The sequence below is a fragment of the Salmo salar genome, chromosome ssa15 (assembly GCF_905237065.1).
Source record: "Salmo salar chromosome ssa15, Ssal_v3.1, whole genome shotgun sequence".
NCBI lineage: Eukaryota > Metazoa > Chordata > Actinopteri > Salmoniformes > Salmonidae > Salmo > Salmo salar.
In genome coordinates this window covers 86,709,784-86,827,861 of record NC_059456.1, presented here as the reverse complement: position 1 = coordinate 86,827,861, position 118,078 = coordinate 86,709,784, and the positions used below count along the sequence as shown (strand labels likewise).

General features: G+C 44.2%; 2 protein-coding genes across 6 annotated transcripts; both read left to right on the top strand.

Moving 5' to 3' along the window:
• Positions 1–10,236: 10,236 nt before the first annotated feature.
• LOC106572434 (IQ motif and SEC7 domain-containing protein 1) lies at positions 10,237–93,842 on the top strand. The gene is given in 16 exon segments (XM_045696222.1): positions 10,237–12,230; positions 81,001–81,307; positions 81,472–81,792; positions 81,975–82,747; positions 82,749–82,908; positions 82,910–83,022; positions 83,182–83,343; positions 85,474–85,596; positions 85,745–85,911; positions 86,259–86,398; positions 86,597–86,722; positions 86,898–86,997; positions 87,223–87,384; positions 87,622–87,813; positions 88,181–88,230; positions 88,805–93,842. Coding segments are annotated over 16 exon segments (4,563 nt in total). The 5' UTR covers positions 10,237–11,748; the 3' UTR covers positions 89,990–93,842.
• A 2,853-nt stretch (positions 93,843–96,695) lies between these two features.
• Positions 96,696–117,629, top strand: LOC106572432 (lysine-specific demethylase 5C). 5 transcript variants are annotated; one of them, XM_014146611.2, is made up of 28 exons: positions 96,696–97,555; positions 99,203–99,350; positions 99,593–99,670; positions 99,831–99,953; positions 100,146–100,316; positions 100,520–100,651; positions 104,078–104,137; positions 105,182–105,305; positions 105,442–105,710; positions 106,150–106,308; positions 107,800–107,919; positions 108,024–108,182; positions 108,398–108,579; positions 108,790–108,952; positions 109,053–109,172; positions 109,268–109,462; positions 109,824–110,005; positions 110,101–110,225; positions 110,359–110,506; positions 110,615–110,699; positions 110,834–111,207; positions 111,360–111,498; positions 111,747–111,926; positions 112,118–112,237; positions 113,538–114,393; positions 114,547–114,746; positions 115,986–116,174; positions 116,336–117,629. In XM_014146611.2, exons 1-28 carry the CDS (start codon positions 97,551–97,553, stop codon positions 116,342–116,344), a joined length of 4,815 nt encoding a protein of 1,604 aa, XP_014002086.1. In that variant the 5' UTR covers positions 96,696–97,550; the 3' UTR covers positions 116,345–117,629. The 5 variants fall into 5 exon arrangements, with proteins under 5 accessions (XP_014002086.1, XP_014002085.1, XP_014002089.1 ...); XM_014146610.2 differs by having other exon boundaries at positions 100,517–100,651; positions 105,445–105,710; XM_014146609.2 differs by having other exon boundaries at positions 96,697–97,555; positions 100,517–100,651.
• Positions 117,630–118,078: the final 449 nt, after the last annotated feature.

Sequence of the window (118,078 nt, the reverse complement as noted above, 5' to 3'; positions counted from 1 at the left end):
CGCCCTGACCTACAACACCATAGAGAACCCAGAGGGCTTTCTATGGTCAGGGCGTGACACTAGCCCCTATATCAATGGGAATGATATTGAAGCCATGCAATTACTTAGAACAATGTGGACTGCAAATGGGTTCAAGTTAACGTATTTAGCAAAGATAGTCTACATTTTGTTATTTAGTTTCTATGAGCCATTTAACAAACTAACTATAACGGACTGACATTGGCATTGGAGTTGATTCCAAGGAAATACATAAAAGACCGTAAATTTACAACTTGAAGCAACCACATATTTCACCATGGAGCACGTTCTGATTGGCCAGTGAGGGGCCAAGCCTCTACACACCCACAACTTGTTTATTCATTAAAACGCAGCCGTTTCGCGCCAATGCAGTAAATGCGACTATAATTGTGTTAGTGAAAATAGCAAAAATATTTCTGACACACCCCTGAACCTATAGCGCTACCACCTGCGCTTAGATTTACCATTGTGTTAGGTTTGTTAAAATAGAGCCCTATAGCTTAAAACTCAGTTTTAAAAATGACTTAGCCAGGTTATTCAATGACAACCAATATCCCTTGGTTGAATGAATTCTAGTGTGCAACCTGCCACTAGTGTTGCTGAATGTAAAGGAGAGCTAGTGATCTATATGCTTCAACAGTACAGTTGACATTCTGCATGAGAGCACACAATGTTGATAAGTATTGTAATATAATGAAGGGTTACCTGAGGGTCAGGGAAGTAGCAGCTGTTGTTACACAACACAACCTACACACATACAGCTACAGCTTCTGACAGAGACATGCTCTGTGAACTCTGGAGTTCCTCCACAGTGATTATGTAACATCACCTGCTTCTCTAACTCTCCTCATTCTCTTCTCCACCTATTCATTTTGCTCTCTCTGTTCCCTGCTTCCTATGTCCTGTCCCTGTGTGTTCATCAGTCCGTGAGCGCAGAGTCACCTCCCCCTCCCTCCCACAGCAGCACCCCGAGGAGCAGAGTGTGGCTCCAGTAGACCTGGCCCGCCTGGAGGGCCGCATCCACAGATCCAAGGTGAAGATGCGGGGGAGGTCTTCGAAAGGGGAGATAAAAGAAGAAGAAAGGAAGGAGATCAGGGAGAGGAAGGAGCAGGGGCAGTAAGACACAGCCTTGATTCAGACCCTGATTCTGAGAGACAGGAGGGCAGTGAGACAGGAGGAGGGCAGTGAGACAGGAGGCGGTGGACTGAGAGAGAGGACTCAGGTGAGAGGGAAGGGTAGCAGGAGGAAGAGCAGGAGGCTCTCACAGTTTACCCAGAGATGCCCTGAGGAACTATGGCAACGATGATATACACACAGAGGCGGAGTGAGGGAGGGAGGGAGATAAAGAGAGTAAAAGCAGGAGTGAGGAGAGGGTCAGGAAGAGGGAGAACAATGAGAAAACTGAGGAAGATGAAGAAACAGAGGAGGTGAAGGAAAGGGGGTAGGAGCATGTGGAGGAATAAGAGGTGAAAGAGGAGGAGGAAGATGAAGAGGAGGAGGATGCTTACCTCCCCATTCCTAACCAAAGTCTGCCCAGGCCCAAGCAAGACTGTGAGGAAGAGGATGTGGAAGAGAAGACGAGGAACAGGAGAAAATGGGAACTGGAAAGAGAGAGGGAGTTGGAGGATGAGAGGTTAAGGGAGATCAAGTGGAGAGTATAAATGATGAGCAGAGTGGTGAGGATCATGAACAGATTGAATGGGTGGAGAGAGAGGTCTCAGTCCCTGAACAACCTGCTCTCCTTGGAGTCTCACGTGACCTCTCCACTACAGAGAGAACCCTTTTTCTTCCTCACTACATCCTCAGAGCTGGAGAACGCAGTGTGGAGCCAGCCACTCGGATGGCAGTATTCCTGCTGCCTGTGTCTCTGGCCTCTCCCTGGCCCTCACAGAGGGGGCCGTTCTGGGGGCACTAGGCCTGCTACTCCCAGGCTCCTGGCTCACACCCAGCCAACAGAGGACTGGGTTCATACAGGAGAACAGGCTTATAGGAGAACAGCCAGAAAGAGGGAGAGGAAGGGGAAGAGGAGTCATAGAATAATTGGTAATCTAGCGGTAACTGCCAAAATAAAGGAATCGACAACATAAAGTGTCTTAATAGGGCGTTGGGCCTTGGCATAGATTTTACAGGTATCTGGAACGTTATTTGAGGGATGTGACACCATTCTTCCATAATTTGGTGTTTTATTGGTGATGGTGGAAAACTGTCTCAGGCGCCGCTCTAGAATCTCTCATTAGTGTTCAATTGGGTTGAGACCTGGTGACTGAGACAGACAGACCACTATGCTCCTTTGAGACCTCTCGTTAAAAGTCACTGAGATCTCTTCTTCTAGTTATGGTAGACAACATAATGGGCAACTAGGAATTTTTTATACATGGCCCTAAGCAAGATGGAATGTTAATTGCTTAATTAACTGTGGAACCACATCTGTTTGGAAGCACCTGCTTTCAATATACTTTGTATCTCTCATTTACTCAAGTGTTTCCTTTATTTTGGCAGTTACATGTCATAGCAAAGCAAACATATACACACTGTTTGAGGAAACCATAATCATATAATTGTGAGGGCCCAGGATCAGTGACAGTATCAAACCATATCCCCTTTGGACTATACCGTAAACTTGCTTTTTCAAACTACACACAACGCTACTCACACTCAGTTTGTTTTACTGTGACTTTTGATAATGTTGTATTATACAGTAATATTCTTTGTGCCTTTTAACAGCTGGTTTCTGGCTGATGTTAATCAGCTGTTGATCATGTTAATTTGTACATATTTTAAGATGTTCCAGTGGAACACAATCTCTGTCTTTTCTCTGCTTGTTTTCTTTATGCAGCGCTCTTCTCTGCTCTCCCTCAGGAGTTGCCATAGAATTGTCCTTGTGTTTGGGGACACTGGAAGACTGTCTCAGGGGACAATGGAGACAGTATACAGTACATTAAATGATACCTCATGATACTGAGCAATAATATGTGACAGTCCCAGGCTATACTATGTCCAGTCCACCATACACTCTTAGAAAAATAGGTGCTATCTAGAAGCTAAAAGGGTTCTTCGCCTGTCCCCATAGAGAAACCTTTGAAAAACCCTTTTTGGTTTCATGTAGAACCATTTCCACCGATTGTTCTACATTGAACCCAAAAGGGTTCTACCTGGAACCAAAAAGGGTTATCTTATGTGGACAGCCAAAGAATCCATTTGGAACACTTTTTTCTAAGAGTGTACAGTGAGGGAAAAAAGTATTTGATCCCCTGCTGATTTTGTACGTTTGCCCACTGACAAAGAAATTATCAGTCTATCATTTTAAATGGTAGGTTTATTTGAAATCAATTTATAACATTTTTGACATGCGTTTTTCTGGATTTTTGTTGTTGTTATTCTGTCTCTCACTGTTCAAATAAACCTACCATTAAAATTATAGACTGATCCTTTCTTTGTCGGTGGGCAAACGTACAAAATCAGCAGGGGATCAAATACTTTTTTCCCTCACTGTAGATATGGTTAGAAGGGAAGGGGTGGTATTGTATAGTAACATTCTTCTGACCATTCAATTGGAGAATGAAATAGATCCATGAGGTTGTTCTATGTATGGATTTGATTGTGATGACTTTCAGAGCAACGTGACTTTGACAGCCAGTTTGTGCTGTGTGCAATCTATATAATGTAAAGATATTTGTATGAAATAAATAACTAAATGCTATTGTATATGCAATATTGAATGGAGCCCTGATTAGTATTGTTGATACTGTGGAATATAATAATATATGTAACAGATATACTCAAAACATTTTAATCAATATGATATATTTGTGTTGTGATATTGGATACGTTTTCAGGGTATTATGCGCAAAATTCTATAAAAAAAATCTTACCAAAGTAATACATTATGCACATACAGTAGAGTCAAAAGTTTGGACACACCTACTCATTCAAGGGTTTTCTTTATTTTAACTATTTTGTACATTGCAGAATAGTAGTGAAGACATCAACACTATGAAATAACACGTATGGAATCATGTAGTAACCAAAAAAGTGTTAAACAAATCCAAATATATTTTCGATTTTCGATTCTTCAAAGTAGCCACCCTTTGGCTTGATGACAGCTTTGCACACTCTTGGTATTCTCTCAACCAGCTTAATGAGGAATGCTTTTCCAACAGTCTTGAAGAACTTCCCACATATGTTGAGCACTTGTTGGCTGCTTTTCCTTCACTCTGCAGTCCAACTCATCCCAAAACATCTCAATTGGGTTGAGGTCGGGTTATTGTGGAGACCAGGTCATCTGATGCAGCACTCCATCACTCTCCTTCTTGGTCAAATAACCCTTACACAGCCTGCAGGTGTGTTGGGTCATTGTCCTGTTGAAAAACAAATGATAGTCCCACTAAGCGCAAACCAGACGGGATGGTGTATCGCTGCAGAATGCTGTGGAGCCAAGCTGGTTATGTGTGCACCAATCGGAGTTAAACAAAGCTAGCTAGATAGCCAATGAGCTGGGCTTTACGGGAGTATCCGGAAACCTTGTATCTGTTGTAAAATGTAGCTACTAACCTTGTTCGACAGCATGCCTTTTCCTTTTGGACAAAAATTATAAGAATATTCAGAGTTATGAAGTTATGAAAACTGGTTGTTTTGCAAATGTTGAATTTATAATATGGCTACTAATACTGGAAAAGCTAAATCAAAGTCCAAGTATACAGATTTGACGATATTCTTGCAGAATATGAATGCAAATGTCTCCACGATTTGCCCTAATGTACCTGGGTGACTTCACACTAAATGTTATGTAGTTCGCTCATACTTCAAGTATCTGTCTGAAACTTTGCACGTACACTGCTGCCATCTTGTGGACACCATCGGAATTACAACCAGAGTGATGACTGGAACAGGGACCTTTTTGTTCCATTTTAAAGATGGTGGTAGAAAAAAAACGGTTGTTTTTTTCTTTGTATTTTCTTCTACCAGATCTATTGTGTTATATTCTCCTACATTCAATTCACATTTCCACAAACATCAAAGTGTTTCCTTTCAAATGGTACCAAGAATATGCATATCCTTGCTTCAGGCCCTGAGCTACAGGCAGTTAGATTTGGGTATGTCATTTAGGTGAAAATTGAAAAAAAGGGGGCTATCCCCAATTTTTGGGTTACTACATGATTCCATATGTGTTATTTCATAGTTTTGATGTCTTCACTATTATTCTACAATGTAGAAAATAGTGAAAATAAATATATCGGTGTCCAAATTTTTATATATATTTACATTGTCAAAAGTTTATTTCATGGAAGTAAGAACAAATACACTATCAATTGTAGTAAGTGTTGTGCCCTCCTACCCTGTGAGACCCAAGCATTGATCCAAATGAGGGGGAAAAAGTATTACCTTTCAGAAATACTTGCATCATGAATTTCAAGTTTATAAATTTTTTTCTTGAAAAGTAGCAATGGTATGAACATTTTGTGATAAGAAAACTGTTAAATTCTATAAAAATCACATAAAAAGTGTATTAAGAGTATTGACGTAATGGAAAATATTGGGTAATGGTATATTTTTCTCAAATAGTCATATTTTGTCTGAAATACCAAATTGAACAACTTGACCAATCCAAATGTTAGTACTTTGCTATCAAAAATGTATATTTTTGAAAACATCAACTATTTTGTGGGTTTTCTATGTAACATCTAACTTTAAGTAATATTTGGTTGATCTTTCTGGCTTAACTTGGAGAGATAACCTCCTATCTTGATTCTTTGCCATAAAGTTATTGGTCGTCAATGTCAGTAATCTGACATAAAAAAAATATATATATTCATTTTTGTTCTTTTGAAGTGTAGAGGGAACAACATTACTCTTAAATTATTTGGTTGTCCATATTTGCAGAATTTGGAAGGGAAACAATCTCTCTAACATGTCAGTCCTTGCATTCATAGCCACGTCTCCAGCCCCATCCCTAAGCTGTTTACCTAAAAAAGGTGGCGGGGTGTCCGTTTTGTTGTTATTTGAACTGCAGATTGCCCCTTTAAGCCCTATGTTGCCTTTTTGCAACACTTGCAAAACTACCTCTAGCTCCGGCTCAGAATGTTTGTTTCTCAATTTCTTATTTAATATTTAAAGTCATGTACTTGCATGGATGGCTTACAACATATGCTTGTGTAGGGGACCAGTATGGTCTCAGACGAGTTGACAGTTTTCTTATGTTTCAGAGGCTACTGAAGCCCCAATAATCATACTGACACACAACAATACTACTAAGAGATACATCTGGGTCTAAGGAGATGCACTATGTAGTGTTTGACTAGATTGTTTGGTTTAGGACATGTACAGGATGCAATTTAGGAGACATTGCATATTTGCAACTGTGGGTCTCACAGGGTTAAGTGCCACTTACAGTTGCCTTGGTAACCAAACCATACTGAACCATTAAGCTGGCTCTTACTGTAAATATAGCATTGAATGAATGAGTAGTGGGTGTGTCATTATAGTCCTCCTGTCATGTCTAAAATGGTCAAATATCGACATATTTTTCCTGTCTATTGAGCTTCAGTAAAAACAATCAACGACTCTCCTGACGTTGAGTTATCTGAATTAATAAAGGGCACAATGTTAAATCAATATGTTATCGCTTTGCCAAACAATTGGCTGACAGTTGTGAGCCAGTTATGATGGCAGAGGCTCAAATATGATATTTTTGTAAAGATGTTTTTTTTAAATGTTCAGGTACTGAGATGTACTCGATAAACCAAGATATATTAAGTCCCTGATTGCTCCTTTGGGTCGCTGTCAATGAGAGTGTCTGCTAAATGATTGGAATGTAGTGTACATTTTGAGCGGCTTTACTGCAGGTGGTTGTATATAAAAGAAATTCTGTAAAACAGTTTTATATATATATATATATATATATATATATATATATATATATATATATATCTCCATGTACATATATATATATACACTGAGTATAAAACACATTAAGAACATCTGCTCTTTCCATGACATAGATTGACCAGGTGTATCCAGGTGAAAGCTATGATCCCTTATTGATGTCACTTGTTAAATCCACTTCAATCAGTGTAGATGAAGGGGAGGAGACAGGTTAAAGAATGATTTTTAAGCCTTGAGACACTTTCGACACCTTGTACAGTCCAGGCCCCGATGAATTGAGCCTGTTCTGAGGACCAAAAGTATATACTGTATACACTGAGTGAACAAAACTTTAGGAACCTAATATTCCAAATATTGAGTTGCACACACTTTTTCCCTCAGAACATCCTCAATTTGAGAACTACAAGGTGTCAAAAGTGTTCCACAGGGATTCTGGGCTGGCCCATGTTGCCTCCAATGCTTCCCTCAGTTGTGTCAAGTTGGCTGGATGTCTTTTGGGTGGTGGACCATTCTTGATACACGTGGGAAACTGTGGAGCGGGAAAACCCCATCAGTGTTGCATTTCTTGACATACCGGTACGCCTGGCACCTACTACCATACCCCGTTCAAAGGCACTTCAATCTTTTCTTGCACTTCAATCTTTTCTTGCACATTCACCCTCTGAATAGCACACATACACAATCCATGTCTTATTGTCTCAAGGCATAAAATCTTTCTTTAACCTGTCTCCTCCCCTTCATCTACACTGATTAAAGTGGATTTAACAGGTGGCATCAATAAGGGATCATAGCTTTCAGCTGGATTCACCTGGTCAGTCTATGTTATGGAAAGAGCAGATGTTCTTAATGTTTTGTACACTCAGTGTATATTAAGATGGAGGACTGAAAACTAAATACAGGAAGACACACATTGCTTCAATGTACATCCCAGTCAAGTCGTTTGGAAATGGTGCTGTATGCATGGAAGTATGTTGTATACACAGAAGCACCTGGTGACCTACAGAAAAGGTGTGAGGGAAGCAACTACAGTATGTATTACCTAGATGTTGTCTAATTTTATATACCGTTTTTATATTCTTATTCTTATTCTCATTCTCATCCCAATCGTACAAAGCAGAGATGTCACATTAGAGATGGCACAGCACGTCTCTAGTATTAACCAGTGTATGACTACATTATTACACATCAGCATATGACTACCAGACCAAACCAGTCCAGTCTGGCTCAGTTTATTTTTCAGACTGTCATTGTTACTGTTGTAAGTTATGTTTTTGAATGCTTCTTTTTTTCATTTTCCTAAAGAAGATAATCGCCAATAAACTGTAAAAAAACATATAATAAACTGCTAATAAACTATTTATATTTATTGACATAGTTTTCTCAGCTATTTGGACAATACGTGTGTGTCTTTTAGAGAACAAGGTTCGTTGACAAAATGTTTTCTACTTAAAGCAGTAGATGGCAGCAACATTTTGTACTGCGGGTGAGGGTGAAAATGCATCTGTGAAAAACAACTTTGGCAGGGTGTGTGTGTGTGTGTGTGTGTGTGTGTGTTTGTGTGTTTGTGTGTTTGTGTGTGTGTTTGTTTATATCCATCTTATCTTAAGTATCACTGGAGGGCACTGCTTCAGAGCACTTAAGGACACTCGTCTCCTCTACCCTGTACTGGTGTTGACAGCCATCAAACCAACATCTCCAAAAACACCACTGAGTCAGAGAGTTGGGTGAGAGCCAGGACTGATAGAGGCTGACAAACAAATAAGGAGAGAATAAAGAAACTATCAGAAGAGAGCTGGAAATTAAGGATGGCATCGAGAGATGTATAGAGTGTGAGAAGAGAGATTGAAATGGAAGGTGAGAGATGTGGTTGTATAGAGTGTGTGAGAAGAGAGATTGAAATGGAAGGTGAGAGATGTGGTTGTACAGAGTGTGTGAGAAAAGAGATTGAAATGGAAGGTGAGAGATGTGGTTGTATAGAGGGAGTGAAAAAAGAAAGAGATGCCTGAATAGCTTCAGTGTAAGCGTGGCAGAGGGAGCACTCTGTATGGGAAATGTTTAGATGCGCCTGGATAGAGAATGTATAGACAAAGGGACTTTGTGTGTGTGTGACAGATGAGGATCATCTGATCTTTACGTAGCACATTAATGATTTACCAGGCTCTGTGGAAGAGCAGGGATTTCACTTCTCTCCATGTACTCTACTCACTGATCTAATATCAGGTTTTTTACTGTTAGTGTACAGGGTGTAAAATTGCCTCACCTGTAACACATGCACACAGGCATGCACATGCACAGGCATGCACATGCACACACTCACTCTCTCAATCTCTCTCTCTTTTTTTTCTCTCTGTGTCCCTTCTTTCTCTGCCTCTTCCACACACACACACACACACACACACACACACACACACACACACACACACACACACACACACACACACACACACACACACACACACACACACACACACACACACACACACACACACACACACACACACACACACACACACACACACACACACACACAGTTATTAGGACATGCCAATTTACACAAAGACCTTTATCAACCTGGCACTGGGATCTTAAAACAAAATGACAGTTAGGTAATCCTGTATTACTAAAAATATCATGGAACAGAGGTCCTTCAGATGGCTATTTTCTGCCATAGTCTGAGCTTCATTGAATTATTCAAGTATCATTATTCTGAAGTAAATGCACAGAGGGAGCCATAAGAGTAGGCAATATTACCAATAGTGACATATTACTGTAGGCCTAGTCTGGTAAAGACTAGAACCGTCTCATCAGCATAGCGTTCTGCAATTAAACTTGCTAATAACGTAGAACGCGCAGCGCGCGCTAGTTTTTCTCCAGTTGAGTCCAGCCTGGCCCTAGAGCCATATATACAGTATACGAATCATACTGTACGTATTTGTGTGCACTTCCAAGACTTAGGCCCGTAATATACAATGGTCTACTCTAGTCTAATGGTCTAGTTACGTTAGACCATGCAGCCTGGCCTCAGAGCCAAAGAATCAAGTGTGAAATGAATCGGCTTGAGGAAATTACTAACTTCCCTTCACCTCGGAGATTTTGGGAAATGCTTGCGAAGTGGAGTTACAGCAAACCAGTAGCCTAAGCTACAGGCTATAATATTAAAACCAATAAGAAAAACAATTTAACGGTTGGTAAAGCCATTGATGTTCGTTAAATGTATCATTACAGACAATCAATCAAAACGTTTTGGAAAAAATATACATTTTAAGTTGCCGATGCAATATAGAGTCTAGGCTACATGTCTATAACGATTGTGCAGTATACCTTGCGCGTCGCCACGGGAGCGCTCCTGAGCACCACGCGCGCTCAGGACAGTTCACAGATTTGCAAGGAGTCAATATCTTCGTTTATCTGTGCCACCACTAGTGCGAAGTTACCGCAACTGTAGTTGAAAATCGTTTGCTAAATGCACTTTATTTTTATCATAGGGGATTTTAGAAATTAGCAGAGGACTATTTTATTGGTTTCCCTGAAACGTCGCGACACAGGCAAGTGGAAACTCCTTATACCGATAAAGTATGTATATTGAAGACGTGTGAACTATTTTACATTTATATTATTATTCAGCTAACAATTTTATAAAAGAAACTGGACTGTCGAAAGATTTGTAGAGGACTCGATCGAGTAGGCAATTATCCGTTATGGATGCGTGACGTTGATCGCAGTGCGGTGATATACAAGGAACACTCGGGCAAAGCTGTAGCCTAAAAGCCAATCTCAGGCTCTTGGATGTGGTCTGTACAGGGCAGGGGTGAGGACTTGGACCTCAACTATGAAATGAATCAGTCGTCCAACGTCTTCATTTCCCCCCCCCCAAAGACACATCTAGTCATGGGGTGAAGAGGATGAGGTAGAGACTGCGGGATAGTCTGTATGGGAGGGAACATGGAATATTCTCTATTATATAATCTTTGACAAAAACTGCTTATTAGTGGGAGACCATTACAAGCCATTTTGCCTGACCCCTTTCCCCTTTCCCTTTTTAGCAGGAGAAACAGGCAACGTTTAGTGATCATTAATACTTTAGGAAATAATCAATGTATTTGCACCACAACACTTGGCTGTTGAGATCATAACACATCTCGACTGAAGTTAACAAGGAGAACACGGGTTTATGAAAAGTGCCACTGGTGTGTATTCTCTTTATTTGACTGATCTTTTATTACACAGTAACCCCCTATGTTTGCCTCTCCATAAGAGAGAATAATATTGAATTGTCAAGATGGCTAAGGTGCATTTATTGTTTCAGATTTCAACTATACCTCTCTGTCTCTTTTCTCTGCGATGATCCATCTCTCTTTTATTGTTTGATTTTGGTTGATCATCTGGAATAATGACACCTGCCACCCAAAGCCCTGGATTTCAATCCTCCAACATCCTTCAACATGCTGAATTTAAAGACACTAAGTATTCAGCTAACCCCACTCAGTTGTACCCCTTACTTGTTTTTCAACTTTGCACCGTTGTCTTGGTTTAGCAATCTCTTATGGACCTAGAACAATTGCAGCCAACCCCATCTTGCATTGTGATATTTGATATGTAATAATTAGAGAAACTATCGACACACTCTGTTGTGTCCCTTGACCTCTCTGAATCTCTGAAAGGCTTTTTGCGTAAAGTAGAAAGGGACAAAAACAATCTTCAAGTTCATCTTCTTCCAGCCCCCCTGTCCGTCCTCCCCTCTCCCCCCCCACTCATCAGGGCTGGTGGGGGGGTGGGATCTGGAGCTCCAGGGTCGTAGCGGCGGAGGTGGTGGTACCCTGGAGCCTCCCTGGAGCAAGGCCTCCCACCATGGAGACCAGCCCCGAGAGCCCCAACCGTGCCGTGGAGTACCTCTTAGAGCTCAACAACATCATCGAGAGCCAGGCCAAGCTCCTGGAGACACAGCGGCGGCGCATCGAGGAGCTGGAAGGCCAGCTGGACCGAGTCAGCCAGGAGAACCAGGACCTGAGGCTGGAAAGACCCACTCCTCCACGAGCCCCGGAGCTCCCCGAACAGAACCATACCAACACCAACCACAGAGCAGAGAAGCCCCTCTCCCTGCCCATCCACCCTGGCAGCAGTAGTGGAGGTAATGGCAGCACCACCAGCCCTGTCGCCATCCCGTCCCCCGCGGTGGTGGTGCCCCCTGCAGGGCCGAGCCGGGAGAGACGTACCCACACCAGGCTGACCCGGGGCATGTCCTGTGGCTCGAACCCAGCCGAGAGGGAGCAGCGGGAGAGACTGGAACACACAGACAGCTCCGATACCAACAGCTCCACCATCCGCAGAAAGTGAGTTATGTTACAATGTGTCTTTGGTTCTCTCTCGTATAATTCCCATGTTTTCCCCCCAGTGCTTTCTTTCCATGGCCCATGGAAGCATGGGTTGCTTCACTTGCTTGATGGCTATGGTGTTATGATCCTATTCCCTGACTGAAGTAAAACATTGTCACTAGTTGTCACTGTTTCTTGATGGTAGTCACTCAGTATTAGCTGGATGTTCCCAACATGCCCAAATGATTTATGCCCAAAATGTCCCCTGTTGCTGATCTTACTTAATTTGGTTTGAATTCAACGAGTTGACATGCTGTTCATTTAATTGTGATCGCACCGTTATATAACTCCTCTGTGTATCTCCGTGAGTGACAGCACCATTGTGTAAAACCAGAGGGATATTTTGTGTGATGCGCTCACTGTGTAGAGACCACATCACAGATAGGTAGCTACTGTACTGAATGGGTGAGTGTGTGACACACTGGGATTATTAGATATTGATGCATCTGCTTGGGGCTTTGTTTTAAGGATCCTGAGTGTATTTATGTGGATAGGGTTTCATTTACACAGACTGACCGTTACTGTAATACAGTCTGAGTTTTAGTTCAGTGAGTGAAATGTATAGCCACTGCACTGTGTGGGCTGTTCATGTGTTCCTCTTTCTGTGGGTGTTCCATTGTATGAGTGTGCTGATTTTGTTAGTGGGGTCGTGAGATCTGTGTGAAGGAGGGATTTTGATGCATTGTGTGTAGGAGTGAGATATGTACAGTTGTGTGCAGAGGAAGGCAGTGTGTGTGTGGGGGGGGGGCGTGTGTGTTCGCGTGTGTGCTCGCATGTGTGTGTATGTGGAGATATCTATGAAATGATTATGTTCTGCTTTTTGCCAATCAGAAAAATATAGCTGGACGCCCACGTCTGCTCAGAAATACACTTTTGTTATGTCTTGTGGGTTTCATAACCACATCTTTATAACAATTAAATAATGATGAGAAGGGAGACAGGAATTAGTTCAACCATTTATCTGAACAAACACATCTCAATATACAACTCCCATGATGCTCTGCGTGGTTTTCATACACCACATCCTGTCCCCACCGACTTAACAACAATTATGAACAAGTCCAAGCGTCTTGGTGCCCACCTATCACTCGTAGGGTAATGGCGGTCAACCTGACTTTCAATAACAGTAGCAAGATTTCCATCCAATTGGTGACAGATTTTCACGCAAATATTCTAAAATATACAAAAACTAAATTTCCCACCAGTGATGTTTCATCAAATTGACTCAAAAAAGCGGTACGTGATGATGCAGTGCACATAAAAATTGTTTTTGTGGTTAAATTCCCATGTACCGAATAAAAAATACACTCTCTGGTTTTCTTACAAAAACTGTTCTGTTATGTAGCGAGTGTTCCCACTCTGGTATTGGCAGGTGCGCTCTACCCAACAAGTGGCAGATACAGTGTGGGTAGGCCAGCCTACATGATAAGATTATAATGGACAAAAGAGCAAGATTATTTTTATTTGTCAAATGGCAGCCAATCATCGATGATCATGTCACCAGAATAAGAACCTCGATATTTATTGGAAAGGAGCATCAATTGAGCTCATCACCTTGCGCTTTCACCACCCTCTGAAGTTCAACATCATTTATTTCATCTGTAGCCAACTAGTCATAGTGGGAGGATCACACATGTTATCGCGTGAGGTGTGACTCCAAGTTTATTTCAATATGATGGTTATTATATCAATATTTGCACATAAAAGCGTTCCCACTAACATTTCTCGCAAAATACATTTTACCAACACAAAAAGATCCCACCTTGTCTAGCGTATTTTGTTTTGTCGACATTTGGAATGACCTCATGGAAAGTTTCCATCAGGCCTGTCATTACATTTTTTATTCAACATGTACTTTACTCGCATAAAAAGGTTGGATTGAAACCTGGTTACTGTCTTTAGACTGTGGCGTTGACACAGGTGTAGGCATGTGAATAGCCTGTGTCACAGTCTCATCACACACTTGTATGGGTGTGCCTGAGTCAGTGTCCTGAGAATGTGACTGTGAGCCCTTAGGTGATGACTGCTGGGTCAGAGTGTCACCCAGTAACAGTTCTGGGCCACTCACGACTGGTGATTCTATCGGTGTTGCTTTACGCACCAGTAACTGATCTGGGCCACTCACAACTGGTGATTCTATCGGTGTTGCTTTACGCACCAGTAACTGATCTATGTGCCTTTTCCAGATGACATCCTCTGCAGTCTAGACAATGTAGGACACAGGACCTGTCTGAGCAATGACTGCAGCAGGAACCTACTTTGGTCCTTTGAGGTAGTTCCTAGCTAAGACAGTTTCTCCAGGATTGAAAGCTCTGTCCTTTGCTCTCAGTTCACAACATTTGATTTAACCTTCCTGTTGACGTCGCACTGTCTCCTTTGCATTCAGAGGTTTGAGTAGGTCAAAGCTTGTGCGTAGCTCTCTCTTCATGAGTAGTGATGCAAGCAATGCTTTGGTGGTTGCATGAGGCTTGTTCCTATAGGATAAAAGGAAGCTGTTCAAGCTGTCGTGTCTTTGGCATCATTAAACTGAAGACATGTTTATCAAATAACTCTCTGTAATTATTATTACGCGATTAAACTCATTAATCGTGTAACTGTAATTAACTAGGAGATCGGGGCACCAAGGAAAATATTAAGATTACAAAGTTATAATTTTCCTAATATAACTTTCAGATATCATAATATCTGATCTCTGAGTCTTCTGATTTAATGACGTATTCTTTACCTTGGTCAGTCTCATTCCAAACGTCATAAATTGTTGGTTATCTGCATGAACCCAGTCTTCACTATGAGTCATCCATGCATCAATTGTCTTAAAATCATTTATTTACTAAACTAAATAATTCACAGAAAGGCATACAAAACAGTAGGTATCGTTACAAAGAAATGGTACAGGAATGTGCCCTAGTGGGCTAAACCGGCATGGCGGCTTGTTAAAGAAAAGGGGGGTGGGGTCAGCTGAGAAGGCACTACAGATAAATATTAACAATTGAAATGCTAATCCTTTGCACATGAACGCTCACTCATTCGGGAACAATTGCAATCAATATATATATTTATGCTCAGTGTGTCGTCGGGATCTTTGTTGAAAAGTTCTGTTCTGTTGGAGAGTTTTGTCCTCGCGTTCTCTCTCTCTCTCGGTTAGAATGGATATTTCAAAGTGACATTCATTAATGTCGTTATAGGACAGATGTTTCCGGCGGTTGTCGCGTTCAATGTTACCAAATTCCTAGCTGCAGACTAGTAATTAATATCAAAGACTTGTTCTTATTCTGTATCGATAGTCTAATAGTTTAACCACGTGGTATGGTTAAAGTTCAGTAGAGGGATGCATGGTCAAACCTATTAGCCAACTCGTAATGGAGTGGAAGCCTGGTCTGGGGAAAGAAACCCTGGGTGGGGTTTATATTCGGAATACAGAAAAAGGCTGTCTCATGACGCCAGGTCCTGTCTGTGTCCCTGGGGGCGTGCCGATGACTTGGTAAAACTTCAAACAGAAAATACAATTCTCTCACATTAACATCTTACAAGCATCCCAACATATTCCAAATAGCTTTATCCTTATTCATTAATTTTATACAACCATTTAGATGTAAGTCTCATAGCTGAGGCTAGTATATAAACATTATTATGGTAATATGGCCGTATTGTCTCTCATGAGTTTCACAAAATTGTACCAAACGGACCAGTTCGTAGCTGGATTCTTCACCGATCTTTTATACCTTCTCCAGAACATAAATGTCGTTCGATTCTCCCGTCCTGTGAGGTGGAAGAATTCCTTTGTCTCTGTCTCTTTATATTGTGGCCATGAGGCAGGACATTTTCTTAGGAATTTACGACCACAGCAGCCTGGGTGTAGGAGACAGAGGGAGATAGGTGCAGAAGTAGGGGGATGGTGCAGAGGGAGGGGGTCAACTGTGCTCGCTGTACCCAAAGAGGGCAACGTCATGACAAAGCATTGGTGCAAGCATTGGTCAGTTCTTGCTTACAAGATGGAGTAGCAAGCTGAACTGACTAAACACTTCTCCAAGCTTCTCGATTGTCTTCTCAGCAGTAGTAGACCTCATGATAGCAACCACTGGCTACTTGCTATGAGCATCCACGACCACGAGAAAGATTCTGTCTTCAAATGGACCTGCGAAGTCGACGTGTATGTGTTACCATGCCTGCTCCAGGCCAATCCCACAGACGAAGAGGTGCAAGTTGCGGTACGTTGAGAACCTTCTGATTTGAGGAACATGTTTTCGCTGTCTCCTCAGTGCTTCCATCCAACCCAGGCCACCAGAAGTAGCTTCGTGTGATTTCCTTAATGCAAACCATTCCACAATGCTCTGAGTGTAGCTGTTGCAACACTGGTGTCCTCAGCTAAGGCAGAATGATTACTCTCCTCCCCCATAGCAGACAACCGGACTGTACTGACAGCTCAGTTCTCCTCGGAAGGTAAGGTTTTAGTTCCGGAGTATCCCCTGCGGCTCTACCTTTGATGATGATGTCCATCTCTTCAGATAACATCGGGTTGTTTCTGGTGTTTTTTCTGCACTTGTGTTGAAGGGACTGGTGCATTTTCCACTTGTCTGAAGTAGAAGATGTCCACTTGGCATGACTCTGGCTTGACCCACAGTTAGTGGTAACCTGGAAAGTCCATCTGCTTTGCAGTGCAGTTCTGACTTGTGGTACTTGATGTCGTAGTTGTGTGCTGACAACAATAAAGCCCACCTTTGCATTCTGCTTGCTGCAAGTGACGGAATCCCAATATACGTTCCAAATGTGCTCGTCAGTGAATGATGAGCTGTAAGAAGGGTGAACTTCCTCCCATACAGATACTAGTGAAAAATACTCACTCAAAATATGATGCCTAGGGCTTCTCGTGATATCTGTGAGTAGTTACTTTCTGCTTTGTTCAATGTCCTTGATGCGAAAGCCATCGGCTACTCTTTACCTGAAGGCATGATATAGGACACTACTGCTCCCACACCATAGCAACTAGCATCACAAACTAGTTGGGTGGGCAATGACAGGTCCAAGTGCGTCAGTGCCTCAGATTTCAGGAGTGTTTCCTTGGTTTTCAGAAACGCTTCCTTGCATTGTTCTGTCCATTTCCATGTTTTGTCCTGACAAAGCAACTGATTCAGCGGCTTCAGCTTCTTGCTAACCTCAGGATAAAGCATCCATAGTAATTCAGTAACCCCAGGAAAGAACGCAGTTGGCTGATGTTCTGAGGCACTGGGGCGTCCAAGATAGCCTTAACCTTAAAGGCCTGTAGCATCGAGGACGTGTCCAAGGTATTCAACTGATGAAGAAGGCCCATTTGTCCTTACGAACTCGCAGTCCATAGTCCATCAATCTCTGTAAGGTTGCGTCCAAATTCTGGGGATTGTCCTCTTTTGTTCTTTCCAGTAACGAGGATGTCATCCAGGTAGCATTGTACTCCAGGCAATCCACTCAAGATCTGGTCCATCGCCCTCTGGAACAAAGCTGGCGCACTTCTGATTCCAAACGGTAGACGACAGTACCTGAAGAGCCCCTTCTGTGTCAAGATGTTCAGCATCTCCTTTGACTTTTCATCCACATGCATCTGCAGGTAGGGTTGGCAGAGGTCGATTGTGCTGAATTTTGACCTTCAGCAAAACCCGCAAAAAGGTCATTGTGTGTGGTAACGGTTAACTGTGACTTTAAAGTTTCCACATATCCTGATTCCACCATCCTTCTTAAGGACTGGTACGATGGGTGTTGCCCATTCACTCACGCTGACAGGCTCCAGTACTTTGTTCTTGACTAAAGCATCCAAGTCAGCCTCAACTTTTGGTCTGATAGCACAAGGTGCTTTCAGAAACTTTGGTTTGCTGTCTGGTTTCATGCTAAGCTTCACTGTAATATATTTCATGCTACCCAGCTGTCCATTAAAGACTTCTCCATGTTTCTTTAAGATGGCGGGTAGGCCTGTGTCTCCATGTGGGATTTTCTTCTGCCATGAACATCCCAGCGGATAGTCTCCTTACACGACGTAGAGTGGCAGCTTGTCAGTTTGTCCGTTTAACTGAACTGTGACCTCAGTGAGGTCTCTTACTGTGTAAGTCTTTAACATGATGTGTGCTAGCTGAAGTGGAAGGTGTTTCAGTGTCTTTTTGTAGACTGTGTCTGACACAAGAGATACAGCTGCTCATGTGTCAATCTCCATATGCACCGGCTACCCATTTAGCAAGAGAGAGACATAGTAGCTGTGCGGCCCCCCAGCAACAGTCAGAATATTCAGTGTGACTTCCTCGTCTGATGAGTCACTCACCTCTCTGTTCTCTTTCTCAAAAGCGTGAACATGTCTCTTTGACGTTTTCTCTGAGCTCTTTTTGTTTCTGCAGGCTTGTTCGATGTGGCCCTTTTTACCACAGGCTCAGAAATCCATGTCCTTACACCAGCATGTAGACAGACGCCTGATGTCCCGCTTTGCCACAGCGGAAGCATGTGCCTTGATTTCCCTTTCTCTGATTTTCAATTGCAATCTGTGCACTTTTCCTGATGAACTTAACTGCTGAGCCTCATTGGCAGCTAGATCCATGGACACACTGACTTCAATGGCCCTTGCCAAGTAGGCTACCAGGCTATTTGGAAAAAGCCATGGGATGGTTTTTTAATACCGTCAAAACAATTTCTTTGAAGTTTTTCAATAAATGTGAATATTTGTAGCTACTTTTTAAGTTAATACATGCAGTCAACTTGTGCAATACGTTAGGAGATAAATTAGATTGTGTTCTTCATTTCACCTGTCACATTATTTTACATTATGAAGCTTACCGTAGTTCCCCAGAACAGTTGAGCCAGTCATGTGTTTGTTTTAAATAGCACAATGGGGGAGTCTCTGTTGCGCGGCACACATGATGTGATGAAGTTATGTTTGCCATCAGATATCTTATAATGGCTTTCTGCCAGAAGTCAAAGAGCTCTTGATGAGTTATCTGTACTGTACAGTTGCCATTTTTTCCCTGTGCTTCCTACAATTTTTTTTCTCAACTTTGTTCATTTGCACAATTTCTCTTGTTCACATTCACTTGTAAATATCCACACTCACCAAAAATGGCATTCAGTAATTGCTAGCTATGCTTGTATAACAGAGCTGGATTTGCCAGCTTCGTTAGCATTTAGTTAACAGCGTCTATGTGATTTCGCTATTAGTTTGTGCTAATTTTGTTCGAATTCTTGCGTTTTTAGCGCCCCCTTATGTGCTATGCCGGTAATACCATAAATCCCGGAATGAGAGAAGGACAGTATGACGATATGACAATCTGGATACCACCTAAGCCTATTGCCAGATCAGATTACTTTCAGTCAATAGTATATTTTGTGTAGCTTCACTCCGTAGCATTCAGTACATCATTAAACTTAAAGTACTCTGATCGTTTATTTAATGCAGCAGCTAACATTGTCACTGATTCTCCCTCTTCCTGATTTCTCCTGTGGAATCTAAACCTTTCAGCAATAACTAGTGGTTTTAGTGAAAAGAGTCCTTTCAGTATTTTCACAATATCCCCATATGTCTTATTACCTGGCCTGTCTGACAGTAGCAGGCTGCATAGTAAATTAAATAAAATGTCTTTGGCCCCATAACACAATTTTGTCCTCATCAATGTAATTTGCAAGAACAGAATATTCAAACCGTTCTGTATATTAGCTCCACTGCTCAACACTTTCATGAAACTGTCCAATATTTTCGACAATCCCAGGCATTTTTCGTTTTTCAGTATTTTCCTCAACCATGGCAATATTTTCCTCAGTCACGTGATCTTCATTCACTTCACTCACTGACGTTTCATCCTCAAATTCTTTAATTTATCACTCCAGTGTTAATCTGCTAAATTGTAATTACCTCGCTACTATGGCCTATTTATTGCCTACCTCCACACTCCATTTGCACACACTGTATATAGACTTAATTTTTTTCTATTGTGTTATTGTCACGTCCTGGCCAGTATAAGGTTAATTGTTTTTGTAGTTTGGTCAGGACGTGGCAGAGGGTATTTGTTTTATGTGGTTCGGGGTGGTGTGTTTGTGTAAAGGGTGTTTGATTTAGTATTTCTGGGTTTTTGGTTGATGGTCTATGTGGTTGTATTCTATGGTTAGTCTGGTGTGTGTGTTTCTATGTTTGGTTAATTGGGGTTGGGACTCTCAGTTGAAGGCAGGTGTTGTCTATCTGCCTTTGATTGAGAGTCCCATATATTAGGGTGTGTTTGTGTGTGTGATTTGTGGGTGATTGTTCTGTGTTGAGCTTTGCTTTGCCAGACTGTTTGTTAGTTGTTCGTTTTTCGGTTTTTGTTATTTTGTATGTTCATTTTTGAAGATAATTAAAAATCAAGATGAGCATTCACGTACCTGCTGCGTTTTGGTCCTCATTCACCGACAACAACCTTGACAGAATCACCCACCACTCAAGGACCAAGCAGCAGAAGAAGGAGCAGAGGGAATTCGAGTTGGACTGGCGGGAGAAATGGACCTGGGAGGAAGTTCTGGACGGGGCCGGACCTTGGCACCAGGCTGGGGATTATCGACGCCCGCAGTGGGAAATTGAGGCAGCCAAGGCGGAGAGGCGGTGGTACGAGGCCAAGTACGCGCTGAAGGAGAAGCACGAGAGGCACCCCCAAGAAATTTTTTTGGGGGGGCACACGGGTAGTTTGGCTAGGCGTAAGAAGAGCCGGAAGCCAGCTACCCGTGGTTATATGGAGGAGCGTATGGGGTGGAGAGCGCTATGTTTCGCTGAGGAGCGCACTATCTCACCCATACGCACGCACAGTCCGGTGCGCGTTATTCCAGCCCCTCGCAGGTGCCGTGGTAAAGCGGGCATCCAGCCTGGTAGGAGGATGCCTGCGCAGCGCATCTGGTCGCCGGTACGCCTCCGAGGACCAGGCTACCCAACTCCCGCTCTACGCACGGCTACCATCAGGCCCCTGCACAGCCCAGTCTGCCCTGTACGGGCACCCCGCTCGTACAGGGCTACTAGTTCCATCCAGCCAAGACGGGTTGTGCAGGAGGTAAGATCGAGACCGACTGTGCGCCTCCATAGCCCTGGGTTTCCAGCTCCTGTCTCTCGTGCGGACCCGGAAGTGCGTCAACCCAGTCCGACTCGTCCTGTTCCCGCTCCCCGCACTAGCCTGGAGGTGCGTGTACATAATCTGGTAAGCCCAGTACCAGCACCACGCACCAGGCTACAAGTGCGTCAACCCAGCCTCGCCAGTCAACAGTCTTCATCAGAGCTGCCCGCCAGTCAACAGTCATCGTCAGAGCTGCCCGCCAGTCAACAGTCATCGTCAGAGCTGCCCGCCAGTCAACAGTCATCGTCAGAGCTGCCCGCCAGTCAACAGTCATCGTCAGAGCTGCCCGCCAGTCAACAGTCATCGTCAGAGCTGCCCGCCAGTCAACAGTCATCGTCAGAGCTGCCCGCCAGTCAACAGTCATCGTCAGAGCTGCCCGCCAGTCAACAGTCATCGTCAGAGCTGCCCGCCAGTCAACAGTCATCGTCAGAGCTGCCCGCCAGTCAACAGTCGTCAGAGCTGCCCGCCAGTCAACAGTCGTCAGAGCTGCCCGCCAGTCAACAGTCGCCAGAGAGGTCAGACTGCGCTGAACTGCCGGAGAGGTCAGACTGCGCTGAACTGCCGGAGTGGCCAGACTGCGCTGAACTGCCGGAGTGGCCAGACTGCGCTGAACTGCCGGAGTGGCCAGACTGCGCTGAGCTGCCGGAGTGGCCAGACCGCCCTGAGCTGCCGGAGTGGCCAGACTGCCCTGAGCTGCCGGAGTGGCCAGACTGCCCTGAGCTGCCGGAGTGGCCAGACTGCCCCGAGCTGCCGGAGTGGCCAGACTGCCCCGAGCTGCCGGAGTGGCCAGACTGCCCCGAGCTGCCGGAGTGGCCAGACTGCCCCGAGCTGCCGGAGTGGCCAGACTGCCCCGAGCTGCCGGAGTGGCCAGACTGCCCCGAGCTGCCGGAGTGGCCAGACTGCCCCGAACTGCCGGAGTGGCCAGACTGCCCCGAACTGCCGGAGTGGCCAGACTGCCCCGAACTGCCGGAGTGGCCAGACTGCCCCGAATTGCCAGACTGCCCAGACTGCCCCGAATTGCCAGACTGCCCAGACTGTCCCGAATTGCCAGACTGCCCAGACTGTCCCGAATTGCCAGACTGCCCAGACTGTCCCGAATTGCCAGACTGCCCAGACTGTCCCGAATTGCCAGACTGCCCAGACTGTCCCGAATTGCCAGACTGCCCAGACTGTCCCGAATTGCCAGACTGCCCAGACTGTCCCGAATTGCCAGACTGCCCAGACTGTCCCGAATTGCCAGACTGCCCAGACTGCCCCCCGGCGATGCCCGAGTGGCCCGACAGCCTGGAACGGCCGGAACCAGAGCCACCTCCAGAAATAGGTGGGTTGGGGAGGGGGGGTGTAGCACAGTGCCGTCGTTGACGGCAGCCACCCTCCCTTCCCTCCCTTTAGAAAAGGGGGAAAAAAAATTTGGGGTGTTGCTTGGGGTTATTTTTTAAGGTGCTTCTGGGGTAGCACCTTTAAGGGGGGGGTACTGTCACGTCCTGGCCAGTATAAGGTTAATTGTTTTTGTAGTTTGGTCAGGACGTGGCAGAGGGTATTTGTTTTATGTGGTTCGGGGTGGTGTGTTTGTGTAAAGGGTGTTTGATTTAGTATTTCTGGGTTTTTGGTTGATGGTCTATGTGGTTGTATTCTATGGTTAGTCTGGTGTGTGTGTTTCTATGTTTGGTTAATTGGGGTTGGGACTCTCAGTTGAAGGCAGGTGTTGTCTATCTGCCTTTGATTGAGAGTCCCATATATTAGGGTGTGTTTGTGTGTGTGATTTGTGGGTGATTGTTCTGTGTTGAGCTTTGCTTTGCCAGACTGTTTGTTAGTTGTTCGTTTTTCGGTTTTTGTTATTTTGTATGTTCATTTTTGAAGATAATTAAAAATCAAGATGAGCATTCACGTACCTGCTGCGTTTTGGTCCTCATTCACCGACAACAACCGTGACAGTTATTGACTGTACGCTTGTTTATTCCACGTGTAACTCTGTGTTGTTGTTTGTGCCGCACTGCTTTGCTTTATCTTGGCCAGGTCGCAGTTGTAAATGAGAACTTGTTCTCAACTAGCCTACCTGGTTAAATTAAGGGGAACTAAATAAAAAATTCCAAAGTTCGTCTTCACTGTTGAATAAATGTCCTTTCCTTTACTCACTGTATATTCCTCCGTTTTTAATCACGTTGTTTTCCCGTGCCAACATCCGTCTCGAATCCTTTTCTGCCTTCCATGACAATGCTAACTCTCTCTCTTAGCTAGCTCGACTGTGCACTTGCCTCTGCTAGCAATTAGCCTCTATCACAGAAAATAACAGTTTTAAACATTAAAAAAACAACTTCTTCCGGACAGAATATTTACTGTAGGTTCAGACTTACTTGTCGCCAATCTTTTATGTCTCGTGGTTTCATAAGCCTATATAACAATTCAATAATGATGAGATGGGAATTAGCCTGAACGTGCGTATCTCAATGTACAACTCCCATGATGTTCTGATGCTCTGCGGCACAACCGCAATATACCATAACTTTTCTGTATTTTTCTCTGAGTGAAGGTTAGGTTAGTTTCTGAGTGAAGGAGATCAGCTCTTTACTGGCCAGGTCAAGCTAAAGGGAAAGTCTGGAACCCATCTCAGTTTTACTTCCAGATTATAATGTTTGGTCTAATATGTTCTGGTACTAGGTCTATTATCTAAGCTGTTTGACTAGAGGCAGATCCCTGTGAAAATACTGTTGTATTCTAACATATAACCAAAAAGCTAGTTGCATCATACAGCATGTGTTATGAAGCTATAATAACATCAGAAAAATCATCATATCATTTCTCGTTTTGGTGGACTACGACTTAATTCCTTCATTGTGTCATGACTTGATCTTCATTTGTTCTCAGTCCCTCATCAAATTGATTCAGACTCTTGACTAGACTAAATTCCCTATTGATCAGGAACATCTCCTTCAGTCTCAGTCTATTCTTCCGTTCCTTCCTCTGTGTCCTCCTGCCTCCATCCCGTGGGATGACTTAGTCATTAGATAGAAACACATATTAGTTATTTATGTGGGTGTTATGTGAATCTAGGACAGTTTGCTGATTTTCCTGTTAATGGTAGTGTTGGTTGTGACACATTAGCCACTTGGTTTAGGTGTTTATCTAATAGCTACTGTTCTTCAATTCAAGTGCCACATTTACAGTAATAAGGAGTTGTGATTTATTTTAGGTTTGCCTATGTGTTGGTCTCTGCCCTGACCTTGTCCTCAAAACCTTACCCAACTCTCACCTGTCAGCTCGTTCTTAGGCTACTGGTGAGGCCTGTCATCTGTCAACAACACACTAATAATCACAATATTTACTTCTTCCATATTCAGGTCGCTCTCTGCCATCTAGATATGTTTCAGATCAAAGAAGGAAAGCGAGACAGAGGGAGGAGGGATATAGAGTGGAAGGGAGGGAGATAGAGAAGAGAGGGCGGGGAAGAGAGAGAGCGACCCCAACTCAGCATGCTTCGTTCTAAAAGAGAAACTGTGGAACACACACACTGGTTCACCATCTGTTATCAGGGAGGTAGAGGGAGATAAATGGAGGGAGGGAGATAGAAAGAGAGAGAGAACAAGCGAGAGAGAGAAATGGAGGAGGCAGGGAGAGGGCAGGGCAGAGGAACTAGGTTTAGAGATAAGGTATTTATGGCCTCTTAGTGAAGGTTCTTCCAAAAAAACTCAACATTGCCCATGTGACTGTCCTGTCCTCCTGCTCTGAGTTATAGGGCTGTGATGTACAGTAGAATGGCCTGACTTAGAGTATGATAAACTGTGTCACTTCTGCTTCTGAACCACAGCAACAACAGCACAAACTAGCCCATCTTCTCTTCCAGTGGCTCAGCGAAGTAGCCTAAACAGCTCTCCATATTTTGTCCCATATTCCACTCCCTCTGGCCCCGCTAATGGGAAGATGAACAATGTGAGTCACAGGTCCTCAGGTTACTGAATCTGACAGAGATACAGGAGTCAGCAGAGACAGGAGTCAGTCTGGAGCCATGTCAGTGGCTGTGTGCCTAATGGTCCTATTGGTTGTGGTCAAAGTAGTGCACTAGTGAATAGAGTGTATTCTGTCATGTGTGCATTTCTGCATGCTTGTGCAAATGTTTGGAAGTGTCTGGCTACGTGTGAAACAGAGAGGGAGACTCACACAGAGGGAGTGATAGAGATTAATTAGTGTGACCTGAGTACAATTACTCCTGGCCAAGGGGCGATGATTACTGCTGTGTGTGTGTGTGTGTGTGTGTGTGTGTGTGTGTGTGTGTGTGTGTGTGTGTGTGTGTGTGTGTGTGTGTGTGTGTGTGTGTGTGTGTGTGTGTGTGTGTGTGAGAGAGAGAGAGAGAGAGAGAGTGTATGTGTGTGTAGGATCTCCTGGGATGTCCAATATTAGACAGTAGACACCCCAGGCATCTTATGGGCATCATGGAATCTTTTTAATGGGATGATATGACAGTTCTCCCCATGGTGAAAGATTGCACCAGGTAACAAGTACTGTAACGTTGATCTTAGTCAAAATGGCTTGCTCATAACATTTCCCTGTAGAGAAGGAACGTAGGAAACTTAAGCTGTTTAGGACGGCCGGTTAGAGTTGCTGAGTATTGCTGATGTGCTGAAGAAAAGAAAGAAGTGGAGCTCTCCGTTGCTCTCTCTCTCTCTCTCTCTCTCTCTACCCCTCTCTTCCTCTCCTCCCTCTCCTCTCTGCCTCTCTTGAGGGCACTACATGTGGATATTTCCTCTGCTTTGTAGGCTGACTAATTCTGTTTTGAAATGCAGGGGATGGTAATGGCTTTTGTTACAGAGGAAGATAATTCTGTTGAATCACTCACATACTTGCTCTCTCTCTCTCTTTCTTTCTTTCTTTCTCTCTCTCTCTCTCTCTCTCTCTCTCTCTCTCTTTCTCCCCCTCACTGTTTCTGTTTCCCTCTGCTGCAGATATGACTCAGAGGAGCTGCAGAAATTACCTTTGTATCCTCTTCCTCCATCACTCACTTCCTCTTTTCTCCTCCATCACCATCTGGTTTACCCTTTCTCCTTTTTTAGACTGAAGAAATTATATATGTCGATGAAAGTCGTCTGTGATTACATACAGTACTTGTCAAAAGTTTGGATACACCTACTCATTCAAGGGTTTTTCTTTATTTTTACTATTTTCTACATTGTAGAATAATAGTGAAGACATCAGAACTATGAAATAGCACATGGAATCATGTAGTAACCAAAAAGTGTTAAACAAATCAAAACATATTTTATATTTGAGATTCTTCAAAGTAGCCACCCTTTGGCTTGATGACAGCTTTGCACACTCTTGGCATTCTCTCAACCAGCTTCATGAGGTAGTCACCTGGAATGCATTTCAATTAACAGGTGTGCCTTGTTAAAAGTTAATGTGTGTGTCATTCCACATTTTATTTACACTGTGAAACTATGCGATACATAAACATAAACTAAAGAACAAACAACAAACCATGACGCAGAGTTGAAACATACACTACTCAAAAAACAATCTCCCACAAACCCCGGTGGAAAAAAACCCTACTTAAGTATGATCTCCAATTAGAGACAACGAGGATCAGCTGCCTCTAATTGGAGATCATCCCAAACAAAACCCAACATAGAAATACCAAACTAGAACCTGACAACTTAGAAATAGAAAACATAGAATAGAACAGACTACAAATCTCGAATGCCCACCCAAATCACACCCTGACCTAACCAAAATAGAGAAACAAAACGTCTCTCTCAGGTCAGGGCGTGACACTTCATTTAGATTTTGTTTGTGGTTATCTGTTGTTTCATGTAGTGAATCTGTTATTTAATGTGTTTGGCTAATAGCAGTAAGGCCAAAATCAACGTTTCATCAAATCATTTTATATATATTATTTTGATACCTTATTAAGGGGTCTTGAAATTCAAAATCAAATAGCTAAATTATCTTTGGTATGACCGTCTTAAAACAATTCCATATGTCATCTTGGAATGTTTGGGAAAGATTTGGTGAAGTAATAAAAGAGGATGATAGCAGTTGTGTGTGATGATTGTGAAGCGCTATACAAATACAACAGTCACAAGATGGGGACTTCAAATAGGCCTATGGCACATCAAGGGAACTGTAGCCTATACTGTTCAAATGGGTTAAATGGAAACTGAAATCTGGACACTGACTGTAGGTCTATAACCTCTTATATAGCCTTAATATTAACTCCTCCAGAATTAAGCATTTCTTGCAATAAAATGACACACCAAATGTAGGAAACATTTTTACTCGGGAACATGAGTATAGAAATATTATTTATTTATTTCAGCATCTTGAGAGAATGTGAACGCGCAGTTAGATACCGTCTGTAAAGGTGCTATATTTATCAGCATCATAAAAGCTGATAGTAACCTAAATATGCATCCAAGCCGAACTGAAATCTTATCGGAAACACGTTGGGTTGTTTTCACAGCTCTCTATTTCCTTACAGCCGGTCAAACTGATGTCATTTAGAAATGTTGCACAGAAAATCATTCCCGTTTCTTTTTTTGTTATTTCATTGTCTCCCTGGTCCCTAAACGTCAACTAGATTGAAGCATTCAATCGAACGATTTATGAAATTATTCTGTTGAGCAAGGGTTTATTTAGTCTTCTAGGGCAACATATAATGACAGAGAAGCTACATGCATCTAATTATAGACAAGTTGACTAACAAGTAGCCTACCAAAATGTTGGCAATTATAAGCAGAAACATTTCTAAATCAGGCAAAAAAAAATCTGCACTCCCTGTCAAAAAATCGTTCTGCCGTCTCTGACTGTAACCTACAGTGCATTTCCCATATTAGCGGGATAGGGTCGGGTACGGGCCTTAGATTTTCACTTTATCGCATGAAGTCTAGTCAGACGGTTGTGGATTGGTTATTAGCAATTGTGGGCGGATGCAGATGAATAAACAGCTGACTCGCACACCACTAATGCACATGCTGTTCCCCTTCCCCGCTGTTGCAGTGCATTCTGACATTTGTATCTTTAAGTAGGGACTCTTATACAAAGACACAAGTTACTGCTGAAATAACTTTGCCTCGGGCAGATTTGTGAATATGCTTTAGCTCAACCTGCTTGACCCGTGCCAATAAAGAGCAGTATACTGTATAAGATAATAAGATCTCTCTGGACCCTCTCTAGTAAAGATGCCCTGAAGGCAGCAGCATCCTCTTCAACAAGTAGTGAAGCTCCTCCCACTACATCCTCTACATGGAAGCACTTAGTGGTGGCGTAGTCTACATTTTACCCTACAGTCACAAAACCACTTTCCTTTTATCTTTTTTGGGATAAAATTATATTTGTAGTTATTCTTCTCTGTGTATTATTCTGTTGTAGCTCTAGTAGTCACATATAAGGTTGTGCTGTAAGCCTCACATAATAAGAGCTTATTGGGAACTTGGAAAAGGTGTGATAACACATTGTTGAATATTGATATCAATTGATGTTAAAGTTGGAGTACACTGTCCTTGGCTTAGGTTTATAATATGTTGTAGAAAACATGGTTGCTGTGGAAACTGTAAAGCGTTCCCTAAGGCAGTTCCAATGTTGTGCTTCCGTTCTCCTCCACCTACTCTCCCCCAGCCTGCCTCCCCCAGCCTGCCTCACCTCCCACGTTCATTGGGTGGGTTGATGCTGGCGTCAACCCACCCATCTGATTATTCAATTGCTTCTTTAAATTAGCGGTTGTGTACAGAAAAACAGTTGTGTCGGAGCGGTGACATAGTCAATTAGAGATGCACAGTGGTAATAAGCACATGCAGGACATTAAAATGATGACTTATGACACATTCTTTTGTTGACGCATGAGTAGGTTAACTACTGTAAAAGATGCTCTCTTGACCCCTAGAATGTGGTGGTCATTTCCATGTAAAATGACCCATGAGCACCAACATGAGAAGTTCATAGGAGCATGTCAAATTGGGGGTCAAATGAAAGCTAAGAGTCTATATATTTGAGAAATTAAGGCATATATACATTTTTCAACCATTTTCCATCCTAAAAATTTGGAATAAGTAAAGGCATTGATTTCTGGTGAAACAGATAGAAAAGGGGTCTGAGAAAACATCTACCAGAAAAAGTTTTAAAAGGCATTAGAAATACATCAAAACACAATAATGTTGAAGTAGAGACCCCTGCCAACTAATATCAACACTTAGATTCAGTTTGGAGAAAATGTTCTGCCTTATGTAAGTTTAAGAAACATTGCCTTGTGCCTTGAAATTCCATTACCAAAAACCCACATATCTTTAAGATACACTACATGAGTGCCAAAAGTATATGGACACCTCGTTGAACATCTCATTCCAATATGGAGTTTGCTGCTATAACAGCCTCCACTCTTTTGGGAAGGATTTCCTGGAACATTGGTGCGGGGACTTGCTTCCAATCAGGCACAAAAGCATTAGTGAGGCCGGGCACTGATGTTGGGTGATTAGGCCTGGCTCGCAGTCGGCATTCCAATTCATCCCAAAGGTGTTCGATGGAGTTGAGGTCAGGGCTTTGTGCAGCCAGTCAAGTTCTTCCACACCAATCTCGACAAAACATTTCTGTATGGACGTCACTTTGTGCACAGGGGCATTGTCATGCTGAAACAGGAAAGGGCCTTCCCCAAACTGTTGCCACAAAGTTCGAAGCACAGAATTGTCTAGAATGTAATTGTATGCTGTAGCGTTAAGATTTCCCTTCACTGGAAGGGGCCTAGCCCGAACCATGAAAAACAGCCCCAGACCATTATTCCTCCTCCACTAAACTTCACAGTTGGCACTATGCATTCGGGCAGGCAGCGTTCTCCTGGCATCTGCCAAACCCAGATTTGTCTGTCGGACTGCCAGATGGTGAAGGCTGATTCTTCACTCCAGAGAACGCATTTCCACTGCTCCAGAGTCCAATGGCAGTGAGCTTTACACTACTCCAGCCGACGCTTGGCATTGCGCATGGTGATTTTAGGCTTGTGTGCGGCTGCTCGGCCATGGAAACCCATTTCATGAAGCTGATGTTGCTTCCAGAGGCAGTTTGGAACTCAGTATTGAGTTTTGCAACCGAGGACAGATGATTTTTACGCTCGGCGGTCCCTTTCTGTGAGCTTCTGTGGCTTATCACTTCGTAGCTGAGCCGTTGTTGCTCCTAGACCTTTCCACTAACAGCACTTACAGTTGACCAGAGCAGCTCTAGCAGGGCAGAAATTTGATGCACTGACTTGTTGGAAAGTTGGCATCCTATGACTGTGCCACGTTGAAAATCACTGAGATCTTCAGTATTTTTTTAATTAATTTTTTATTTAACTAGGCATGTCAGTTAAGAACAAAATCTGATTTACAATGACAGCCTAGGAACAGCAGGTTAACTGCCTTGTTCAGGGGCAGAACGACAGATTTTTACCTTATCAGTTCAGGGATTCGATCACTTCTGTGTTCCAATGGCATGTTGTGTTAGCTAATCCAAGTTTATCATTTTAAAAGGCTGATTGATAATTAGAAAACCCTTTTGCAATTATGTTAGCACAGCTGAAAACGGTTGTCCTGATTAAAGAAACAATAAAACTGGCCTTCTTTAGACTAGTTGACTATCTGGAGCACGAGATCCAGTTTTATTTTATTTTTATTTGACATTTATTTAACAAGGCAAGTCAGTTAAGAACAAATTCTTATTTACAATGACAGCCTACCAAAAGGCAAAAGGCCTCCTGTGAAGATGGGGGCCTGGGATTAAAAATAAAAAATAAATACAATATAACTATAGGACAAAACACACGTCACAACAAGAGAGACAACACAACACTACATAAAGAGAGACCTAAGACGACAACATAGTAAGGCAGCAACACATGAAAACACAGCATGGTAGCAACACAACATAACAACAACATGGTAGCAACACAACATGGTAGCAGCACAAAACATGGTACAAACATTATTGGGCACAGACAACAACAGCACAAAGGGCAAGAAGGTAGAGACAACAATACATCACACAAAGCAGCCACAACTGTCAGTAAGGGTTTCCATGATTGAGTCTTTGAATGAAGAGGTTGAGATAAAACTGTCCAGTTTGAGTGTTTGTTGCAGATCGTTCCAGTCGCTAGCTGCAGCGAACTGAAAAGACGAGCGAACCAGGGATGTGTGTGCTTTGGGGACCTTTAACAGAATGTGACTGGCAGAACAGGTGTTGTATGCGGAGGATGAAGGCTCCAGTAGATATCTCAGATAGGGGGGAGTGAGGCCTAAGAGGGTTTTATAAATAAGCATCAACCAGTGGGTTTTGCGACGGGTATACAGAGATGACCAGTTTACAGAGGCGTGTAGATTGCAGTGATGTGTCCTATAAGGAGCATTGGTGGCAAATCTGATGGCTGAATGGTAAAGAACATCTAGCCGCTCAAGAGCACCCTTACCTGCCAATCTATAAATTACGTCTCCATAATCTAGCATGGGTAGGATGGTCATCTGAATCAGGGTTAGTTTGGCAGCTGGGGTGAAAGAGGAGTGATTACAATAGAGGAAACCAAGTCTAGATTTAACTTTAGCCTGCAGCTTTGATATGTGCTGAGAGAAGGACAGTGCACCGTCTATCCATACTCCCAAGTACTTGTATGAGGTGACTACCTCAAACTCTAAATCCTCAGAGGTAGTAATAACACCTGTGGGAAGAGGGGAATTCTTCTTACCAAACCACCTGACCTTTGTTTTGGAGGTGTTCAGAACAAGGTTAAGGGTAGAGAAGCTTGTTGGACACTAAGAAAGCTTTGTTGTAGAGCATTTAACACAAAATCTGGGGAGGGGCAAACTGAGTATAAGACTGTATCATCTGCATATACATGGATGAGTATCTGGAGCTGATGCTGATGCTCCAGATACTCAACTAGTCTAAAGAAGGTCAGTTTTATTGCTTCTTTAATCAGGACAACAGTTTTCAGCTGTGCTAACATAATTGCAAAAGGGTTTTCTAATTATCAATTAGCCTTTTAAAATGATAAACTTGGATTAGCTAACACAACGTGCCATTGGAACACAGGAGTGATGGTTGCTGATAATGGGCCTCTGAACGCCTATGTAGATATTCCATTACAAATCTGCCGTTTCCAGCTACAATAGTCATTTACAACATTAACAATGTCTACACTGCATTTCTGATAAATTTTATGTTATTTTAATGGACAAAAAATGTGCTTTTCTTTCAAAACAAGGACATTTCTAAGTGACCCCAAACTTCTGAACGGTAGTGTACTTTTGAACATGTAGCGTATTTTTTATTTCTCTCCCTCATGAGGAGGGAGATAATGAAAGTTCACAGAAGTAACAAGTAAAGGTATAACTATAAATTAGTTATAGGGTTTTTACTGATATCAATTTTGTTGATTAATTATTAAGTGATTAAAACTCGAAATTCGGTTACCAAATCAGTAACTGAATTTCTTAAAAATTGGTAGTGGGATTTATGCCGTTTAATTAGCTACAATGGGAAAACATAGTAGTCAAAAACCACAGTTGGGTTCACAAGTTTGGAAAGCACAGTACTGCACAGTAGAGTAGAGTAAAGAAAAGTAGAGTATAGTTCAGTACAGTACACAGTAGAGCACACTAGAGTTGAGTACTCTATAATGTACTGTATTCTACTGTACTGTACTGTACTGAACTGTACTGTACTGAACTCTACTGTACTGTACTGATCTCTACTCTACTGTGCTCTAACGCACTCTACTGTACAGAACTATACTCTACTTTACTGTGCTGTATGCTACTGTACTCTACTGTACTGTACTGAACTATACTGTACTGAACTGAACTCTACTTTACTGAGCTCTACTGTACTGTACTGAACTATACTGTACTATACTGAACTCTACTGAGCTCTACTGTACTGTACTGAACTCTACTTTACTGAGCTCTACTGTGCTGTACTGTACTCTAATGTACTGTACTGAACTATACTGTACTGTACTGAACTATACTGTACTGTACTGAACTCTACTGTACTGAGCTCTACTGTGCTGTACTGAACTCTACTTTACTGAGCTCTACTGTGCTGTACTGTACTGTACTCTACTTTACTGAGCTCAACTGTACTGTACTGAACTCTACTTTACTGAGCTCTACTGTGCTGTACTGAACTCTACTTTACTGAGCTCTACTGTACTGTACTGAACTCTACTTTACTGAGCTCTACTGTACTGTACTGAACTCTACTTTACTGAGCTCTACTGTACTGTACTGAACTCTACTTTACTGAGCTCTACTGTACTGAACTATACTGTACTGTACTGAACTCTACTTTACTGAGCTCTACTGTGCTGTACTGAACTCTACTTTACTGAGCTCTACTGTGCTGTACTTTGATGTCCAAACTTGTGAAACATAGACGTCTTTGGATGGTGAATTATCATATTCAAGTCATATTGACAAAGGTGTTGTGAAGATGGGGAGAGGTATGTCAGTTATAAAAAGATTTTCAGCATTTTTGACACAAAAAGGCTCTGGTCTTGTTCCATTTTGATTACTGTCTGGTAATATGGTCAAGTGCAGCAAAGAAAGACCTAGCAAAGAAGCCGCTGGCTCAAAACAGAGCAGCACACCTTTCCCTTAACTGCACACACAGAACATCATGCATGCCAGTCTTTCCTGGTTGAGGGTTGATGAGACAGTAACTGCTTCTCTTTTAGTTTTTATGATAAATATTACTGTGACAAAAATTCCAGATTGTTTGCATAATCAAATAACATTCAGCTCAGACACCCATACTGTGCATACCCCACAAGACATGCCACCAGGGGTCTCTTCACAGTCCCCAAGTCCAAGACGAATTCACGGGAACGCAGTTTTATACAGAGCCATGATGGCATGCAACTCCCTTCCATCTCCAATTGCTCAAGAAAACAGCAAAAAACAGATAAACAACAACAATTCATGGAACGGCAGGGACTGTGAGGGGACACACTAACTCTAACACACACATCATTTTTTTGATGTATTGTTTGTATTATGTTTTTGTTTTATTGTTTGTATATCGTTGTATCTTACATTTGTGTTACTGTTCTTGTCTATCAGTGTATCAGTATTTTGTTACTTGTCATGTTTTGCAGAAGAGCATCTGCTGCTTCTGCAAAATCTAATGGGGATCTAAATAAACAAATATACCAAATTTGGTCTTGTTTTGGGGCAGACCTCATTTGGAAATGTTAGTGCTGAAACAAGGTTTAGCATTATTGACTGACTGAGGACATTATATCTGCATTATTACTATACTGATCTGTCCATACATTATATCTATCTATAGTGGTGATTTGACGAAACCAGTTGGCTTTAGTTGACATGTTTTGATCCTGGCTTAATCAGCTGTCCTTTAGCCACTGGCCATTGTGGCTTGCTTAACTATTAATTGATTCAGTGCCTTTGACATTCAGATGTAGATAAGTGGTAGTTTGATGACAGGACGCGGATGAAACACATACATTTGCACTCAGTGCTGTGGAGCAGAAGACTGGTTACCGTGGGAACGCTGTGAGCTCCTCTGCAAAGAACTCTGTGGGCGAGAGAGAATAGAGAGAGGGAGAGAAGAGGAGAGGGTAGGAGTGAGACCAGGAGAGGAGTGAAAGACAGACGATATATAGAGAGAAAAGAGAGAGATGGAAGAAAGCCGCTGAAAAGTGAGTGTGAGAGTCATTTTTAATTAGAGGGTAAGCTACAGGTCCCCTCAGTTGGTAAAGTTGGACCACTGTTTCTGTGTCAAATTACATAAGGGGTCATTATACTTTTCACACTAACTAACTGATCCTGTGACAACTCAACATAATGTCAGCCTCTTGAGTGAATCTGTCACTGGCTTCCCACCTCTTCTCCTCTTAATGAAACCTAATTGTGTCTGTCCATACAAGCACCAGAAAACACATCTGATAGGTAAACCACCCAGCCAGCATAGTATTAAAACCCTCATCTTAGGGTAGTACACACAGTGGTGTTGTTGTTTACTCTGCTAGAGAGGTCCAATAGAAAGAGCAGGTGCTGCTGCTACATAGATAGAGTCAGTCGACTGGCTAGTAACTGTAACCATGCCCATCTTCTTCTCTGGCGAGCGAGCGCTGCTATCGCCTAGCACTCAGCACTAAACGCCCACACAGGCAGTCCACGCTGTTGCCAAGCAGCGGGAGATTCGGAGCCCAGAATCGGGGGAGGGGGTATGCAAAACACTTAACTTTAGGCTAGAGGCAGCTCACACAGCGATAGTGGCCATCTAATCATCTCTCCTTCTCAGCAGGGGGGTCAAGGGTCACACGCTGGAGGTGGTATGACGCAGTAGGCTCCCACATGCAGGTACTCTCATCTGTGGACAGTGAATAGAAATGTTGAAATGTGAAATGAAATGGTTTATCAAGAGGTTTGTGCCTGGCTACTGGCTGAGAATAGTGAATGTGAAGCCTTATTGGCCATAAACTGTAATCTGCATCAAAGTTTAAATGTTCAAGCTATACGATGTGAAACAGGTGGTTGTTTAAAGATAATGACACAATGGTAGAGACGAATGTATGTAATGGGTAAACCGTATACATTCCGTATGTTGTTATGAGTGTCTTCCTCTTCCGTTTCCTCTATAGATAGACAGATTCACCTACACACCAACACCTCCTGACACTCTATTTACCCTGCTGTGTGTTGGAGGAAGTCCTTTATTTGTAACGTGAACACCCCTCCACACACCATATTTCTGTTTCCTCCTCCACTTCTAACTCTCCCCTCCTCCGCTCCTCTTCTCTTGATTATTTTCACCCCTTGGCCTCCTCCGTATACAACCTCTGTGGCTCTCCTGTACTTCTCTCTCTCCTCCCACTCTTCTCTTCCTCCCTCCATTCTTGCTGCCGTAAATACACATCACCTCTGTGTCTCTCTCCTCCCTGTGTGCTGCTATCCTTGCCTTTCTTCACTCTCTCTGCCCTCCCTCTGTCAAGGGTGTGTACGGGAGGCAAAGTCAGGTGCAGGAGAGCAGAGTGTAGTGAACAGGCGCACTTTAATTCCGTTCCAAAAATGACAGCACATAAAAACAATAACGTGCCAAAAACACGGAACGTAGCAAAAGTAAAGCGCGTGACAATAATCCACATCACAAACAAACAATTACACACAAAGTTAATGGAGGGGAACAGAGGACTAAATACATGCAGTAATTATGGAATGAAAACCAGGTGTGTAATGGAACAAGACAAAACCAATGGAATATGAGAAATGGAGCGGCGATGGCTAGAAAGCCGGTGGCGTCGATCGCCGAACGCCGCCCGAACAAGGAGAGGAGCCGACTTCGGTGGAAGTCGTGACACCCTCCATCAAAATTCCGCTACTGTTAGTGTGCGTGTGTGTGAGTGAGTGTGCGCACATACACTGCTCAAAAAAATAAAGGGAACACTTAAACAACACATCCTAGATCTGAATGAAAGAAATAATCTTATTAAATAGTTTTTTCTTTACATAGTTGAATGTGCTGACAACAAAATCACACAAAAATAATCAATGGAAATCCAATTTATCAACCCATGGAGGTCTGGATTTGGGGTCACACTCAAAATTAAAGTGGAAAACCACACTACAGGCTGATCCAACTTTGATGTAATGTCCTTAAAACAAGTCAAAATGAGGCTCAGTAGTGTGTGTGGCCTTCACGTGCCTGTATGACCTCCCTACAACGCCTGGGCATGCTCCTGATGAGGTGGCGGATGGTCTCCTGAGGGATCTCCTCCCAGACCTGGACTAAAGCATCCGCCAACTCCTGGACAGTCTGTGGTGAAACGTGGCGTTGGTGGATGGAGCGAGACATGATGACCCAGATGTGCTCAATTGGATTCAGGTCTGGGGAACGGGCGGGCCAGTCCATAGCATCAATGCCTTCCTCTTGCAGGAACTGCTGACACACTCCAGCCACATGAGGTCTTGCATTGTCTTGCATTAGGAGGAACCCAGGGCCAACCGCACCAGCATATGGTCTCACAAGGGGTCTGAGGATCTCATCTCGGTACCTAATGGCAGTCAGGGTACCTCTGGCGAGCACATGGAGGGCTGTGCGGCCCCCCAAAGAAATGCCACCCTACACCATGACTGACCCACCGCCAAACCAGTCATGCTGGAGGATGTTGCAGGCAGCAGAACGTTCTCCACGGCGTCTCCAGACTGTCACGTCTGTCACATGTGCTCAGTGTGAACCTGCTTTCATCTGTGAAGAGCACAGGGCGCCAGTGGCGAATTTGCCAATCTTGGTGTTCTCTGGCAAATGCCAAACGTCCTGCACGGTGTTGGGCTGTAAGCACAACCCCCACCTGTGGACGTCGGGCCCTCATACCACCTCATGGAGTCTGTTTCTGACCGTTTGAGCAGACACATGCACATTTGTGGCCTGCTGGAGGTCATTTTGCAGGGCTCTGGTAGTGCTCCTCCTGCTCCTCCTTGCACAAAGGCGGAGGTAGCTGTCCTGCTACTGGGTTGTTGCCCTCCTACGGCCTCCTCCACGTCTCCTGATGTACTGGCCTGTCTCCTGGTAGCGCCTCCATGCTCTGGACACTACGCTGACAGACACAGCAAACCTTCTTGCCACAGCTCGCATTGATGTGCCATCCTGGATGAGCTGCACTACCTGAGCCACTTGTGTGGGTTGTAGACTCCGTCTCATGCTACCACTAGAGTGAAAGCACCGCCAGCATTCAAAAGTGACCAAAACATCAGCCAGGAAGCATAGGAACTGAGAAGTGGTCTGTGGTTACTACCTGCAGAACCACTCCTTTATTGGGTGTGTCTTGCTTGTTGCCTATAATTTCCACCTGTTGTCTATTCCATTTGCACAACAGCATGTGAAATTTATTGTCAATCAGTGTTGCTTCCTAAGTGGACAGTTTGATTTCACAGAAGTGTGATTGACTTGGAGTTACATTGTGTTGTTTAAGTGTTCCCTTTATTTTTTTGAGCAGTATATATGTGTGTGTGCGTGTGTACATGTAACAATATAACATACCCCCTCTGTTCATGTTACTGTTCATGTTACTTTTCGAGTTACTGTTCATGTTACTTTTCGAGTTACTGTTCATGATGCTGTTCCTCTTATTGTTAATGTTACTGTTCATTTTACTGTTCATGTTAGTTAAGGAGATGCTGCTAATGAACAGGAGTCAGGAGGCCTCTCATTCAGGACATACTGTATGCTAGCTAGGTCTTGCATAACAACATCTGCTCTGAGATCTCACTTCTTCACTTAGAGTCAGACCCCAGGCTGAAAATCAGGACTATTCTCGAATTATACTTTTTTACTGTAGAATAATCAGTGTAGCAAGACTAATGTCATGACATAGTAAAGTAGGGTTCACACAGATTTGGGAGAAGCCTTTCTTTCCCATGGTGTTCTACTCTGCAGGCTTCCTCTAAAACATTGGATAATTGCCTTAATATTTATGCAGAAAGCATTCTCATCAGTACTGATATAATATTTAGGCAGAAAGCTTTCTCATCAGTACAGAAATAACTAAGTACTGTAACCTGTATTTAATCAGAATAAATAGGGATGTGCTGTGATCTCAGCTACCACATTCAGCACTATCAAACCCATGCTGACAGGTTGTTTTGATTTAATTGGAACTCTTATCATCATCCATGCCACGCAAACCAGCGCTGCCGCCTCTGCATAATTATAATGTTTAGTCCTGTTTTACCTCTTCCATTCTCTCTCTATAACAGAAGGCCAGCATCCCGGAGTCGCCTCTTCACTGTTGACGTTGAGACTGGTGTTTTGCGGGAACTATTTAATGAAGCTGCCAGTTGAGGACCTGTGAGGTGTCTGTTTCTCAAACTAGACACTCTAATGTACTTGTCCTCTTGCTTAGTTGTGCACCGGGGCCTCCCACTCCTCTTTCTATTCTGGTTAGAGCCAGTTTGCGCTGTTCTGTGAAGGGAGTAGTACACAGCATTGTACGAGATCTTCAGTTTCTTGGCAATTTCTCGCATGGAATAGCCTTCATTTCTCAGAACAAAAATAGACTGACGAGTTTCAGAAGAAAGGTCTTTGTTTCTGGCCATTTGAGCCTGTAATCGAACCCACAAATGCTGATGCTCCAGATAGTCAACTAGTCTAAAAGAGGCCCGTTTTATTGCTTTTTTAATCAGAAAGACAGTTTTCAGCTCTGCTGAAACATAATTGCAAAAGGGTTTTCTAATGATCAATTAGTCTTTTAAAATGATACACTTGGATTAGCTAACACAATGTGCCATTGGAACACAGGAGGGATGGTTGATGATAATGGGCCTCTGTACGCCTATGTAGATAATCAATAATAAATCTGTCGTTTCCAGCTACAATAGTCATTTATTAACAATGTCTACACTGTATTTCTGATCAATTTGCTTTTCTTTCAAAAACAAGGACATTTCTAAGTGACCCTAAACTTTTGAACAGTAGCGTATGTATATACAGTTGAAGTCAGAAGTTTACATATACTTAGGTTGGAGTCATTAAAACTCGTTTTTCAACCACTCCACAAATGTCTTGTTAACAAACTATAGTTTTGGAAAGTCGGTTAGGACATCTACTTTGTGCATGACACAAGTCATTTTCCAACAATTGTTTGCAGACAGATTATTTCACTTATCTGTATCACACTGTATCACAATTCCAGCGGGTCAGAAGTTTACATACACTAAGTTGACTGTGCCTTTAAACAGCTTGGAAAAGTCCAGAAAATGATGTCATGGATGTAGAAGCTTCTGATAGGCTAATTGACATAATTTGAGTCAATTGGAGGTGTACTTGTGGATGTATTTCAAGGCCTACCTTCAAACTCAGTGCCTCTTTGCTTGACATCATGGGAAAATCAAAAGAAATCAGCCAAGACCTCAGAAAAAAAGACCTCCACAAGTCTGGTTCATCCTTGGGAGCAATTTCCAAACAGCTGAAGGTACCACGTTCATCTATACAAACAATAGTACGCAATTATAAACACCATGGGACCACGCAGCCGTCATACCGCTCAGGAAGGAGACGCAGTCTGTCTCCTAGAGATGAACGTACTTTGGTGTGAAAAGTGCAAATCAACCCCAGAACAACAGCAAAGGACCTTGTGCTGGAGGAAACCGGTACAAAAGTATCTATATACACAGTAAAACGAGTCCTATATCGACATAACCTGAAAGGCCACTCAGCAAGGAAGAAGCCACTGCTCCAAAACTGCCATGAAAAAAAGCCAGACTACGGTTTGCAACTGCACATGGGGACAAAGATCGTACCTTTTGGAGAAATGTCCTCTGGTCTGATGAAACAAAAATAGAACTGTTTGGCCATAATGACCATCGTTTTCTTTGGAGGAAAAAGGGGGAAGCTTGCAAGCCGAAGAACACAATCCCAACCGTGAAGCATGGGGGTGGCAGCATCATGTTGTGGGGGTGCTTTGCTGCAGGAGGGACTGGTGCACTTCACAAAATAGATGGCATTATGAGGAAGGAAAATAATGTGGATATATTGAAGCAACATCTGAAGACATTTGTCAGGAAGTTAAAGCTTGGTTGCAAATGGGTCTTCTAAATGGATAATGACGTCAAGCATACTTCCAAAATTGTGTCAAAAAAGGACAACAAAGTCAAGGTATTGGAGTGGCCATCACAAAGCCCTGACCTCAATCCTATAGAACATTTGTGGGCAGAACTGAAAAAGTGTGTGCAAGCAAGGAGGCCTACAAACCTGACTCAGTTACACCAGCTCAGTCAGGAGGAATGGGCTCAAATTCTAATTGGAGGTTAAGCTAAGTCAGGGAATTTTTATTAGGATTAAATGTCAGGAATTGTGAAAAACTGAGATTAAATGTATTTGGCTAAGGTGTATGCAAACTTCTGACTTCAACTGTATATCGTCTTTGTATCTCAAAATCATTGTAATGTGGTTAACCTTAAAAATGAAAAGATAAAAGATAAAATTCAACCAGAGTGCGCTTAGATTGTAGGAAAAGGCTGCACTTGACCGTTGTGCTTGAATCGGAATGATTCATGTGCAACCGTCAAATACGGCCTTTTGAGCTGTCATGCGGCCGAATGCTGCAGACAACACATTCACGGGTCACAAGGAGGAGTTTTGGTTCCTGACTCAAAGGGAATACCCTACCGTCTCCCTCAGAACATTACAATTCAATGTACCCTTTGTCAGCTTATATCTGTGTGGAGCTGGATTCAGCAGTGCTCTCGTCTGCATTAAAACCAAATATGTGACCCATTTCAAGAAGCTAGGCATATGTCACACATCCCTACTTCACAGGCAAGGCATTTGTTTTTTTATCAAAATGCGTTTTTTTGCCAGAAATGCCTTCTGGAAAATACAGGAACCTTCCCGCTAGCCATGATTGGCAGAGATAAAGCATGGGCTGGACATGCCAAGAGATGAGTTCAGATTGGTCTGCCATGTAGCATGCTTCTGTCGATAACATGAGCTCCTCAGTATGTGTAGATAGTTTACAGGCGCTATTGACAAAGATCAGTGGGAAAACGTTGTGATGGACTACTTTCTGGAGGACGATCATACCATGCTGACTCTCTTTGACTCTGAAAATGAATCAGACGATGAGGAAATCCCTGATTTAGGTATAACATTTTTCTTTGAACCAGACATTGTATAATCTTCCGATGACAGTGATGTGGAAGAAACGGCGATCAACAGTCTTGTTGTCATGGAAGAAGTTGACCGAGTTTTGAAATCAGTGGAATGCCCAGTGGAAGCAGAGAGATGATTGCCAAATGTGGAGAGTCGAAAAGAGAACACCTGTCTCCGGGTTTACATCTTCAAACTAAGGGTAACCATGGCATCCATGACAGAGAGGGAGAAGCGTTCATCCATGTATACAAGTAAGAGTCTAGCTACATTTTCAGATATTATAAGTTTCTAATTTTGTCTGAAAGTTGTTTTCATTGCAAGTTAAAGTGTACTGCTGGCTAATGTTAGCTTGCTGGCTCGCTAGCTAACCTTACTGTCACGGGTACTTAGGGAAGGAGGAAGGAGTAGAGTCAAATGCAGGAGATATCGTCCAGTAGCTCGAAGTTTATTCACACCCACACACTAGGTGATCAAAAGGCACTGGGAGTGCACAATACCCAAAAGGGAAACAGGTAATCCACAAAGGGAAAATCACACGCAGGGCGCAGCCCGGCGAGAAAAGAAATCCTCCAATATAAAAACGATAGAGAAGAAACGGCCACAGCGTAAACCCGCTGATAAACAAACAATCCCGCACAACACACAACCCCAAAGGAACAAACTAAATACCCCCCACTAATGACAGAAATGACAACAGGTGCGGACCTAGACAGACAAAACACAATGAACACAGAAACACAGATCGGCGGCAGCTAGTAGACCGGCGACGACGACCGGCGAGCGCCGCCCGGCCGAGGAGGGGCACCATTTTCTGTGGATACTGTGACACTTACGTGTATGATCTATGTAGTAATATTATTTGTATCTCAGAAATTAATTTGTATTGCTAGTTATAGCCTAATGTTAGCTAGCTGGCTAGCAGTGGATGACCGTTCAAACTGATTTTTCCCAGTCTGAGAACATTGTTTTTCAAGTTACCAGTTGTCTTGAATACACTGAAGTTGGAAGTTGGATATTTCCGAGTTCCCAGTTGTTTTGAACGCGACATTAGATACATTATGTCAGACAAATTTGCAATTGACTGTCATAGCCTCACATTAAAAGTATGTGATCGTGAGTTGAGAAGACAATCAGAAATACAGTTAGAATGTTTTGCAATTGACTGCCATAGTCACAAATAAAAAAGTAAACATTGGCTGTTATTTAAACATTTTTTTAACATGGTTTGGATCCCGAGAATTTTCAGATATCAAAATGGGATCATGGACGAAGAAAGTTGGGGAACCCCTGCTGTAACTGCTTATAGTATGCTGATACAATGATTTATTTGGGACCCTGTCACACGCAAAGTTATGTTCAATTCCAGTTCAAGTCAGCTGAATTGAAATCCAAGTCATGAAAAGAAAATGTATCGCCTCCCGAGTGGCACAGGGGACTAGGGCACTGCATCACAGTGCTAGCTCCATCGCTACAGATCCTGGTTCAATCCCAGGCTGTGTCGCAGCAGGCAGCAACTGGGAGACCCTTGAGGTGCAGCACAATTGGCTCAGCATCGTCCAGGTTACGGGAGGGTTTGGCCGGCCAGGTTGTCATTGTCCCATCGCACTCTAGCGACTCCTGTGGCAGGCCGTGCGCAATGCATGCTTACACGGTCGCCAGGTGTACGGTGTTTCCTCCGACACATTGGTGCGGCTGGCTTCCGGGTTAAGCAAGCATTGTGTCTAGAAGCAGTGCGGCTTGGTGGGGTCGTGTTTTGGAGGACACACCGCTCTCAACCTTCGCCTCTCCCGAGTCCATTCGGGAGTTGCAGTGATGGGACAAGACTGTAACTACCAATTGGATATCATGAAATTGGGGAGAAAAAGGGGTAAAAAAAAGGAAATGTATCAATATTGAGTATGCATGACATAGTTCAAATAGAGCCAAACTTTCTTGTCACTCACCCTGCACTCTCTCAGATCTGCAGTATCTCTCATCTCTTGGCTAACTCTTTTCCATTAATATCTCATAGTTATCCGCAACTTCTTTCCCCAAGATATTTTTAACTCCACTTACTCCCTCTTACCCATTTAGCTACATCTGTATGAGGGACCACTTTAAAACTCTTTTCCTGGTCAGGTGTACTCCAGGTGACCTGCTGAAGTGTGTGAGCAGCGAAAGTGAGTGAGGTCTCTCTCCCTGGCCTCCGCACCACACGCAGCAGGCCCCCATGCTAAATGACTGGGACTGTGTGTCCTTGTCTGACAGCAGCTGCTCGCCTCAGTGAGAGGGCTGCTAATTACATGCTAATCCAACTCAACCAAGAGCTCTCCACTTTCTCGTCTCTCTCCTTTCCATCCAGCCATGCTTAGATGCTGCAGATGGAATTACTCCTGATTTTTTGGAAAAGGGATAATTTAGGGATAATTTAGATTTTGGAGTGACTTCAAAAAGCTTATGGATTTTTAGTGCACTTTTACTGTATTGCAGGGAGTGGTTTGACTTTGTTATAGAATAATCCAGAAGAGCAGTGTGGTACATTGCAGTGTTGTGTTATATAATCCTTTAGAGTGGTCTGAGTTTTCAGATATAATCCCCCCTCTCTCTTTCTCTCTCTTCTTCTTTCTCGCTCCGTGTTATTTCATCATTTTCATGTCTTCATTATTATTCTACAATGTAGAAAATAGTAAAAAATAAAGTAAAACCCATGAATGAGTAGGTGTGTCCACATTTTTGACCGGTACTATATATATATATATATATATATATATATATATATATATATATATATATATCAGTGACGGTCAGAGCCATATAAGATGAGGGAGGATGATATGTTTTAATGAACATGGCCTTATTTTTTTTTACAGCATATTGGATGACTGTCATTCATATTCCATTCACCCAGCTCAATGCAACATCGATAGGTTTAGGCTACTACATGATACTCAAATTTTCCCTGTACCCATCATGAGGTTGCTAATACCTAGCCAATGAATGATAGTTTATAACGTCGTTGCATCAGTCGAGAGAATGTTGAGTAATCAAGGTGACAGACATTTACACATTCAATACAGCCCTGCACACTCTTGCCTGCATCTAGCTGATCTAGGGTGTAATCATTAGTCCAACAGTTGCAAACAAGAATTTGTTTATCCCTGTTTGTTCCGTTTGCTTCCGTTTAAGACACGTTTTTCAATAGAATCGGCGGAATGAATTCACCTCTGATCACACGCATACACAGTTCACTTTCATAGCAGACACATACAAACAGCTCATTGTATATATAATTCCTTCTCACATCTATCTACGCTTTCTCCTCCTCTCACCTTTTCCCTTCACTTGTGGACTTCAGGGCACAACACATCAGCTGCCTGTGACTAGGCGAAAAAAGCTTTCCAAGCCAAACCTTCATATCATGACCGCTAACCGCTACACACAGCCTACTTCGTTGTCACGTCATAGTCAACATAGCTACTAGAACTAATGTGTTAGTAAACCCACTACAATCATGCAGTACAGTGTAGTCAGCAGCAATCAGTTTAGCAGTTACACCAGCGGGCCACGGAGGCAATAAATTAATAAAACCAAAAGCTTGTGAAGTTGGATTCCACCCTTGCACTCTCTCTCAGACAGTCAATAGAATAGAAGATGATGTTGAGAGGTCAGGGCGGTTGGCTGCCTCACTGCCTCTGAGGAGTGGCATTGCTTGCAGCAGCTCTGTACCTTTGTTGTCCTTCACTCCCTGAGGTTGTTAGTAACTTCAGTATGGTGGTCATGTACATTGCAATTCACTGTACATCAGCTTCTTTTAATCTCGCTCTATCTACAGGATATGCATCTCATGTTTACTACCATTGCTGCTTCACTCAATGTCAATGTTGTTTCTTGTTTCTTGCTTCAATTCAATTTTCTCTTTCTGTCTTCATTTTTGCTTCATCTCTCTGTCTCTTTTCCTCTCTCTGTGTGTGTCTCTGTCTCTTTTTTGGTCTTTCTTAAGTGTCAGGCAGTCACCATCTTACTCAAGCTATCCAATCTCTGCTCCCACAACCCCTACTGCAGCCAGCCCCTATGCCACCCTCCTCCCCACCAGTCTGACTGTTAACAGCTTCTTCAGCCTCCATCAGTACTGCTGCCCCTCGTCTGCCAAACACTCGCAGCAGGCAAGGTAAGGGCCACCTAAAGGCCTTCAAAAGATCCCCAAGAACCTGTGAATACCTCACAACAATCCTTACCTCCTGCAAGACCCTTAGAACCCTAAAAAGATTCCCAGTCCACCACTCCCCTGCCCTGGTCACCAACCCTACCTTCAAAGCTTGCCCTCCCTTACTCCTTCCTACAAATCCCCTTCAATCCACTGGTTCTAACCCACTGGTTAACCCTAACACCCTTACCTCATACCCAGCCCCTGACCTGTGTAAGAACCCTCCATTGCTATGTCACCTGATCCTCTCACCATTTTTCACCACCTGCTTTGCCTTTCATCACCTTGCCTCCCATACACCTGTGGGAATGTGTCACCAGTTCACCCCTGACCCTAGCCTGTGCCATACTGCCTCCTCATCTTTCTTTCTATCAGGAGTCCTCACTGTTGTTGTCTCCATCTTAACTGCTGTGTCTGAGAGGGGAAGAGAGAGGGCTACCTCTTAAACAGCTTAACAAAGAGAGCCAGAGAGCTCACTTAAAAAGGGCCTTTATACAAATGGAGAGATGTCCTCACTTAGAGAAGAGAAAGAACAATCATATTTAATGAGTGGAGGGTCTGAAGGTGGTTTTAGTCACCACTAAACCCACTGAATCACTCTCTTTCTTTCTTTCTTTCTTTCTTTCTTTCTTTCTTTCTTTCTTTCTTTCTTTCTTTCTTTCTTTCTTTCTTTCTTTCTTTCTTTCTTTCTTTCTTTCTTTCTTTCTCTCTCTCTCTCATTCTCTCTCTCATTCTCTCTCTCTGTCTTTTCTCTCTCGCTCGCTCGCTCTCTCTATCTCTCTCGCTCTCTCTAACTCTCTGCCTGAACTTGAACAGACACCAGCTTCAGTGCATCATGCTCCAGGACTGCCATCTATTGGGAGAGGATATACAGGCCTAGTGTGCAGTCAGTGGGCGTTAGTTAGCATTTTTGCCTGGACAGGGTATTATGGAAATATGACCTAGAATACAGCAGTTGATGGCTAAGCAACACAAATGATAATGTAGCCATGGTAACACATTAGGGTGGCTCATTTGCATGTAGAGTTTCCTAGTGTTAAATATTTAAAATGTTATCCAACGATCCTTAGGGATGGATCAAAATGTACAGAATGGTTACCTGGAGGAAAATGGTGGAGGGTCATGCCTTTTCAATTTTAGTCAAGGGGAGGGTTTAGTATTTTTTAAATCTAGTCCAGGAGAGGGTCATGTAGTCTGTAATTGATGACATTTAAACATTTCTCAGTGTTTTAGAATTCGTTGGTTATTAAAACCTCTTGCATCTAGACCTAGCGGAACGCCTCGCCAAATATTCAATGGAAGAACGTGGCGCGAAATACAAAAACCTCAAAAATGCAATAATAATAAATAATAATTTCAATTTTTCAAACATACGACTATTTTACACCATTTTAAAGACAAGACTCTCGTTAATCTAACCACATTGTCCGATTTCAAAAAGGCTTTACAGCGAAAGCAAAACATTAGATTATGTTAGGAGAGTACATAGCCCAAAAAAATCACACAGCCATTTTCCAAGCAAGCATATATGTCACATAAACCCAAAACACAGCTAAATGAAGCACTAACCTTTGATGATCTTCATCAGATGACACTCCTAGGACATTATGTTATACAATACATGCATGTTTTGTTCAATCAAGTTCATATTTATATCCAAAAACAGCTTTTTACATTGGCATGTGATGTTCAGAACATGCATTCCCACCCAAAACTTCCGTGAATTTACTAAATTACTCATCATAAACGTTGACAAAATACATAACAATTATTTTAAGAATTATAGATACAGAACTCCTTTATGCAATTGCTATGTCAGATTTTAAAATAGCTTTTCGGCGAAAGCACATTTTGCAATATTCTGAGTACATAGCTTAGCCATCACGGCTAGCTATTTTGACACCCGCCAACTTTGGGGCACACTAAACTCAGAATTACTATTAGAAAAATGGTATTACCTTTGCTGATCTTCATCAGAATGCACTCCCAGGACTGCTAATTCCACAAGAAATGTTGTTTTTGTTCCAAATAATCCATAGTTATGTCCAAATACCTCAGTTTTGTTCGTGCGTTCAGGTCACTATCCAAAGGGTAACGCGTGAGCGCATATCGAGACAAAAAAATTCAAAACGTTCCTTTACCGTACTTAGAAGCATGTCAATATTCCAACCGGATAATAGTGTATTCATTCAAAGACGAAAAGAAAAAACAGCATGGTCGCGGTTTGGCGCATCTCCAATCTCTTAGTCACTAGGCAGACCACTGACAAACTGAGCTACCATACTCTGCCCAGAGACAGGAGATGCCTCAATCCGCATTCTGAAGGCTTTAGAGAGCCAATGGAAGCCTTAGAAAGTTCCACGTAACAGCTCAGATACTGTAGTTTCGATAGAGAAGCAAAAGAAGGACTACAAATTCGCAGACAGGCCACTTCCTGCTTGGAATCTTCTCAGGTTTTTGCCTGCCATATGAGTTCTGTTATACTCACAGACACCATTCAAACAGTTTTAGAAACTTTAGAGTGTTTTCTATCCAAATCTACTAATAATATGCATATTGCCGTTTCTGGGCAAGAGTAGTAACCAGTTTAAATCAGGTATGTTTTTTTCATCCGGCCATGAAAATACTGCCCCCTATCCCAAACAGGTTAAGCTATATATCAATGTGTGCCCGATACCGCACCTTATCTCTGATTCTCGGCTGGGCGCGCAATATTAAGTGCGCCTATAGGCTATGCAGTGTGGTCTTAATCAAATTATACATAGGCTATAGGCTACAAAGTGCATGCTTGGAGAAGCACAGAGCAAATTTATATTTCTAAGATAGCTGCTGGGATGGTTGGAATACAACTGGGCTGCATTAAACACTGCAATGGATATACGAACCCAGAGTCCCAGCCTGCTCTGCTCTTTCTGATCCAAAACTTTTTTGTGTGCTGCCTAACCAATGGTTGTGCTGTGTAGGACTACTTTGGCATTTCAGGATAGAGGCTTCTTCTGAAAATATTTTGGGGATTAGGCCTAGTCCAGAAAATCTTGCGCGCAGACTAGCCTGTACAGTGCCAATGTTCTGTACAGTTTGAGAAGGAGAGCACAAAGATGAGAAGGAGGACCGGAGGTCAACTTTCATAGCTTGCTACTACTATAATTGATTTTAAGAAAAACAATGTTTCTTGCCCATGATGTATTTATCAGAGTTATTGACCTCACAATAAGTCAGATTCGAGTCATTTACATTGTGGTGCTGAAACTTGAAGCAGCAGCTGCTTTACAATTGATCGGAAATAGACATTTCATGGTGCCGTAAGTAGGCATAATCAATTCCTCAACTCACCATGCACTCCTTAAATAGCCTACCTCCATGTGAATGAAGGGCTGTTAAGTTAAACCCTAGACTTGAATTGAGCGGTATGAGAGGGTATGCCATATGCTTACATTTTATTAAAGAAAATGGCAAAAAGCACAGGCCTAAACCCCCTCGTTAGCTTACGATTTTGAAGAAAATAAAATGGATATATTAATAATATATAACAGTACTTTTTCCTCGATGCTTTATGCTAGTAACAAGCTGTAAAATACCCAGATTCATATGGGAATATCATTGTTTAGTTTCTTTGACATTCAGAGGCTGAGCTATAACCTTCTATAGCCGAAAAGACAAACAATGTACTTTGCTTGGGAAGTAATCTAATTCTGTCACTATCAACTGATTAAGCTATTCACTTTCTGTACAACAGAAGATGTTTAAACCCAGACAGCTTTTTGGGAAAGCTCATTGGGTTAAGCCACGGAAGAGTAGCAAGCAGTTAAAGCATATAGTTTTCTGCGTCGGTAAGGCTACTTTGTTTGGGGTGGATAGGTAGGTCTAACTTTTGAAAGTACATGCTCAGATTCATAATGACGTCTTATATTTAATTATTTGTGAACAGGGACAGTTTCGTTGTAAACAAGACACACTGATTTTGCATTGGATAAATATGATAAGATGAACACATACAGTACCAGTCAAAAGTTTGGACACCAACTCATTCCAGGGTTTTTTACTATTTTCTACATTGTAGAATAATAGTGAAGACATCAATACTATGAAATAACACATGGAATCATGTAGTAAGCAAAAAATGTTCAAATCAAAATATATTGTACATTTTAAGATTCTTCAAAGTAGCCACCCTTTGCCTTGATGACAACTTTGCACACATTCTCTCAACCAGCTTCATGAGGTAGTCACCTGCGATGCATTTCAATTAACAGGTGTGCCTTGTTAAAAGTTAATTTGGGGAATTTCTTTCCTTCTTAATGCATTTGAGCAAATCAGTTGTGTTGTGACAAGGTAGGGGTGGTACACAGAAGATAGCTCTATTTGGTAAAAGACCAAGTCCATATTATGGCAAGAACAGCTCAAATAAGCAATGAGAAACAACAGTCCATCATTACTTTAAGACATGAAGGTCAGTCAATGCAGAACATTTCAAGAACTTTGAAAGTTTCTTCAAGTGCAGTCACAAAAACCATCAAGCGCTATGATGAAACTGGCACTCACGAGGACTGCCACAGGAAAGGAGGACTCAGAGTTACCTCTGCTGTAGAGGATAAGTTCATTAGAGTTACCAGCCTCAGAAATTGAAGTAACAGACACATCACAACATCAACTGTTCAGAGGAGACTGCGTGAATCAGGCCTTCATGGTCGAATTGAAACCACTACTAAAGGACACCAATAATAAGAAGAGACTTGCTTGGGCCAAGAAACACAAGCAATGGACATTAGGTGGAAATGTGTCCTTTTGTCTGATGAGTCCAAATTTGTAATTTTTGGTGCCAACCGCCGTGTCTTTGTGAGACGAAGAGTAGGTGAACGGATGATCTCCGCATACATGGTTCCCACCTTGGAGCATGGAGGAGGAGGTGTGATGGTGCTTTGCTGGTGATATTGTCTGTGATTTACTTAGAGTTCAAGGCACACTTAACCAGCATGGCTACCACAGCATTCTGCAGCGATACGTCATCCCATCTGGTTTGCACTTAGTGGGACGATCATTTGTTTTTCAACAGGACAATGACCCAACACACCTCCAGGCTGTGTAAGGGCTATTTGACCAAGAAGGAGAGTGATGGCATGCTGCATCAGATGACCTGGCCTCCACAATCACCCGACCTCAACCCAATTGAGATGCTTTGGGATGAGTTGGACCGCAGAGTGAAGGAAAAGCAGCCAACAAGTGCTCCGCATATGTGGGAACTCCTTCAAGACTGTTGGAAAAACATTCCAGGTGAAGCTGGTTGAGAGAATGCCAAGAGTGTGCAAAGCTGTAGGCAAAGGGTGGATACTTTGAAGAATCTAAAATCTAAAATATATTTTGATTTTTTAAACACTTTTTTGGTTACTACATGATTCCATGGTTTTCATGTCTTCACTATTATTCTACAATGTAGAAAAAAGTAAAAATAAAGAAAAACCCTTGAATGAGTAGGCTGTAATTTCAGTAATACGTGTAGTATACAAAAACATTTTGCTAATATGTAAAATGACAGAATTGCAGGAGATTTTTTATTAAAGGCTATTTTTCTCCAACCTGCAAATACGATGATCGACGACTCATGCAATCTTTCCACTCCTACTCTTGTCTATGGTGGTCTGCGAACCCACAACCTTCTGACCCGCAGCCCTGTGCACTATCAAAATTCCTGGGTTGCCATGTAATGCTTACAGGACAAAAACAGTGTCTAAATCTAAGGCTCTGGTCTGTCCAAGATTTGAGGGTAAATGGTAGACATGTTCTCTGCTATCCACTTTATTTTAATTATTATTTTGGGTATAGGGTGGGTCACTTGTTTATTTTTCAAGCGTTTAGGGAGGGTTTAGGTCAAAGATATTTTGCTGAAGGGAGGGCCATCCATTTTCATTTCAGAGAGGTCCGATTTTCTCCATGTAACCATTATTATAAATAACGTTCACTCCCTTAGCTTTACTATGATGATCTTGACCTCTGGCTTCAGCTGACACATAGACACAGAAACTTTACTTAAAACTGTTTCCTTTTTACACATTTAGGATATGACAGGAACATGTCAACAGCCTCCTGCTCCTCTCTTCTCTCAGTATCATTTCCACCAATGTATGCTTTGATCAACTTTTTGTCATGTATTTCTATCTCATGCTTTTTCTCTTTTTCTTGCTATCTGTTTTCTCTGTTTCTCTGTGTATCTTCTGTCTTTCTCCATCCTCTCCCTCCCTACTTCCATGTCTTCTTCCCTCACTCTATCTCCTTCCCTACCTCCCTTTCCGTCTGTCTATCACCCTGTCTCCATTCCTTTCTCTCTGTCTGTCTCTCGCTTTACTCATTCCCGTTGGTTCCTCAGTGAGGAGTGTGAGGATGATGCATCCCATCAGTTCTGTTGTCCCTCCTCAGGGTGCAGTAGCCCCTCCTCTCGATAACCCTGCACTTTGATTGGTCTCTTGACATCAAGCTGGACAGCTGATTGGTCTCATGGAGTCAAGCTGGACAGCTCAGTCAATCACCTGAGTCGGACTCTCAGTCTCTATGAGGGACTCCAGTTGAATGACACTGGACAGAGCCCCAGTCTGGATGGATTTAAATGGAATGATCCTTCTTTAGTTGCATGCGAATTTTAGTCTCAGTGTGATAGTTGTTGTGATAGTGATTTACCAGAAAGTATGACTCAGTGGTAGTTGGTTCATGAACTGTAATGTTTTCTTCACATACTGTATATCTCTGTCTCTTATTTGCTCACTGTCTGAGATCATTAGATTTTCTCTGCTCATCTCACACCTGTCTCCTCAGTTTTAAAGTAGCCTAGTCATTCTTTGTGTTCAGCAGCTACTACACTGCCACCAAAGTCTGTGAGAAGTTAGATCTTATCATCACACAATGAGATTGAACCAAAAAAAAAACTATTTCAATGGGTTGAATGTCCTGGTATTTGTTTGTGTTTGTTTAGAAATGTTAGAGGACATTGATCTGTATCTGAAATAAACATATCATAATTGGTGCAGAGAAGAATTGAAAAAACGGTCCTGATGTACACCCATCATAATTTACCACTGTAAATGTAGTTGTAGTGTAGACCTCGGGACAGCAGAGGGCACAGTGATTATAATCTCAATGGTAGAGTAGTCCTACTGTACTTCTCAACTGTGTCTCTGAGACACATACAGTAATCGACCGGTAACTGTGGGCACGGGCATCTTCAATAAAATGTTGGTGACCAATAGAAAATGATATCTGTGTGTATTTATGATGTATGCGTGTTTTCTTTACTTGATTAGGCCTACACATGAACACACCCACACACTTATGAAGGTATAGTAGTGTACAGTATAGCAGAAATGCAGTATGACGTGACATAATACACCAGGTATCAAGCTATATAGACCTGACTCCATCTCTTCATTGGTGCCATTTGAATGAGAAGTTAATTATCCCACCTCTGACCCTTTCTCTCCTAGCTGTTCTGTTGTGACTGGTGTGTTTGTACTATTTGTCACTGTGTAATAGTGTGTGCCTGCCTGTCGGTCAGCTGGGTAATGTGAGAAGGAAAGAAACAGGGGGAGGGAGTGTGAGAGAGTTTGGGCAGGGTGAGTAAGTTCAGAGCTGTCAAAAGACTGTAAGGAATATATCCTTGCTGCTCTGAAGGGCGAGTGAGAGAATGTGAGTGTGTGTTTGTGAAGTGTGTGTGTGTTTGTTATCACGCTTCACCAGTCTGTGTGGGACCTCTCTTTAACTGCAGCAGCAGCACGGTAAGGACTCTTGATTTCACTCCCAAACTTTCTATACAGCGCAACAAAGATGACATGCTGTAACTAAGTGTTGAGTGATTGTCAGTTGGATTGTATGTAAAACGTGTGTATGCACTGTATGTGTTTTTTATAGAGCTCACTGAGTCAGTATGACTGAGTCACTATGCAGGACCTACTGTGTTACGAAGGCTGTTTAACTCAGCTCCAGTCTATGTCCTTGATGCATTTCTTTCTATTTGAACAGCTTCTATAGATACTATGACTGTGTATGGACAGTTAACTGTACACAATGAAATATACCTGCTGAGCTGAGATAAGGCGGAGCTTTACCTAGCAAAGACTTATAGATGACCTGGAGCCAGTGGGTTTGGCGACAAATATGTAGCGATGTGAGGATACATCAGGGTTATTGGAAGTGTTCATTACAGTAAGTTCATGTTTGCGACAGTGAGAGGTTACATTCAGTAGTGATGAAAGCAGACCTGTCGTGTTCCCTGTCTATAGATAGAGCCGAGGGTGGAAGTAGATTGAGTGAAATGTAGGAGGATTTCTTTAGATTTTCCCATGATGTCAAGCAAAGAGGCACTGAGTTTGAAGGTAGGCCTTGAAATACATCCACAGGTACACCTCCAATTGACTCAAATGATGTCAATTAGCCTATCAGAAGCTTCTAAATCCATGACATAATTTTCTGGACTTTTCCAAGCTGTTTAAAGGCACAGTCAACTTAGTGTATGTAAACTTCTGACCCACTGGAATTGTGACACAGTGAATTATAAGTGAAATAATCTGTCTGTAAACAATTCTTGGAATAATTACTTGTAGATATTACAAAGTAGATGTCCTAACCAACTTGCCAAAACTATAGTTTGTTAACAAGAAATTTGTGGAGTGGTTGAAAAACAAGTTATAATGACTCCAACCTAAGTGTATGTAAACTTCCAACTTCAACTGTATGTACAATATCAGTATGTGAGTAATGTCTGTGAGGGAACAGGTTTTATGTTGGAGATTATCAGAGAGTCAGTTAGATGGAGGAGTGGAATTAGTGGATGGAGTGTAGGACGCAGAAGAATGCTGGAATCTGACAAATGAATGATTTGTTTGTTCTCTCACAGTATTCACTTCTTCTGAGTTCTACAATGAAAGTTATTCAACTCATGGGTAAATGTGTTCATTTCCTGTTTCAGACATGATGTACAGTAAGAGCGATATTATCTATGTTTCCATCATTACTAGAATATAGCTGTTTGATGATGTAACATTATCACCAAATAGCGGTGATGGTTCATACACTACATTACCATAAGTATGTGGACAGGGGCATTGTCATGCTGAACCAGGAAAGGGCCTTCCCTAAACTGTTGCCACAAAGTTGGAAGCACAGAATTGTCTAGAATGTCATTGTATGCTGTAGTGTTAAGATTTCCCTTCACTGGAACTAAGGAGCCTGAGCGATGAAAAACAGCCCCAGACCTTTATTCCTCCTCCACCAAACTTTACAGTTGGCACTATGCACTGGGGCAGGTAGCCTTCTCCAGGCATCCGCCAAACCCAGATTAGTCAGTCGGACTTCCAGATAATGAAGCGTGATTCATCACTCCAGAGAACGCGTTTCCACGGCTCCAGAGTCCAATGGCAGCAAGCTTTACACCACTCCAGCCAACGCTTTGCATTGCGCATGGTGATCTTAGGCTTGTGTGCGGCTGGTTGGCCATGGAAATCCTTCTCATGAAGCTCCTGACGAACAGTTATTGTGCTGACGTTGCTTCCAAAGGCAGTTTGGTGAGTGTTACAACTGAGGACAGACGATTTTTACACCCTACGCGCTTCAGCACTCGGTTTTCCTTTTCTGTGAGCTTGTGTTGCCTACCACTTCGCGGCGGAGTTGTTGTTGCTCCTAGAGGTTTCCACTTCACAATAACAGCACTTACAGTTGACCGGGGCAGCTCTAGCAGGGCAGACATTTGATGAACTGACTTGTTGGAAAGGTGGCATCCTATGCCATGTTGAAAGTCACTGAGCTCTTCAGTAAGGCCATTCTACTGCCAATGTTTGTCTATGGAGATTGCATGGCGGTGTGCTCATTTCTATATACCTATCAGCAACGGGTGTGGCTTAAAATTGCCAAATCCAATAATTTGAAGGGGTGTCCACATACTTTGGCTATATACAGTGCATTCGGAAAGTATTCACACCTTTTCCACATTTTGTTACGTTACAGCCTTATTCTAAAATTGATTAAATTCTTTTTTTTCCTCATCAATCTACACACAAAACCCCATAATGACAAAGCAAAAACCAGTTTTTAGAATTTTTTATGGAAATATCACTTTTACATAAGTGTTCAGACCCTTTACTCAGTACTTTGTTGAAGCACCTTTGGCAGCCATTACAGCCTCGAGTCTTCTTGGGTATGACGCTACAAGCTTGGCACACCTGTATTTGGGGAGTTTCTCCTGTTCTTCTCTGCAGATCCTCTCAAGCTCTGTCAGGTTGCATGGCTGTGTGCTCAATTTTATACACCTGTCAGCTGAAATAGCCCGAATCCACTAATTTGAAGAGGTGTCCACATACTTTGGTATATACAGTGTAGCTTACATAAACTAAAGTCTGTTGTTGTTCTCTCTGGAAGGCTGGTCAGTGGTGTTTTCCTTTGATGGGTCTTGGAAAGGATTGTTTTATTCTATCACTATTGCTAAAACATAAGGCTTGGGTTACTCTCAACCCCGGTGTCTGTCTGTGAGCTCTATTGTGGAGACAGAACAAGGAAAAGGTGAGGGACAAGTGAGGGGTGAAGGACAGACAGAGACAGAGGAGACAAAGGAGGTGGCATGTGAGAGGAGGCTGTTAACCTCTTGGGGCTATGTGGGACGCTAGCGTGCCACCCGTGGTGCACCCTATCAACAGCAGGTGCATTTCAAGAGCGGCAAATTTGAAACAAAATAAATGTCAAAATTCAAATTTTTCAAACATACAACTATCTTACACCCTTTGAAAGATAAACATCTCCTTAATCTAACCACGTTGTCCGATTTCAAAAAGGTTTTACGGCGAAAGGATAAAGTTAGATTATGTTAGGAGAGTACATTGACAATAGCTGTGTGTAATGTTTTGTCAATTCAAAGACAGGCGTCACCAAAACCATAAAACCAGCTAAAATGATGCACTAACCTTTGACAATCTCCATCAGATGACACTCCTAGGACATTATGTTAGACAATGCATGCATTTTTAGTTCTATCAAGTTCATATTTATATCCAAAAACAGCGTTTTACTATGGCGTTGATGTTCAGGAAATCGTTTCCCTCCAATAACCGGCAGTCAAGTCAGCACCACAAATTAAATAATTAAAATTAGAAAACATTGGTAAAATATTATATTGTCATTTAAAGAATTATAGATTTACATCTCTTGAACGCAATCGACTTGCCAGATTTAAAAATAACCTTACTGGGAAATCACACTTTGCAATAATCTGAGCACTGCGCCCAGAAAAATACGCTTTGCGATACAGACTGACCGCCATGTTGGAGAGATCTAAAATCGAAAATACTATGTAAATAATCCATTACCTTTGATTCTCTTCATCAGATGTCACTTCCAGGATTTCCCAGGTCCATAACGAATGTAGTTTTGTTCAAAAAAGCTCATCATTTATGTCCAAAAAGCTCCGTGTTGTTAGCACATGATGTAAGCCCGCCGGACTTCACTTCATGAACGAGGGGAAAAAATATATTTACGTTCGTTCAAACATGTCAAACGATGTATAGCATAAATCATTAGTGCCTTTTTTAACCAGAACATGAATAATATTCAAGGTGGACGAATGCATTCTCTTTTAAAACGTATTGGAACGAGGGTACCCAACATGACCTCGTGCGCCAGAGTCTAATCGGCCATCACCGTTCCAAGGCTCTTGTTCGGTCAGATCTCACAGTAGAAGACTCAAAACACTTTGTAAAGGCTGGTGACATCTAGTGGAAGCAATAGGAAGTGCCAAAACATTAATCAGCCCCTGTGTGTTTCAATGGCATAGGCTTAAAGGTAATTCAACACATCAGGTATCCACTTCCTGTCAGAATCTGTCTCAGGGTTTTGCCTGCCAAATGAGTTCTGTTATACTCACAGACACCATTCAAACAGTTTTAGAAACTTTAGGGTGTTTTCTATCCATATATAATAAGTGTATGCATATTCTAGTTACTGGGTAGGATTAGTAACCAGATTAAATCGGGTACGTTTTTTTATCCAGCCGTGAAAATACTGCCCCCTAGCCCCAACAGGTTAAAGTGACGTGTGGTCAGTCACAGTGCAGATCAATAGACTATCATGGTCTCTCATCGATGGCAGGGAGCTCATGTGGTTTTAAAGTCCCATTCACTCTGACCTGTTGTGGACCGATGAGACATGCTGCTGCCCTGCCTCTGCAACACACTCAGGCAGGCTGCCCATCAATAATGAATAAGGTGGGACACGATGGAACAGGCTGCAGGGGGCAACTAGCAAGGAGGTGACACTGTTTCACACTGCCAACAATCTCTTCCCCACTCACGTCTCTCCTCCTCTCCTCTCATCACATATTGTCAAAAGCACCTGCGGTGTCACACATCTGTTCCCCCAGAAAGTCACCCATCGGTTTCTAATCCGAAATGAATCTGAGGTGAAGAGAGCTATGTTGGGACCTTATGAGTGTAAGCTACCTGTAGCACCACAGAGGGCCTCAGTCAGTAGCAACACTGTAACAGGACTACAGGAGGCTCATTCATCAGACATGAGGCTCTGATGTCATCTGTGCTATGGCCACCCTCATGATTTAGACAACAAACGTTTCACTCATACATCCGTTGTGTCTAAGTGTATTATGTAAACACAGTCATACACAGTTATACCATGTGAAAAACATTCAAATGCTGTAGCACCCATGGAGTTATCAAGACGCAACAAGGCCGACTTCAAATGCAATCATCCATAGGCAGCGTGTGAGTTTCAAGTTTGGGGAAGCAATTTCTTCACCATTTGCATAGTAATGTAAGATAGGCTGCTATTCTTAATGTGATAAGTGGATTGCAGTCATAATTTAGGCTAATAATATAACTCAGTCACTGTGAGCAAAACAGACAGTTCTGAACAATGCATGCCTGAGTGTGTAGTGACAGAGAGTAGGTCTAATGAGAGATATTTCTTCTCCTTTCTTTGCATGGGAAAAATGTGGCGTTTATAAACACATTTTATGCAATTCTATTACACTTAATGACTGGAGACATACTGCAACTTTGGTTTTAGGGGGGATGGGGGGGGTAAACACTCCAAAAAGCCTACCCGACCGCTTGGAGGCCTTTCTTATGGTCTTAAAGCACACCGTTTTCTCGATTTGTATCACATTCCAATTATATTGGGGCGGGGGGGTTGGGGACGGGACAAAAATGCAATTTCAGAATGTAGACATGTCCCCCCATGTCCCAAGTGAAAGTTGCGTCTTTGGGCCTAGGCCTATTTAACTGCTTTTCACTGACCGCTGCAACTCAACAATCAGCTATTTGGTAGGCTATTTGCCCTGCACACTACCCAAATTGCATGCTTAAAACAATGCACAGCTCATTGTTTTAATAACCTAATGACACTGTGGCCATTTCATGCTTTCTGGTGTAGTATTTTGAATTATTTTATTTATTTATGAATAGGCACAAGTCATTCTAAAGCTAATTTTGACAAATTTAATTAAATTAACTTTAGGGGAAGCTTATCTTACCCTAGCTTATTGGATGCACTGCCTTTGCCGACATCAATGTGAAAGTATCCTATGCATAAAACAGCTGGCATGTTTACAAGGCCGAGTTCAAAGGCTAACATCAAATTCAAAGCAATCGGTGCACTGCCTAAATGGCTGACCATTCAGGCAGCAAACTGTCTGGCACTGTCTCTGCTCTCTGCTTTCTTAAAGTGAGAGAAAGGCGTGCAGGCTGGCAGTTACTCTCCGAAAGCCAGCCAAGCAATAGGCTAAACAGCCTTTGCATTTTAATCAGGATTGGAATGATTTGTCTAGTTTTTTGTTGCCTACTTTTACATTTTTGGTCTTTAAATAGGGTATGGCAACTGCCCTGGGTTTGAGTATGAGCTGAGATGAGGAGAGGAGTACAAAGAAAGAGGATGTTCAGACAGTTATCATCAGTAGCCTAGAAAGCTTAGGTTGTTTTTTCATGTGTGATGTTATGCAACCTATGTTTAGATATGGCTGGGAGACAGACATGAAAAGGCCATCTGTGCCCTCCTGTGTGATGTGGCAGCCAGCGTGGTGTCCCTATCTTTCGGTGTATAACTGTGTGGCTTTGTCACCAACTTCTGTGTCCAAACTGTCCATGTTTTCCACTCCATAAAAGGGGCACTGGTTTTCGTGGTGCACTGTGGTAAGTCGCAGACTATTTATACAGTAAAAGGGAACACAGACCTGCAATAGAGACTGGGTGTGTGAGTTTAGTCTCTAACTACAGTAGTCTGCCCAGTGTTATACATTTATGTCCTGTATGTATAAACACTGAGAAGATTTGTTGAAGCACACACTTGTAGCATTATAGTCATGATGACTGTCCGTCACTCACAGCCCACAATGCATCTACACCCACCTAAACGATGTTAACGGTCAATCCATCGTCATGGCAACCATGCTCCTCATCCCATCAACTGCCTCCCCGCCCACATAGGTCTCACGGCAACCGTCACTATGCAACCCCCTCCTCCTTCTCTGTTTCTCCATTTGTGAGGATGCGGGGGCAGAGAAAGAAAGAGGGATTAGAAAAGTTGGAGTGAGAGATGATGCATCCAGAAAAATCTGATTTATAAGTAGAGTGGAGATGTTGAGGTAGAGGGTGGATTTCAGCAAAGCTTGAGATCTGTATAGAGCTGCTAAATAATATTACATTCGTAGAGAAGTCTGATTAAACATAAATAGAGTAAAAGGAAGTTGTCTTTATACACAAGGTACATTAATACAGAACATCTTGTAGTTGAAACATAAGTTTAGATACAGTACATCATATAGTTTAAACACAAGGTACATCAATACAGTACCTCTTATAGTTCAAACACAATGAGGACGTCATCCCCATCATTAGCATGAGGAAAAAACGGAGATATCATGGACGACGGTCCGGGCGCCTTGTAAGGAGCCGTTGCCGAGAGGGTAATCTACCTTTACCATCGGTCCTATTAGCCAACATACAATCAATCAATAATAAAATATACGAACTACGAGCACGTATATCCTACCAACGGGACATTAAAAACTGTAATATCTTATGTTTCACCGAGTCGTGGCTGAACGACGACATGATTAACATACAGCTAGCGGGTTTTAAGCTTTTTCGGCAGGATAGAACAGCAGCCTCTAGTAAGACAAGGGGTGACGGCCTATGGATATTTGTAAACAACAGCTGGTGCATGAAATCTAAGGAAGTCTCGAGGTTTTTCTTGCATGGTGTAGAGTATCTCATGATAAGCTGTAGACCACACTATTTACCAAGAGAGTTTATGTCTATATTTTTCATAGCTGTCTATATACCACCGCAGACCGATGCTGGCATTAAGACCACACTCAATGAGCTCTATCCGGCCATAAGCAAACAGGAAAACACTGATCCAGAGGTGGCGCTCCTAGTGGCCAGGGACTTTAATGCAGGGAAACTCAAATCAGTTTTGCCTAATTACTATCAGCATATTAAATGTGCAACCAGATGGGGGAAAAAAATCTAGACCACCTTTACTCCACACACAGATATACGTACAAAGCTCTCCCTCGCCCTCCATTTGGCAAATCTGACCATAATTCTATCCTCCTGATTCCTGCTTACAAGCAAAAACTAAAGCAGGAAGCACCAGTGACTCGGTCAATAAGAAAGTGGTCAGATGAAGCAGATGCTAAGCTACAGGACTGTTTTGCTAGCACAGACTGGAATATGTTCCGGGATTCTTCCAATGGCATTGAGGAGGACACCACATCAGTCACTGGCTTCATCAATAAGTGCATCGATGACGTCCCCCCCACAGTGACCTTACGTACATACTCCAACCAAAAGCCATGGATTACAGGCAACATCCGCACTGAGCTAAATGGTAGAGCTGCTGTGTTCAAGGAGTGGGACTCTAACCCAGAAGCTTATTAGAAAACCCACTATGCCCTCCGACAAACCATCAAACAGGCAAAGCATCAATACAGGACTAAGATTGAATCGTACTACACTGGCTCCGACGCTCATTGGATGTGGCAGGGATTGCAAACAATTACAGACTACAAAGGGAAGCACAGACACGAGCTGCCCAGTGATATGAACCTACCAGACGAGCTAAATTACTTCTATGCTCGCTTTGAGGCAAGTAACACTGAAACATGCATGAGAGCACCAGCTGTTCCAGAACAACTGTATGATCACGCTCTCCGTAGCCGATGTGAGTAAGACCTTTAAACAGGTCAACATTCACAAGGCCGCAGGGCCAGATGGATTACCAAGACGTGTACTCCAAGCATTCGCTGACCAACTTGCAAGTGTCTTCACTGACATTTTCAACCTGTCCCTGACTGAGTCTGTAATACCAACATGTTTCAAGCTGACCAAGAACAATAAGATAACCTGTCTACCGATGCGTAGCACTCACATCTATAGCCATGAAGTGCTTTGAAAGGCTGGTCATGGCTCACATGAACACCATTATCCCAGAAACCCTAGACCCACTCCAATTTGCATACCGCCCCAACAGATCCACAGATGATGCAATCTCTATTGCACTCAACACTGCCCTTTCCCACCTGGACAAAAGGAACACCTATGTGAGAATGCTATTCGTTGACTACAGCTCAGCGTTCAACAACATAGTGCCCTCAAAGCTCATCACTAAGCTAAGGACCCTGGAACTAAACACCTCCCTCTGCACCTGGATCCTGGACTTCCTGACAGGCCGCCCCCAGGTGGTAAGTGTAGTGAACAACACATCTGCCACGCTGATCCTCAACATGGGGGCCCCTCAGGGGTGTGTGCTCAGTCCCCTCCTGTACTCCCTGTTCACTCATGACTGCATGGCCAGGCATGACTCCAACACCATCATCAAGTTTGCCGATGACACACAGTGGTAGATCTGATCACCGACAATGATGAGACAGCCTATAGGGAGGAGGTCAGAGACCTGGCAGTGTGGTGCCAGGACAACAACCTCTCCCTCAACGTGATCAAGACAAAGGAGATGATTGTGGACTACAGGAAAAGAAGGACTGAGCACGCCCCCATTCCCATCGACGGGGCTGTAGTGGAACAGGTTGAGAGCTTCAAGTTTTTGGTGTCCACACCACCAACAAACTATCATGGTCCAAACACACAAGACAGTCATGAAGAGGGCACGACAAAGCCTATTCCCCCTCAGGAGACTGAAAAGATTTGGCATGGGTCCTCAGATCCTCAAAAGGTTCTATAGCTGCACCATCGAGAGCATCCTTACTGGTTGCATCACTGCCTGGTATGGCAACTGCTCGGCCTCCGACCGCAAGGAACTACAGAGGGTGGTGCGTAAAGCCCAGTACATCACTGTGGCCAAGCTTCCTGCCATCCAGGACCTCTATATCACGCAGTGTCAGAGGAAGGCCCTAAAAATTGTCAGAGACTCCAGCCACCCTAGTCATAGACTGTTCTGTCTGCTACCGCACGGCAAGCAGCACCGGAGCGCCAAGTCTAGGTCCAAAGGGCTTCTTAACAGCCATAAGACTCCTGAACAGCTAATCAAAGGGCTACACAGACCCCTCTTTTACATTGCTGCTACTCTCTGTTTATAATCTATGCATAGTCACTTTAACTCTACCTACATGTACACTACCGTTCAAAAGTTTGGGGTCACTTAGAAATGCCCTTGTTTTTCAAAGAAAATTGCATTTTTTGTCCATTGACATAACATAAAATTGATCAGAAATACAGTGTAGACATTGTTAATGTTGTTGTCAAGTTGTGTATGGTTCACACTGCAGCTCTTTGCCCAAACTTGAAAAAGGCCTTTAAGGACTGAAGGACGCAAGGGACAACTCAATTGTCTTCTGACTTCTTTTATTTCTTTAGTCAGTTAGTTAGTTAGTTAATTAGTTCTTTAGTTAGTTAGGTTGATAACCTTTAAAGGCAAAACACAAAAAGAAATATACATTATTTCAAGTAAGGTCATTTCAAATTAAATATATAATCTTAATGTAGTCATATTATCTAAATTATACTATATACTAAATTAGACAATTGGTCTCAATTCTCAACACAAATAAACACCTAACTGGCCACAATTTTACACAACAATGTCCATGTGCCTACCGGTTGAGTCTCCAGAATCCTAAATGAGCTGAATGTGTATGGATGAGAGTCTCCTCTTCCGTGAAGGACTTCCAGTGAAATGCTTTTCCACCAAACATTTCACCACCTGCTATCACAAAGGTGCACCAGTATATATGTTCCCCAGGGAAACACAAGCTAATGATGGGTTCCACAATGCATACACTCTTTCGCCCCCTGCTGGTGTTTTATCTTTGAAATCAGTTGAAAATCTGAACGCCTTGAATATGAATACCTGTCTTTTGACGCAACACCTCCCACTTGATCTCCTGGTTCTTGAACCCAAGGAGGTCACATCGGCTCCATCTTCGATCGCTTTACTTCTGCTCTTCTACAGGTAATAACACAACCAAACGCCTGACGTCCCTGTGAAGAATTGTAGCAGGGATTTTGGTTGAACGTTTCTTTGCTTTGTCTCCACAAACATGCTTCAAAGTTGAGATGGGATAACTTGGGAAGGTTCGTATATTTGCATCTCTCACAATGCCCTCCTTGTCAGCGTTGACATTGATGACCCTACCAAGCTTATACTGACTCCTCAAAGCGTTCTGGTCTGCAAGCCAGACGACGTCTCCAACGGCCACGTTTCGCTGCTTTGTGTGCCACTTACTCCTCACAAACAGGTTAGGTCCAGCCAACTGACTCCACTTCCTCCAGAACCAGTTAACTTCTGCTTGAATGACTCTTAACCTTTTGTAGGAGTAGTCTTCAAACTCAAAGCTTCCTAAGTCTCCCCTAGGTCCAGTCCTTCCAAGCAGAAGAGGATTAGGGCTGATGTATTCTATGCAGTCCTCCCGGCTCTGAGTCCTGGCATCTATGGGCCTTTCATTGGCAAGGTTAGCAGCCATGAACATAAATGTTTGAAACTCACTCCATGTGAAGAGTCCTTCGCCTCTCATATTGTGCAAGGCCCGCTTCACAGTGCGAACAGCTGCTTCTGCAGCACCATTCCTGTGAGGGGAGTCTGCTGGGTGGATCTTCCAGCTCCACTCTGTTCCATGCTTTGAAGCATCATTTTCAAGCTCAGATGTAATTTGTTGATCCAGGAAGTGGTAGAGCTCTTTGAGGGCAGGTCTGGCACCCACAAAGTTCTTTCCAGGATCTGACCACAGTTTCTTTGGATGCCCTCTCAGTGCCGTGAATCTTTGGTAGGCCAGTAAGAAGCCTTCAGTTGACTGGTCACTGACAACATCTGTGTGTATAGCTCTGGATGCCATACAGCAGAAGACAATTCCCCACACCTTGAGCTTGACTTTCTTTCGCACCTCGTCCTTGACTTCATATGGTCCAAATAAGTCCACTGTTGTGTACTCAAATGGTCTGGCTGGTGTTATACGCTTGGGTGGAAGGTCACTCATGATCTGTTGGCACTTTCTGGCCCTAGCCTTTCTGCACACCACACAGTTGTCAACTCTCTTTTTAGCCAGCTTCCGGCCTTTTATCACCCAGGCTTTCTTCCTCATCCGGAGGAGTGTACCTGCTATTTCTTCATGGTTTGCATCATGGGCCTCTTGGGCTAGGAGAGTGGATATCCATGCCTCATATGGTAGAATTGGTACAGCAGTCTCGTCCTCATCAAAGATCTTGAACCTCCCTCCACAAACCAAGAGCCCAGTCTCTTCATCTCTGTAAACAGCGAGTCTGTTGAGAGTGGTGCCTTGAAAGGTTATACCTTCTTGAGCTGCAAGGAACAGGTCTCTTAGTGCATCTTCACACTCCCCAACAGTGAGTACAGCTTGTTTGCCTCTGGACTTCCAGTTTGTTGAAAGAATTTCCTCCCACTTTGGTTTATCTGAGGCTGAATTCCTGGTCAACACTTCTTTCCATTTCGTTGCAGCTCTCCAAACCCAGGCAGTGACTCGGATCAGCCTGGTCAGGCTGCTGAATTTCCTGATGTCAATCAGTTTTGTTACCGCAGAGCCAGCTGGTGGTCTTCGGATCTTAGTCTTAGGTTCATCTGGGTTATTTTGCCTGCTTTTCTGTGCATCACTCTGACTTTCCTTCTGAACTCCCACTTCAGGAAGTACATCATTCTTGTTTCTCTTGGCCTGCGCTCTGGTCAGTGCTGCAGAGAAATATTTCCTTTGAAGTTTGTTTATGCCTTCCTTGGCATAAGCTGCAATTTCTTTGGCTGACTTCTGTGGCCACTCTTCCATGGGTTGCCACAGGAACGCTGGTCCATTTTGCCACATGGAATCTTCTTGGAGGTCTTCCGGGGCTGCCCGTCTTGTTATGATGTCAGCACTGTTCAGGCCTCCCGGGATCCACCACCAGTCTTTGACGGATGTGGATTTCTGGATCTCTCCAACTCTGTTCGCGAAGAAAGATTGATACCCATAACTGTCTCTCTGGATAGCTCCCACCACAGTTTGACTGTCCAGCAGATGGAGCCATCGTTCAATTTCTATATGACTGTGTTTTTCAATGTACTTTCGAAGTCGTGCTGCGCAGACAGCACCGCAGATTTCAGCTTTCACTGCCTCCCCCTTTTGGTCCAAAGGTGTGAGTTTTGCATTGGACTCAACCAACCTGACTTGGATGCCTTGCTCGGTTTCCCATCTGAAGTACACTACAGCTCCATAGCTCTTCTCACTTCCGTCAGAGAATGTTATTCCCCAAGGTTTACCAAGCCAGTTGACTGGTGTGAGGCTTCTGTGGAAGGTGATTTGGCTAAGACGTGTGTACTCCTCAAACAGTTTGATGGCTTCTTCTCTCAATTGTTCAGACAGAGGTTTGTCCCACGTGTTTCGGGTCAGAGTTTTGCCTCCAGCTTCTTGAAACGCCTTTCTGACAAGAATGGCGCCCTTTTGTTTGGCAGATGTGACGAGGCCTATTGGGTCATACAGGCTAGCTACTTGGCTTAGCAGTTCTCTTCTCGTCAGTGGGTTTGGAGTTTTCCCTCTCACCTCTTCTTCAAGGAGATTTTGTCCGACTCTCATCTTCTTTTTCCTCTTTGAGAAATTGATTGAAGTCATAAGGTACAGTTTGTCCTCTTCAACAAGGTATCCAACTCCAAGGGCTTTATTGTCTCCTTTCCTTATCTGGTTTGGGAGAATAAGTACTGTGCCTGACACCGCTCCTTGTTCTCCTGGTACGATCTCCTGCCTCCCACTTTGGCCTGACCGGACCCAGGGTTTGAGGAAAAATCCGCCTGTCCTCAGGATCTCTTCAACTCCTTTGGTGTCCTTGTCCAGCTTTTGTAAGTCATTATGGGAAGTCAGGATGTCATCGACATAGGCATCCTCTTCAAGGATCCTACGTTCCTCCTCCAGGTGAGCGAACATGGGCAGTTTTTCTGTCTCTCTCATGGCCAGTTGTGCAATGCACCCTGCTGGTCGATCGCCAATGTTGACTCTGGTGATGGCATACTCTTCAATCTCTTCCTCCTCAGTGTTTCTCCAGAGAAATCTGTGGAGATGCATCTCCAGGTTTTCTAACCACACCGAATTGTACATCTTCCTGATGTCGCCAAGAGCAGCATGGACACCTCTTCTGAACCTGAGTAGTACTGCTCGGATGGGATTGAGAACATCAGGCCCTTTCAGCAGCAGGTCATTCATGCTGACCCCTCTAAACTTCTGGCTGTTGTTCCATACCAGTCGCACAGGTGTTGTGACAGAGTGTGGGTTTGGCGCCACCAAGTGGCTGACATACCATACTGGTCCTTTCCAGCTGGCGATCATCTCTTTGGTGAGTTTCTTTGCTGCTCTTCTCTCCACCATTTCATGCACTTGAGCTGTGTATGCTATTTTCCACTCTGGCTCTTTCTTGAGTTGTTTTTCTGTTCTTAAGAAGGTGGCTTCAACCCCCTCCTGTTGTAGGGAAGGGCACTTGGATCTTGAATCCAGGGGTATTTTGTGTCCCAGTGCGGTTCATCGCTGTGAGCATCTGCTTTGATGTACGTGAGGCCTTTCCTTATGATCTCCAGCTCCCTTTCCTCACTCAGAGTCATTTCCTTGCCTCCTGGTTGACAATTGCCGCACCGGCATCCTCCACACTTCGGTTCGCAAGCTGCTCCAATGCTATCCCATTTCCACCAATCCAAGAACTCTCTGCGAGCAACTGTGCTTTTGGTTTCAGCTGTGAACTCTTGTGTTTTAATTATCTCTTGATACTTGACAGCGGTTGCTCTCATGGATCGAGCAAAGTGCGTTCCAGACCTGTGCGCGGCCATATCGACTTCTTCAAACAGATCTGGATGTGCTCCACCAACAATCTTTCCTAGCGGGCTCTCCCATAAGACAAGGTCTCCAATCACCTTCACTCTTTGCGGAGCAAGTCTTCCTTCAGCGGTGGCTTATCAGTAGCTCAATGCTCTCCGGTCTCCTCAGATCTCCTAGACTGACTTCTGGGAAGAACTTCTTGAGTTGCTCAGGTTTGATGACTCTGTGGATGTTGGCAATTTCATTCAAACCATAGCAGACAAGCTCATGGGCTCTTTCTGTGCCTCTAGGCATTTTGACCCTCACTCTGAGGAGATATCTTCTGGTTTTAACCTTCATGGCCATCCCCCCCAACTCCATGGACGACTAAAGTGATGTTTTCACTTCGAAGATTTAATCTCCTGGCAGCTCTGTGGGTGATATAATTTGTGTCTGATGCCAAGTCGATCAGGGTTCCAATTTTTTGTCCTGCATTGGCAGTTACCTCGAGCAGCATTAGAATAACTGGCAATTCTTCTACTGCACCTGACACAATCTCTCCAAGCTGGATCTTTTCACCACAGTTTGTCTTTGCGGTGATGTTGGTGAACGCTCTCTTGAATTTGTCCGCCATCTCTGGGGAGAGTTTAGATACAAATTCTTCCTGCTCCTCAGTCCGCGTATGCCTTCTCACATTGAATTGTCTTCTTTCTGAGTCACTCCTCCTGAAGTCTCCCTTCAGGCATAGAAAGAAATGGTGGTCTTTTTACAGTTTCTGTTCCTGCACAGGTATGCCTCTTTGCATTCATCATCTTCTCCATGACAGACCAAGCACCTCTTGCAGGCCCCCAGCTTTTCTACAGCAGCCAACTTTTCCACCGGCTTCAGTTCCTTGAAACGCTTGCAAAAGAATATATTTTCTCTGTGCTTTTCATCACCACACACAACACAGCCTCCTTTCGTTGTGGACCGCGTGGACGCATATTTCCTCTCCATGCAAGCATTTCTCTTTTCTGGCCTTTCACTCACTCCCAGCTGCTCCAGTTTTTCAAGAATTTCCTCTTGTGTTTTCAGGAATTTAAGAAGGTTCTCAAAGTGATTATCTGGTGTGACATTATTCCTCGGATTAACCATGAAGACAAGCCACTCTCTCTTGATGTCGTCAGGTAACTTGCTTTCTATGGATCTGATCACTAGAGGGTTGTTGATGGCTCCTGTGTTTCCAAGCTCCGTGAGGTCATCCAGGGCCTTCTCTATAGTTTGGATCATGTCGATAACTTTTCTAGGCTGATTTGCCCTTAAAGCAGGAATTTTCTCCAGATCCTCCATTATCTCCAAGGCAATTGTAGACTTGTTTCCATATCTGTTTTCCAGCACCCTGAACATGTCCTCAGCAGTGTTGTAGGAAGACAAACGGAGGCCTCTGCATATCCTCTCATCTATACTGTCAATGAGTTGGATCCTCTTTACTTCGACTGAGCCTGTTGGTTCCCCCTGCTTTTGCAGACTCTCCCAGTCTCTTCTCCATCGATGGAAGTTCCTTTTATACCCACTGAACTTGGGAAGACAGATTGGCTTTATCCTCAGTGTCGGTTGTGGAGCTGGCATGGGCACCTGCGGCACTCTCCCTCTGTCTCTCTCGTCTCCTGCAATTCTTTGTGCTGTGAGAAATCCTGCCCTCCTTGCTTCAAGGTTGTTGCCGAATGCCTTCAGATCCTTCACTCTCCCTCCGAGCCTTTCCTTTTCTGCCACCGGAATCCACATCTCCCACTCTGCTAGGCTTGCGATTGCATTTTGGACTTGTGTTTTCACACTATCCCACCGTAGCTCAAAGCCATCTCTGTTTACAGCGGTAACGGGTATCTGAGCAACTCCATCACAGGCTGTCTCGGCTTCATGGATTGCAGACTTCACCTCATTTTCGCCATATCTAGGCCATAGATTGGACTGGACCATCTCCCTGACCTCATCCAATCGTGCTTCGCATTCTTGGAACGTCTTCTCAACTTCAGTCTGCTTCTCCTTGCTCAGTTCAGCTTCTTCACCCTCATCGGTTCCAGCTTCAATGTCTGCCAGAAGGCCAGCCCTGTACTCGTCATTTGTCTCACTGACCGTCCTCGCCTCCGACTTGAGCTTCTTGAACCCCTCTTGTAGTTCTCTTTTAGTCATGTGCTTTGCGACTCTGCTGAGGAAGTTTGCCTGCTTGGTAAAAGTGCTTTTAGCTAAAGTTCTTTTTTGCTTCAGCTCCTTCACTGTTATTCCAAGAGCTTCCTCCGCCATGTTGAGATGTCAGTCAATATTCCTCTCTGCGACGACAGCTTTCCTGACTTCAGGCCTTTAATCCTTTTGTCTTCACTGCCACGCGGTTATCAACTGTCAAGTTGTGTATGGTTCACACTGCAGCTCTTTGCCCAAACTTGAAAAAGGCCTTTAAGGACTGAAGGACGCAAGGGACAACTCAATTGTCTTCTGACTTCTTTTATTTCTTTAGTCAGTTAGTTAGTTAATTAGTTCTTTAGTTAGTTAGTTAGGTTGATAACCTTTAAAGGCAAAACACAAAAAGAAATATACATTATTTCAAGTAAGGTCATTTCAAATTAAATATATAATCTTAATGTAGTCATATTATCTAAATTATACTATATACTAAATTAGACAATTGGTCTCAATTCTCAACACAAATAAACACCTAACTGGCCACAATTTTACACAACAATGTCCATGTGCCTACCGGTTGAGTCTCCAGAATCCTAAATGAGCTGAATGTGTATGGATGAGAGTCTCCTCTTCCGTGAAGGACTTCCAGTGAAATGCTTTTCCACCAAACATTTCACCACCTGCTATCACAAAGGTGCACCAGTATATATGTTCCCCAGGGAAACACAAGCTAATGATGGGTTCCACAATGCATACACTCTTTCGCCCCCCTGCTGGTGTTTTATCTTTGAAATCAGTTGAAAATCTGAACGCCTTGAATATGAATACCTGTCTTTTGACGCAACACCTCCCACTTGATCTCCTGGTTCTTGAACCCAAGGAGGTCACATCGGCTCCATCTTCGATCGCTTTACTTCTGCTCTTCTACAGGTAATAACACAACCAAACGCCTGACGTCCCTGTGAAGAATTGTAGCAGGGATTTTGGTTGAACGTTTCTTTGCTTTGTCTCCACAAACATGCTTCAAAGTTGAGATGGGATAACTTGGGAAGGTTCGTATATTTGCATCTCTCACAATGCCCTCCTTGTCAGCGTTGACATTGATGACCCTACCAAGCTTATACTGACTCCTCAAAGCGTTCTGGTCTGCAAGCCAGACGACGTCTCCAACGGCCACGTTTCGCTGCTTTGTGTGCCACTTACTCCTCACAAACAGGTTAGGTCCAGCCAACTGACTCCACTTCCTCCAGAACCAGTTAACTTCTGCTTGAATGACTCTTAACCTTTTGTAGGAGTAGTCTTCAAACTCAAAGCTTCCTAAGTCTCCCCTAGGTCCAGTCCTTCCAAGCAGAAGAGAATTAGGGCTGATGTATTCTATGCAGTCCTCCCGGCTCTGAGTCCTGGCATCTATGGGCCTTTCATTGGCAAGGTTAGCAGCCATGAACATAAATGTTTGAAACTCACTCCATGTGAAGAGTCCTTCGCCTCTCATATTGTGCAAGGCCCGCTTCACAGTGCGAACAGCTGCTTCTGCAGCACCATTCCTGTGAGGGGAGTCTGCTGGGTGGATCTTCCAGCTCCACTCTGTTCCATGCTTTGAAGCATCATTTTCAAGCTCAGATGTAATTTGTTGATCCAGGAAGTGGTAGAGCTCTTTGAGGGCAGGTCTGGCACCCACAAAGTTCTTTCCAGGATCTGACCACAGTTTCTTTGGATGCCCTCTCAGTGCCGTGAATCTTTGGTAGGCCAGTAAGAAGCCTTCAGTTGACTGGTCACTGACAACATCTGTGTGTATAGCTCTGGATGCCATACAGCAGAAGACAATTCCCCACACCTTGAGCTTGACTTTCTTTCGCACCTCGTCCTTGACTTCATATGGTCCAAATAAGTCCACTGTTGTGTACTCAAATGGTCTGGCTGGTGTTATACGCTTGGGTGGAAGGTCACTCATGATCTGTTGGCACTTTCTGGCCCTAGCCTTTCTGCACACCACACAGTTGTCAACTCTCTTTTTAGCCAGCTTCCGGCCTTTTATCACCCAGGCTTTCTTCCTCATCCGGAGGAGTGTACCTGCTATTTCTTCATGGTTTGCATCATGGGCCTCTTGGGCTAGGAGAGTGGATATCCATGCCTCATATGGTAGAATTGGTACAGCAGTCTCGTCCTCATCAAAGATCTTGAACCTCCCTCCACAAACCAAGAGCCCAGTCTCTTCATCTCTGTAAACAGCGAGTCTGTTGAGAGTGGTGCCTTGAAAGGTTATACCTTCTTGAGCTGCAAGGAACAGGTCTCTTAGTGCATCTTCACACTCCCCAACAGTGAGTACAGCTTGTTTGCCTCTGGACTTCCAGTTTGTTGAAAGAATTTCCTCCCACTTTGGTTTATCTGAGGCTGAATTCCTGGTCAACACTTCTTTCCATTTCGTTGCAGCTCTCCAAACCCAGGCAGTGACTCGGATCAGCCTGGTCAGGCTGCTGAATTTCCTGATGTCAATCAGTTTTGTTACCGCAGAGCCAGCTGGTGGTCTTCGGATCTTAGTCTTAGGTTCATCTGGGTTATTTTGCCTGCTTTTCTGTGCATCACTCTGACTTTCCTTCTGAACTCCCACTTCAGGAAGTACATCATTCTTGTTTCTCTTGGCCTGCGCTCTGGTCAGTGCTGCAGAGAAATATTTCCTTTGAAGTTTGTTTATGCCTTCCTTGGCATAAGCTGCAATTTCTTTGGCTGACTTCTGTGGCCACTCTTCCATGGGTTGCCACAGGAACGCTGGTCCATTTTGCCACATGGAATCTTCTTGGAGGTCTTCCGGGGCTGCCCGTCTTGTTATGATGTCAGCACTGTTCAGGCCTCCCGGGATCCACCACCAGTCTTTGACGGATGTGGATTTCTGGATCTCTCCAACTCTGTTCGCGAAGAAAGATTGATACCCATAACTGTCTCTCTGGATAGCTCCCACCACAGTTTGACTGTCCAGCAGATGGAGCCATCGTTCAATTTCTATATGACTGTGTTTTTCAATGTACTTTCGAAGTCGTGCTGCGCAGACAGCACCGCAGATTTCAGCTTTCACTGCCTCCCCCTTTTGGTCCAAAGGTGTGAGTTTTGCATTGGACTCAACCAACCTGACTTGGATGCCTTGCTCGGTTTCCCATCTGAAGTACACTACAGCTCCATAGCTCTTCTCACTTCCGTCAGAGAATGTTATTCCCCAAGGTTTACCAAGCCAGTTGACTGGTGTGAGGCTTCTGTGGAAGGTGATTTGGCTAAGACGTGTGTACTCCTCAAACAGTTTGATGGCTTCTTCTCTCAATTGTTCAGACAGAGGTTTGTCCCACGTGTTTCGGGTCAGAGTTTTGCCTCCAGCTTCTTGAAACGCCTTTCTGACAAGAATGGCGCCCTTTTGTTTGGCAGATGTGACGAGGCCTATTGGGTCATACAGGCTAGCTACTTGGCTTAGCAGTTCTCTTCTCGTCAGTGGGTTTGGAGTTTTCCCTCTCACCTCTTCTTCAAGGAGATTTTGTCCGACTCTCATCTTCTTTTTCCTCTTTGAGAAATTGATTGAAGTCATAAGGTACAGTTTGTCCTCTTCAACAAGGTATCCAACTCCAAGGGCTTTATTGTCTCCTTTCCTTATCTGGTTTGGGAGAATAAGTACTGTGCCTGACACCGCTCCTTGTTCTCCTGGTACGATCTCCTGCCTCCCACTTTGGCCTGACCGGACCCAGGGTTTGAGGAAAAATCCGCCTGTCCTCAGGATCTCTTCAACTCCTTTGGTGTCCTTGTCCAGCTTTTGTAAGTCATTATGGGAAGTCAGGATGTCATCGACATAGGCATCCTCTTCAAGGATCCTACGTTCCTCCTCCAGGTGAGCGAACATGGGCAGTTTTTCTGTCTCTCTCATGGCCAGTTGTGCAATGCACCCTGCTGGTCGATCGCCAATGTTGACTCTGGTGATGGCATACTCTTCAATCTCTTCCTCCTCAGTGTTTCTCCAGAGAAATCTGTGGAGATGCATCTCCAGGTTTTCTAACCACACCGAATTGTACATCTTCCTGATGTCGCCAAGAGCAGCATGGACACCTCTTCTGAACCTGAGTAGTACTGCTCGGATGGGATTGAGAACATCAGGCCCTTTCAGCAGCAGGTCATTCATGCTGACCCCTCTAAACTTCTGGCTGTTGTTCCATACCAGTCGCACAGGTGTTGTGACAGAGTGTGGGTTTGGCGCCACCAAGTGGCTGACATACCATACTGGTCCTTTCCAGCTGGCGATCATCTCTTTGGTGAGTTTCTTTGCTGCTCTTCTCTCCACCATTTCATGCACTTGAGCTGTGTATGCTATTTTCCACTCTGGCTCTTTCTTGAGTTGTTTTTCTGTTCTTAAGAAGGTGGCTTCAACCCCACTCCTGTTGTAGGGAAGGGCACTTGGATCTTGAATCCAGGGGTATTTTGTGTCCCAGTGCGGTTCATCGCTGTGAGCATCTGCTTTGATGTACGTGAGGCCTTTCCTTATGATCTCCAGCTCCCTTTCCTCACTCAGAGTCATTTCCTTGCCTCCTGGTTGACAATTGCCGCACCGGCATCCTCCACACTTCGGTTCGCAAGCTGCTCCAATGCTATCCCATTTCCACCAATCCAAGAACTCTCTGCGAGCAACTGTGCTTTTGGTTTCAGCTGTGAACTCTTGTGTTTTAATTATCTCTTGATACTTGACAGCGGTTGCTCTCATGGATCGAGCAAAGTGCGTTCCAGACCTGTGCGCGGCCATATCGACTTCTTCAAACAGATCTGGATGTGCTCCACCAACAATCTTTCCTAGCGGGCTCTCCCATAAGACAAGGTCTCCAATCACCTTCACTCTTTGCGGAGCAAGTCTTCCTTCGCGGTGGCTTATCAGTAGCTCAATGCTCTCCGGTCTCCTCAGATCTCCTAGACTGACTTCTGGGAAGAACTTCTTGAGTTGCTCAGGTTTGATGACTCTGTGGATGTTGGCAATTTCATTCAAACCATAGCAGACAAGCTCATGGGCTCTTTCTGTGCCTCTAGGCATTTTGACCCTCACTCTGAGGAGATATCTTCTGGTTTTAACCTTCATGGCCATCCCCCCCAACTCCATGGACGACTAAAGTGATGTTTTCACTTCGAAGATTTAATCTCCTGGCAGCTCTGTGGGTGATATAATTTGTGTCTGATGCCAAGTCGATCAGGGTTCCAATTTTTTGTCCTGCATTGGCAGTTACCTCGAGCAGCATTAGAATAACTGGCAATTCTTCTACTGCACCTGACACAATCTCTCCAAGCTGGATCTTTTCACCACAGTTTGTCTTTGCGGTGATGTTGGTGAACGCTCTCTTGAATTTGTCCGCCATCTCTGGGGAGAGTTTAGATACAAATTCTTCCTGCTCCTCAGTCCGCGTATGCCTTCTCACATTGAATTGTCTTCTTTCTGAGTCACTCCTCCTGAAGTCTCCCTTCAGGCATAGAAAGAAATGGTGGTCTTTTTTACAGTTTCTGTTCCTGCACAGGTATGCCTCTTTGCATTCATCATCTTCTCCATGACAGACCAAGCACCTCTTGCAGGCCCCCAGCTTTTCTACAGCAGCCAACTTTTCCACCGGCTTCAGTTCCTTGAAACGCTTGCAAAAGAATATATTTTCTCTGTGCTTTTCATCACCACACACAACACAGCCTCCTTTCGTTGTGGACCGCATATTTCCTCTCCATGCAAGCATTTCTCTTTTCTGGCCTTTCACTCACTCCCAGCTGCTCCAGTTTTTCAAGAATTTCCTCTTGTGTTTTCAGGAATTTAAGAAGGTTCTCAAAGTGATTATCTGGTGTGACATTATTCCTCGGATTAACCATGAAGACAAGCCACTCTCTCTTGATGTCGTCAGGTAACTTGCTTTCTATGGATCTGATCACTAGAGGGTTGTTGATGGCTCCTGTGTTTCCAAGCTCCGTGAGGTCATCCAGGGCCTTCTCTATAGTTTGGATCATGTCGATAACTTTTCTAGGCTGATTTGCCCTTAAAGCAGGAATTTTCTCCAGATCCTCCATTATCTCCAAGGCAATTGTAGACTTGTTTCCATATCTGTTTTCCAGCACCCTGAACATGTCCTCAGCAGTGTTGTAGGAAGACAAACGGAGGCCTCTGCATATCCTCTCATCTATACTGTCAATGAGTTGGATCCTCTTTACTTCGACTGAGCCTGTTGGTTCCCCCTGCTTTTGCAGACTCTCCCAGTCTCTTCTCCATCGATGGAAGTTCCTTTTATACCCACTGAACTTGGGAAGACAGATTGGCTTTATCCTCAGTGTCGGTTGTGGAGCTGGCATGGGCACCTGCGGCACTCTCCCTCTGTCTCTCTCGTCTCCTGCAATTCTTTGTGCTGTGAGAAATCCTGCCCTCCTTGCTTCAAGGTTGTTGCCGAATGCCTTCAGATCCTTCACTCTCCCTCCGAGCCTTTCCTTTTCTGCCACCGGAATCCACATCTCCCACTCTGCTAGGCTTGCGATTGCATTTTGGACTTGTGTTTTCACACTATCCCACCGTAGCTCAAAGCCATCTCTGTTTACAGCGGTAACGGGTATCTGAGCAACTCCATCACAGGCTGTCTCGGCTTCATGGATTGCAGACTTCACCTCATTTTCGCCATATCTAGGCCATAGATTGGACTGGACCATCTCCCTGACCTCATCCAATCGTGCTTCGCATTCTTGGAACGTCTTCTCAACTTCAGTCTGCTTCTCCTTGCTCAGTTCAGCTTCTTCACCCTCATCGGTTCCAGCTTCAATGTCTGCCAGAAGGCCAGCCCTGTACTCGTCATTTGTCTCACTGACCGTCCTCGCCTCCGACTTGAGCTTCTTGAACCCCTCTTGTAGTTCTCTTTTAGTCATGTGCTTTGCGACTCTGCTGAGGAAGTTTGCCTGCTTGGTAAAAGTGCTTTTAGCTAAAGTTCTTTTTTGCTTCAGCTCCTTCACTGTTATTCCAAGAGCTTCCTCCGCCATGTTGAGATGTCAGTCAATATTCCTCTCTGCGACGACAGCTTTCCTGACTTCAGGCCTTTAATCCTTTTGTCTTCACTGCCACGCGGTTATCAACTGTCAAGTTGTGTATGGTTCACACTGCAGCTCTTTGCCCAAACTTGAAAAAGGCCTTTAAGGACTGAAGGACGCAAGGGACAACTCAATTGTCTTCTGACTTTTTTTATTTCTTTAGTCAGTTAGTTAGTTAATTAGTTCTTTAGTTAGTTAGTTAGGTTGATAACCTTTAAAGGCAAAACACAAAAAGAAATATACATTATTTCAAGTAAGGTCATTTCAAATTAAATATATAATCTTAATGTAGTCATATTATCTAAATTATACTATATACTAAATTAGACAATTGGTCTCAATTCTCAACACAAATAAACACCTAACTGGCCACAATTTTACACAACAATGTCCATGTGCCTACCGGTTGAGTCTCCAGAATCCTAAATGAGCTGAATGTGTATGGATGAGAGTCTCCTCTTCCGTGAAGGACTTCCAGTGAAATGCTTTTCCACCAAACATTTCACCACCTGCTATCACAAAGGTGCACCAGTATATATGTTCCCCAGGGAAACACAAGCTAATGATGGGTTCCACAATGCATACACTCTTTCGCCCCCTGCTGGTGTTTTATCTTTGAAATCAGTTGAAAATCTGAACGCCTTGAATATGAATACCTGTCTTTTGACGCAACAGTTGTAAATGACTATTGTAGCTGGAAACGGCTGATTTTTTATGGAATATCTACATATGCGTACAGAGGCCCATTATCAGCAACCATCACTCCTGTGTACCAATGGCATGTTGTGTTAGCTAATCCAAGTTTATCATTTTAAAAGGCTAATTGATCATTAGAAACACTTTTGCAATTATGTTAGCACAGCTGAAAACTGTTGTGTTAATTAAAGAAGCAATAAAACTGGTCTCCTTTAGACTAGTTGACTTTCTGGAGCATCAGCATTTGTGGGTTCGATTACAGGCTCAAAATGGCCAGAAACAATGTACTTTCTTCTGAAACTCATCAGTCTATTATTGTTCTGAGAAATTAAGGCTATTCCAAGCGAGAATTTGCCAAGAAAATTAAGATCTTGTACAACGCTGTGTACTACTCCCTTCACAGAACAACGCAAACTGTCTCTAACCAGAATAGAAAGAGGAATGGGAGGCCCCGGTGCAAAACTAAGCAAGAGGACAAGTACATTAGAGTGTCTAGTTTGAGAAAGAGATGCCTCACAAGTCCTCAACTGGCAGCTTCATTAAATAGTACCCGCAAAACACCAGTCTCAATGTCAACAGTGAAGAGGCGACTCCAGGATGCTGGCCTTCTAGGCAGAGTTCCTCTGTCCAGTATTATTTTGCCCATCTTAATCTTTTCTTTTTATTGGCCAATCTGAGATATTACTTTTTCTTTGCAACTCTGCCTAGAAGGCCAGCATCCCAGAGTCGCCTCTTCACTGTTGACGCTGAGACTAGTGTTTTGTGGGTACTATTTAATGAAGCTGCCAGTAGAGGACTTATTTTTCTTATCTTCTTAAAGCATTGTTGGTTAAGGGCTTGTAAGTAAACATTTCACTGTAAGGTCTACACCTATTGTATTCGGCACATGTGACAAATACAATTTGATTTGATGTACATCAATGCAGTACCTCTAATAGTCCAAACACAATGTACATCAATGTGAAGTATAGTACAAATGTAACTGATGTACACTTATTGGCCACTACCATTTCTCGGTACAGGAAATGCTGTTAAAAACCCCTATGACGTGGGTACACAGCTTCCTCTCCTGTGATGTTCTGATTGCTAAGGTGTTGTAACATCAACACTCTGTTGCTATTGCACAAATAACATAGTACTCTCAACTTCAACTAATGTGTCTACTGTGGCTGTGTAAGGATCATTGGTGTTCTGTTTCCATAGTCCTCCAAAGTGTTCCTTCCTGTCAAATATTTTCTGTCAGCTCCACACCAACACAGGAAATCACTGCTTCTCAGGGGAAGAGAATAAGATAAACAAGAAAAAGGGAGGACCAAAAAGAGAGAGAAAGAACATATCTTTCCAAATTGTTGTACCCTATTCCTACAGAACGTGTTGTAACCACTTAGGTATTTTACAATGACGTTTGCCTGCCTCATAGTCTGAATATAGCTTTCACCACATACATTTGCACACTGCCAGTTTTAGTTTCCTTGTGCCTCTGCTCTGTCATTATGTTTTCTTCAGGGAGGGAGAAAGAACCAGAGGGCAGCGCCTGGACAGAGGGGGTATGGCAAGGGAAGGAAGTCAAGGCAGGAGCATATGACTGTGGTGAAATGGTTACTCATTGACTGCCTGGCTGACTGGACTGGCTGACTGTTGCTACATGGGATAGAGAGCAGGACAGTGGAGTAGCTGTTGGATTACCTGGAAGATCAGGCCTGAGACGACTGTTGGGCTTTACTGTATATGAGGCTGTTTCTGTTTCTACATGCCTATCTCTAGTTATTTTGAACAGTAGGTCATTATGTAGGTTACATCAGACACGTGTATGTTGTAGTACTGTACAGGCCTAGTGGGAGATGTTAACGTTTATATGTATAAGTGTTTGTTTCATAATCTACTGTATTTGTCAATAGTACAGTCCTGTGTGTCCATGCGTGTGAACTTATTGTAAAGACCGGGTCTTTCCGGTCAGGTATGGAGTTAGTGGCATGTGACAGTGGAGTGTATTTATGGCTAATGACTGCCCCAATGTGAAAATACTTGTTATCTTCCTGTATGACAGAGAGAGAATGTGAGACAGAAAGAGAGAGAGACTCGCTGCTAAAAAGACAAAGAAATAGAGAGAGAGAGAGATGTCTGAACAAGGGCACTGAAACACAGTAAGTAGTACATTAATAGCACAGGGAGTTTGTCCGGCCTGGAAAGAAGGAAAGAAAGAGACAGAAAGAGAGAGAGAGAGGACAAAAGAGAGAGAGAGGGTAGAGAGAGAGAGAGAAAGGGCAGAGACCCTGTCACCTGCAGGACTTTGGTTCACAAGGCAGGAAACTTCCCGATTCTGTCAGCTCCAGTGGAAGGAACATTGTTTTGGTGGAATGGGTCATGCTAATCCAGCCTGTAGCTTTGATCACATGTTGTTTTATTACCATCGTTGTGACTGAAAGGGTTGCTGCACATAAAATGACCTATGTAGAATAGCTGGAGTCAATTATGATCTTTGTTGTGGTGAGAAGCTAAGTACAAAGTTCCAGTTTGAGTGTGTGAATGTGTGTGTGTGTAAGTTTGGTCCTCTTCCATCATGAGATCCAGCAGGAGAAGTTAGTGACAATACATCTGTGTTTGGGACTGGAGATTGTTTGGGGCTGGGGATTACTGCAGTAAAGTATGTTTTCATCAAGCCCTTTCCCCTCTCATTCATTCTTCTGTACCCAGTGTGGAAGCAGAAACCCGATGTGTGGAACCGCCAGGGCCCCACATAGACGGCCCTTACAGCCAGACCACAGCGTACCTGCGTGGCACCGAGCGCTACAGTGACAACAGCAGGTGTCCTGGTCCTCCAGGCCCCCGGGGGCTTCCGTGTGTGGCCCCTCCCAGCTCGGCCAGCCTTGCCTGGGCCCTGCGAACACGTCATCAGCCTGCCAGTCTGGCCCTCCGCAAGCAAGAGGAGGAGGAGAACAAGAGGTGTAAGGCCAGTCTCTCTGACAGCTATGAGCTCTCCACAGACCTACAGGACAAGAAGGTACATGTAGGCCTGCCCTGAGGTGTGGTTAGAGTATATACACTATGGTTTGAACTGTGAAAGAGAAGGAACAAGCGTGACAACATGCATTACTTTACTGGCAGTGAGTGTTGTGGTATCCCTGTCTATAACTGCTCTGTCCCCTGTTCTGTCTCCTCTGTCAGGTGGAGATGTTGGAGAGAAAGTACGGTGGCTCCTTCGTGAGCCGCAGAGCAGCCCGGACCATCCAGACGGCCTTCCGCCAGTACCGTATGAACAAGAACTTTGAGCGCCTCCGCAACTCGGCGTCCGAGAGCCGCATGACGCGACGCATCATCCTGTCCAACATGCGGCTGCAGTACTCATTTGACGACCGCCAGGCGCAGCAGCAGGGGGCCGGAACACAGACAAACTTCACACACAGTGTGGGTATCGGTCCTCCTCATTCACCTGACACAGAGCGGACAGGAGACTACACACACCTAGAAGACTCCTTCTCCAAACAGGTCAGTCAGACAGCTGGTTCTTTAACTACAGCAGTAATATGTTGAATCGGGTGGCTGGTTCAAATAATCCTCAATTGGAGATTCTATTCAATTCTATTCCTGTTTGAGTCTTTGTTTTGTCACACTGCCGGTTGAGTATCTGTACCTAATAACTGTACTGAGCTTCCTCTCACCATGTACAGGTAAAGTCCCTGGCTGACTCCATAGATGACGCCCTGACCTGCCGTGGAGGGCGGGATGACTCCCAAGAGGGTAGCAGGGAGGGCGGAGGCATCAGTGATGACTTTGGGGAGTGTGTGTGGAGCAGCAGCAGTAACCCCTCATCCCGCAGAGGCCTGGGTGAGAGATCTCGAGGAGGTGGTGGAAGCCTCAGCATGCATGGAGACAGCACAGCAACCTCCTACAGTGATGTCACTCTATACATGGATGACTGCATGCCCTCCTCGCCCCTGTCTCTGGACCGGGCCCCCAGCAGCACAGACACAGAGTACTGGGGCCCCAGGGGGGGCGTGGGGGGCCGTGAGGACAGCAGGGATACTGAGGGAGGGGGTAGTAGTAACAGCCGTCGCAGCACCCCCTGCACGGAGTGTCGAGACTACCGTCTAAGGGGCGCCCACCTGCCCCTGCTCACCATCGAGCCCCCCAGCGACAGCTCCGTGGACACTAGCGACCGTTCAGACCGTGGCTCCCTCAGCAGACAGATCTATGAGCAGGAGCCAGCAGGAGGAGCAGGCTCTCCTCAGGGAACCCTGAAACACTCCCCTAACACTCCCCGCCCTGTCTCCACAGCAGCAGCGCAGGGCCAGACCCGCGCCCCTGGCCGGGGCCCCCCCCCTGCCCACTCACATCCCCCATCACGTGGCACACCACCATCACCACCACCCTCACCACCACCAGTACCCAGACACCCCCTCGTCCTCGTCCTCCCCCCAGCAGCCCCCCACCACCCCCCTGTCCTCCTCCTCCTCTGCTGCGCTGCCCCCTGGTGGCCTAGAACAGCCCTGTCTGTCTGACGGGGACAACGACTCTCTCAACTCCACCACCAACTCCAACGAGACGGTGAACTGCAGCTCTGGCTCCTCGTCTCAGGACAGCCTGAGGGAGCCCCTACCCCCCCCTGGGCAAGCAGACCTACCAGAGGGAGAGTAGACACAGCTGGGACTCACCGCCATTCAACAACGACGTGGTGCAAAGACGCCAGTACCGCATCGGACTCAACCTATTCAACAAGTAAGACATTTGCAATCCATTCATATTTTACTAAATAAACTACTTAAAACAAACAGCCACGTATCCCAATCATTGAAAGTAAAACCTTCAAAATAGGACAAGTAGGATATAGCGTCAGGGGAGTCTTGTCATTTTCTGATTGGTCTCTGTGGTTCTCAGGAAGCCAGAGAAAGGGATCCAGTACCTGATCGAGAGAGGCTTTGTGTCCGACACTCCGGTTGGGATCGCTCGCTTCATCCTGGAGAGGAAGGGCCTGAGCAGACAGATGATTGGAGAATTCCTTGGTAACCGGCAAAAACAGTTCAACAAGGACGTACTGGAGTAAGTCTGGGAATGAGGGAGGGAGAGAGGTAAAGGGGTATAATTCAGAATGGGAATATACAGTAACAGGGGATAACAGGGGATTACTAAATCCTTAATTTAGAGGGGATACTAAAGGATATTCTATCCTTTCATTTTATTTTTATCCTGTGATATTTCCTAATTTTAGGGTATTACTGGTAGTTAAGGTTCTTACTGATACAGTGCATTCGGAAAGTATTCAGACCCCTTAACTTTTTCCACATTTTGTTATGTTACAGCCTTATGCTAAAATAGATTTTTTTTCCTCATCAATCAACACACAATACCCCATAATGACAAAGCAAAAACAGGTTTTTAGAAGTTTTTGCAAATGTATTAAAAATAAAAAAAACAGAAATATTACATTTACATAACTATTCAGACCCTTTACTCAGTACTTTGTTTAAGCACCTTTGGCAGCGATTACAGCCTCAAATCTTCTTGGGTACGACGCTACAAGCTTGGCACACCTGTATTTGGGGAGTTTCTCCCATTCTTCTATGCAGAGCCTCTCAAGCTCTGTCAGGCTGCACAGCTATTTTCAGGTCTCTGCAGAGATATTCAATCGGGTTCAAGTCCGGGATCTGGCTGGGCCACTGAAGGACATTCAGAGACTTGTCCCGAAGCCACTCCTGCGTTGTCTTGGCTGTGTGCTTAGGGTCGTTGCCCTGTTGGAAGGTGAACCTTCGCCCCAGTTTGAGGTCCTTAGCACTCTGGAGCAGGTTTTCATCAAGGATCTCTCTATATTTTGCTCCATTCATCTTTCCCTCAATCCTGACTAGTCTCCCAGTCCCTGCCGCTGAAAAACATCCCCACAGCATGATGCTGCCACCAGCATGCTTCATCATAGGGATGGTGCCAGGTTTCCTCCAGACGTGGCGTTTTGCATTCAGGTCAAAGAGATCAATCTTGGTTTCATCAGACCAGAGAATCTTGTTTCTCATGGTCCTTTAGGTGCCTTTTGGCAAACTCCAAGCGGGCTGTCATGTGCCTTTTACTGAGGAGTTGCTTCCATCTGGCCATTCTACTATAAAGGCCTGATTGGTGGAGTGCTGCAGAGATGGTTGTCCTTCTGGAAGGTTCTCCCATCTCCACATAGGAACTCTGGAGCTCTGCCAGAGTGACCATGGGGTTCTTGGTCACGTCCCTGACAGAGGCCCTTCTCCCCTGATTGCTTAGTTTGGCCGGGCGGCCAGCTCTAGGAAGAGTTTTGGTGGTTCCAAACTTCTTCCATTTAAGAATGATGGAGGCCACTGTGTTCTAGGGGACCTTCAGTGCTGCAGACATTTTTTGGTACCCTTCCCTAGAGTATTTCTGTTTTTTATTTTTAATACATTTGTAAAAATGTATTTTTTTTAAACTGTTTTCGCTTTGTCATTATGGGGTATTGTGTGTAGATTGATGAGGGGAAAAAATTATTTTATCCATTTTAGAATAAGGCTGTAACGTAATAAAATGTGGAAAAAGTCGAGGGTTCTGACTACTTTCTGAATGCACTGTATATATTGGGCTTAAAACCATCTCAGCTTTGCAGATTCTAGATCATTTATTCTGATATTGCTCCCAGGTAGCTTGTTTCTGGTCACAGGTTCAGGAATGGCTGAACAAAAATCTATAAATAGCACTGCTGGGAGATTTGGAAAGCCATAGTCAATCAATCAACAATATAATAATACTCTTAGCAAAAATATAAATCTTTAAATTACAATCTGTGGATACTATGCGATTAGAAAGCTTCAAACATATGTAAAACATCATAACACAGTTGAAAAAGATGAATGCATGGAAATCAAAAGAGGTGGCCTAAGGAGATAGATGGGATGGGCTGAGAGAAGCTGAGGGAATCTGGAATAGTTATGACTGATAACACTATGTATAGTGTACACATGGTATGATCCATCTATCCAAATTCAATGTATATAAAAAAAGTACCATGTAAATGTATGTAAAATGTTAGTAAAATGTTTGTGTGGCAAAAAGCTTTGAAAACAAAAATATAAAACAGAAATGTCAAAATGTTGTCCTCCGAGACGTGGGGAGGGGGGTTTAAAAAAGTCCTTGGGGAGGCTACTGTTACAGTGTTGACTGTGTCTCCTGTGTGTGTTGTAGTTGTGTGGTGGACGAGATGGATTTCTCTGGGATGGACCTGGACGATGCTCTGAGGAAGTTCCAGGCCCAGATCAGAGTTCAAGGAGAAGCCCAGAAAGTAGAGAGGCTCATAGAGGCTTTCAGGTGTGTTTACAATGTATTCCTGTTAACGTGTACAATAGTCCTGCTTTGCCAAACTCATGGTTCTACTACATTGTTAGAGTGATAGAGAATGTGTGTTGTTTTTGGAAATCTCTCTTAAGATTTTATAACATATTCTTCTTTCTCCCAGTCAGCGGTACTGTGTGTGTAACCCAACGCTGGTCCGCCAGTTCCAGAATCCAGACACAATCTTCATCCTGGCCTTCGCCATCATCCTCCTCAACACGGATATGTACAGCCCCAACGTTAAGGCAGAGAGGAAGATGAAGATAGAGGACTTCATCAAGAACCTCAGAGGTGCGGTTGGAACAAACACATCCATACACATGCGCACAAACAAAATAATAATGTAACATTAAACTTAGCATATGGCTCCCCCTGGTGTTGTGAGAAATACAATTCTCAGGCTGCCACCCAGACTATAAATTAGCAGGGTACTGGGATAAATTATGACTATTGCCACTGCGTTTGTCTCATCCTTTTGGCTTGTATGAGTTCTGGGTCATGACTCATGCCTCCCAGATAATGCAAGTCTTGGGCCTTTCAATCAAATGAGCAACATAATACAGCAGGAAATAGATTGATGTAGGTGCATTTATACATGAACACATAACAGCCTGTCTCTTTCTCTGCATGTCTTCTAGGAGTGGACAACGGCCAGGACATTCCCAGGGATTTATTGGTTGGGATCTACCAGCGCATCCAGAAGTGGGAGCTAAGGACCAATGATGACCACGTGTCCCAAGTGCAGGCAGTGGAGAGAGTCATAGTAGGCAAAAAGCCTGTGAGTTGTCTGGGCTTGAAATGTAACTGTAGCCCCGTGTCATTTCCCTGTTTAGCCTGCGAGGAGCTGTGTAGTACTGGCTCTTGTTGCTATGTGTTACAGCTTTGACAAGCTGTAATACTAGTACATTCTTTGTGTTACTGCTCAGCCTTAAGGAGATTTAATACTAAACTCGTTTTCTTTTTGTGTTTTGTGTAGGTGATGTCTCTGCCACACCGCAGGCTGGTATGCTGCTGTCAGCTCTATGAGGTGCCTGACCCCAACCGACCCCAGAGGACAGGAGTTCACCAACGGGAGGTCTTCCTGTTTAATGACCTGCTGGTGGTAAGGCTTCCTGTAACACGTCCTCATAACAATGGGAATTCCTATGAGAGCGTCCTACTATGGCTATGTAGAGTTGGAGACCACCAGGCTATCCTAAACAATATAGAAATATGTAAGAGTGATTTCCTCTTTTCCCCTACCTAAACAACCATATCTTCTCCATTTGCTTCCTCAGGTAACTAAGATTTTCCAGAAGAAGAAGACTTCTGTGACGTACAGTTTCAGACAGTCCTTCCCTCTAGTGGAGATGCAAGTCCACATGTTCCAGAACTCCTGTGAGACCCTGTTCCCACCTCTGCCTGCTCCTCATATTCTTCACACAACTCAACCATCCATCTAGATACTACATTAACTGTCTCCTCTGTACACTAGGATTCCCTTTCGCTCCCTTCACTCTGTGTGTGTGTATCTATATGTCTATGCCTGTCATCATAGGTCATAAAGTTAACAGCCATACGATAAATGTTGTGTTTTTATGTTCCTCTCTGTCTGTCACCCAGACTACCTCCACGGTATCCGCCTGACCTCAGCAGTGTTGGGTGGGGACAGTAAGGTCCTTATCGTGTTCATGGCGCCCAGTCAGCAGGACCGCACCCGCTTTGTCAGTGACCTGAGAGAGAGTATAGCTGAGGTGCAGGAGATGGAGAAGTACAGAGTAGAGTGTGAGTACACCTCCCCCTGTTGGTCATTATGGGGAACTACGGCTGTGTGTGGGCGTATTGGTGTGTGACTCGATGAAGTAACAGAGTGACTATTGCTTTCCTGTATCTTACCCAATCCACCTGTAAGTGAATTACAGGAAAACAGGCAGTGATGTGGGAGTATTGCTTTTAACTACTTATATTGTCAATCTCTCTCTCTTTCTCTCGATCTCTCCCTCTCTCTCCTTCAATCCGTAGCTGAGTTGGAGAAGCAGAAAGGGGTGATGAGGACTGGCCTGCTGACCGGCTTGGTTGGAGGCGGAGTGGGGGTGAAGGGTGAGGTGGTGAACGGCACCCTGGGAAGGCCCAGTCTAGATGACAACTACTCTGCGGGAGAGGGACTGAAACGCTCCGCACTCAGCTCATCTCTCCGAGATCTATCAGACGGAGGTGAGACACACACACACACACACACACACACACACAAACCACTCTCTCTTGAAAATGGTGCCTTATTCTAATAAAATACTCTCACTAATCCTGCCGGTTGATAGATATGCTATTTTTACTGACTGACTGGGTTCTTTATAAGAATGAACTGAAATTCTTCAGACACTATAGTCTAGACACTGAGAGGGTACCCTACCCATGGGACTGCTTTAGATTTTTCCTTGCTTCGCTTCCTGTTTGCATCGTGTTCTATTTCCTCTGGCACATGAATACACAGTATCTGCTGCATCTCTGCAAGCTCACTCGGAAACATTCTGTTACTGTATTTCCCCTCTTCCGCAACCTGCCTCTTCCTGGCTGGGTGCAGGGAAACGTGGTCGCAGTAACAGTGTTGGCTCCCTCGACAGTACCATGGAAGTAAGTCGGAATGGACTAACTGAATTGTGCACCTGCCCCTTTAATACCTGCCCCTCAAGCACAGCCATCTCAGTACATTAATTTAATAGAGCCATAAATGTGAAGTCATTCCCCTCGTCTTTGACCCTGACCCATCATTAGCATGTTCTCTGTGTGACTGACGTGTGTGACTGACGTGTGTGACTGACGTGTGTGACTGACGTATGTGATTGACGTGTGTGACTGACGTGTGTGACTGACGTGTGTGACTGACGTGTGTGACTGACGTGTGTGACTGACGTGTGTGACTGACGTGTGTGACTGACGTGTGTGATTGACGTGTGTATGCGTGTGTTCTGGAATGTGCTTTGTATAACCATGCCTCTGGGCTCTCACACCTGCCTGTGCATGTTTTTGTTCTCAACTCTTGTTCTTCTCCATTCTTGCATTGTTTGTTTGTTTCAATGGTTTGTTGTTGATGTGCAGGTGTTGTGGTGTTTGTAACCTGACATACTCATTGCAGTGTTCCAGTGATTTGTGATATGATGTCATATGTTTGCAGAGCTCCTCCTCAACTGTCCTTCCACTTCCTCAGGGTTCCATCATTAGCAGCCCCCGGCCCCACCAGTGTTACCCGGTTCCGGGCGTGATCCCAGGCTGCTACCCTACAGAAGACTACCGGCCGCATCGCCCCATCCTGAGCCCCGGAACAGGGGTGGGGGGTGGGCCGGGGCAACAACAGACCGCTGCTGGGATGGGAGTTGGGGGGGTTCCCAGCAGTGTAGAGAGAGCAGGGGTGGGGAGCGGCCCTGGGGGGGGCAATACGGGCTCCTTCCTGGGCTCTCTATTCGGCAGCAAACGCGCCAAACCGCCAAGTCCCCTTATACCACCGGGGCCACCCTACCCCGCCCCTGTCCCCCCACCCACTACGGGAGGGCCCCCTCCTCACTCCCCATCATCTCTGTGCCAGTCAGAGGGGGGCCCTTCCAAGATCCAGGCCCTGCATGCTCAGTACTGCCACACGGCCGCCGTGCAGCCCCCTCCCCCCTACTACCATCACCATCGCTACCACGTCCAAGCTGGCCCTCCTCCCTTGCCAGGAGGGGGCGTGCCCCCTCATATCCTTCAGAGAGGGCCGCTCCCCTGTCGCCCTCCTTTTGGCCCCCCTCACGCCCAGCTCCAGCAGCTGGCCCATCTCTCCCAGTTTTCCCAGCATGGCATGCAGGGTCGCTACGGCAACATAGCTGTGGGCTGTCCTCCCCCCCTTTCTCCTCACTCCCAACATTCCCAGAACCCCCAGTTCGCCCTGTACCACACGCAGACCCCACAATCTATCAGGGGGTGCGCTGTGCCAAGCAAACCTCCTCTGACTTTGTCTCACTCCCACCCGCACCCCCACGCACACTCCCACACCCACCCCGGGCACCCACTCAGTGCCGCGCCACACCCCACCGCCCACCCACATCAGTCTCACTTCATTTTTGGCACGCTGCCCCACCAACATCAGCACCAGCAGCCGCCCGCCTCCGTCAACGCCCATCACGCTACGTCCGCCGCCCAGTATCAGCCCCAGTACCCTCCTCTCTCTTCCATCCCCCTCCCCCCCACTCCCCTTTACCCCCCTTCTATCCCCCTTACCCCTCTTACGCCTCTCTGCCCTCACCCCCCCCAGCACCCCGGGCAGCCTCAGCAGGGGCCCCAGGTGACGGGGGCTGGGGCGACTGGCACAGGGGTCAGCTCCAAATCCAAACCTATCAACCGGATCAGCACGGTAGTGTGAGGAACAGAACGTGGGGGCACAGAGGGCAGAGGTCAGAGGGCACGATGGAGGAAGTGGGCAGAGCTAGGGCCAGGGATAGAGCCAGGGCTAGTAGAGGTGAGCAGGACAGCAGCAGCAGTAACAACAGCGCCAGTGACAAAAAGAAACGCAACTTATTTCGCCTCTGCTACTTTCATCTCCGCTTCCCACACATGTAGACAGAGAGACCAGAAGAGATAGTTGGAGCTGGATAGCATGCATATACCTGAACATACAAACATACCTTCACACATACAGTACAGGACACACAAGCACACACAGGCAGAATCAACACACATAAAGCAAGAAACGCCCACATGTATGCACACAAATATGTTTGTATATAGTATAGGCAAAGGCTAGCGCAATCATGCATATAACACATACACTCCGTGGTCAGTTTATTAGGTACACCCATCTAGTACCGGGTCGGACCCCACTTTGCCTCCAGAACAGCCTGAATTCTTCAGGGCATGGATTCTACAAGGTGTCGGAAATGTTCCACAGGGAACATTTGGCATCACGCAGTTGCTGCAGATTGGACGGCGGTACATTGGGTTTGGTCAGCAACAATGTTCAGATATACTGTGGTGTTCAGTCGTTGCTCAGTTAGTATCAAGGGACCTAACACCACTGCCACCAGCCTGTACCGTTGACACCAGGCAGGATGGATCCATGGGCTCATGCTGCTTACGCCAAATCCTGACTCTGCCATCAACATGATTTACATTTAAGTCATTTAGCAGACGCTCTTATCCAGAGCGACTTACAAATTGGTGCAATCACCTTATAATATCCAGTGGAACAACCACTTTACAATAGTGCATCTAAATCTTTTAAGGGGGGGGGGGTTAGAAGGATTACTTTATCCTATCCTAGGTATGATGCAACAGGAATTGGGATTCGTCGGACCAGGCAATGTTTTTCCACTCCTCAATTGTCCAGTGTTGGTGATCGCGTTCTCACTGGAGCCACTTCTTGTTGTTTTTAGCTGATAGGAGTGGAACCTGGTGTGGTTGTCTGCTGCAGTAGCCCATCCGTGACAGAGTTGTGCATTCCGAGATGCCGTTCTACACACCACTATTGTACAGCGCCGTTATTTGTCTGTCTGTTAGCTTGCCATTCTCCTTCGACCTCTCTCATCAACTAGTTTTCGCCCAGAGGACTGCCGCTAACTGGATGTTTTTGCACCATTCTCTGTAAACCCTAGACACTTTAGTGCATGAAAAGCCCACGAGGGCAGCCGTTTCTGAGATACTGGGTCCGACGTGCCGATCATACCATGCTCAAAGTCACTTAGATCACTCGTTTTGCCCATTCTGTTCAATCGAACAGTAACCAAATGCCTCGATGCCTGTCTGCCTACTTTATAGAGCAAACCACAGCCACGTGACTCACTCTCTGTAGAAACGATCAATTTTTGTGAACGGGTGGTGTACCTAATAAACTGGCCCGTGAGTGTATACTGCAGTTGTATAGAGTTTGCGTTGCAGTTTCTCAGGTGTATTCTATAAGCTCTCAGCACACACTTATAAGGGAAAGTCACAGGTAGGAGCAATGAGGTAGATTTCTGAAGTTGGCAGCAGGCAGGAAAAAGTATCACACACACACAATTAATCATTTCTATAGCCATAGAACGGATGCTAGTAGTAAATGTACAGTAGAGGGCCTGTAAACCAGTGTTTCACTGTCTGAACTATTATTGGAAACTCTGGACACTGCCAAGACATGAGCTTGAAACTGTTTTAAACACAGGTACCAACATGTAATTGTGCAACGTTATTAATTGGACAAATCTAGTCTCTCGTAATGAAGGAAGCAACCAAGATTTGGTTCTCTGTCGTCGAGATTAGGATAATGCTGACCAATAGAAAGACCAACCCCACCCACCTGGAGCTGAAAAAGTCTTCAACACTAAATACATTCCAGCAGGGTTGTGCATTGTAAACAGCCATTGAGGATAGTTGCAAAAAATGTCCCTTGACTTTGCAATAATTTATTCAGCTTAATGTCTTTGTTAATTTCCATGGCAGGTCTTCATCACTGAAAGGTATCCTTTTTGAATGTAGACCTCAGAGAAATGTTGCTTTGTCTTAAACTTTTATGACTATTGCACGGTTCAATAGCAGTCTTATGCTCTATGGTCTTCTACATGTTAAGAGAAGTCATCTGATTTCATAAGATTTACATGCATTCCCTATGGGGTGTGTGGATTAATGATACTACAAATCATATTTTTGAATGTTTTTAAGCTTTTTTTGCTGTTGAATAAATGTTACATATATACTTGCTATGAGTATGATGAATATTGTCTAATAACATAACTGTTTTGATCCAGTGATTAATTATATATAAATAATTGATTGATTGATTGATTAGATGTTTGATTATAAATGATTATACAGAGGATATATACACATGTATTAATTCCCTCATACTTTTGATATGTAACGAGGGTGTTATAAAGTGTGATTTCTTTTTGTTCTCTATGATGATTGCCATCGATAACTTCTATTATCAGTTATTATTATTGATTGTTGAAAATATTAGTTCATATTTATAACTTTTTGTTATAATATAGTTGTGTACCCTCTCTATCTCCCTCCCTTTTTTCTGAACTTGCAGTGGCACAGTGTCTAAAAATGGGGTCATTGGAGTCTAAATTCACCTTAACAGATAGGGGACCATTTTAAATTATGTTTATGTAGTCTTATGTGTTTTGAATCAACTCTTTCCAGACCCCTTCGAAATATCCTCTTAAGGGCTTTGACCTTTGAGCTGGTCATATACAATGACCCTAATTTAATTGGTGACCCTGCCGTTTGTGTTCTCTCTATTATCAGGAGACTCGCTTACAAGCATCAGGTCTTGTTGAGTTTCTCACATGGCGTGTGTTTGGACAGTTTATGTCTTTGAACAAGCACGCTTTGTAATGCAGTTTTGTGATTTTGCACACGTGGTGTCTTAAAGTCAGAAATTGCATTCTTTTAAAAACGCTCCTCCCATACCCCCTTGCCAGTCCTCAGAGAACTCACCACCACCCAAATACCCTTCACCCCAGCAACCTTACTGAATGTGCTTGTCATTAGATCAAACAAGTTTGCTCATCTTCTCCTCTATCATCTCTGTCGACCCACTTTTTAACCTCCTCTCTCTGTCCTTCTATTGCACTGTGTTAGAACAATGCTAGGTTGAAGAAGGGACAAAGGAAGGGACAAAAGGAAATAATTAAATTTTAGGATGTAAGATGTAGTTAGAAATGTTAGACAATACTTGTTAAAACTAAGAGACAGATTAACTTTAAAATCCAGAATAAGAGTATGTGTAGTCAGGGAAAAATAAGAGGTTTTAGGGGTGGTTAATGTTGAAGCTTTGTGTTGGCTACTTCCTGTCTAATTTCCTCTGTATTGTACCTTTGTGACCCCTCTTGCATGAATATATCTGCACTTATTGAATGGATTGTACTGTATAAATATGAATGTACATATTATATTACAAATACTTAATAACTTTGGAAATAAATATTTCCATTTTGTTATTAAGGTGTGTGCCTGTGCGCGTGTGAGCGTGCATGCCTGCGTGTGTGAGAAAGAAAGAGGAGCAGGGGGACTTTGGTCCGATTTAATTATTTTTATTTTAGACTGAAGGTTAGATAATAAATTAGAGTACTGAAATGTTTGTATGTCAGAGCACTAATTGATATTATTTTAAACATACAACAAGTATGATCCTAAGAATTTAATTTGTGTATGTAGTAAGTGTAAACTGAAAGAATAGAGAATTGAGATGTGAATATTTATTGCTTCTGACATATTAAAAAGTGTCCTTGCAGTGACGCGATCTTCTGTCTTATATTGACGTCTTCTTGACTGCAAATGTGATGGATGATGAACACAGCTCCATCATTGGGCTTTCTAAACCCTGTTTTACAATGTAATCAACAGCACCATCTAATGGCTAAACGCAATTTCTGCCACCCATGATCATGATGTCCCTGGGACGTGATGCTCTTGGAACAGGTATTATTCCTGAGACTGATTGTAGGTGTGATACTGAATGAGGTCCCTAGGACTGGACAACATAGCTTTTTCTTTGTACTTCATTTAAAAAAAAGTCTCCAACACCAGCCTAAATCCTATTATGGGGAGGCAGGTAGTCTAGTGGTTAGAGCGTTGGGCCAGTAACCGAAAGGTTGCAGGATCGAATCCCCGAGCCGACAAGGTAAACATCTGTCACTCTGTCCATGAACAAGGCAGTTCACCCACTCTTCCCGGTAGGCCATCATTGTAAATAAGAATTAGTTCTTAACCGAGTTGCCTAGTTAAATAAAAACAATTAAGTAGGTAGTGATTTATGACTTCAGTTTAAAACTAGGTTATAATAGGCATGGCTCACTCATCCAGTCGTGTACATTTGTGAGGTGAAAAGGAAAAATGTCCTTCATTTATGCTTAATTTTATCAGGCAAATAATTCCCAGCATTAAGCCGATCACCAATGATTTAAAAAAAGTATCCTATCAGATAAAAAAAAGTAATCGATCATCATCACCCCCAACTGTGTTTTGATAGCCAAATACACCTCTGCTGTTTTCAATCAAGATCTCAGCGATCACTGACTCATTGCCTGCATCTGTAATGGGTCTGCGACCAAACCTCATCACTGTCAAACGCTCCCTAAAACACTTCTGCGAGCAGGCCTTTCTAATCGACCTGGCCGGGGTATCCTGGAATGACATTGACCTCATCCTGTCAGTATATGATGGCTGGCTATTCTTTAAAAGTGCCTTCCTCACCATCTTAAATAAGCATGCCCCACTCAAAAAATGTAGAACTAGGAATACAGTGAGGGAAAAAAGTATTTGATCCCCTGCTGATTTTGTACGTTTACCCACTGACAAAGAAATGATCGGTCTATAATTTTAACGGTAGGTTTATTTGAACAGTGAGAGACAGAATAACAACAACAAAATCCAGAAAAACGCATGTCAAAAATGTTATACATTTATTTGCATTTTAATGAGGGAAATAAGTATTTGACCCCTCTGCAAAACATGACTTAGTACTTGGTGGCAAAACCCTTGTTGGCAATCACAGAGGTCAGACGTTTCTTGTAGTTATCCACCAGGTTTGCACACATCTCAGGAAGGATTTTGTCCCACTCCGCTTTGCAGATCTTCTCCAAGTCAACAGGCCCAAATCGGAGGGCCTGTTGTCCGGACCTCTGGCAGTCTATGGGTGTGCCACGGGGTTCAATTCTCGGGCCAACTCTCTTCTCTGTATACATCAATGATGTTGTTCTTGCTGCTGGTGATTCTCTGATCCACCTCTACGCAGACGACACCATTCTGTATACTTCTGGCCCCTCTTTGGACACTGTGTTAACTAACCTCCAGACGAGCTTCAATGCCATACAACTCTCCTTCCGTGGCCTCCAACTGCTCTTTAACGCAAGTAAAACTAAATGCATGCTATTCAATCGATCACTGCCCGCACCTGCTCGCCCGTCCAGCATCACTACTCTGGACGGCTCTGACTTAGAATACGTGGACAACTACAAATACCTGGGTGTCTGGTTTGACTGCAAACTCTACTTCCAGACTCACATTAAGCATCTCCAACCCAAAATTAAATTTAGAATCGGCTTCCTATATCGCAACAAAGCATCCTTCACTCATGCTGCCAAACATACCCTCGTAAAACTGACCATCCTACCGATCCTCGACTTCAGTGATGTCATCATAAAATAGCCTCCAACACTGTACTCAACAAACTGGATGCAGTCTATCACAGTACCATCCGTTTTGTCACCAAAGCCCCATACACTACTCACCACTGCGACCTGTATGCTCTAGTTGGTTAGCCCTCGCTTCATACTCGTCGCCAAACCCACTGGCTACAGGTTATCTACAAGTCTCGGCTAGGTAAAGCCTTATCTCAGCTCACTGGTCACCATAGCAGCACCCACTCGAAGCATGCGCTCCAGCAGGTATATCTCACTGGTCACCCCCAAAGCCAATTCCTCCTTTGGTCGCCTTTCCTTACAGTTCTCTGCTGTCAATGACTGGAACGAACTGCAAAAACCTCTGAACCTGGAGACTCATATCTCCCTCATTAGCTTTAAGCACCAGCTGTCAGAGCAGCTCACATATCACCGCACCTGTACATAGCCCATCTGTAAACAGCCCATCTATCTACCTACCTCATCCCCATACTGTATTTATTTATTTATCTTGCTCATTTGCTTGCTCCTCTCTACGTGCACATTCATCTTCTGCACATCTACCATTCCAGTGTTTAATTGCTATATTGTAATTACTTCACCACCATTGCCTATTTATTGCCTTAACTTACCTCATTTGCACTCATTAGACTTTTTGTTTTCTTTTGTTCTACTGTATTATTGACTGTATGTTTTGTTTATTCCATGTGTACCTCTGTGTTGTTGTATGTGTCGAATTGCTATGCTTTATCTTGGCCAGGTCGCAGTTGCAAATGAGAACTTGTTCTCAACTAGCCTACCTGGTTAAAAAAAAAAATAGCAAGAGGTGCCAGTAGGTATATTACTCCGTGTCACGTACCTGCATCATGCAACTCTGCCATCCTCCACATCTGAATTAATGTGCAGTACCGTCTGCTGCCATTCTTATTCATTGAATATTGGCACACGTTTTAAACTATATACTAATTGTATGTAGCCATGCGTATACTGGTGATACAATTCAGTGAATGGGCATCATAATTCGTGAAATAGGTCAAGATAAGAGAAAATGCGTCTATGAACTACTTTCTATAAACGAGCGAATGTGGAGGGATTAATTCCTACCCTCTCTTCCGCTCAAATAACTAATCTGTCGTAGTCAGTAGTTGAGAGATTTAAGGTTGTGCTTAGGCAATGATGAAACTAAGATGGCGTCTAACACGGACAGGATGAACGGGGGATAGCGAAGTTGGTCACAAATTGATTTGATGGGGACGTAATTCTCACAGTCACTCGTTGTACAAGCAAACGAGTCTTTGAAGTGGATAATCTTTACCCTTCTACATCAATAGAAGTGGGTCTATGGGGGAAGCGAGGCTGAAAACGGCTAACTTTACGTGAGCTAACTGGACCTAGCTTGTTAGCTAACGTTCGCTAGCTAACCAGCGACAGCTAGCTAAACAACAACAAAGTAAGGAGGATAGTCTCAGGAGAAGGAAGTGTCTACGGGATTGTCCGGAATCTTTTGATATAAAATTAAGCAATTCACATCTGGCTTGGGACACGTCCAAAACAGAAGTAACCAATATGTCAAGTTAAACTTCCACGCCAATTTGCAGTGATATCCGAGACCGGAGGTGCTGCCTGGGGTGGGCTGAAAAGTGGAGGCCATAACGACCATTCGCTTCAGCCACCCTAATCGTGACCCAGTGCTGAACAATAGACCCCGTGAGCTTTCAAGACACCTAAACGGCCCATTATTGGTGACATCGGAATCCATTATTTCGTCTTTGACCACGCTGAACGTGTCAGGAAGAGTTGCTGTCCAAGTACCAAGTATCTAATATGATGTAAGTCTATATAGTCTAATAACGTTAGATATACATCTTATCAAGTAAGTTAGCTAACTAGTTAAGCTGCTAAAAATCACAAACTCCTTGGGATTTTCCTAGCTTGTCACCAAGGACCTATGTGTGTGCCAAATGGCCCATATTTTGTGGTGTTTGACAATGACAACATTAATTTGTTACCTAACTTGGATGGGTTGCTCCCATATTTGGTCTTGTTAAGTGGATGGGTGCAATCAGGCCTTCCATTTAAGTAATTTAGCCTTAACTCGTGTGACGTCTGTATGTTGAGATTAGGGACTTTACAATTTGAGAATGTGTCCCAACATTTGAGTACTAAGCTTCCTCAAATGTCTTTATCATTATTTTCTAGTGACAGGAAATGAAGGAGGCCTTCTCAGATAATAACATACCTCAGTTCTTGTGAAATCAATTGTAGTAAACAAAACAAATCCCAGACAGTAGGACTTTAACTTTTTCATATCACCATTATTAGTAAGTGCGTTATTTTCTATTGATGACCGAACACCAATTTGACCTCTTGATGCATCTTATGAGACATATCCATGACACAAATGGCACCATGTAAGAAGTGCTTTATTTGTTGTGGCTGTAAGGTAGGGGGAGGGGTGACCAGTTACATAGAACTCCTTCCCCATATTGGGTTAACAACAGGTTTGGGTTTTTGATGTCATAGGCTACGTTTTAGACAGGCAGCCCAATTCTGGTCTTTTTGTCACTAATTGGTCTTTTGACCAATCAGATCATCTCTGAAAAAGTTATGTAAAAATACCTGTTGTGATTGGTCAAAAGACCAATTAGTTGAAAAAAATAATTGGACTGCATGTCTAAATGCAGTTTTACTAGATTATATGATGTTCTGTTTACTTATTCTGAATATCAGAACAGGATTCTATTCAAACATTTTATTCACAAGTAGAAGAATCATGTAAGATTTTGTGAAACAATGGCCATTCAAAAATGTTGGTTGTCTCCCTTGGGCCCCTTTTTTCTTTGTTTGAGCTGATGGAAAAACATACTCTGACGCGCAGTTAATGTATACAATTAGATTTATGAAACTGTACTTATGAACTTCTTAATAACGGGTAATCCCAAGGGAAAAAGCCCATGTGATTGTTTGACCCTTAGCCTAATTTTGAACTTGTCTCAACATGTTTCTTGTCCCCTATTGACAGGATTGGAAGTTACAAAAATATATTTTTAAGATAGATATTAATGTGTTTGTTTATGTAATATTTGCAATCTTAGATTTGGGTGATGGGGTAAAGCGTATTTCAGAGCCCACAGACGCCGGGAGTCTGGTGGCACATTGTGACACAGCTACACGGCTCTGAGACCACCGTCTGTAGGAGATGCATAGCCCAACCGCACACCTTCCCAAAATCCCAAACAAACGTGTCTCTGCGTACGCGTCGTCTATTCATTTGAATGTGGTGACAGATGGAGAAATTGCTTGAACCGCGCAGAGAATTCCAAAAGTATGAAAACCAACCATACAATTTTCTAGAACACTGCTGTGCGGTCGCGTACACGCTTTGGACTCTGATTAGCACTTAAGACAGTTGCTAAGTAAGTTGCTTCACTGTGTGGTGACTTGACATGCTGATTCTTGGCCTTACCTGTTGCCAGGGCGATGGAGGGGGAAGACTTTGTGCCGCCTCCTGAGTGCCCAGTGTTCGAGCCGTCATGGGAGGAGTTTCAGGATCCCCTGGGCTATATTGCCAAGATCCGTCCAATTGCAGAGAAGTCTGGAATCTGCAAGATTCGTCCTCCTGCTGTAAGTGTTTACTGATACGCATCTATCATTTAACCCACTGAAACCTGTAGAGTTGAATGCGGTTGTTTTCCTCCAACCGTAACCAATCTGATGTAGTCTCACTGTGTTATTTGTGTCCAGCACACAACAAAAAGTCGTCTTTCTCTCTTACAAGCTGAGCAAAGGCTTGAGATTCCAGGAGACAGAATGACAAGTGTTTACATCAAACCGACATTGATCAAAGGGTTCCCTTTCCCCTACAGGACTGGCAGCCACCCTTTGCTGTGGAGGTGGATAGCTTCCGCTTCACACCCCGTATACAGAGACTCAATGAGCTAGAGGTTTGTCTCTCTCCATCCTATGATGTATCACTGAATGGTTGAGTCTTGATATTGAATAACTCTTCTAGAAGTCACTTGTTCTGGTTAACTCAGATTCAATTTTTGTTTTCACTCCATCTAATCATATTAACTCCTGACCCCCCCCCCCCCCTCTCCTCAGGCGGAGACCCGAGTCAAGCTGAACTACTTGGACCGGATTGCCAAGTTCTGGGAGATCCAGGGATCCTCCCTCAAGATCCCAAACATCGAGAGGCGTATCTTGGACCTTTTCAGCCTGTCCAAGGTGCTGGAGCTGACTGACTCATGTCATTTCTCAATAAACCCCCTGTTGCATGTCTTACTTCAGTATAACAAAAAAAAAGACGGAATCTTTTCAAAATTGTGATAGATCTTACTATTGCTAACACTCTCCAACTGTACTTAGGCCTGTAAAACTAAGCTGACTGTACACTTACTGTATTATTTTGTGCTGTAGGTTGTGATAGAGGAGGGAGGGTTTGATATAGTCGGTAAGGAGCGGCGTTGGGCTCGTGTGGCCCAGAAGCTTGGCTACCCAACTGGCAGGAACATTGGCTCCCTCCTGCGCTCACACTACGAGAGGATTGTCTACCCCTTTGAGGTGTTTCATGCTGGGGCCAGCCTGCCGGTAACGCTACACTCACCCACTTTGCTCCTGCTCTTTTGCGCTTACACAAGCGATCTATCAACTTATGATCTATCAAATAGAATTTGACTTACATGACTTGCATTCATTATTTGTTATGCCAGTTGCGTATGTTAATAAAGTGTGTCCGTCCATAGTCATGAATGTAGAACAGGGTTTAACCCCAGGATTTGTCTGTGTAGCAGACTAAGCCAAAGCTATATGATGGAGAAGAGGTGGATAGAGAATACAAGCCCCACTCCATCCCCCTACGCCAGTCTGTCCAGCCTTCCAAGATGAGCAGCTACGGACGCCGAGCCAATCGCCTTCAGCCAGACGTGAGTTACGGGCACACGGTCCACAATGACTTAATATATTCCCTTTTAACACTGTCAACCTTTGTGTGTGTGCTATTTAAAAACCTTTTTCACAGATCTTAACAGAAGTTGGTTATTTTTTTACCCATTGCCATGATCGTGTTGATCATTCATGTAAGCACTCACATTCCACCACTGAATAATCAACCATAATCTATAAATAGCCAAATCTATTCATTGGGTGATGTGCTGCCTTCTGAGAACTGGAAGTGAGAAAAAAAAATAGTGCTCTACTCTGGTTATTACAGAGCTGTCAGTGTAATACCTTGGGGAGAACAACACCTGCCATTAACACAAATCATGTTACATTCGTAGATGTTATTATCTATGTAGACTATCAGTGATGGATTTTGTTAGTACTTGAATAGTAGTCATGGAGATAAACTTGTATCATACGCCCATATAATCATGTACACTAAACAAAAATATAAACGCAACATTTAAGTATTGGTCCCATGTTTAATGAGCTGAAATAAAAGATCCCAGACATTTTCCATATGCACAAAAGATTATTTCTCTCAAATTGTGTGCACATTTATTTACATCCCTGTTAGTGAGCATTTCTCCTTTGCCAAGATAATCTGTCCACCGGACAGGTGTGGCATATCAAGAAGCTGGTCATTACACAGGTGCACCTTGTGCTGGGGACAATAAAAGGCCACTCTAAAATGTGCAGTTTTGAGACACCTGTGGCATCGTGTTGTGTGACAAGTTTTGAGGGATTATGCAATGGCATGCTGACTGCACGAATGTCCACCAGAGCTTTTTCCAGATAATTGAATGTTCAATTCTCTACCATAAGCCTCCTCCAACTTTGTTTTTTGAGAATTTCACAGTACATCCAACTGGCCTCACAACCGCAGACCCTGTGTATGGCGTTGTGTGGGTGAGCGTTTTGAACAGAGTACCCCTTGGTGGGGTTATGGAATGGGCAGGCATAGCTATGGACAGCGAACACAATTGCGTTTTATCGCGAGATCCTGTTGCCCATTTTTTAAGGTAACTGTGACCAACGGATGCATATCTGTATTCCCAATCATGTGAAATCCATAGAATAAGGCCCAATAAATGTATTGTTGCATTTGTATTTTTGTTCAGTATAATTATACCCATCTCTTCTTTTGGCAGTAAACACCTCACTTTTCATTTTGCAGATACTTTTTTGTGTGTGTGGAGACACACCTTCAAATCAGTGGATTCTGCTATTTCAGCCACACCCAATGCTGACCGGTGTATAAAATCAAGCACACAGCCATGCAACCTCCATAAACAAACATTGGCATTTGAATGACCTTACTGAAAAGCTCCGTCAAATGGAAAGGCACCGTCATAGGGTGGCATCTTTCCAAAAAGTCAGTTTGTCAAATGTATGCCCTGCTAGAGCTGCCCCGGTCAACTGTAAGTGCTGTTATTGTGAAGTGGAAACGTCTAGGAGCAACAACAGCTCTTCCTCGACGTGGTAGGCCGCACAAGCTCACAGAACAGAACCATCGAGTGCTGAAGTGCGTAGCTTGTAAAAAAATTGTCGGTCCACTCACTACAGAGTTCCAAACTGCCTCTGGAAGCAACGTCATCACAATAACTGTTTGTCGGGAGCTTCCTGAAATGGGTTTTCATGGCCAAGCAGCCGCACGCACACAAGCCTAAGCTCACCATGCTCAATGCCAAGCGTCGGCTGGAGTGGTGTAAAGTATGCCGCCCTGGACTCTGGAGCAGTGGAAACGCGTTCTCTGGAGGGATGAATCGCACTTCACCATCTGGTAGTTCGACGGACTAATCTTTGTTTGGCGGATGCCAGGAGAACACTACCTGCCCCAATGCATAGTGCCAACTGAAAAGTTTGGTGGGGGAGAAATAATGGTCTGGGGCTGTTTTTTCATGGTTCGGACTAGGCGAAGGGAAATCTGTACGCTGTATCGTTAAATGACATTCTAGACGATTCTGTGCTTCCAACTTTGTGGCAACAGTTTGGGGAAGTCTCTTTCCTGTTTCAGCATGACAATGCTTGCGTGCACAAAGCAAGGTCCATACAGAAACGGTTTGTTGAGATTGCTGTGGAAGAACTTGACTGGCCTGCACAGAGCCTTGACCTCAACCCCATCGAACACTTTGGGATGAATTGGAACACTGACTGCGAACCAGGCCTAATCACACATCATCAAAGCCTGACCTCTCTAATGCTCTTCTGGCTGAATGGAAGCCTCCGCTGCAATGTTCCATCTAGTGGAAAGCCTTCCCAGAAGAGTGGAGGCTGTTATAGCAGTAAAGGCGGGACCAACTCCATATTAATGCCCATGATTTTGGAATGAGATGTTCGACAAGCAGCTTTCCACATACTTTTGGTCATGTAGTGTATCTTATTCATAACATAATCTTTTTTAAATGTCAATATTTTCCTTCCATCTATAACATTTCTTAACATTATTCAGTTCCTTTGGCTTTGATGCCTCATGATTTGAGTATAGCTCTGTTTAAGTAGTGTGATTTTGCTGTGATCTGATAGGGGTGTCTCTGGACTGACTAAACGATCGAAGAGAGTCTGGGTTGAGGTCAGTGATAAAGTAGTCTATAGTACTACTGCCAAGAGATGAGCTATAGGTGTACCTACCATAGTAGTCCCCTCGAAGCCTACCATTGACAATGGACTAGGCGACTACTATGGTGTCCGACAAAGCTGCAGGAGTTATGACCTGTTTTTGTTGGTTATGTTGTCGTAGTTGTGTCTAGGGGGTCATATGGGGGAGGGAATGCTGTCCCCTTCAGGTGGGTGTTTGTCTCCCTGTGTGCTGAGGGTGTCAGGTTCTTGTCCAGTTCTAGGCATTTAGGTTGCCACAGACTAGTTAGTACATGTCCTTGAGCCTGGAAATTGTTGATCTCCCCCTCTAGGTTGGAGAAGCTGTCATTGTTAAAGTATGGGGATTATTTAAGGGTAGCACACATGAGGACATTTTTCTCTGAGAAAATGTCTTCATTAATTTCTAGCCAGATGTAAAATGTTCCTGTTTTGACTAATTTAATAGTGGGGTAGGTCTGCTCTATACCTGTCTCTCTTTCTCCTGTCTCTGTACTCTTTCTCCTGTCCTGTACTTGTTTTCATTTGGTGCTCTAATTATTGAACTCCGTGTGCTGTGCGTTCTGAGTGCTCAGTTATATACAGGTCAAAAAGTGCTTGTGATGTTATCAATACAAGCACAACTATATTTGGCTAGCACATTGTTGTCCCACACCTAGCCCTATATATTAGAATATTTGATGTTATATCCATCTCTCTCCATATGCCTTTTTTCCACTCTGCCCTGTTCCCTTCAATTACTTTTTTTTTTCTCCTCAGCTCCTCTTTTTCCTACTCCTGTCTCAATCCATTGTTGTTGTTGTCTCCCCATGCAGGGTCCAGAGGATTCTGCCTCCCACCCTCTCACTACTGGCTCTCAACACATCTCTGCATCGGTACTGTCTCTCTTGAGTGCAATGCGCCTGCTCGCTCTCGCTCCTTCCTGGCTCTCTTCTCGCCCCGTCTCTCTAGATGGCTCTGTTTCTTTAGAAACAAACCCCTCTGTCTCTCGACCTTCATTTTGTGCCAGGCGCCCTTTGCTCTCCTTTTATAACTATTAACAAACGTCACCATTCATCAGCTTGGCCTCAAGCTTTATCTGTGTTTAGCCCTTATTCCACTCACACACCCACTCAGACTGTTTGTTCCTGGCAACAGCTTGTGTAAATGCATCAGCATTAAGCGGTCTCACCTGTCCTTGTTTGTGAAATCAGTGATGATCTTTCTCTTGCTCTCATTTGTACTTTTCTTGGGTGGCTTTACTGCTAGGTCTCTGTGCATCATTGTGTTGCTGTTGACTGTTAGCACTGCAGCAGACCGGGGAATGAAAGCGTTATTGTGACTGCATGTGTTCTATTAGAGTGCACCACTCAGTTAAAAACCGGTAGGTTGTGTTTGGCAAGAACCCTGTTAGACAGTTTAATTTGGTAGTAAGTCAAATATTTGGAATATGCAAAAGCAGCTTTTTACATTCATGCCCTCAAGCATTGCCCCTTCAGAAGTTAGAAACACAATTGTACAGATTTAGGATCTGAGGCCGAGGACACCTCACAACCGTTTTGTTGGTGTTTTTATTTAAAAATGTTCACTCAACCACTCTGCTCAGCTCAGTTAACTTGTATGTTGGTTCCCCAAATTAGTTTCCTTTTCCTTTTGTTGCTAAGTGTGTGTAGGTGCGTCTTTTGGTGCTTTTGCTGTAACAGAGTTGTGGGTCTTTACCTTTGTTTAATAACTCAATTGTCACAGATGTACTGGGAGTGTTTCTACTCTCTTAGCCAGTCCTCTCCTCTTGTACTTCAGTTGCTGATATTCTCCCTCATCCTCACACTCTCCTGATTACTTGACCCTTCTGCTTCTCCATTCCCTCTCAGTATAGTTGAAAGTGTATTGTAGTTGCTACCTCCACATCTCCTTACTGACCTTTAACCTCTGTCCCCTAGCCTGACCCCACGGAGGAGGACATAGAGAAGAACCCTGAGCTGAAGAAACTACAGATCTACGGGGCAGGACCTAAGATGATGGGGCTAGGACTGGTTCCCAGGAATAAGAGCATCCCCAAGAAAGGTAACATAACTCATCCCCTTCCCTCACCACTGGGTGTGTCTGGAAAAAGTAGAATACGGTGCAATTTCAGATGCAGTCTCTTATCAAGTCAGTCTGTGTTGAATGCTGGGTAAGGTTACTGCTGCTCTCCTTCCAGAAGAGCTGCCTCAGACTGTGACTGTCCGTGATGCAGCTGCTGCTGTCCAGGACAAGGAGGAACCAGGCGAGGTCAAAGAGGGAGACTCCAGCACAGCCACCCCCACGCCACCGCCTCCTCCTGATGTCACGGTCAAGAATAAAGTGAAGAAAGAGGACGATGATGGTGGAGACAGACATGATGAAAAGGACCAAGACGACCCTAACGGTGATGGGCCCTGCACCAAGATGACCATGAGGTTGAGACGTAACCTCAGCAACCCCCAGTTTGTAAGTGGCCTAGCTTCAATTCACCCTTATGGGCCGGTTGCCCAGACACGGATTACCACTAATCCTGTACTAAGGAGCGTGATCACTGGAGATTCTCTGTCTGGGAATCCAGCCCTCTATTATCTGATCCTAAATCAGATGTTATAGATAATCTAATCATAAGGATGGAAATTTAAATGGAAAAACAAAGATCGTTGAACACTACACGGAGTGGGTGTAGCGAGGGGGTTTAAGACTCAATATTAGGAAGGTGTTCTTAATGTTTGGTATACTCACTGTATATGCGCCCAATAATTTAATGGATAAAACATTTACATTTACTGTTCCGTTAGTTAGTAACTTTCCAACAACTGGGTGTACGTCAATTCATGCTTTTTACTGTCAATTTAAATGGAGAACTTAAATTCCATCTCACTAATCTGTTCTGTTTTCTGCTAAGGTGGATTCGTTTGTGTGTCGGATGTGTGGCCGTGGCGACGAGGATGAGAAGCTCCTGCTGTGTGACGGTTGTGACGACAACTACCACACCTTCTGTCTGCTGCCCCCCCTCACTGAAGCCCCCAAGGGCAACTGGCGCTGCCCCAAATGTGTGGCTGAGGTGAGAGAGAGTCATGGAGACCCACAACATCCTGTTGTGTCAAACAAACATTATTCTATGTGGGTGCAGCCAGCCACAGTCTATTTTAACCTGGGGAGTCAGTAGCTAGGTTTCCATCCAATTTGCGACAGATTTTTATGTGAATATTCTAAAATCTGCATACAAAAATATCCCCACCAGAGGTGTTTCCTTCAGGCTGTAAATAAAAGGCTGTGTGTGATGATGTAGTGCACATAAACACTTATTTTATGTACTTGCGTTTTCCAGTCTACCGATAGTTTTGTCTCAAACTGTTGCGATAAATGGCGAACTTGCCCAATCTGTTTTTTTGCGCATGCTGTTTAGACAAGTTTGCTGATAAGGTGGAGACTGGGCAGGTTAGGTTATATGAAGATATGGATAAGATCATTTTTATTTGTTAATTGGCTGCTAAGCACCGGTCACTAGCGCACAAATGAAGACTATTGATTTTAGGACCACATGACATTGCTTGACTGTAAATGTACCTACATTTACCATGGTTATTCTATTGGCAATTGCGCAAGAAATCATTTTCACCGCAATTTGTCACATAATTAATTTAAGACACAATCCCACTATGTCGAACGAACAAATAGTGATTTATAAAATTGTAACACAAAATCAAACACAGGCTTGACGTTTATACAACAGGTGGGTCTAATCCTGGACGCTGATTGGTTAAAACCTCATTCCATCCGGTGTCTATTCCACAAGTTACCACCAGCTAAATCTGACGTTGAAATGCCTTTTTACTCTGTTCCATCTCACTGCTCAATCCACTGTCTCATCAGCCAGAACATTTATAAACTTAATCTTCACTATTAAAAAGAATCTTGACATTCTCCCACTTTCGTTTAGCATTTATCCAAATAAATGTCACTAGAAAACAGCTTATGCAAATGCAGCTACTTTGCTGTTATTCTGGCTGCACTGTTTGACGTGACGAAGTTAGCTGTAGTTGGCCAGCTAGCAGGCAAGGGATAGAATGTTGCCAGCCAGTATGGCAATACAAAATGTAGAACTAACGACTGGGTCGCGTCCATAGATGCAGAACAAAAAAACTGAACGACTAGGCCGCGTCTCTGGCAACCAAATGACCAGCCGGCTTGGATAGCAACCCTAGATTTGTGTCGGGACTATATCTTGTGGAATGATGAAATAGTATTAATTAAATGAATCAAAATGTTTTTAATAAAATTGTCAATCATTATTTGAATATGTTGGTAACCCGTTGTATAAAAGTGATAATGCCCTTGAAGCTGGTGTTTTGGAGGATATATTGACACGTGCCAATATATCCTTCAAACACCGGCTACGAGGGCATTATCACTTAAGTAAACCAGTTAGGAAAATCACTGGGAATAAACTGAGCATTATATTCATCTGTATTTATGGTAATTATTTTCTTTGCCTCTGTCCAATCCATCTCTTCAATGCCCTCATGTCTGCCTCTCCTCTACTTCCGTGTAGGAGTGTAAAAGACCAGCGGAGGCCTTCGGTTTTGAGCAGGCTACCAGAGAGTACACCCTGCAGAGTTTTGGGGAGATGGCCGACACATACAAAGCAGACTACTTCAATATGCCTGTCCATGTACGTAGCCCTGTACAAACCTAATCTGATGTGGACAAACTTTTATTCAGTCTGATCAATCGGTTGAGTTTTTATCTTGTTAGTAACAACCTTGGTGTGTGAAGATGGTTCCTACAGAGCTGGTGGAGAAAGAGTTCTGGCGCTTGGTCAGTAGCATAGAGGAGGATGTGACAGTGGAGTATGGCGCTGACATCCACTCTAAAGAGTTTGGCAGTGGATTCCCCATGAACAATGGCAAGAAGAACCTCTCACAAGAGGAAGCGGTAACTAGCTACTAAACGATCTTCCTTTCTGTCTCGCCTTAATTCAACTGCTCATTTCACTCCTGTAGGTCTTCATATGCCAGTTTCTCTACATGGTTCTGTTTCCCCTAATTGAGGGATTTACAAACTTATTTACTATTACTACATGTAACACTATATACAGTTCCTCTAAACCATTACCTGTACATGACCCTCTTCTTATCCTGTGTCTGCAGGATTATGCCCGCAGCGGCTGGAACCTGAATGTGATGCCGGTGCTGGAGCAGTCGGTGCTGTGCCACATCAACGCCGATATCTCTGGTATGAAGGTGCCCTGGCTGTACGTGGGCATGGTCTTCTCAGCCTTCTGCTGGCACATCGAAGACCACTGGAGCTACTCCATCAACTACCTACACTGGTAAATAGGACACTAACTACCACACACTACAGGACATGTTACAAACCGTACAGGAGACATGAGAAATGAATAGGCAGTTCATCTGTAGATGGTTGAGATGATTGCCCTTTTAGGTCCACTATCTTTATACAGCATTCTAGATTTACTGACTGATAGATATGGTTAGTGTGACTAAAGCTGTTCCCTTCTCTGCCCCCTCTCCTCCTGCAGGGGTGAGCCTAAGACGTGGTACGGGGTTCCCTCTGTAGCAGCAGAACGGTTAGAGGAGGTGATGAAGAAGCTGACCCCAGAGCTGTTTGAGTCCCAGCCTGACCTCCTCCACCAGCTGGTTACTATTATGAACCCCAACATCCTCATGTCTCACGGGGTCCCGGTGAGTAATGACACATGTACACATCTTCATATTCTAGTGATGATCGATAATACTGAGAGAAATGTCCATGCTGATAACCTCCTTTCCATTTGATTGACAGGTTGTACGCACCAACCAGTGTGCTGGCGAGTTTGTCATCACGTTTCCCAGGGCTTACCACAGCGGCTTCAATCAGGGATATAATTTTGCTGAAGCCGTTAACTTCTGCACTGCAGACTGGGTATGCCTCTTTTCCAATGGGTGTTTTTATGTAGTGTTTTCAAAATTCTTAATTTCCCTTTGGTTTTCTCTGTTTCTCTCCCTTCCCTCCGCCAGCTGCCTGCAGGGCGCTCCTGTATCGAGCACTACCGTCGTCTGCGGCGGTACTGTGTTTTCTCTCACGAGGAGCTGACCTGTAAGATGGCCGCCTGCCCTGAGAAGCTGGACCTCAACCTGGCCGCTGCCACTCACAGAGAGATGTTCATCATCGTCCAGGAGGAGAGGAAGCTACGGAAAGGCCTGCTGGAGAGGGTGAGACTAATAATCTAGAAGTTGAGCGTGTGAAACACAGGACTATCTGTGGTTTGGTCACTGACTTCAGCAGTCAGTAAAATGACTGGTGGGAGCAATTTGATTGTTGTGGTTTCTTGCGTAATATTGTCTGTTTGGTTTAGGAGTTTCTCAGAAATGTTGCTGTTGTGGTATTTTGCATAATACTGACTCATCTTGTATACAGTGTTGCTCTTGCATGTGTTGTGGTTTCCTAAAGCCCTGTGTGTCGTGGTTTCCTAAAGCCCTGTGTGTCGTGGTTTCCTAAAGCCCTGTGTGTCGTGGTTTCCTAAAGCCCTGTGTGTCGTGGTTTCCTAAAGCCCTGTGTGTCGTGGTCTTTCAGGGCATCACAGAGGCAGAGAGGGAGGCATTCGAGCTGCTGCCTGATGACGAGAGGCAGTGTGATAATTGCAAGACGACCTGCTTCCTGTCTGCCCTGGCCTGTTCCAACTGCCCTGAACGCCTCGTCTGTCTCTACCACACACAGGACCTCTGTAGCTGCCCCACAGACAAGCTCTACCTCAGGTACTACTGACCCACTGTCTCTGAGTCTCTCTTTCTCTCCATGTATCATTTGTTTACCACTAGCGCCTTACCTGTCTCTTCCTCCTCCCTACCAGGTACAGGTACACTCTGGATGAGCTGTTTGCCATGTTACATCGGCTCAAAGTGCGAGCCGAGGTGTTTGATTCCTGGGCCAACAGAGTGAAAGAGGCTCTGGAGCAGGAAGAGGGCAACAAGATAGGTGGGAAATGCCATAGACACAACCCATAAGATAGGAAGGTAGAACACACTGTTCTAGAATTGTGAGTTAGATGGGTGAAAATAACAAATGTTCCAAAAGGTGTGTAATGACACTGACTGTGTTTTAACTCCAGGCATCACAGACCTGGAGGTCCTGAAGGCAGAGGCAGCAGAGAAGAAGTTCCCTGACAACGAGCTGCTCCAAAGACTCAACACTGTCCTCACTGACACTCAGAACTGTCAGCAGACAAGCACTGAACTCCTCAACAAGACACAGACCAGGTAACACACACGACCTAAATCATATCTAACACTGCCATACCCACAACTGCATTGAACTGCTCAGTGACCCACTCACAGTAACACACACTGTTGTGTATGTGTTTGTAGGAGGATGACGCTGGCAGAGCTGAAGGCTCTAGTGGAGAAGATGGAGAACCTGCCCTGTGTGATGAGCCAGCTGGAGGACGTACAGGTCAGTGTCCACCAGCTGGATCTGAGCCACCAGAGGAAACCAGTAAACCTGCTGTAGCTGGAACGTTGTTAATGTCCACACCGCTCTTCCTTCCCTACTTCCTCTCATTCCTTTTTTAATTCCCTCTCTCTCAGGCGGTCCTGCGTACAATAGAAGAGTTCCAGACTCAGTCCCGGGCTCTAGTGACCCACAGGGACTGGCGGCGAGACTCCGCTCCCCCAGAACAACTGCAGGCCCTGTTGGAGCAGGGAGCTGGCCTGCCGGTCGATGCCCCAGAGTGTGAGCTCCTCAAGGGGCTGCAGGAGCAGGGCCGCTGGCTGGGCGAGGTGCGGCAGACCCTGGGGCCCGAGGGCGGGGTGATGACCCTGGCGGTCCTCAGGAACTTGATGGAGGTGGGCTGCAATGTGCCCCAGAGCGTCTCAGTGGAAACAGCCATGGCAGAGCTTCAGGAGCTCCTGACTATAGCAGAACGATGGGAGGAGAAGGCCCAGATCTGTCTGGAGCAACGGTGAGGGACACATGACTCATACTGAATCTCTCTTTCTATCTCCTCACTGTCTCAATCGGTCACTCTTTCTTTGTCTCTTTCTCTCACTTACACACAATTCTCAGTTTGTCTGCTCTTCCTAATGTCCCCTCTCTCTCCCGGTGTGATTTCAGGCAGAAGCACCCTCTGTCCACCCTGGAGGCCATAGTAAACGAGGCCCAGCTCATCCCAGTCAAGCTGCCCAACATCCTGTCTCTCCAGGGCTGTCTGAGCCGAGCCAAGGCCTGGGTCAATGACCTGGAGGAGATCCAGGCAAGTAGAACCAACTCCTGCTGTCTATTATAACCTTATAACCACGTTCAATAGGCAAACGTTGTGTAATGTTGCAGATACAAAAAGGAAAATACAGCGGACGTGAATTATTTATTGTAAATGTCAGAGGCATGTTTGTTCAACATAATACATGTGAATGTTCCACAATGTTGTGCCCTGCTGAACGTAACCCTGACTTGTCCTCCGTTAACCTCCCTTTCTCTCCCTCTCCCGTGTGTGTACTGTAGAATGGGGAGCACTACCCGTGTCTGGATGATCTGGAGGGCCTAGTGGCGATAGGGAGAGACCTCCCTGTCAGGATGGAGGAGCTGAGGCAGCTGGAGCTGCAGGTAGCCAGCGCCCACTCCTGGAGAGACAAGGCCTCCAAGACCTTCCTGAAGAAGAGCAGCCAGCACAGCCTGCTACAGGTCAGAGAGGCCAGGGGTGGAGTGTGTGTGTGAGCCTTTTTAGTTCTTTATCTACAGTGGTTTAAAATATTTGGTATTTGGCGCACATATCAATCACTAACACTTCAGGGAACACCAGAATATTGTTAGTGTTAGCCCTTATTTTAATTTGTCTGTGAACGTGTGGGTCTTACTACTTTTTTTTGCTGCAGGTGTTGTGTCCGTGTGTGGAGAAACGTAAGGAGAGGGGAGAAGAGACGGATCCATTAGATGACCCAGATACCAACACTCTGGGCCTCTCTGCTCAGGACCTGAGAGACCCTGGCGCCATTGTGAGTCTGTATAGTCTGGCCTACCCAGACATTATGGCTGTCAAGTTCTAGTGTGTTATTTACCAAGGTGACTGTTCCCTTTAAGCTGCACACGGGCGCGCAGCATCCCGGGACTGCCGCGCACAAGTAATATTAGCCTGTGTAAAGAAGCACAAGATTGAACTTCACTCAACTTTCTAGTGTTTCCCTTTACTGTGGGAATTGTGATCGAATCAACATTAGCCACTTTCAATGCGACATATCGAAACAAAGGCTTAGTATGCCAAACTTATAAGGCAGAACCCATGAGAGTAGGATTTTATTGCATTGACAGGCACTATTCAGCCCTCTACACAGACCTGTTTGGCATAACTAATCAGAGCTGCAGTAGGACTGTATTCAACTAGACCCTTGCTATATATGGATCTGTGCCAACTGGACTGTGTTTACAGGATGAGCGGTCGTGAGTAGATGTGCTTGTTTTGAGATCAAAGCCAGAGCTGCATGTAGCCACGTGTGCACATTTGTTCATATCCTTTGCTAGTTAGTGAGTTATTAGCCCAGTTATAGATTTGTAGTCAGCAATAGGGGAATGATTGCTTCCTACAGGAGCACCAAACGTGTACATTTCTAGACATCTTTGAAAAGCCAGTCCGGTAAAAAGCTTTTTCTGTCTTCAAGGGGGAAGTGTTGTATTAAGCCAATAGGCAGAGGGTAGTATAATTTGTCTTGTTCTCTGTAATAATGGAATGGGAATATTAATGCAGTTTATTTTATAAAGTGGTTTCTTGCATCAAGCAACACATTTTCAGTCACCTTGTCTGAAGGACAAGTGGATAAACAGGTTCATGTCAAGCCCTGCATGTTGTTTTTCAAGTCTCATGGAATGTAGGTCTACATTGAACACCACACATTGGCTGCTACTGTAGACTGAATGATAGAACAGCTATTTCCATGTTAAAAAGTTATGATATGCACCTTCATTGTTTTTGATGGTAGGCCACTGGCAGGCCTACATTATGATCAAATAGCCACAGTAGCCTACTCAACCACTGTCTGAAACTGTAACTTAGTGGATACAACCTCAGTGTTTATTGTAAACACATGTGGAAGTTGCACATTTTCACAATTTTAAGGGAACATTGCCGGTGTCAGTATGTCATAACCAAATTCAAACAACTTGATTTGTCAACAGTTTCTGTTAGGGCTACAACGGGGCCGCAGACTCATACAAACAACAGGCAGAGACGACAACTAGACAAGACATGAGACAATGACTTAAAAGTACAGGGCAGTGCATAATCCGTGTCTGTCTCTCTAGGTGACGGCGTTTAAAGAGGGAGAGCACCAGGAGAAAGAGGCTCTGCTGAGGCTCCAGAAGGTCAACCTGTCTAAACCAGGTGTGGAGAAGAAGGCTGAGAAAGAGATCAAGACAGAGCGGGAGGACAAGGAGAATGGAGGTGGGAGGTGGGGGGAGGACCCCATGGAGCTAGACACAGCCCTCCACTCTGAGAACTGTGGAAAGGGGAACGGGGGCAGTAACCACACGACGACAGGCAGCAGCACTCCTCCTCAGTCTGTGTGTGTGTGTGGCCGGGCGCCACGCCCCCCTCTGCTGCGCTGTCACCTATGTAAAGACTGGTTCCACGGTGGGTGTGTCCCGTTCCCCTCCCTCCTGCCTTCCTCCTCAGGGCTCCCCACCAACCCCCTCTGCTGGTGGGACTGGGACTCACGCTTCCTGTGCCCGCGGTGCCAGCGCTCACGGCGCCCGCGTCTGGAGACCATCCTGGCCCTGCTGGTGGCGCTCCAGAGGCTGCCCGTCCGTCTGCCAGAGGGAGAGGCTCTGCAGTGTCTCACAGAGAGGGCCATCACCTGGCAGGGGCGTGCCAAGGAGGCACTGGACACCCCTGAGATACAGAGGGCTCTAGAGAGGCTGCAGGAGCTCAAACAGAACCAGCCTCACAGGGAGGGAGAGGAGGAAGAGGACGGGAAGAAAGGGAACTGTGAGTCGGTGATAGTGCTATCAGATTCAGAGGGAGGAGAAGGAGATGGAGTGATAGACCTCACAGAGGAGAACTCTCCCAAGAAGACCGTAAAGAAAGAGATGAATGGCGGCATGCAGGCTGGATGTGAAAACGGCGTAAGCAAGAAAGTAAAGCCTCACCACAATGTTACAGGTTAGTACACAACATTTGAACTCCAGTCCATGATGTAACTTTTTCCTTGTCTGAATGTATCCCTTTACTGTAGACACGTACCATGTATCTGACTGTATCCCTGTGTATGTACACACACACGTGTGCCATGTATCTGACTGTACCTCCACCCAGGTGTGGGCTCTCTGCTGCCGCTGGTCCCATCACTAAAAGGCCCGGTGATAGAGCTGTCCCTGACCACCAGGACCCAGCTAGAGGAGTTACAGCTAGAGGGAGACCTGCTGGAGGTGTCTCTGGACCAGACCAGCACCATCCACAGAGTCCTGCAGGCTGCTTTAGAGCCACACAGACACACACTCAGAACACTCATACTGGTGAGAGACCAGGAAACCTCTAGCTTTAGCTGTGTATGTTGTATTAGCTTAACTCCTATGTTGGTGTTGAAATGTACAATTTAGTTAGTAGCTCAATTACTTTAAAACACTGAAGTGTGGGAAGATACGTGTGTGTGTGTGTGTGTGGACACCCCTTCACATTAGTGGAATGGCCTTACTGAAGAGCTCAGTGGCTTTCAACGTGGCACCGCCACCTTTCCAACAAGTCAGTTCGTCAAATTTCTTCCCCGGTCAACTGTAAGTGCTGTTATTGTGAAGTGGAATCATCTAGGCGCAACAACGGCTCATCCGCGAAGTGGTAGGTCACACAAGCTCACAGAACAGGATCACTAAAGTGTGTAGCGCACACAAATCATCTGTCCTCGATTGCAACATTGTTCCAAACTGCCTCTGGAAGCAACGTCACCACAAGAACTGTTCGTTGGGAGCTTCATGAAATGGGTTTCCGTGGCCGAGCAGCCGCACACAAGCCTAAGATGACCGTGCTCAATGCCAAGCATCGGCTTGAGTGGTGTAAAGCTCGCCACCATTGGACTCTGGAGCAGTGGAAACGCGTTCCCTGGAGTGATGAATCACACTTTACCAACTGGCAGTCCGACTGACAAATCTGGGTTTGCGGATGCCTGGAGAATGCTACCTGCCCCAATGCATAGTGCCAAATGTAAAGTTTGGAGGAGGAATAATGGTCTGGGGTGGTTTTTCATGGTTTAGGCTAGGTGACGGGAAGGAAAAGCTTAATGATATAGCGTACAATGACATTATAGACGATTCTGTGCTTCCAACTTTGTGGCAACAGTTTGGGGAAGGCCCTTTCCTGTTTCAGCATGTCAATGCCCCCATGCACAAAGCGAGGTCCATACAGAAATGGTTTGTCGAAATTGGTGTGGAAGAACTTGACTGGCCTGCACAGAGCCCTGACCTCAACCCCATCAAACACCTTTGGGATGAATTGGAACGCCGACTGAGCCAGGCCTAATTGCCCAACATCAGTGCCGGCCTCACTAATGCTCTTGTGGCTAAATGGAAACAAGTCCCTGCAGCAATGTTCCAACATCTAGTGGAAGGCCTTCCCAGAAGAGTGGAGGCTGTTATAGCAGCAAAGGGGGGACTAACTCTATATTAATGCTCATGATTTTGGAATGAGATGTTCGGCGAGCAGGTATCCACATACTTTTGGTCATGTTGTGTATCATGTTTTGTCCTGACCCCTGTCCTTAGATTGAGCTCCAGGAGCAGAAGGGAGTGGGCCGTGGGGGGCGGGCTAAAGACTCCAAGAGGAAGAGGAAAAGCCAGAGGGGCGTCACAGGGGTGGAGGGAACACCCCGGTCCCAGGACGCCTCTGAGTGCAAGAAGACCTGTCCCCTCAACCACACACCCCCTCACATACCCATCCAGACACACCCCGAGGTAACTGACCTCCTCGCTTTTTGTTTTCTTTTTGTTTATATTCTGTTAGGCCCACCTCAATTTTGTTCAAGCAATGTAAACATTAGTTACAATACCTGTTTGAAAAAAGGTTAACCAGTTTAACTCATGCTTCTCTCGCTTTCTCTCTCCCTCTCCCTCAGATCTTGTGATATGGTTATGGATGCAACTCTGGAGTAAAGAATGGTCAAACGTTTGGAGAGAGATAGAATGGACAGATTCTGGGCCGAAAGACATTGTCAAACTGTGGAAAGAAAAATGCAGGCCGCTCCCCTCTATACGGCTCCCCTGCCTACCCCCCCCCCCCCCTCTATACGGCTCCCCTGCCTACCCCCCCCTCCCTCCCTCTATACGGCTCCCCTGCCTACCCCCCCCTCCCTCTATACAGCTCCCCTGCCTACCCCCCCCCCTCTATACAGCTCCCCTGCCTATCACATTCAAACACTAACACTGATTTTCTTTCTGAGCTCCTACATCTAGATTCTACACTCCTGTCTCATTCTCCATCCCCCTTGAACATACCAGCACATTCCTCTCTTCTGCCCTGTACTTTACACCCCCTCCCTCTCTCTATCTACCTCCCTCCATCCTCCCTGTGAAAGTGTTTTGGAGTGTGTGAGCTGGCATTGTCATAGGAGAGCAGTTATCTTGGTCTTAATTAGGGATCCAGTTCTCTGAGGTCAGTCTGTTACTCAGTCAGTCAATATGCTATGTGTTCTCAGCTATATTAAATGCTAGTTTGACACAAGCCTGTCGAACACAGACAGACAAGGAGGTCCAGTTGTTGACCCACTTACTGAAGTAGGAATGAATTATTTCATGATCCATTTTTCTTGGGGTTTTGGACATGAAGCTAACTTAAAGCTGAAGTTCAGTTCGTTGGAAGGTTGTGAATGACATTGTATCCTAGGTGACAATGGTCACCGTGGTAACGCTTGTATTTTTTTGTATTGGTTCTTGTTTAAGGCTGGGCTGTTGAGGGGACTTTGCATTTTCAGTAAAGCCCATTTTGGATATTTTGGGAAGTGTGAAAAACAGGCATTCATGTTTTTGGTGCTACTTTCCCAAAATAGGTATCTGTACCTCTCACCTCTTTCACATTCTCTCTCTCTCTCTGTCACCACTGACTCTTTCATTTGTTTTCATTCTATGATTTCCCCCCTCAGACTAATTATTTGATTCTGTCCTGTTTTTCAGTCTGCTCCTCAACTTTCTTCCCTCCTTCCAAACTAAAGTAACACTTCACTTTAACTATCACAATTTACTTTGTCTCTTCTGGGTTCAAATTATTATTATTATTATTATTATTATTATTATTATTGGTATTGATATTGCAGACACGCAGTGGTCGAGTTTGTGTATAAACTTTTCATTTCAATGTTATCTTTTTGTTTTTCACTCTTGTTAGAAAATAAAGGTTTAGAATTGTTTTAGGAATCTTGACTCCTGTCCCTCTTGTCCTTTCCATTCAATTATTTGACAGCATATTGAAAACTATTTCTGCTGCTGAATGGATCAGTACACCCTTTGTGTTGCATGAACGTGAAGTTAAACCACAGGGGTAGTCGTGGTGGTGCTGAGCTCCTGGCATCTCCCTTGAGATCATTTTGAGCTTGTTACTGTATTGCAGTGTGACAGAAACAACGCAAACAATTCAAAGGATAAAATCACTTAACAATTTATATAGAAAAGCTTTTATTGTAAAACGCTTATGGACTAGACATCACAGTATACTGAACAAACAGGGCCACACAGTTTTCTAGTCTAAGAATTGAACAAGTGAAGAACATGTCACATTATCACGTCCACAATTTCACACTAAGATTTTTGAACTTTTTAAAGTCTATTTTAACTTGTTCCTTTTTACATTTATAGTCAACATGCAA

Bases quoted from the DNA above. Each gene is read 5' to 3' on its own strand.
- LOC106572432 (XM_014146609.2), top strand. The intron at 106,309-107,799 runs GTGAGAGAGAGT...ACTTCCGTGTAG, and splicing joins GCCCCAAATGTGTGGCTGAG to GAGTGTAAAAGACCAGCGGA. The intron at 107,920-108,023 runs GTACGTAGCCCT...TGGTGTGTGAAG, and splicing joins ACTTCAATATGCCTGTCCAT to ATGGTTCCTACAGAGCTGGT.